General features: G+C 42.6%; 1 protein-coding gene across 1 annotated transcript; it reads right to left on the bottom strand.

Moving 5' to 3' along the window:
* Positions 1-53,691: 53,691 nt before the first annotated feature.
* C11H14orf39 (chromosome 11 C14orf39 homolog) lies at positions 53,692-108,612 on the bottom strand. Its single transcript, XM_044271245.1, has 17 exons — positions 108,485-108,612; positions 97,330-97,415; positions 80,750-80,873; positions 79,834-79,923; positions 74,391-74,578; positions 74,256-74,298; positions 73,148-73,343; positions 71,875-71,957; positions 67,243-67,376; positions 66,999-67,087; positions 65,168-65,241; positions 61,947-62,223; positions 60,152-60,205; positions 58,130-58,329; positions 55,016-55,139; positions 54,173-54,227; positions 53,692-53,873 (listed from the first exon to the last, which is right to left on the bottom strand). The coding sequence occupies exons 1-17, from the start codon at positions 108,610-108,612 to the stop codon at positions 53,692-53,694; spliced, it is 2,127 nt and encodes a 708-aa protein (XP_044127180.1).
* Positions 108,613-144,179: the final 35,567 nt, after the last annotated feature.

The raw sequence follows: 144,179 nt of genomic DNA, 5'->3' as shown, positions 1-144,179 counted from the left end.
TTAGGAGGTGAGATGCAGGCCTTGGCACCAGGCCAGCCTAACTTCATGATGCCTGCATTACCCCTAGTAATGGACTTCCACTAGTATATTCCCTAAGTGGTGAAGAAAAGAGACATAAAATAAGTCCTGTTCCAAGTCGCCGTCTCCAATGCAGCCTACAGGCCTCTTCCAGCCTTCTGCCTGAGACACCTGAGTCTCTGCACCAGTTGTACATTGCCTCGTATAGTGGACTATGAGGGTGAAGAGCAGGGAGCCTTGGGCTACCATGCCCCACTGCAGTATCAACTGCATCACCTGAGGACAGCCATACAATTGAATTCAGGAGGGCGCCTGTGGCCCTTAGCAAGGTATAGAAGTTCCTGATGCTCCTAGCATTAATTACCACTTAGAGCATCAGATCATTATATAACTGGCCAGCATGCAGCAAGAAGGGTTCGGGCGCCCCCCTGATCATCGACCCACTGGGAAAATTCCCTGTAGGGTCTATAGCCTAACCTGCGTAGCGATCAGAAGAGAAGTTCTTTTCTTGTGGTAGCCTCGGCCCGTTTGAAGGATCCAAGGATACTACAGAAATAAGTCCTATGGATCCCCACCCAGTGTCCAACTGAAGTTCCTTGGGCCCACCAGAGGAAATGATTCTGAGGGCCCACACTCTGTATATACAGGACCTTAAAGGCCCTGTTTTATTAGGGGTTCATTATTGTCAGAGCTTAGGCCCACCGAAAGATTGGTGGGCCAGTTCCACACTGTCCCCGCCTGTGGCAGGGCTCCATTGGAAGAAAATGGAACTCCCATAGGCTGCAATGGTAATTTATTGCAGTCTGTGGGAGAATCTCTCAGAGGATCACATGTACAAGTCACCTAAGAGGATTATAACAAGTCAAGAAAGAAGTTTAAAAAAAAATAAAGATTCCTTTAAAAAGTTTCACAATAAAAAAATAAAGATCATAGGTATCACCACTTCCCAAAATGCTTATATTATTAATATATAAATGTATTTATGCCATATGGTGAACGCCGTAAGAGAAAAAAAAATCTAAATGGCCAATTTGAAATTTTTTCATAGTTTCGCCTTCCCAAAAAATGAATAAAAAGTGATCAAAAAGTCATGTACACTCTAAAATGGTATTAGTAAAAACTATAGATCACCCTGCAAAAAATACAACTCCGTAGAGTATAAAAAAATTACGAGGGTCAGAATACGGCGATGTAAAGAAAACAATCACTTTTTTCCAAGTTTTTATTTTTTAAAGTATTAAAATACAAGAAAAACTATATATCGTAAATGTGGTATCTCTGTAATTGTACTGACCTGGAAAATGAAGGGTACAGGTCAGTTTTACTGCATAGGGAACAACATAAAAATGAAACCCATAAAACTATGGCACAATTTTTTCAATTTCACCCTATTTGGCATTTTTTTTCCAGCTTCCCACTATATCGTATGTAAAATTAAATGAAGCAATTAGAAAATACAAATTATCCCACAAAAAAAAAGCCCTCATAGGTCTATGTGAATGAAGAAAATAAAATAAGAATATGGTTCTGGAAAGGCAGGGAGTGAAAAATAATGAAAACAAAAGATATTTTGTGTGGTCTTCCAAGCGGCACAATCAGCAGCAGTCCCAAACAACAGGAGTAGGTCTCCTCTCCTTTTTTAACCAAAATAAACTGCAATTCAGGGTCCGCGCTTGAACTTCATCAGTAAGGAACAGTTCACACACAGCAACACTTCCACGAGATGATTTTATTTCGATTCAAAACAATTCAAGCTCCTCGGTCTTAATATCCACCAGCAATCACAGCTCTTTTATCCTTTAAAAGGAACATGACATAGTGCAATACCCACGGGTTATTGAAACACTACATATTTTATTTTACTTTACATCACATATAAAATCAATTTGCCCAACCTGGGTTTCGCTGTCCGTATCTTCTGGGGCTTTCCTCTCCTCTCCAATTGACACAACAGAAAAAAACTCTAATCTCTGGTCACATGTGGCAAGTCTCTGGATTATTTCCAACTTCCAAATTTTTTTAAATGTTTTCTTTTTAAATACTATGTATATGGCCAAAGAAATAGGCACTGTGATGCATGTCTGAACACCTGGCTTTTTAAAAAAAAATTGGAAGTTGATCTAACGGAAATAACCCAGAGACTTACCACGTGTGACCAGAGATTAGAGGGTTTTTTTTTCGTTTTTTTTGCGGACCATATGCGGAAGTTACTCTGTGTGCATTTTGTTTCCATATGTCCATATTTCCATTCCACAAAAAAATAGAACATGTCCTATTATTCTCTGCATTACGGACAAGGATAGTACTGTTCTATTAGGGGCCAGCTGTTCCATTCCGCAAAATACAGAATGCACACACACGTCATCCGTATTTTTTGCGGATCCGTTTTTTGCGGACCGCAAAAAACATAAGGTCGTGTGCATGAGCCCTTTAGGAGACAATTTTCCTGAGTGCAATGTGGATTAAAATCCATTGTATCCACCGTTACCAACATCTCGCTGAATATTTTAATGTAATTTCTAAAAGCAAACTAAATAGCGACTCCATAAGTATTAGGCTACATGCACACGACCGTTCCGTTTTTTGCAATCCGCAAACCAAGGATCCGCAAAAAACAGAAGCCGCCCGTGTGCCTTCCGCAGTTTGCAGAACGGAATGCACGGCCCATTGTAGAAATGCCTATTCTTGTCCGCAAAACGGACAAGAATAGGACATGTTATATTTTTTTTGCAGGGCCACAGAAAGGAGCAACGGATGCGGACATCACACGGAGTGCTGTCCGCATCTTTAGCAGCCCCATTGAAGTGAATGGGTCTGTATCCGAGCCTCAAAAACTGCGGCTCGGATGCGGACCAGAACAACGGTCATGTGCATGAGGCCTTAAGGTGAGAATTTATTCACATCAGTATTTTGGCATAAAAAATGTTGTGAATTTAGATGCACGCAATATTTGATGAGAAATTTTGGACTTTTCACTCTTCTCAGCAATTTTTTTATTTTTAAAGGATTTGTCCTGCAACAAAAATCTATCCTGTATCCATAGGATATGACAGGATAGTGGATAAGTTGATCGCCACGAGTACGACTGCTGGGGAGCCTGCCGAACAATGTTCCCTTGTTTTAATGGAGTAGGCAGTTTCTCATGTCTGCTGCCATTGAACTCTGTGGGACTGTCAGACATGTGCAACTGCTTACGCCATTCAAATCTTGTCCCCTATCCTCTGAATAGCAGCTTCTAACAGCCAGTGTTGAGCTATGACCTTTATGTGGCTACCAGTCATAAAAAGTCTCCTTTGGGTCACAAAGAAGAACTGCCATCTTTAGTGTACCGTCTGATATGTATGATTGAAAATTGCATTGGTCCATCTAATCTATTCTATGCAGTGTTGATCCAGAGGAAGGCAAGAACAAACCCACATGAGGAAGTTACCAATAGTCCACCGCTGGTTGTCTATCACAGGTATATAAGCATCCATTCTGTCTGTTCTGACCAACTGGAGGATTTATAGAGCACCCAATTTTGTAAGACTTTGCTTGGTTTGAAGGAAGGATTGCTGCCGCTTTCCACATTCTACCACAAAGAGATTGCAGTCGTATGGCAGCTCACGTGTCAGATGAGGTCTATATTCTACCTTTTCATTTGTCATAAAGTCTCTATTATTCTCAAGTTTCTCAGTTCTCCGATTTCTCAAATTTCTTTGTTTCATAAAACTGATGGAAGTAGGTGTACAGAGGTAAGTCAAAGGAGTATTCTGCAAAAGTAGAGATTGTACCTGTATGGAATATTTTGTATATTGGTAAAAAAAAACAAAAAACATGATTAACATGAAAGTGCATAAGACTTTATGTATAATATGTTGCACACATGTAGAAGATTTCTCATCCTTTTGCTCTTTATTTCCATATTTTATGGATGTGGTTGAGAGACCGTAGACAAATTTAAAGGTGCGTTTCAAGTATATTATTCCTTTTTAGCTTTCTGTTATTGATCTTTCTATAAACCATTATTGATTTGACTTGTCCAATATAGGTATATGGAAAATAGATATAAAACTAAGTATTAGGGCTTGTTCACACGGGCCGCAATGCACGGTCACCATCCATGGGGCAGCCGCATGGGGATAGCAGACCGATTCACTTAAATGGGTCCGTGATCCATCTGTTCCGCAAAAAGATAGAGCAAGTTCTTATTTTTGCGATGTGCAGGCACGGAACCCCAGAAAGCATTCCATAGTGCTTCCGTAGTAGTAGTGTTCAGTTCCGTGCTTGCGTTCCAAATCTCCGGATTTGCGGACCCATTGAGGTGAATGTGTCCGCATCCGTGATGCAGAATGCACACAGAACAGCACACGTTCGTGTGAACAAGCACTTAAAAATATTGGGAGGGTGAGGGAGATTTACCAAAGGTTTTACACTACTACAATATTGGCGTAAAAAAATAGCAAATTATACTGCACACCATATATGCGCCATAATTTGCAATATTTAAAATTTATTGCATGTTAAAGCCTTAAGTCTAGCATAGACTCGATACAGCAGGCCAGAGATGCGCCTGATTTATTAAGAAGCATCTGCCTTTTAATAAATTAGGCACATTTTCCTCTAGAGCAGTGAGATCAAGACTGGCGTATGGGAACATTAGTTGTAATAAATCTCCCCCATTGTGTCTTTATTGACAAATGAAAAGATACATTTCCACAACTCATTTTGGGGGTTAATACCCCTTCCTCAGGTCTGAAAATAAGGGCATTTGCTGCACAGTGATCATGAATGCTAGGATGTTATTCTATATATATATATATTTTTTTTTTTAAATAAATAAAACATAATGTTTGATACAATGTAATACATGAGAATGGATGAGGGGCAGGTAAATACATTTTCTTTGTAGCCATGATTTTAAATTTTACATATTTTTACAGTTTATATTTAATTATTTTTGTTGCATTTTACGTATATAATTCTAACCTAGACAGATGAAGACTATGTTGACACCACAGTCTGCTGCTCCATACTATGTGACTTCCTGCCTATAGCTGCCACTGATTGCCATTTAAAACAAATAGATTTTTCTTTGCTTAGAGCTATGATGCAGTTGAGGCAGTGATGTATACCAGCCCAAAAATATCTCTTTTGGATTATATTAAGCCTTTAAGGGGGTTATCCAGCTGCATATTTTTTTAAAATGCTCAGAATGGCGTAATTAAAGGATTAATACACATTTTACTTATCCCCCACTACTCCAGTTCCATTGCTTTCCGAATCCCCTGCCGATCACATTCAGACTTCCTGCAGCCAATCACTACCTGTGTCGGGTCATCACTATGGCCAGTAAGTGGCTGCAACGTCACATGTGGCAAATGCACCAGGGAGACTGGTGGGGGACCAAAGAAGAGATGGAATGAGGGTGAGAGGTGATTAGTAAGGTTAGGTTAGAATGACTTCTTTTATTACTTTACACCATTTTGAGCATTTTCTTTAAGATTCATAAGCAGCTGAAAACCCCTGGACATATATATATATATATATATATTACATTTTCCTGATGATTCTAGCCTTGCTTGGATTCCTTGATGTCTTACCAAACATTAAAAGCTATGGACACCTTTGGAAACCATTTCGTTTTACAAATTTTGGACAAAAAAAATATTTTTCACCTTGAAGGGGTTGTCTCACTGCAGCAAATGGCATTTATTATGTAGAGAAAGTTACTAATGTATTGTGATTGTTTAATTTAAAGACTTTGTTGTTGCATCAATACTGCGTCCGCTAACCTGCCTATCAGAGCGAACCCCCACAATTGGTGGAGGATGCGTGCACGCTCAGTGAGGCTGGCCTGAAGGCCGAAAAATGTTAGTTTTTCCGGGCACGGTTGTACAGGTCCTTCTAAAAAAATTAGCATATTGTGATAAAGTTCATTATTTTCTGTAATGTACTGATAAACATTAGACTTTCATATATTGTAGATTCATTACACACCAACTGAAGTAGTTCAAGCCTTTTATTGTTTTAATATTGATGATTTTGGCATACAGCTCATGAAAACCCAAAATTCCTATCTAAAAAAATTAGCATATCGTGAAAAGGTTCTCTAAACGAGCTATTAACCTAATCATCTGAATCAACTAATTAACTCTAAACACCTGCAAAAGATTCCTGAGGCTTTTAAAAACTCCCAGCCTGGTTCATTACTCAAAACCGCAATCATGGGTAAGACTGCCGACCTGACTGCTGTCCAGAAGGCCATCATTGACACCCTCAAGCAAGAGGGTAAGGCACAGAAAGAAATTTCTGAACGAATAGGCTGTCCCCAGAGTGCTGTATCAAGGCACCTCAGTGGGAAGTAAAAAGTGTGGCAGAAAACGCTGCACAACGAGAAAAGGTGACCGGACCCTGAGGAAGATTGTGGAGAAGGACCGATTCCAGACCTTGGGGGACCTGCGGAAGCAGTGGACTGAGTCTGGAGTAGAAACATCCAGAGCCACCGTGTACAGGCGTGTGCAGGAAATGGGCTACAGGTGCCGCATTCCCCAGGTCAAGCCACTTTTGAACCAGAAACAGGGGCAGAAGCGCCTGACCTGGGCTACAGAGAAGCAGCACTGGACTGTTGCTCAGTGGTCCAAAGTACTTTTTTCGGATAAAAGCAAATTTTGCATGTCATTCGGAAATCAAGGTGCCAGAGTCTGGAGGAAGACTGGGGAGAGGGAAATGCCAAAATGCCTGAAGTCCAGTGTCAAGTACCCACAGTCAGTGATGGTCTGGGGTGCCATGTCAGCTGCTGGTGTTGGTCCACTGTGTTTTATCAAGGGCAGGGTCAATGCAGCTAGCTATCAGGAGATTTTGGAGCACTTCATGCTTCCATCTGCTGAAAAGCTTTATGGAGATGAAGATTTCATTTTTCAGCACGACCTGGCACCTGCTCACAGTGCCAAAACCACTGGTAAATGGTTTACTGACCATGGTATTACTGTGCTCAATTGGCCTGCCAACTCTCCTGACCTGAACCCCATAGAGAATCTGTGGGATATTGGAAAGAGAAAGTTGAGAGACGCAAGACCCAACACTCTGGATGAGCTTAAGGCCGCTATCGAAGCATCCCGGGCCTCCATAACACCTCAGCAGCGCCACAGGCTGATTGCCTCCATGCCACGCCGCATTGAAGCAGTAATTTCTGCAAAAGGATTCCCGACCAAGTATTGAGTGCAGAACTGAACATAATTATTTGAAGGTTGACTTTTTTTGTATTAAAAACACTTTTCTTTTATTGGTCGGATGTAATATGCTAATTTTTTTAGATAGGAAATTTGGGTTTTCATGAGCTGTATGCCAAAATCATCAATATTAAAACAATAAAAGGCTTGAACTACTTCAGTTGGTGTGTAATGAATCTAAAATATATGAAAGTCTAATGTTTAACAGTACATTACAGAAAATAATGAACTTTATCACAATATGCAAATTTTTTGAGAAGGACCTGTATGTCTTACATCAAACCAGCGAGATTACAACCCGTGTCCCTTGATAAAATGGAAGCTGTCGTGAAAGCCCTCGTGGAGGCTAACTTGCAGCAGTGGGAGGCTAATAAGCAGCAGCAGGAAACCAACCAGCTGCTACTGCAGCATGTGATGACTTTACAAGTGACAGGAGCATCCCAGAACGTCCACGATGCCTGAAAAGCGGTCTGTGCGGCGATCCCTAAGATGACCCCCTCAGATGACATCGAGACCTATCTGGCGGTGTTCGAAAAGGTGGCTGTGAGGGAGAAGCTACCCCGAGATCAATGGGCTAAGGTCGTCGCTCTGTTCCTGGCATCCGGACCCCAGCAGGTGTTTTTCGACTTACCAGATGATCAAGCGGCCGATTACACGACAGTAAAGGGTGAGATTCTGGCAAGACTGGGGTGAATGTGTGGTACGGGCCCAGCGGGTGCATCAGTGGGAGTTTAACCCGGCAGAACCCGCAAGACCTCAGTATTATGATCTGTTACACCAGTTGCAAAAATGGCTGCAGCCTGACGTGCTGAGTTCCACTGCTATGCTGGACCAGCTGTTGGCTGATGTATTCTGGAAGGCTTTGCCGTCCCCTCTCCAGCACTGGATCGGCCAGGTGTCTCCTAGTAATGCCTTTGAGATGGTCGACCTGGTGGAGCGCTATGAGGCTACCAGGAATCTACAGGGGGGTTCTTTTGGGAGGGGGGCAGTCAAACCCCGGAAATCTCCACCCCAGACCCGGTGGCTGGTACCAGCAAAACCCGCCCCAGGATGTACCCCCAGCAGACCCAGCTCCGATGGTCTGCTGGCGGTGTCAGGAGCCTGGCCACATAAGGGCGAACTTTCCCCATCGGGGCGAACCCATGGATACGAACTATGGCTACCGCCACTCATTGTATGCCAGGAAGCTGTGTGCAACAGGTACCCCCGAGACTATAGACAATAGCCACCTGTGCCAGGTGGAAGTGGGAGACACTCTAGCGGTGGCTCTGCTGGACTCCGGGAGTCTGGTGTTCCTGGTAAGAGCTGCCCTGGTGCTACCCGCCGAGTATACTGGCCGAAAAGTCGGGGTCGTGTGCATCCATAGAGACTTAAAGGACTATCCCACCGCCTTGGTGTTTCTGTCCAAGGTGGCCGGCAGGTGGACTCACGAGGTGTCCATCGCCACCAATTTACATTATGAACTTATAATTGGGAGAGACTTCCCGGGTTTTCCGGCCCTGTGGCCTGATCCGAAAGTTACCGATACCTGTGAGACAGGTGTAACCCCGGTAGAGTGGCCTTGCTCAGGGGGGAAACCAGAACCCTGGGAACCTGAGACCGAAGGGCCAGCTGTAGGGGTGGCCGCCACTGCGGTAGAAGAGGGGAACACAACCCCACTGATTGTAATGGTGGGAGACATGGAGGATTTGCCGCCGGGTCCTGAGTTGGCAGACCTCAACGTCTCCGGGGAAAATTTCGGTACAGCACAGCACCGGGACCAAACACTATCTCGGGCTTGGGAAAATGTTCAACTAGTTGATGGTGAACCTCAACAACCGGGGGCCGAGTCGATATTTCCCCATTTTGTGGTTCATCAGAAGATGCTGTATCGGGTAAACCAACTACAGGGTGAGCATATTGAACAGCTGGTGGTGCCCAAGGCGTATCGCAAGCTCGTGTTGGAGCTAGCCCACCAACATGTTCTTGGTGGACACCTGGGATGGCATAAAACGCAGGACCGGATTCTACAGCGGTTTTACTGGCCCAGTGTGTTCAGAGAGGTGGAAAAATATTGTAAGTCTTGCCCAACCTGCCAGATAACAAGCCCCAGCCACATTTCCGTAGTCCCCTGCTACCTCTTGCGATTATCGAGGTTCTGTTCGAGCGAATCGCTATGGATCTCATAGGCCCAGTACTGAAGTCCGCTAGAGGGCACCAACACATCTTGGTCGTCCTAGACTATGCCACTCGGTACCCGGAGGCGGTGCCCCTGCGACATACATCGGCCAAACTCATAGCTAAGGAGTTAATGAAAATTTTTTCCCCAGGGGCGGACACAGACAGCAGAGGGCCCCTGTGCAAAGAATGTGCCTGGGCCCCCTCCCCTCCAAGCTAAGTTCTCAACATAACCAATTCCGTCCTAACATTACTTATAGCAATACAAAACATACAGGTTAAGGCTACTTTCACACCTGCAGCACTACGCTCCGGCCACCTGATCCATCAAAGAATGCAAGGAATTGGCCAGACACAAACTCAGGCATGCAGCGATTTGTGTCCCACTGATTCTCTGCATTTTTGCAAGATTGTGGCCGGATCTCGGTGTCACCGCCAGCTCTCTGAGAAGGTCTGGCAGACGTTCTTCTGTACCTCTTGCATGATGTTCTTTGTTTTGGTTTCACTTTGTCATCTCCTTTCCTCCTCCCAGCTGTCACCTATTCAAACTAATTGCCTCCCTTTATATTCCCTCCCATACTGCCTCACTTTGCGGTTTATACTACTTCCTGGATTGAAGTGATCACTGCTGGAGACTTCTGTTACTGCTTGTTCAGATAAGTCCTTTCTTGTATTGTGTTTCTTTGCTAGCTTGATTCTAGGTGACCCTGACTCCCTCCGTATTAAGTGCAGGGAGCCGGTGGTCGTGTCCCCTCACTATTATAGGGTTTTCAGCTGTCACACAGTCTAGGTACGAGGGCATTCAATAGTCTACCTCTGAGACCCTTGTATGTGCTTAGCAGTCAGGGTGAGCTCTTAGGGTTTTACAGGGCTCACCTTTATGCTCCTTAGTTTGGGATCAAGCCAGTCTGATGTTTATCCATAACTTCCAGCTATCTGCAATATCATCCGTGACACTCGGCCAGACCCCATTATAGTTAATGGGGCTGGCGGACATTCTGTCTACATTCAGCAGTGCTGGAGCATTCCAGCAGGCTGTTCTCTGCTGGAAGAGCCTGCCAGAATCACTAATTCAGATGTGAAGATAGCCTAATACAGGTCCACATACATACCTCTTATATCCAGTGACATCTTCTTTGATGTAGATGTTCTCTGTCGTCTTCTTCTCCTTTCAGACCACACTGCCATGATGATTTTTTTCAGTTTTCTTTTCTCTCTGCAGGGTTTGACAGACAGACATCTTAGTTTCCTAGTTTTCCATCATCCTCCCACCTAATCAACACCCCTGTAATATAGTGCCTGCTGTGCTCCATATACTAGTTACACACAGATAGTTCCCCTTCAATAAGTATTGTCACACAGTGTCCTAAAAAATAACTGCGCCCAGAAAACAGTGTCCCTGACACTAATAGTGTAAACATAATGTTCCCCAAAAATAATTGTGCTAAGCTGATACCGAGCTAGGGTGCCCACCAAAGTAACAGTGCTCCCCAAAATCCCACCAATAGAAATAATTATCTACCAGACAATATGTATTAGTAATAGTGCCCCTACAGTAATAATGTCCCTACTGTTTCCCAGAAGTAATAATGCTCCTCAAGTTCCTCATAGTCCCTCAACTGTAATAAAGCCCACCATAATACCCCCAGTAGTAATAATTCTCTTTATAACTCTTTGTGTAACAGTAGAAAAATGCCCCCTAATAATGTGCGCCAGTACATAAAAGTGCCCTGTTGTGTGGCAGTATAAAAAATACCTCCTCTTAGTGCCCCCTTTAGAGCCAATGTCCCCATAGTACCCTCATAATGTGTGACAATGCCCCCCCACTGTGTGTCCAAAAAACTCTCTTAGTGCCCCCAGTTGAGCCAAAGTCCCCATAGTGCCCTATAATTTGCGCCAGTATAAAATACTCATATATCGTGCACCAAAAGTGCACCTCCCATTGTCCCTATGGGGACTGACAATGTGCCAGTATAAAATGCCCCCATAATCTGTGCCAGTATAATGCCCCTATATAATGACCCCAATAGTGCTCCTTTTCCCCCATTCTTCATAATGGCCCCCATGTGTGCCAGTATATGAGATAGGGCCCCCCATAGTGCTCCTCCCCGTCCATAGTGCCCCCCATGTGTGCCCGTATATAAGATAGGGCTCCCCATAATGCTCCTCCCCCTCCATAGTTCCCCCATTGTGTGCCAGTAACTTAGATAGGGCCCCCCATAGTGCTCTAAGAAGAGGGCCCCCTCCTGCTCTGGGCCCCTGTGCAACGAACCGGCTGCACATGCGGTATGTCCGCCCCTGGTTTTCCTGAGTGGGACTACCTAAAGAGGTTTATGTCAAAGGTCATGAGGGAACTCTGTAAGTTACTGCACATAAAACAGGTACAGACGTCCGTTTATCATCCGCAAATGTACGGCCTGGTACAGAGGTTTAATCAAACATTTAAAAAAACATGTTAAAAAGAGTGGTGTCTAAGGATGGGAGGGATTGGGACCTTCTTCTGCCCTATTTCATGTTCGCAGTGCGAGAGGTGCCCCAGGCCTCTACTGGGTTCTCGCCCTTCAAACTGCTATAAGGCCGACATCCTCACGGTCTATTGGACGTAGCCTAAGAGGCATGGGAACAACAACCCACACCATATAAAAGTGTAATTGAATATGTCACTCAGATGCAAGAGCAGATGGAGACAGTGTTGCCGCTTGTTAGGGAACATATGGAGGCAGCTCAGCAAGCCCAGAGTAGGGTCTATAATCAGCAGGCTCGGGTCCGGATCTTTAACCCGGGAGATTGGGTTTTGGTTCTGGTACCGACTGTGGACAGTTAGTTCCTGGCTAGGTGGCAGGGACCCTACGAAGACCCTAGGTGGTGAGGTAAACTACAAGGTACACCAGACAGGGCGGCGAAAGCCAGGCAGGTGTACCATGTGAATTTACTTAAACCTTGGAAAGATAGGGAGATGAGTATGGAGGACAGCCCGTGGCTGAGTTTTCTAGGGGAAGCAGTTGCCACAGGGAAGCAGTTGCCAACAGCCTTTCCTCTAAACAGACTCAGGTGGCCAGGGAATTCATCACCAGGAACACAGATGTGTTCTAGGACCTCCCTGGATGCACTTCTACCATCCAACATGACATTGTCACTGAGCCCCAGGTTAAAACCATACCAGGTACCCGAGCATCGGCGACTAGCCATCTCGGAAGAAGTGCAGGTAATGCTACAACCAGAGTCGAAAAGTGAATGGGCCAGTCCAATAGTCTTAATACCCAAGCCGGACAGGACGTTACGGTTCTGTAACGATTTCCACAAACTAAATGACATTTCTAATATTTATGCATATCCCATGCCTCGGGTGGATGAGCTTATTGAGAGGTTAGGACAAGCCCGGTATTTTTCTGTTTTGGACCTCACCAAAGGGTACTGGCAGGTACCCTTGACGGAGACTGCCAAAGAGAAAACCGCCTTTATCACATCAGATGGGCTGTACCAATATAAGGTGTTACCCTTTGGTCTGCATGGCGCCCTTCCACTTTTCAACGGCTTATGGACATTGTGCTGCGTCCACATCATCGGTACGCTTCGGCTTACCTGGACGATATTGTCATTCACAGTACCGACTGGGAAAGTCACCTACCAAAAGTACAGGCTGTAGTGGACTCCCTTCGAAAGGCTGGACTAGCAGCTAACCCCCAAAAATGTGCAAAAGGTTTAGAGGAGACGAAATACCTGGGGTATGTCATTGGGCGCGGAGTCATCAAACCCCAAGTGAACAAAATAAAGGCAATACGGAATTGGCCCCGACCTGTCACTACTAAGCAAGTAAAGTCGTTCCTGGGAATGGTGGGATATTATATGAGGTTTGTCCCCCACTTTGCTACGGTAGCCTCACCATTGACAGGGCTGTTGAAGGAACGCAAATCAGTGATGGTCCACTGGGATGATCAGGCGAAAAAGATTTTCTACGCTTTGAAGTCGGGCCAGTGTGGGTCCCCAGTTTTGGTGATGCCCGAGTTCAAAAGGGAGTTTATAGTACAGACCAATGCCTCCGAAGTAGGCCTCAGTACTGTACTGTCTCAGGAAGTCAACGTGGAGGTGCATCCCATTGTCTTCCTCAGTCGTAAGTTCACCCCCAGCCGAGACCAGGTACAGTATAGTGGAGATAGAGTGCCTGGCTATCAAGTGGGCACTAGAGTCTCTCCGCTATTATTTGTTGGGGAGAAAGTTCCGCCTGGTGACTGACCACTCCCCTCTTAAATGGATGAGCCAGGCTAAGGACAGAAATGCCCGGGTTACCCGAAGGTTTCTCTCCCTACAATACTTAAAATTTCCGGTGGATGGTTGCAAGGAAACGCGGATGCCCTGTCCCGGGTACACTGTTTGACTTGTGTTCACCCCCTCAGGGTTGAACAAAGGGGGAAGTTATGTGGGAGAGTTCAAGGGATGATCGTGGATGATAGATATGTGTCACTGAGGTTCTTGGCCTCGGTGAAGTAAGAGATAATTTCATGTGTTAGCAGCAGTTGCTGTTTGACACGTTGCTATTTAGTATGGCTGTAATAGCTGATCCGGAATGGCTCTTACTGGGAGTAGTCAAAGTGCTGGGTGGGTGACTACTCCCCACGTTCCAGGCCGGGTCTTGGTTTTGGGCTATAAAACACAGGCAGCACTGTCAGGTGGTGTGGCTTACTCCTCTCTGACAGTGGAGCTCTGTCAGTCTCTGTGTTGGGGCCTGGATTAAGGCCTGCTACCTTGTTGGTGTGGAAGCAGGTGGATTCTGCTTTGTCCAAAGACTTCTTCTTTGCTGCATGGTGTGAACGAACACTAGAATCGCAAGGTGACTGTTTTCCTTGAAACTGACTTTTTGTTTTGTCACTTACTTAATGTGTGAATAAACACTGAACTGTTTAATTTAAAGACTTTGTTGTTGTATCTATACTGCCTCCGATAACCTGCCTATCAGAGCGAACCCCCACAGCTCCCACGGTCCTGGCCACCAGAGAGACTGGCGCTTTTTCCTATAGTGTGCAAGCATGACCACCACTGATCGATTGCAGGGTGGTCGTAACCATGGATATAAGCAGTATATAATTGTCACGGATAAAGTTAGCAGATAGCTGGAACATATAAGTAAACGAGCGACTGGCTTGATCCCAAAGTAAGGAGCTTATAGGTGAGCCCTATAAAACCCTAAGAGCTCTCCCTGACTGCTATGCACATGCAAGGGTCTGTATGGTAGACGATTGCATGCCCACGTACCTAAGACTGTGTGACACCTGAAAACCCTATAATAGTGAGGGGACACGACCACCGGCTCCCTGCACTTAATACGGACGGAGTCAGGGTCACCTAGAATCAAGCCAGCAAGGAAACACAATAAAGTAAAAGACTTATCTGAACAAACAGCAGAAGCAGCCTCCAGCAGTGAACCCTTCATCCAGGAAGTAGTATAAACCGCAAAGTGAGGCAGTATGTGAGGTAATATAAAGGAAGACGATTAGTCGAATTAAGTGACACCTGGCAGAAGGAAAGGAGATGAGAAAGTGAAACCAAAACAAATAACATCATACAAGAGGTAGAGAAGAACGTCTGCCAGACCTTCTCACAGAACTGGCGGTGACAATAATGTGATGGAAAAATGGGTCTAGCCAGCAAAGGAAGCAATATGGATAATAATAACACATTAGTAAGTGCTTTGTATTAACTTTCTCTACATCATACATGTCACTTGCTGAACTGAGACAACCCCTTTAACTTTATTAAAAATAATTTTCAACAGTTTTTTCCTCTAAAGCTTTCACTTCTTTTGCATTTGCCAACTATTGCCATCTGCTTTACTGTGCATCCATAAGGGAACAGCTCTGTCGGCTCGATCTGTAGCCCTTATCTCTGAACTCCTGACAGACAATAAACACTCATTTAAGCTAAATTCTTGTCAGACTATTACAAATTTAGCTGCAATTACTGTTTAGTGGTACAGATCAGCTCCCTGACTGATTCACTGTGAAGCTGAAGGCAATAGTCTGCAGATACACTAAAATTGAAATCTGCTGTAGAGAAAAAACTGCTGAAAATGTAAATCCCCCCCCCCCCCCCCCCCGAATGAGTAAAATGCAATGATAACATAATTTCCCCAAAAGGTATCCATACCCCCTAAGGAAAATGCATGACACAACATGACATTGTATTTCAATAATTATTATTATTTCTAAAATGAACATGCCACATTGTACGGCAGGACGTCGATCTACACAGTGCTCTGTGCCGTTGATTGCCACAATTGCCACTGGCAGCTGCAATGCTATTTGTGTTCAAAGTGGCAAAATACGGACTTGTCTGTGCCCATTGTCAGGGAATGAATGACTTTATATGTTGCTGTTGGTCCCTCTCTCTCTCTCTTTAAACAGGTCTGTTGTAAATGCCTTCTATACAAGGTTTCCCCTCTATTTGCCTTTTCTTGTTTAAGTTCTGGGTAGACAGATCCAGACATCTTGTTACAAAATGTGTGTTTTCAATGAAAATAAAAAGCACAGTTTTGAGTTTTTTCAATATTTGCCCCTCTTCCCAGCGGGGATGTGCTTTGAGTGCCAGCAGACAAAAAAGTGCGGCTTCAACAAGCAGAATTTAAAAAAGAACATCATTTTCATTATGTAGTCAATCTCAATTACAAGCTAATGTTTTCTCTGTTGAGACTTTTTCCTTTTCAGAGCATTGTGCAGGGCTCTTTTGTGGGTTGAGAGAAAGGATCAGTGGTCAATAGGGAGCAGAGTGTTGTGTACAGTGGATTTTTGTATCCTTCAGTCTACTACATAATGCTTTTTGTCAGGAGAACAGCCCAACATCCTGAGCAGATTTGCTGAATTAAACAGCACAGCGGGGATAGGAAACTTGTTGCTAGGTGACTGACAACTGCTGCATGGCCGTGTCTCCATGCCAGAGGTTATTCTGGCCTTTTCTCCCACTGCTCAATGTTGCTTTTTTTTTATTTTTAATCTGTATCTTTAATTAACTCTAATTCCATGCATCGATTTTTTTTTTTTCCTGCTAACCAGGATTAAGCAACACTGCAATGTGTTATGGAGCATCTGCCTCTATAGTGGCCGGCCAACTGATCCAATCACGCCTAAAATAAGTAGTACAGTAACAACTGGTATCCATGTACATAGCGTATATTGTTAGGTTGTTACTTTCTATACTCTAGCCTATGGCAGTCATGCTTGAGGACTGTAAGATTGGCTAGGCTCTAGATGTCCAGATTATTTTTTTTAAATTTTTGCTTTTCTCAATTTAACAAATTTGTGATATACTCTTGTATACTCCTATTTGATTCCTCGGAAGTGGGCTTAGGTGAATAGGTGGCTCTTCTGACAGTGTGCAAAAAAAACAAAAGCCTACCTGGTGGGCTAGAGGAAATATATCCAGCTCCATCACGGAGTATTCTGGAACTATGAGTAGTGACACAACTACAAACTTTTTTACTTTTTCACACTTTGTTATGTTTTGGCCTTGTGCTAAAATAAAAAATCTAGTTTTCCCCATCATTATGCACTTGATACCACATAATAAGAAAGTGAAAACAGAATGCGAGAAATCATTGCTAATTTATTAAGAAGGAAAAACTAAAACCTTGCATTGACATAAGTATTCACACTCTTTACTCAGGACTTCGTTGAGGCCCCTTTGGCAGTGATTACAGCCTCTAGTCTTCTTGGGTATGATGCCAAGGTTTGTACACCTGATATTGTTGTTTTTTTGCCATTCTTCTCTGCAGATCCTCTCAAGCTCTGTCAGGTTGGATGGGGACCATCGGTGGACAGTTATTTTCAGGTCTCTGCAGAGATGTTCCATTGGGTTCAAGTCAGGGCTCTTGCTGGACCACTGAAGGACATTCAAAGAGTTGTCCCTAAGCAACTCCTGTGTTGTCTTGGCTGTGTGCTTAGGGTGATTTTCTTGTTGGAAGGTACACCATTGGCCTAGTCTGAGGTCCAGAGCATGGATCAGGTTTTCATTGAGAATATCTCAATACTTTGCTCTATTCAGCTTTCCTTTAATACTGACCAGTCTTCTTGTCCCAGCCGCTGAAAAACATCCCCACAGCATCATGCTGTCACCACCATGCTTCATTGTAGGGATGGTATTGGGCAGGTGATGAGCGGTGCCTCGTTTACTCCAGAAATGATGCCTAAATTGAGGCCCAAAAGTTTGATCTTGGTTTCATCAGAATCTTGACTTGTCACACAGTATGAGAGTCAGTAATCGTTGACCTTCTTAAGTTTTCTCTATCAGCGCACAGGAATCTTGGAGCTCATCCTGACTGACTATTGGATTCTTGGTCATGTCTCTTACCAAGACCCTTCTCCCGTGATTATTTAGTTTGGTGGGCCAGCTCTAGGATGAGTCCTGGTTGTTCCAAACGTCTTCCATTTACAAAGTATAGAGGCCACTGTGCTCTTGGGAACTTTCAGTGAAACAGAAATTGTTTGTCCCCTTCTCCAGATCTGTGCCTACACACAATCCTGTCTCTGAGCTCTACAGGCAGTTCTTTTCTCCTTGTGGCTTGGTTTTTGCTCTGAAATGTATTGTCAGCTGTGAGACCTTATATAGACAGGGCTGTGTCTTTCCAAATCATGTCCAATCAACGGAACTTACTACAGGTGACTCCAATGAAGGTAAAAAAAAATCTCTCTCAAAGATGATCGAGAAATGGGAGGCCCCCAAAGCTAAATTTTAAGTGTCATAGCAAAGAGCCTGAATACTTAAGTCCATGCAAAATGTTAGTTTTTCCTTTGTAATAAATTTGTAAAAATTTTAAAAAATTCTATTTTCACATTCTCATTATAGGGTATTGAGTGCAGAATAACATGATTTCTTTAAAATTTAAAATTTATTTAATTTAAAATTTTAATTGAATGAAAATATCGCTCAGATTCAGACTGACAGTTTGTTACAATGTATGGACATGTTCTGTGAGCTAAAATCAACAGTGCAGAAATCTCTCTCCTGTCGTAGGCTCCAGACTGATAGCTATTACTAAGACCAGTGCACTGTAATAAATTGGAATTGTGTGAGCAGTACTTTTGTACAGTTAATATTTACCTTCAGAATGTAAATGAGAATTTGTATTCACTGACAGCAAGCAGAGAGATAGTGAGATTGTAATATAAGAAAGTTGCCTATGTTTGTTTGTTTTTTCTTATACAGGGACTAAGAGTAGACCTATAGTTATCATTGCAACTCTGTATCCCAGAAGTGTTAGCTGAAGACCTAACTTGGAGATTAAGCGGCCAGTTTTCTAGGTGACCATGCAGTGCCAGAAACTTTGTTATGAAGCTTCTATGTAAGAGGTGAAATCCTTTTATTTGGCTAATTATGAGGGTCCTGGTTGTCTGACCCCCATGAATCATACATTGATCACCTATCCTAAGAAAAGGTAATCAATATGTTTTCCCTATCAATATCATCTTGTTGTTTGCATATAAAGACTGAAGAGTATATAGCAGATGAACTTCAATTTTCCATCGAGCAGAAAAAATCGATAGGGTCAATGTTTAGGATTATGAGTCGTATTAGAGATAAAAATAAATGTTTTGATTTATATATTCTCTAAGAAGATACATAAGAGGGCTGTGAAAACAGTGGAATAATTGTTTGATGAAACATAATAGATTTGGTTTTACATTGTATTATTCAAAACACTTATTAACTTCAATACTTGGACTTCAAATCAGTAATGGCGAGTTTACACTGCCCAGATCATTCTACCTTACTACAAACGCCCATTCCCATTAATGTGCCACCGATCACCAGATGAACAAGCAAAATGCTCATTCATTGGGTGAAATAGTCGCTTATGTGGCACATTAAATCATAGTTTCTGGGCAGCAGATTTGTGTGAACAGCACTCTGCTGCCCAGAAACAATGAATCAGCATGAGGACAAGCAATTGCACTAGTTTTGCTTGTCCTTATACAGTGGAGGTGATCACTTCATGTAAATGCAGCTCTTTACCTCCAATGATGAGCAGGCAATTATCGGGAAGGGACTATTCCTTCCCAGTAATTGCCTGCTCATCTGCACTGTATAAAAGAGTCTTAAGGAGCCTTATTAATAAGCATGCGGTTTGGTGACCTTTTTTTTACCTTGATCTAAACTGTTTAAGTGATTCCTATTGGCTCCATCCATCTTTTCCTGTTATGTACATAGATACAGTATTTAAATAGGGAATTATACATAACCTCAAATTCCAATATTTGGACTGATGCTTTCGCTGCTATTGTCATGGTTTGGCCTTTACAGCAGTAGTACATTGAAGAGAAGCGGGCTCCAATAGCAAAGATCAAACTGGGCCTCCCATTTTGATGTTAGGTTTTGCCACCCAGGGAGCAAAGACCTGGTATTTCTTTCCCTCTCTATGTTCTTTCCATTATCCTTGGGCCAAAGTGGCTTTCTAGCACTTCACTTCAGTATGTTTTTTTTTTTGTTTTTTTTTACTGCCGGACGACCAGGTAACCCAAGGCTGACTATGTTTGTAGCTTTCTGTCTACAATTACATTAAAAAGAGAATAGTTTCTCAAACAAATAAAAAAAGATGAACACGTAAAGTTATTTTTAATTATTTTTGGCCTCTAAGTGCAAGGTTCAAGTCATCATTTTGGTCAATTCCTTCTTTGTTAAAAGGGTTTTTCAAAAATCCAAAGGATAAGTGCTGTGTGTGTAAGTTACTGACCTTGACCCCTCCACTTCACTGAACCACCAAGGAAGGTAAATAGATAATATATTATTTTTTCCAATTTTCTGTTGTCTAAACCTGGGGTGCATCTTATAGTCAGGTGGATCTTGTAGTCTGGAAAATACAGAGGATCGGATTCCACCAGTGTCTATGAAAGTAGGCCAGTGTGGCAAAGAGACATCCATGTTGATTTGTTCTGGGTATTTTCGGTATTTAACATAACTGATGCCTTTGCATTACTACTATTATTCTTAATTTCTAATATTACTGTATATTTAACAATTATGTCGGGACTAATTGTATTTTCTTTTCCATAATATTTTTTTACATTTATTGTACATTGCTCCACATGTAACAGTAATGTCTGGATTGAATGCATACTGACAACCATGGAGTCATTGGCTTGATTTAAAGGTCATGCTACTTAGCATATAAAGTTGACAGTACACTCTCTTCCTCCCTCTGTATGTAAGTATACTGTATATGATGCTCTTGTATCCACTACAATATGTTATAGTTATACCTGTATAATAATATTATTATTTTTTTCTCAATCAAAATTATAACAGTGGCTATGGTTGCCAGTGGTAGAACGTTACATTATGCTTTCAATGGATTTATTAACCTGGTCCCGCACATTAATGAATACCATGACGACCTTCTGAATATGAAGAACCTAAAACCTCATGACATTTAGTGCACGGTATTAGCCCAGCTTCTCTATCAGCAGTGACCTTTGCTCAGAGCTCAGTGATTTGCTCCTTAATAATGCTGCCTTTTGATGGGATGAAGAAACATCCTCTAGTCTTGAAATCCCTATAACCAGCTACAAATCCCTATAACCTGACAATAGGAAATCAAATACAAAGGAATTCTATATGCAGGGCAGGGACTGTAGCTATTACTTCCACCATGCTTCAATGCCAAACTGGCATTTATTTGGGCATTCCTATAAGTTCCACTCCCCTCTTTTCAGTACCTTATACATATGATAGTGAAAGGAGCAGTATGTAGAATGGAGAGAAGGAGAAGGCAAGTAGAAAGCCGATAAAGACATGTGTATGAGCAAACAGCTGTGTCATTAGGTGACCCAATAAGTCATAGGTTTCGTATACAACGTGTGCCAATATGATAATTAGCAATGAGCAAAGTTTTCAAACATTTGATAAGCTTCAACAAGAAATTCAATTAGTTACAAATTACTTCATAACGAATCGCATTCCATTGTATCAAGTGGGCGCAATAACGAGGACCGACACTTAACAGTGTTCCACACTGATCGCTGCATCTGAGAGTCACATTAAGCCTATCACAAAGTTAATCAGGGGTTAAAACAAAAAATAAATTCTCATCTCATCCATTTGATCGTGAAAAGGCCGCCACGGCCATCTTGATTGAAGAAAGTGTGCCAATTATTGCGCACACTGACATGATGACGTCATCATGCCCGCCCTGTGTGATGACGTCACATGTCAGCACGCACGAGAATTGGTGTGTTTTTTTCAGTCAACACGACCTCTCTGTGATCAAATAGATGAGGTATGTATTTTTTTTTACCGGAAAATGTATTAGTTACCACGAAGCGCCAAGAAATTCGGATTTGTGGCAAACAGAATTTTCCCTGAAATTCGCATTGAATTCCACTTTTTTAACTTTGATTTGCTCAATACTAATGCTAATCAATGGAAGCTATTAGAATCCAACTAGAGAACAAAAATGGTTGACCTCAAGGATATAGGAGTACAGCCATTTTTAAAAATTATTTCTGTACACTTACTGGTAATAGGAGAAGCTTCACTAGAGCCCTTCCAGTACTTTTCACAAACTGATGTCACACAATTTAGCAGTTAATTGGCTTTAGAGTGTGACAGTCACAATTTACCTTCTGACTTGCACAGAGAGGAGGAGGTTAACATGGTCCAGCCTTGACAGCCAAGCAGCCCCTCTGTAGGAGCAATAAATGGATTTCTGATTACTAAAATATGGATCAGGCAAAATATGTTTCATGTATATTCTGTAACGTTCCTAAACTACATGTGCTGGGGATTTTGCGTACTATGCATGACATGTCATCACTGTGGCCAGTACTTGAATCAACTATAATCCAGCTTTGACCATGAGGATCAGATATCCCTTCCCTCAGGACCACACAAAGGCAGAATACTTTTTTTTTTTTTACTAGATTGTTTGCTCTTACATGTCTTTCCATACTGCATTATACATATTTTGCATAGTTATTTCTCTGTTGACTATTTCTTCCACATTTTAATGTCGGCTAGGTAAAGCTCTCTCCATAAACAACAAGCTAGACTGAATACAACTCATAACAATGTATACTTATAGGACACACATATATGGCTTTACAAACATCATCTCCTAGGAGGATGAGAAGCAGTAATCAAGTGGTATCTGTAGAGAGATATCTTCTGTTTTTTCATCAAAGTGATTATTGATTGGATTAAGGAAAATCTGGTGACCGAACATATGGGGATCTCTCTTATCCGATTGGATTATCTCTAGAATCCAACTATCCTTTATCTGAAGGACTTTAGAATCAATACTTTAACAAGGAGATGAGTGCCAGGTCAGAATTATTAGCCTGGAAGATTTGTTTGCCATTCTTCCTGTTGCTGTGGCACGACTGTTGCTGAGGAATAAAGGAAAACCCAGCACTTGTCTGTATGGAGAGAATCTGGACGAAACTCTTATTTTTAATATTTAAAAACTTTGCTACTTGTCAATGTAGGAAACAATATTATTTATAAAAGGCAGTAAGAAACTGCAAAAAATTCCTTAATAAATTTGCTAATTGTAAACTTAATAAAAATATATATTTATTTTTATATTTTACAGTAGGCCAAATCGGAGTAATTTTTTTATTTTTTATTTTTTAATTAGAACCATAATAAGAATCTGCACAGGGTTTCTTTGTGGAGAGAGTTTGAATGTTCTTTGTTTTGCTTGTTGTTTGTATGTTAAACATATGTTGCTATAGGCGGGCTGGAAAAGCAGGAACAAATTTCTGATGTGAGAAAAACAGTCTGGGATTACTAATCCCTATTACACAGAGCAGATGTTGATTGTCCTATTAATCAAAGCAAATCATTAGACATTTAATTACACTTTTGGAGCTGTCAGTAGCTGTTTAATTGCTTGGTTTATCTTAACCCTTGTTAAGATTGATGCTGGATAGTGCAGCATTACAGGTTAATTATAATACCAAAAGCAGCAGTTAATTAATTAAATAATTACTTAAGATTCTTAAAAATGTGGAATATCTTATAGATTCTTGCACACTACAGATTTATTCCTGATTTGATCCTCGTAAAATATGCATGTTTTTTTTTTTTTAAAGGGACTCTGTCACCCCATTTAACTCATGAAAGGGCATCTTTCAGCAGATTTGTACTTTTGAAACTAGCTGACCTGTTGCATGTGTGTTGGTCCCATGTTCATATGTGCCCACATTGTTGAGAAAAATTATGTTTTAATATATGCAAGTGAGCCTCTAGGAGCAACGGGGCGTTACCATTACACCTAGAGGTTCAACTCTCTCTGCATCTGCCATGCCCCCTGCACTTTAAGAGAAATCAGGGGCATGCTTGATGACTGTTTCACTGCCTAGCCCTATCAATCAAAGGGCAGAGGACACGACAGTTGCAGAGAAAGCAGAGCCTCTAGCTGTAATGGCAGCACCCCTGTTGCTTCTAGAGGCTCATTTGCATATATTAAAACATCATTTTTCTCAGCAATGCGGGCACATATGAAACATGGGACCAACACAGATGCCTTCAGCTGCCAAGCGCACATGTAACAGGTCAGTCAGTTTTAAGGTTTGCTGTAGGTGACATACACAGTATAACAAACACCTTTTGGTCCGGGGCGCTCCGCCAATTAGGCGAGGTGAGGCGATCGCCTCGAGCAGCACGGCGCTGAAGATGAGTGTTCGGCGGCAGTGGCAGGGCTGTGGGAAATGAGTGCTTCCATTGTGGAAGCGCTCATCTCTCTATATCCAACTGTATCACCGTCCTCAGAACAGCGATACAGTTGGATGCTGTGGCGAAGCAGAGGAGAGGGGTCTCCCTTCCCTGTTCCTCTGATAGGCTGCAGGTACTGGGCCTAAAGCCTATCAGAGGCCAGCGCAGGCGGCGCGATGACGTAATTATCATCGCTCTGCCTAAGCCGGACACAGGCCAGAAGAGGTAAGTATATGTGTTTATTTATTTTTTATTGGCACAGTGCAGGATAGGAGCACTATGGGGGCATCTAGGGTCAGCAAGAAGTAGCATTTTTTACTGGCACATTATGGGGGGCACTATGGGGAAGCGAGGACTGAAGCGCTATGGGGGCATCTACTTAGGGCACTAAGAAGGGGTATTTTATACTGGTACATTATGGGGGGCACTATAAGGAAGGGGGGAGAGGAACACTATGGGCTCTACTGGGGGCACTAATAATGGGGTATTTTATACTGTCAAATATAGGGGGACACTGAGGGCATCTACTGGGGGCTCTGTATAGGTGCATTTTATACTGGGACATACAAACCGGATTCCCAAAAAGTTGGGACACTATACAAATCGTGAATAAAAACTGAATGCAATGATGTGGAGGTGCCAACTTCTAATATTTTATTCAGAATAGAACATAAATCACAGAACAAAAGTTTAAACTGAGAAAATGTACCATTTTAAGGGAAAAATATGTTGAATCAGAATTTCATGGTGTCAACAAATCCCCAAAAAGTTGGGACAAGGCCATTTTCACCACTGTGTGGCATCTCCCCTTCTTCTTACAACACTCAAGAGACGTCTGGGGACCGAGAAGACCAGTTTCTCAAGTTTAGAAATAGGAATGCTCTCCCATTCTTGTCTAATACAGGCCTCTAACTGTTCAATCGTCTTGGGCCTTCTTTGTTGCACCTTCCTCTTTATGATGCGCCAAATGTTCTCTATAGGTGAAAGATCTGGACTGCAGACTGGCCATTTCAGTACCCGGATCCTTCTCCTACGCAGCCATGATGTTGTGATTGATGCAGAATGTGGTCTGGCATTATCTTGTTGAAAAATGCAGGGTCTTCCCTGAAAGAGATGACGTCTGGATGGGGGCATATGTTGTTCTAGAACCTGAATATATTTTTCTGCATTGATGGTGCCTTTCCAGACATGCAAGCTGCCCGTGCCACACGCACTCATGCAACCCCATACCATCAGAGATGCAGGCTTCTGAACTGAGCGTTGATAACAACTTGGGTTGTCCTTGTCCTCTTTGGTCCGGATGACATGGCGTCCCAGATTTCCAAAAATAATTTCGAATCGTGACTCGTCTGACCACAGAACAGTCTTCCATTTTGCCACACTCCATTTTAAATGATCCCTGACCCAGTGAAAACGCCTGAGCTTGTGGATCTTGCTTAGAAATGGCTTCTTCTTTGCACTGTAAAGTTTCAGCTGGCAGCGGCGGATGGCACGGTGGATTGTGTTCACTGGCAATGGTTTCTGGAAGTATTCCTGAGCCCATTCTGTGATTTCCTTTACAGTAGCATTCCTGTTTGTGGTGCAGTGTCGTTTAAGGGCCCGGAGATCACGGACATCCAGTATGGTTTTACGGCCTTGACCCTTACGCACAGAGATTGTTCCAGATTCTCTGAATCTTCGGATGATGTTATGCACAGTTGATGATGATAGATGCAAAGTCTTAGGAATTTTTCGCTGGGTAACACCTTTCTGATATTGCTCCACTATCTTTCTGCGCAATATTGTGGGAATTGGTGATCCTCTACCCATCTTGGCTTCTGAGAGACACTGCCACTCTGAGAAGCTCTTTTTATACCCAATCATGTTGCCAATTGACCTAATTAGTGTTAATTGGTCTTCCAGCTCTTCGTTATGCTCAAATTTACTTTTTCCAGCCTCTTACTGCTACTTGTCCCAACTTTTTGGGGATTTGTTGACACCGTGAAAATTTGAATCAACGTATTTTTCCTTTAAAATGATACATTTACTCGGATTAAACGTTTGATCTGTCATTTACGTTCTATTACAAATAAAATATTGACATTTGCCATCTCCACATCATTGCATTCAGTTTTTATTCACAATTTGTTTAGTGTCCCAACTTTTTTGGAATCCGGTTTGTATTATGGGTGAGACTGAGGGCATCTACTGGGGCACTATATAGGGCATTTTATACTGGCACATTATGGGGGGCACTATGGGGAAGGGGGAGAGTAGCACTATGGGGCATCTACTGGGAGCACTATTATGGGGCCACTATGGAAAAGTGAGGGAGAGGAGCACTATGGGGGCATCAAATAGGGGCATTTATACTGGCACATTATGAGGGGCACTATGGGGAAGGGGGGAGAGGAGCACTATGGGGGCATCTACTGGTGGCACTATATAGGGGCATTTTATACTGGCACATTATGGTGGTGCTGAGTAGAAGTGGGGGAGAGGAGCATTATGGGTGCATTTTATACTGGCACACTATGGGGGACACTATGGGAAAAGGAGCACTATGGGGGGCATTTACTTGGGGGCATTATATAGTGGTATTTTATACTGGCAAACATTATGGGGGCCCTATAGGGACATAGCTTAACTGAGAGCACTAAGAGTGGGTATTTTTTGTACTGGCACACAGAACAGGGGAATTTTTGTAGTAGTGCACATTATAGGGGGGCATTTTTTGCACTAGCACACATTATAAGGAGGCATTTTTGTACTGGTGCACATAAGGGGGCATTTTTTGTACTAGTGCTTATGTTAAGGGGGCATTTTTCTACTGTCACATAACAGGAGAATTATTACTACTGGGGACATTATGGTGGGCTTTACTACTGGGGGACTATGGGGAATATGATTACTAGTATGGGCACTATGGGAGCATTATTATTTCTGGGGCACAGTGGGGACATGTTGGGGGCACTGTAGGAGCACTATTACTGCTAAGTGCGATCTGCCAGATAATTATTACTATTGGTAGGACTTTTGGAAGCACTATTGCTGTCGGGGCACCTTGGCACAGTATCAGCTTAGCACAGTTACAGTTAGGTCCATTGTTTACAAAAACATATTCAAGTTATAGTTATATAATGGACATGGACATAAAGTCGAGACTTTTAGCTTTCATTTGAGGGTATCCACTTTTAAAATTGGATGAAGGGTTTAAGAGATTCAGCTCCTTTACATGTGGCACCCTGTTTTTAAGGGGACTAAAACGACAATTGACTCAAAGACTGTTTCATGGGCAGCCGTGGGCAATTCTTTTATTATTTCATTCTCAATTAAGCACATAAAAGGCCTGGAGTTGATCTGAGGTGTGGTGCTTGCATTTTGAAGATTTTGCTGAGAAGTAAACATGCGGTCAAAGGAGCTCTCCATGCAGGTGAAACAAGCCATCCTTCATCTGTGAAAACAGAAAAAACCCATCCGAGAAATTGCTACACAATTAGGAGTGGCAAAATTAACGGTTTGGTACATCCTGAGAAAGAAGGAAAGCACTGGTGACCTCAACAGTGCAAAAAGACCTGGACTCCCACGGAAGACAACAGTGGCGGATGTTCGCAGAATAATTACCATGATGAAGAGAAACTCCTTCACAACAGCCAACAAAGTGAACAACATTCTCCAGGATATAGATGTATCAATATCCAAATCTACCATAAAGAAAAGACTGCATTAAAGTAAATACAGAGGGTTCACTGCACGGCGCAAGCCACTCATAAGCCTCAAGAATAAGAAGGCTAGATTGGACTTTGCTAAAAAAAACATCTTAAAATACCAGCACACTTCTGGAAGAACATTCTTTAGACAGATGAAACCAAGATCAACCTCTACCAGAATGATGGAAAGAAAAAAGTATGGCGAAGGCACAGTACAGCTCATAATCCAAAGCATACCACATCATCTGTAAAACACGGCAGAGGCAGTGTGATGGCTTGGATATGCATGGCTGCCAGTGGCCCCGGGGCCCTAGTGTTTATTAATGATGTGACACAGGACAGAAGCAGACGTCTGAATTCTGGGGTTTTCAGAGACATACTGTGTGCTCAAATCCAGCCAAACTGATTGGTTGGCGTTTCATAATACAGATGGACAATGACCCAAAACATAAAGCCAAAGCAACCCAGGAGTTTATTAAAGCAAAGAAGTGGAATATTCTTGAATGGCCAAGTCAGTCACCTGATCTGAACCCAATAGAGCATTTCACTTGTTAAAGACTAAACTTCAGACAGAAAGGCCCACAAACAAACAGCAACTGAAAACCGCTGCAGTAAAGGCCTGGCCGAGCGTTTAAAAGGAGGAAACGCAGCGTCGGTGATGTCCATGAGCTCAAGAATTCAGGCAGTCATTGCCAACAAAGGGTTTTCAGCGAAGTATTAGAAATTAACATTTTATTTACAGTTATTTAATTTGTCCTATTACTTTAGAGCCCCTGAAATGAAGGGATTGAGTTTAAAAAATGCTTTAGTTCCTCACATTTTTATGCAATCATTTTGTTCAACCCACTGAATTAAAGCTGAAAGTCTGAACTTCAACTGCATCTGATGATTAGAAAAATTTTGTCTCTGTCCAAATATATATGGACCTAACTGTATTTAGGGGGGACGTTATGTTTACACTATTAGGCCTCTTGCACAAGAACGTTTATTTTTTACGTTTACGTTCAGTTTTTTGCGTTCCATATACGGACCGTATACGTAACCATTCATGTCAATGGATCCGCAAAAAAAAAAAACAGAAGGTACTCTGTATGCCTTCCGTTTCCATATTTCTGTTTTTCCGTTCCGTTCAAAGATAGAACATGTCCTAATATTGTCCGCATAACGGACAAGGATAGTGCTGTTCTATCAGGGGCCAGCTGTTCCGTTCCGAAAAAAACGGAATGCACACGGACGTCATCCGTATTTTTTGTGGATACGTTTTTTGCAGACCGCAAAATACTGTAAAAGCGATACAGTCGTGTGCAAGAGGCCTTAGTGTCAGGGGCACTATTTGTTGGATGCAGATATTTTAGGACACTGTGTGCCAATAATTATTGAAGGGGCACTATATGCATGGTACTAGTATTAGGGGGTTTATCTGTTTCTGAATTATAATATTGGGGAACACGGCAGGCACGGTATTGGAAGTGGTAGAATGATTTATCCAGAAGGTGGGAGGATGATGGAAAAGTAGGAACCTTTGTCAAACTGCAGAGACAAGAGATGGATGAAAAATCATTATGGTGGTCTGGTCTGAATGGAGAAGATGAGGAAAGAGAACGTCTACAACAAAGGTGACATCACTGGATGTAAGAGGTATGGGGCGCTGTATTATCCTGTATGTTTTGTAGTGATATACAGGGAGTGCAGAATTATTAGGCAAATGAGTATTTTGACCACATCATCCTCTTTATGCATGTTGTCTTACTCCAAGCTGTATAGGCTCGAAAGCCTACTACCAATTAAGCATATTAGGTGATGTGCATCTCTGTAATGAGAAGGGGTGTGGTCTAATGACATCAACACCCTATATCAGGTGTGCATAATTATTAGGCAACTTCCTTTCCTTTGGCAAAATGGGTCAAAAGAAGGACTTGACAGGCTCAGAAAAGTCAAAAATAGTGAGATATCTTGCAGAGGGATGCAGCACTCTTAAAATTGCAAAGCTTCTGAAGCGTGATCATCGAACAATCAAGCGTTTCATTCAAAATAGTCAACAGGGTCGCAAGAAGCGTGTGGAAAAACCAAGGCGCAAAATAACTGCCCATGAACTGAGAAAAGTCAATCGTGCAGCTGCCAAGATGCCACTTGCCACCAGTTTGGCCATATTTCAGAGCTGCAACATCACTGGAGTGCCCAAAAGCACAAGGTGTGCAATACTCATAGACATGGCCAAGGTAAGAAAGGCTGAAAGACGACCACCACTGAACAAGACACACAAGCTGAAACGTCAAGACTGGGCCAAGAAATATCTCAAGACTGATTTTTCTAAGGTTTTATGGACTGATGAAATGAGAGTGAGTCTTGATGGGCCAGATGGATGGGCCCGTGGCTGGATTGGTAAAGGGCAGAGAGCTCCAGTCCGACTCAGACGCCAGCAAGGTGGTGGTGGAGTACTGGTTTGGGCTGGTATCATCAAAGATGAGCTTGTGGGGCCTTTTCGGGTTGAAGATGGAGTCAAGCTCAACTCCCAGTCCTACTGCCAGTTTCTGGAAGACACCTTCTTCAAGCAGTGGTACAGGAAGAAGTCTGCATCCTTCAAGAAAAACATGATTTTCATGCAGGACAATGCTCCATCACACACGTCCAAGTACTCCACAGTGTGGCTGGCAAGAAAGGGTATAAAAGAAGAAAATCTAATGACATGGCCTCCTTGTTCACCTGATCTGAACCCCATTGAGAACCTGTGGTCCATCATCAAATGTGAGATTTACAAGGAGGGAAAATAGTACACCTCTCTGAACAGTGTCTGGGAGGCTGTGGTTGCTGCTGCACGCAATGTTGATGGTGAACAGATCAAAACACTGACAGAATCCATGGATGGCAGGCTTTTGAGTGTCCTTGCAAAGAAAGGTGGCTATATTGGTCACTGATTTGTTTTTGTTTTGTTTTTGAATGTCAGAAATGTATATTTGTGAATGTTGAGATGTTATATTGGTTTCACTGGTAAAAATAAATAATTGAAATGGGTAGATATTAGTTTTTTGTTAAGTTGCCTAATAATTATGCACAGTAATAGTCACCTGCACACACAGATATCCCCCTAAAATAGCTAAAACTAAAAACAAACTAAAAACTACTTCCAAAAATATTCAGCTTTGATATTAATGAGTTTTTGGGGTTCATTGAGAACATGGTTGTTGTTCAATAATAAAATTAATCCTCAAAAATACAACTTGCCTAATAATTCTGCACTCCCTGTATGTAATGTTAGGAGTGAAGGGGTTAGGTTGAGAATTTGGTGTAGGGATTGAGGGAGGAGGGGGCTCTGTTTCAATTTTTGCTTTAGGCAGCAGAAAGGCTAGGTGCTTTTGGACCTTTTATTTATTATCATAACACTAGAAAACTTCCATTTACATAAAGCCCCGCTCCTCCCCTCGGCATCTTCTCTCCCACTTCAGCATTCACTCCTTTCAGCATTCTACATCAGTATGTAGGTGCACTGCTGAACTTTTGACTGTGAAGTCAGTACCTTGCACTGCACAAGCCACAGATGAATCCAGCAATGCTCCTGTGCAGACTTTATCTAGGGGCTTCCTGACGTAAATTGGTGGAGGAGGTGGAAAAAAGATGTCGAGGGGAGGAGTGGGGCTCAGTCTAGAGGGGAGTGCCTGGGCACCATTACCGCTGGGGACCACCCTTTCAGCTATTTTCAACTAATCTGCATATGGTTTAAAAAACTTTTTCCTGGGGTTATGAGAAAAAAACAAAGGGACCAAAATGTATGTTTGTGATACTTTAGGACACCAGGAACTGTTAATGCATGAAAAGGTGGTAACAGGCTCCCTTTAACCCCAGTTGCACATAGCAACCAGTCAGGTTGTGCCTTTTTTTTTATTGAAAGCTGGGAAGCTGGAATTAAATTAGTTGTTATGGGTAATTGCTTTAATATGGACCAGTTTTGATAAATCTCTTCTTTTCATTTCATACAAAAATCTGTAAAAAGAATCACATCTTAAATCTTTTTTACTCTCACTATGCAGTCCTGTTACATGCCAAATTTGGGACATATCACATAGATCATAAATATGGTGCCCATAGAATACCACAGATTTTACACAGAGGTCTTTTCTAACAGGTGCAACAACGCATGCTGTACAAGTATTCTCCCTTAGAAGCATTGCTTCCAGGGGAGAATATGATGCCTCACACCATACCATATGGCCATGTGTATATGCGCTAAAAATCTGCAGTGGAGGAGGAAAGGAAGAAACATCTGAATATATCTCCACCCCTGAAATAATGCATACAAGCCTCAGGAAAATCAGACATTAAGAAACGTAAAATTTCTCCACAAACCTGGTTTTGCGCCATTCGCCGGAGCATGCGCAGTAGTTAAAGCAATGCCGTGCCAACAATGGGAATCGCAGTGCGCATGCTCTGGCCCGGCGAGGCAGGGGACAGTCGCAGGATCTCGGCCGGACCTTAGGATGACGCAAAGAGAATAGGAGGGCGGACATATGCAGAGGCTGAGGCGGGGGAACAACAAAAAAAGGCAGGGCAGCCTGGGCACCAACACAGTGAACGCCGACCCTGGGCACTTGCGAGTGCTCATTTGCATATCAATCAAAGTTCGTTTTTCCAGCTAAAGACAAAGACAAAGACAAAGACAAAGGTACCATTACATTCATGTATAGGTGTGCTATAGGGCAATGTAAGCACTGTATATGGCCATATGGAGGTGACAGACTCCCTTTAAAGTCTGTTTCCTATGGCACTGCTTAAAGTGGCATTGTGCTTTCAGTAAACTTTATATATGTCATAGGGACATCAATCTCTACAACAAGCGGAAAGCACACTCTCTCTAAAGGAAAGAGAAGGCGCCAAGTGAATGCTTCTGTCCCCTCGTTCTTGAGATCGTGAGGGTCTCAGCCTTCAGACCCCCACCAATCTAAACTTTTCATGTCCCTATGACATATCAAAGGTTTACTGATAGTACAGTGCCACTTTAAGGATAGAAACATAGAATGTGTCGGCAGATAAGAACCATTTGGCCCATCTAGTCTGCCCAATATACTAAATACTATGGATAGCCCCTGGCCCTATCTTATATGAAGGATGGCCTTATGCCTATCCCATGCATGCTTAAACTCCTCCACTGTATTTGCAGCTACCACTTCTGCAGGAAGGCTATTCCATGCATCCACTACTCTCCACTATTGTATAGTCCTCAGTATTGTTTCTGGTACCTGTCCTGTCTGGCTCTGTGTCCTTGTGGATTCTGCCTCTTGCCACTATTTCTGCTTTTTGCCTCTTGTTCTTATCTGTCAGGTTCCTGCCTGCATGTCAGGCATGATGATGCTTTCACTGCCTGGTCCTGTCAAATTCAGAGGATGCAGCAGCTGCAGAGACATCAGACCCTCTAGGTGTAATGACAACACCCCCATTGCTCCTAGAGGCTCATTTGCATATATTAAAACTTCATTTTTCTCAGCAATGTAGGCACATATGAACATAGGACCAACACAGATGCCTTCAACTGCCAAGTGCACATGTAACAGGTCCGCCAGTTTTATAGGCACAAATCTCATGGTATTCATTAATGGGCAAGACCAGGTTAATAAATCTGCTGCCCTTTAAAAGGTGTATTTCAGCATGGTTGACTGCGGTTACATCCTCCACTCATTGCTGGAGGAGGAAGATCAGAGATGAAAGCGAGGTATCCACCATCTGGAAGTATAGTGCGAATTTTACATCATTTAAAATTGCAACAAGGACATTCCTTCGAACCATTTAGGTTCCAACTACTGGTAAAATCCACAAAGCTATACGATTATTTTTAGTAGTCAAATTTTTTGCAGATAGGTGAAAATTAATAACATTTGAAAGCAATGAGGTCACATTTATTGGAGTACTCCAGTTATAAAGATATATGCGTGAGCTCCGCATTATATTTATCTCTATATATATATATGCTGATATGGAATAAGGTTATGTTTCAACATTTTAACATTTTTATTGGGATAATACATTTTGTGTATGTAAAAATACTGTGAGCCAGCCTGATTTATTATTGGCAGGGACAAGTAAGCATGGGAAGAGGAGCAATGGGCAAATATCTATTATCCCACATGGGCCATTTTGATAGAATTGGCTTCATTTATACCAGCTTCTAAATTCAGGCATTATGCAGAGCTATTAATTAATCACTTCCATTCACTCACAAAGAGGACGTTACAAAAAAAATTCAATATTTGAATAAGGTTAGCAGTGCTCCTTACTCTATGGAGAAGACAGGCTTACATTGCCTTCTGTGCATGCCACTCAGTTGACAGTCACTGCCTTCTCCTCACACCCATTCCCTCGCAGCTTATTTTAGAAGTAACATGATTCTAAGATGCATAGAACTTGTGAATTATAGAATGTAGTTTGATTTAGTTTTGTACTTTGAGTTATATTTATGAATTTCATATCTTTATATGAAATTATTTTGAATCTTTACAAAATGTTCAAAGTTTACAATTTACAGATTTAGCCATGACTATGGATTGGCCAGGAGCTGTCACTCCTCATACAACATTATGAGCAAACCCTGTAACTAGTTTTGATGTCCTGGATGTATTTACTACGCTACCAGCAATCTCTTGTCAAAAGCATCACAGTAACTGACAAACTAGGTAACACGTAGGCTACAAGTAACACAGATAAAGCTCTCACAATATGTCAATAGATAATGCACTGGAATGAATACCCCCTAGATACATACAAACACAATATCTCCTCTATATCGAATATTCACATAATTACTTTGTTGCCCACCGAAGCTTAAAATAAACATTTTTTTTTAAGTCCTATTCTTTCTCCAGACATTTATGTTTCTAGTAAATAGTTATATTCCTCATGAAATGACAATTCTGGAGCATTCTCTCAGAACTTTAAATTGTGCTGGTCCTCTGGTATTCCTCCAGGGAATGGATAAATTAATTGACAACTGGGCCTTACCATTCCCATTCTCAATAGGTCGTATCACCACACAGTCTGACACAGACCATTTACCGTTGCTTCAAACTGTGCAGGAACACACACTGTTGACGAGTGGTAACACTTTGTAACACTTGCTGTTTCTTGGAGGAATAACAGAGAAATAGCAAGTTCAATGAATTCTAAGAAGAGATACTACAGTATTGTACCTACTTGGGAAATACAGATATTTATCCAAGACATAAAACATCAGAAGAGATAATAGCTAATCTTCAAACATCCACACTGCTTCCAGTTAACAGAGGACCAGAGTGATGACATCCCTTCCATGGTCATATCCACTGCTGCAGCTAATCACTAGCCTCAGCAATGACGTTTCCCTAAGCATTTGAACATTTGATTGTATTATTTTTTTTTTTTAATGCCTATATTCTCAGAAATTCCTGGAATAATGTTAGAATAGCACCATCTGCTGTTTCTATTGAACAACCTTTCTATGTCCACCTCCTCAGTAAATGTGCTGAGGTGGACACACATGGTCGTTTTGGTTCTCTGTCTGTGCCTTCAAATGTGTGAGGGATTCCTGGTGTGGTGAGCTGGCTGCTTCTGAAGATGCAGTGTCTTTATTGCTCCTCAGAGGCTGACACAAGTCATAAGGAAACACAACAGCATTACTGTAACTGTACTTACTCAGCATCTCCTCTAAGAATGGCAGGCCCATTCCATTCCAAGACTTATGGCCCGACATGTATGGAGGCCTAAGAGGCCCAGCCCCCAGGCTGGGTCTCCTAGGCAACTGTTAGCGTCTTACAGTGCAAGACACTAACAGTTCAATACAGCACAATACAGATGTATTGTGCTGCATTGAAACAGGGATCAGACCCTGTAATGTTGAAGTCCCAGAGTGGGACAAATAATAAAGTTAAATGAAAAGTTACAAAAAATAAAGTTTTACAAAGAAAATTAATAGTTTCACTTAAAAAAAAAAATGCATTCTTTTCCCAAAATAAAGTAAAAAAAATGTGTAGTAAACATATTAGGTATTGCAGCGTCCGTATCGACCAGCTCTATAAAAATATCACATGACCTAACCCCTCAGGTGAACACCGTCAAAAAATAAAAACTGTGCTAAAAAAGCAATTTTTTTTGTCACCTTACATCACTAAAAGTGCAACAGCAAGCAATCAAAAAGGCGCATTCCCCCCAAAATAGTACCAATCTAACCGTCACCTCATCCCGCAAAAAATGAGCCCCTACCTAAGACAATAGCCTAAAAAATCTAAAAAATTATAGCTCTCACTAAAACATGTTTTTTTTTTGTTTCAAAAATTCTTTTATTGTGTTAAATGTAAAAAAAATAAAAAAGTAGACATATTTAGGTATTGCCCTGTCTGTAACAACCTGCTGTATAAAAATATCACATCACATTTTGTCACCTTACATCACAAAAAGTGTAATAGCAAGCGATAAATAAGTCATATGCACCCCAAAATAGTGGCAATCGAACCATTATCTCATCCCGCAAAAAATGATACCCTACCTAAGACAGGCGCCCTAAAAATAAAAAAAACGATGGCTTTCAGAATATGGAGACACTTAAAACATGATTTTTTGTTTCAGAAATGCTGTTATTGTGTAGAACTTAAATAAAAAAATAAAAGTATACATTAGGTATTGCCGCGTCCATAAGAACTTGCTGTATAAAAATATCACATGACCTAACCCCTCAGGTGGACACTGTAGAATTTTTTTTTTTAACTGTGTCTAAAATGCAATTTTTTGTCACCTTACATCGCAAAAAGTGTAATACCAAGCGATCAAAAAGTCATATGCACCCTAAAATAGTACCAATCACACCGTCATCTCATACTGAAATAAAATTTGTGTCACGGACGGTGTACAGGAAACAAGACAATGCAACATGCATATATGACTCACTGGATCCAAAGCTAAGGAACCAAAAGGGAGACCCCTACACAAGACCTGGCACTTTCCCTGGCTGCTCAGCCTATGCAAAAATCCCAAAGGTGGATGGTTGCATATCCACGTACCTCGACTATAAAACACCTGAACACCCTACAATAGTGAGGGGACACGACCACCGACTCCCTACACCAGACACGGAGGGAGTCAGGGTCACCTGGGATCCAGCAAACAGAAAATAACAGATAAATGTACAGCACTTAACTTAGTAGCAGACTGGGAAATAGGATCAGCATGCACACACACTCCAGGAAAAAGTATAAGCCGCCCAGTAATGCATTATGGGGAGGAATTTAAAGGGATGCAATCAGTCCAACTACATGACAGCTGAGAGAGGCTAACGAGATGAGGAACTGAACACCACAACAAAGAAAACTCAAGGAGGAGGTTCTGAAAGGCTTGTGTCAGAGCTTCTCAGCTGTCTGGTTGTGACAGTACCCCTCCCTCTACGAGTGGACTCCGGACACTCAGAGCCCACCTTCTCAGGATGAGACCTATGGAAAGCCCTGATGAGACGAGAGGCCTTAATGTCCGTCACTGGGACCCACATCCTCTCCTCAGGACCATAACCCTCCCAATGAACAAGGTACTGGAGAGAACCGCGGACAAGACGAGAATCCACAATCCTAGAGACCTGAAATTCAAGATTCCCATCAACCATAATCGGAGGAGGAGGCAAAGGCGAGGGTACAATGGGTCGAACATAAGGTTTCAATAAGGACTTATGAAAAACATTATGGATCTTCCAAGTCTGAGGAAGATCAAGACGGTAGGCAACAGGATTGATGACAGACAGGATTTTGTAAGGCCCAATAAACCTAGGACCCAACTTCCAGGAGGGAACCTTCAATTTGATATTCTTGGTAGACAACCACACCAGATCACCAACATTCAGGTCCGGACCAAGCACACGTCTCTTATCTGCCACACGCTTATATCTCTCACTCCAAATAGATGACAAAGACGAGGAGAATCTGTCCTCATCAGGTAAACCAGAACACCCCTCTCCCGAGAAAGTCCCAAACTGCGGATGAAACCCATATGCACCAAAAAATGGTGACTTATCAGAGGACTCCTGACGACGGTTATTTAAAGAAAACTCAGCAAGGGACAAAAAAGAACACCAATCCTCCTGATTCTCCGCCACAAAACAGCGCAGATATGTCTCCAGATTCTCATTGACGCGCTCTGTCTGGCCATTCGACTGCGGGTGGAAAGCAGAAGAGAATGACAACCGAACCCCCAAGCGAGAACAGAAAGCCTTCCAGAATCTGGAAACAAACTGCGTGCCTCTATCATAGACTATGTCTGAAGGAATACCGTGCAATTTGACAATATGATCAATAAATGCCTGCGCCAGCGTCTTAGCATTGGGCAAACCAGGAAAATAGATGAAATGCACCATTTTGCTAAAACGGTCCACCACCACCAGAATCACAGTCTTCCCCGAGGAACGAGGCAGGTCCGTTATGAAGTCCATGGACAGATGTGTCCAAGGACGGGAAGGAATAGGTAAGGGAAGGAGAGGACCTGATGGCCGTAAATGAGGGACTTTGGCACGAGCGCAAGTCTCGCAGGCTGCCACAAAACTCTCAACCGACTTACGAAGCGCAGGCCACCAGAATCTCCGAGCGATGAGATCCAGTGTGGCTCTTACCCCCGGGTGCCCAGCAAGGACCGTATCGTGGTGTTCCTTAAAAATCTTGTGTCTTAAAGCGAGAGGCACAAACAACCTCCCAGGAGGACAAAGATCAGGAGCCTCTGACTGGGCTGCCTGCACCTCTGCCTCCAATTCAGAAAAAAGAGCAGAGACCACCACACCTTCAGCCAAAATGGGACCCGGGTCTTCAAAATTCCCGCCTCCCGGAAAACAACGTGACAGGGCATCTGCCTTCACATTCTTAACCCCAGGGCGGAACGTGACAACAAAATTAAACCTAGAAAAGAACAAAGACCATCTGGCCTGTCTCGGGTTCAGACGCTTGGCTGACTCCAAGTAGGCCAGATTTTTATGGTCAGTAAATAGGGTAATAGGGTGTCTGGCTCCCTCTAGCCAATGGCGCCATTCCTCAAAAGCCAACTTGATGGCCAACAATTCCCTATCTCCCACATCGTAATTTCTCTCTGCGGAGGAGAGTTTTTTCGAGAAAAAGGCACACCGTCACCATTTGGCAGGAGAGGAACCCTAAAACAAGACCGCCCCCACACCCACCTCAGAAGCATCAACCTCAACTATGAAGGGTAAAGAAATATCAGGTTGCACCAAGATGGGAGCGGAAGCAAAACTTTCCTTGATATTAGAAAAAGCCTTACGCGCCTCTACTGACCAAAAAGAAAAATCTACCCCCTTTTTGGTCATATCAGTGAGTGGTTTAACAATAGAGGAATAATTCAAAATAAACTTCCTGTAATAATTGGCAAAGCCCAAAAAACGCATCAGCGCCTTCTGATTTTCAGGAAGCTCCCACTCAAGCACAGCGCGGACCTTCTCGGGGTCCATGCGAAAACCAGAAGCGGAGAGAAGAAACCCCAGAAATTGAATTTCTGGAACCGCAAACACACATTTTTCCAGTTTCGCATATAATTTATTCTCCCGCAGGATGAGCAAGACCTGACGTAAATGTTCCTTATGAGTTTTGAAATCAGGAGAAAAAATCAAAATGTCATCCAAATACACTAATACAAATTTTCCCATCAAATGATAAAAAATGCTGTTCACGAAATGCTGAAAAACGGCTGAGGCATTCATCAAACCAAAAGGCATAACCAAATTCTCAAAATGGCCCTCAGGGGTATTGAAGGCCGTCTTCCATTCGTCTCTTTCTCTGACCCTGACCAGGTTGTATGCCCCTCTTAGATCTAATTTGGAAAAGACTTTAGCCCCAACAACCTGGTTAAACAGGTCCGGGATCAGAGGAAGCGGATAAGGGTCACGAATAGTGATACTGTTCAGCTCCCTGAAATCCAGACAAGGTCTTAAAGAACCATCTTTTTTCTTAACAAAGAAAAAACCAGCGGCAACAGGTGACTTCGAGGGTCGTATGTGTCCTTTTCTCAGACTCTCAGAGATATAAGCACGCATAGCAATCCTTTCAGGTTGGGAAAGATTATATAAACGAGATTTAGGCAGCTTGGCGCCTGGGATGAGATTAATAGGGCAATCATACTCCCTGTGCGGGGGCAAATCCTGAACTCCACTCTCAGAGAAGACATCCGAAAATTCTGAGAGAAAAGATGGTACAGTCTTAGTAGAAACCTCAGAAACAGATGTCGTGAGGCAATTCTCTCTGCAAAAGTCACTCCAACCATTTATTTGCCTCGCTTGCCAATCAATGGTGGGGTTATGTTTAGTGAGCCAGGGTAGCCCCAACACTAGAGGAGTAGGCAAACCGCTAAGGACGAAACATGACACATCCTCAACATGAGCATCACTTACAATTAAACGGATATTGTGCACTATGCCCTTTAATGATTTCTGAGAAAGTGGAGCGGAATCAATAGCAAAAACAGGAATATCCTTTCCCAAAGTGCACACCTGGAAACCATGAGTTATTGCAAATTCATTATCAATGAGATTGACAGCTGCTCCACTATCCACAAAAATCTCACAAAAAATGCTCTTGCTCTCTAGCGCCACCCTAGCAGGCAGGACAAAACGGGAACTACAAGCAAACGGAAAACCTTCAATTTCCACCTCAACCCTGCCAATAGTAACAGACGGAACATTTTTAAAAGATTTTTTCCTCTTTGTTTCTTTATTACTCCCAGAAAACTGCCTGAATCTCCTAGAGGGACAAACATTTGCCAAATGATTTATACCTCCACAACAAAAACAAACCCTCCCATGCGAGCTGAATCTTCTATTGTCAGAAGCAATCAACCCCAGCTGCATGGGCTCCTGCTCAGAAGGGGCTGACAGCGACCGAGACCCCTGCGCACAGAATGAGACCGCTGCACTGTCCTGGGACTGAGTATGACAGGAAAGAGATATCTCTCCTCTCTCTCTAAGACGCCTGTCAATACGAACGGCCTGAGACATAGCAGAGTCCAAGGAAATAGGCCTCTCATGAAAGGCAAATGCATCTTTCAATCCCTCTGAAAGACCATGGCAAAATTGACTTCGGAGTGCAGCATCATTCCAACCAGTATCAGCTGCCCATCTCCGAAATTCTGAGCAGTATATTTCTGCGGATTGTTTACCCTGGCATAAGAGACGTAGTCTAGACTCCGCCAGAGCAATACGATCCGGATCATCATATATCTGACCCAGGGCTAAAAAGAATTCATCCACTGAACGGAGAGGCCGTGCCCCCTCCGGCAGTGAAAAGGCCCAGGACTGAGCGTTACCCCTGAGCAGCGATATAATGATCCCCACCCTCCGTTCCTCATCACCAGAGGAATGGGGAAGAAGGCGAAAATGGAGTTTGCAAGCCTCTCTAAAACGCACAAAATTCTCACTACCCCCGGAGAACGTATCCGGGAGCGAGATCTTAGGCTCAGAACAAACTCCATGAACGCAAGCTGAACCGGTCACTTGAAGCTGAGAAAAAGTCTTACGGAGATCAGCTAACTCCAATGAAAGACCCTGGAAGCGTTCAGCCAAAAGTGAAACCGGATCCATGCTTGAGACGGTTTTGGCGGCTTATAATGTCACGGACGGTGTACAGGAAACAAGACAATGCAACATGCATATATGACTCACTGGATCCAAAGCTAAGGAACCAAAAGGGAGACCCCTGCACAAGACCTGGCACTTTCCCTGGCTGCTCAGCCTATGCAAAAATCCCAAAGGTGGATGGTTGCATATCCACGTACCTCGACTATAAAACACCTGAACACCCTACAATAGTGAGGGGACACGACCACCGGCTCCCTACACCAGACACGGAGGGAGTCAGGGTCACCTGGGATCCAGCAAACAGAAAATAACAGATAAATGTACAGCACTTAACTTAGTAGCAGACTGGGAAATAGGATCAGCATGCACACACACTCCAGGAAGAAGTATAAGCCGCCCAGTAATGCATTATGGGGCGGAATTTAAAGGGATGCAATCAGCCCAACTACATGACAGCTGAGAGAGGCTAACGAGATGAGGAACTGAACACCAGAACAAAGAAAACTCAAGGAGGAGGTTCTGAAAGGCTTCTGTCAGAGCTTCTCAGCTGTCTGGTTGTGACAATTAGCCCCTACATAAGACAATCGCCCAAAATGTTAAAAAAAACTATGGCTTTCAGAATATGGAGACACTACAAAAATTATATATATTTTTTTAAATGCTTTATTATGTAAAACTGAAACAAAGGTCATATTTGGTATTGTTTTGTCCATAACAACATGCTCTATAAAAATACCACATGATCTAACCTGTTAGGTGAACACTGTAAATGACAAAAAATAAAAATAGTGCCAAAACAGTTATTTATTGTTACCTTGCCTCACAAAAAGTGTAATATAGTGCAACCAAAAATCATATGTACCCTAAAATAGTACCAACAAAACTTCTACCTTATCCCATAGTTTCCAAAATGGGGTCATAATTTTGGAGTTTCTACTCTAGGGGTGCATCAGGGGGTCTTCAAATGTGACATGGCAGCTTAAAATTATTCCAGTGAAATCTGCCTTCCAAAAACCATATGGCATTCCTTTCCTTCTGTGCCCTGCCGTGTGCCCGTACAGCAGTTTATGACCACATATGGGGTGTTTCTGTAAACTACAGAATCAGGGTAATAAATATTGAGTTGTGTTTGGCTGTTAACCCTTGCTTTGTTACTGGAAAAAATTGATTAAAATGGAACATCTGCCAAAAAAGTGAAATTCTGAAATTTCATCTCCATTTGCCATTAATTCTTGTAGAACACCTAAAGGGTTGACAAAGTTTATAAAAATAAGTTTTAAATACCTTGAGATGTGTAGTTTCTAAAATGGGGTCACTATTTTGGAGTTTTTACTCTAGGGGTGCATCAGGGGGTCTTTAAGTGTGACATGTTAGCAGAAAAAAATTGATTAAAATGGAAAATCTGCCAAAAAAGTGAAATTCTGAAATTTCATCTCCATTTTCCATTAATTCTTGTGGAACACCTATAGGGTTAACAAAGTTTGTAAACTCAATTTTGAATACCTTGAGGATGTAGTTTCTAAAATGGGGTAATTTTTGGGTGGTTTCTATTATGTAAGCCTCACAAAATGACTTCAGACCTGAACTGGTCCTTGGGTGGGTTTAGAAAATTTTCTGAAAAATTTCAAGATTTGCTTCTAAACTACTAAGCCTTCTAACGTCCCCAAAAAATAACATGGCATTCACAAAATGATCCAAACATGAAGTAGACATATGGGAAATGTAAACTACCGTATTTTCCGCCCATAAGACGCACTCTTCCCCCCCCCCTGCGTCTTATGGGGCGAACGCTGCCATTTTACATCGCAGACTGCAATGTATCAGCGGTGAGGGAGGAGGGGCTGGAGTTCGGGAACTTGCGGCAGGGCCCGATGCAGTCACTGTACTCTCACACCGTGCCCAGCCGCTCACAGCAGTATGTCTAGTAATCACTACTCTGGTAACAGTAATCCTTAACCTCTTACTAAATTTAACTAAAGTTGCACTCTCCCCTGTATCAGCACTTACTAACAAGCATCCGGAGCAGGGAGAACGGCTGGCAGCGTTATGTCACTCACTGACGTCGCGCGCCTGCTCCTCCCACTTTATGAATGAAGCAGACGGAGCAGGCGCGCGCCTCTGCCTACTCTGGATGCTTGTTAGTAAGTGCTGATACAGGGGAGAGCGCACATTTAGTTAAATTTATTAAGAGGTTAAAGGGATTCTGTCATCTCGTTTTAGCCTATAGAGATGTGGACATGCACGGCTAGATCGCCGCTAGCATGTTCGCAATATACCTGTCCCATAGCGCTGTGTCCTTTTATTGTGTTTCAAAAATGATTTTATAGATATGTAAATGAGACTGGTAAGGAGCCCAAGGGGCTGTACTAACCTTCCTGGTGCCCAGCCACGCCCCCTGTGAAGGAGCCAAGCACCGCCTGCGTCCTCTGAATCTCCTCCTTGCTCACAGTTAGATTGCCGTAATCTCGCGATGCGCGAGATCCCGCATGCCGGCCATTAGTTCAAAACACACCAAAAGCACACCTTTTGGTTAAAAATATTGTTTTTCTTATTTTCCTCCTCAAAAACTTAGGTGCGCCTTATGGGCCGGTGCGTCTTATAGGGCGAAAAATACGGTAATAAGTAATAACTATTTTTGGAGTTATTACTATCTATTCTAAAAGTAGAGAAATAAATATTTGGAAATTTGCAACTTTTTCAACATTTTTACTAAATTTGGTATTTTTTTATAAATAAAAATGAAATTTCGTGACTCAATTTTACCACTATCATGAAGTTACCACATAAAGTGACACATGTTAGATTTGCAAACAATGGCCTGGTCCTTAAGGTGAACAATGGCAAGGTCCTTAAGGTGTTAATTCAGCTTATAAATTCTAAATGACATTTTTTTTTAAAACACTGCTTCCAGATGTCAGCTGATATTTGGTTGTAATATATAAAACACACTACATGTAGTGTATTTGCTTTGTTTGTGGTACTTTTCTTTACTGTTGGTGCATTTTTCGGGGTTATAGTGTTCAAAATGCAGCATGCCCTAGGTATGGCGTTCTTTCTGGCATTTTCCTATAGGTTTCTCTATAGGACATGAAAAACACGAGAAAAAGATGTGTTACAATAAAAAAAAAGCAATAAAAACGCTTCTGGGCTGATGGTTACACACATAATTTTTGGGGAATTTTTTAAGGTTTTTACAGTTTTTGGTGTGTGTTTTTTGGGAAAAAAGCCAGTTCCAGGTGTTGCATAGAAGTCTGTGAGACATATTGAGTACAGGACAAACAGTTGTTTTTTGAAATGGCATTTTTTGACCCTTGAGGTGCGATTCTTTTATAGATTTTTTTCAAATCGCAGTCTGCTCTTGGTCTAGCCCTTTTTCTGTTATTGTCTGGTGTTTTTTTACCTATAGACATCCATTGTTTTGTTTTTGCCCTGCTTAAAAAATGTTAAATGTGTGTTAACTGTTTTTTTTAACGCATTAAGGTTTTTTGGACTAGTTTATTTTCCATACTGCTCAACAGAGAAAGTGACATTACAAGGGATTGGAGGTGCATAGTTTCCTATTACACAAGTACACAAGTTACAAAAAAAACACTACTAGAAAGCGCAAGGTGTTAAAACTTTATAACCCTAACCCAAAAACACTCACTGATCAGGTGAGGTGTCGTTTAAGGCGTTTTTGTGCCAAACTGTATGGTAGCACCTGTAAAAAAAACATGGTGTTTTTAAAGCAAAAAAAATAAATGATGTTTGTTTGTGAAGCCTTACTACTTTTTATTCCCTCTTAGGTTGAGTTACTCTTGGTGAGAAGAAATAAAACTCCTTATCTTGCAGCAGTTAATCCATTGAATAAAGATAGCACCCTCCTGGTTGTATCTTGTTGGTGTAAGACGGAACCAAATCACCTGTTCTGACTCATTAGTGTCTATGTGGTTTTAATGACCTACTCAGTAGCAGTAAATGAAAAACTAATCCTTATTTTATTTCATTGGCCGAAGAGGATTAATGAACTCATACTACCCGTGCAATCAACCACGTAGAAGGGAGATTACAATTCATAATACAGTAAATCTACGCATTTCAATCTGCTATGTTAAGTAGCCTTTAAGATATATTTCCCTAAAATGCTTAAGCACATTAAAACAGTAGTTGTTTCACTATTGTTATAGAAAAAGGAGAGATTACAGCACAATAGACCATGCAGAATTCTAAAGGGTACAAACATAAGATGCAGTTATATTGTCAAACTATGCATCATAGCACAATAGATTGTGTACCCAATTGTTATGGGTACAAACATAGGATACAGTTACATAGTACGGCTTCATTCACATCTGCGTTAAAATCTCCGGCAGGCTGTTCTAGCAGAAAACAGCCCACTGGAGCTCGTTATATCCGGCATAGCAGGATGTTACCGCAAAGCCTGTCAGATCCATTGACTATAATGGGACCAGTGGAGATCCGTCCACTACTCGACAAATATGCTAGGATTTAACCAGACAAAAAATGTTGCATGCAGCAGCTTTTTTTTGGGCAGAATTCTGGCTTATTTGCCGGGTAGCGGCCAGATCTCCACCAGATCCTGTTATAGTCAATAGGACCAGCAGGCATTGCAGTAACATTCGGCTATGCCGGATATAACAAGCTCCAGGGGGCTATTCTCTGCTGGAGCTAATAAATCTAGTCTATTAGCCTAACTAGCCTATAACTATACATCAAGCTTCCCTTTATCTGGCATCAGACTCTAAACTATCAAACACACTACCTACTGATGTATAGATACTCTATGTGGTGCTGTATGGTGCTTCAATATGGCACTCTATGATGGAGATATTACATGAGAATACTAAAACTGCATCCAATGCCTCATGACAATATTGCAGTGGAAAGGATACAGAGGTACAGTAAGGCCCCGTAGAATATTATTGGTGCCATATTACAGTTACATATAATGTGGAGCTCGTATAAAGCTGTAATACAGCTGCAGGGACGGACTGGCCATAGACCCTACATGGAAATTTCCCGGTGGGCCGTTACCCAGGGGCCCGCCCAAGACCTCCTTATGGCCAGCAATTGGGTATATAGCGATCTAATGCTCTCAACATTAAATAATGCTACGAGCATCTGGTACTTATGAACTTGACTGGCAGAAGAACGTGCGCTTCTGCATTCAATCGTATTGCTGTCCTCAGGATAGTGATAACGTTGAGTGTTGCTGCACTGTGTATTTGGTTCAGCTGGGGTTGTATTTTGCACTACAGTGTTGCTGGCCCAGCCTAATTTTATTGGCCCTGCCTTCTGTCAATTCTGATCCATCTACTACATGGGTACACTTTTTTCTTTTTTACGATGGCCACTTTAAGTTACCAGTTCGCTTCTTTACAGCTGCAAGCATGAGCCCTCACAGGAGTTTTCCACTTTAGATAAACACCTTTTTTTATTAGAAGGGGTTCCCTTACAATAAGCCGATCACAAAGAGCCCCCACACTATTGCTGGGACATCTAGTGATCTGCTACTATTTGTATGAAACCCTAGCAGTACATACTCGATTTCCCTGCAGTTTTACCTCAGGGGAAATCAAGCATTACACCATGCCCATTACAATCTAGTGGTTGGACAGGTCATCCAAATTGAGAGCTGCTAATTATATAACTGTTTTCTGTTCTGGCCTAGAGATGAGGATCCGAAATAGAGCACTCCTCTCTAATAACTGAGAATTATCTAAGGATGCGACCCCATGGGTGTACCTGGCCGCCCCACTTGCAGCAACAATGGACACTTGAGTTTGCAGCAAACTTGTGCACCATGGGGTCAGGTACCGTGTGGCCGTACGGGCCGCAGCGAACTCTAAACTAATGACACTGCAATATTTAGTTGGTCTGCAATGATACACGGCCATTAACAATGCAGACCGACTAAATTGTGCAGTCTCATTAGTTTAATTAGAGCCACTGTAGCCGACCAGAGCGTGGCCATGTTGCAACCACAGCACAACCATGCCATGTGATCATACCCTTAAGGTGGATTTAGACTAACGTTCCTGGAGCTTGTCACCCAATGAACGAGCAAAATACTCGTTCATCTGGCGAAACTGTCGTTACAGTTTCTGCAAGTAAATTATTGTTTCTGGGCAGCAGATTGTGCTGTCTAAACAGCGATCTGCTGTCCAGAAACAATGCAGCTGTATGAGGACGAGCGAACACAATAGCGATCCCTCGTCCTCATACTGTGGAGGTGATCACTGCATGGAAATACAGAGCTTCACCCCACTGAACGAGCAGCCGACAATCGGTCTCTTGCCACCTCTAAATCCACCTTTACTCTACGTGCATCTTCATGGGCTTTCTATACTTAATTGGAAACATGAAATGGGCACAGCTCACTACTCATGGTTTGGTTTGGTATGTGATGCAAACGTATACCCTTACATTTGTAGACATCTGCCATTGATTTCCATTATAAAATAAAATATTAAAATTATACTTTTTGGTGATGTTCTTACCTTGTTAGGCTACTTTCACACTTGCGGCAGAGTGATCCAGCAAGCAGTTCCATCGCTGGAACAGCCTGCCGGATCTGGCAAAACGTATACCAACTGATGGCATTTGTAAGACTGATCAGGATCCTGATCAGTCTTAAAAATGCCTGATCAGTCAGAAAAATGCATTGAAATGCTGGATTAGTTTTTCCGATGTCATCCGGAAAAACGGATCCGGCATTTCTTTTTTCTCACCTTTTTTTGGTCTGCGCATGCGCAGACTGGAAGGATGGATCTAGCATTCCGGTATTTTGAATGCCAAATCCGGCACTAATACATTCCTATGTAAAAAAAATTCTAGCATTCAGGCAAGTCTTCAGTTTTTTTTGGCCGGAGATAGCATGCTGCGGTTTTATCTTTTGCCTGATCAGTCAAAAAGACTGAACTGAAGACATCCTGATGCATCCTGAACGGATTACTCTCCATTCAGAATTCATAGGGATTAAACTGATCAGTTATTTTCCGGTATAGAACCCCTAGGACCGAAAAACGCTAGTGTGAAAGTACCCTTAGTCGATAAAATGGTATCCGTAGAGAAAGTTGGCGTATGTATGTCAAAAGGGCTACTTTTGGCAATTATCTTCATTATAGTCATCTATGGATACTGTACTTTTATACATATTTGTTCTACCAAGTGTATATAAAAATGTGGTTAGGTTCAGCCTATACTTGTTTTCAGACTTATTTCTTGATTATATGTTCCTACCAGCAACACTGTTTTTGCTCCTCTTCCCTAATCTGCTCCCGTACTCTCTCTTGGTCCTATGTCCTTTCTGCTTCATGTTACTGGGTGGAAAGTGAGGATTTAAGAGAATTTTAAATGATAAATCCCAGAAAGGCCAAGTCTGCTTCAAGGGCATCTGTCAGCAGATTTGTTATAAAACTGGTTGAGCTGTTACATGTGCGCTTGGCAGCTAAAGGCATCTGTGTTGATTCCATGTTTACATGTGCAACGCATTGCTGAGAAAAATTATGTTTTAACCCTTTAGTGGCCAGTCTGTTTTGGACCTTACTGACCAAGCGTTTTTCTTCATTTTTCTATCGTCTCCTTCCAAGAACTACAACCAGTGGCGTACCTCCAATAGAGGCAGACCATGCAGCTGCTGTGGGGCCCTTGAGAAAAGGGGCCCACAGTTAACCAAAGACCCTGCCCCCTAATTACACACATTACTGTCCAGCTCCCTTATAGTATCCCTATCATCAGTGGAGAAATCTAAATGACCTGTGATGAAATTATCACAGACCCTGCACATCTAGTGAAGGAACTGCATTAATAATGGTGTAGTCCCCAAGTTAGATAGGAGCATCTTGCCAGAACCTGTGATACACAGAGAGAACTAGTCCTGGAGTCCTCTCAATTATGTGCGAGCGCCCAGGAGTCCTCTCTACACATGATATGGCCAGTTTGAGGCTGCACAGCAGGGGAAGGGCAGAGAGTATAGAGATGAACATTACTGATTTGATCATAGTGTCCTTCATATTATTTATGCATTATGTACTTTATAGGGGTGGCCTCAGGTGACAAAGATGCTGTATTGTTCCATTTAGGTATGTGAAATTTTAAGGGTATGCAGAGGCCATGACTATTGTCACGACAGAGGGGAGGGATAAGTGCTGCCCTAAACTCCACCCCACCTCCGTCCTACTTGCACGGCCTTTCCTAACCGACAGCGTACAACTTTGGCGTCAGTCCCTCGCTTAGATACGTGCAGGGGCCTAAGAAGATAAGAGGAATACCGTAACAGAGTCAGGCAAGCCAAAGACAAAGCCAGGAGGTCACGCAGGTACACAGGGAGCAATACAATAACGTGGTCAAAACAAAATCTGGAGTCAGAAGCTAAGAGGTCACGTCAAATCCAGGAAGGTCACAAGGTCGAGGTCAAAAACAGAGCCAAGGTCCAAGAACACAGAAATGCACAATAGGAAACTGCTGGTGAGGGTAGCAAGACCAATCACAGACAACCTGTGGCCAGCAGGTTACCTGTTTAAATAGGTCCTCCTGATGGGTCATGTGACATGGCCAGCGTCACATGACCCGTCCCCCGCAACTCAGAACATCTGAGCAACTCATCAATATCGGCGCTCAGTTCCCCACATGCTCGTTACCTAGGAGATGGAGGAAGCGTGTGCGGCCGCCCTCTGGTTGCTCCTCTTCACTAGCGGGATGCAGGCTGCAGAGGGCAAGCGCGTCGCCGGCTCCCCGTTACAACTATGACCAGAAGCTTGATGTTCAGATTTTGGTTTTACTTATCATAAATGGACAAAAACTGGCCAAATCTAGATTTACAGACATTTTCTGCACCTAGTCTGACAAGTGCAAAGGCTTACCGGAAAGGGGTGTCACCTCTCAAGAAAATGAGAATAGCCTAATATGCACCAAAATTCTGGTGTATTAAGCCTAAAGTTAGACAGTCTGAGCCCCTGTGATAAATCTGGTGCAGGTCTAGACGCCATCTATTGTATTTGTAAATCTGCCCCATTGTTTTGTATTTCACTTTAATTCTTACTGCGTATTATGTAGATTTGAGGTATGGTCAAGTGTGCCATAGATTACGACCACACAGTGTGGTCATATTACGCTTGTTACACGGTTGCATTGCGGTCGAGTCCTGCGTGGCCATATTGGCCACAACTGGCTCTTGTTAACTAACGAAGAACACACTGTTTAGTGAGTCTGCATTGCTAATGGCTGCGTGGCACCTTAAATATCTCCATTATCAATGCAGACCAACTAAACAGTGTGGTCCTCATTTGTAAACATGAGCCAGCTGTGGACCGTACGGCCACGCGGTATGACCGCAGCGCAGCCACATCACAACCATGCCGTGTGGTCGTACCCTTTTAGACTTAAATCTGTTATTGAAAATATTGCATATTACTATAGTTTACTTCAACAACACAAAGGTGTATTTATGACAGATTTATTTATATGTAAAACATGCAAAACTGAAGTAGGTGTATTAGAACAACAAGTAAGTAACCAAATATCCATTACAATGGAGTGTTCGGTGTGAAACACATTGCATTTATATTGTTTTCTTAATATTTACCTATTCTTAGAATCATACAATGCACGAGATGAAGCAATTCTAAGTTCAAGTGAAACATGAGGCCACCAGATTTTACTTCACAACAGCCTGCGTTTCTCTGCCCCACAGGAGAGGATTTAAAGCTGTCATACATGGTGACCGCCTGCATTCTTCTGACAGACATGAAAGGTAATGGCAGGGACTTCATTTCCCCTATTATCAGAATCATTGACCTTTTCTCATAGTAGATATGCTCGGAAATTCTTCTAAAAGCAATTCCCTGATATGAGGATAGTTGATAAATGTATGATTGGTGAGGGTCAGATTGCTGGGATCCAAACCAACTACTTTATGTGAAACTTTAAGGGCATGCTGAGGCCATGACTATGACCAGAAGCTTGATGTTCAGATTTTTGTTTACATACAAAACCTAAAAATGACCAAATCTAGATTTACAGACATCTTCTGCACTTAGTCTGACAGGGGAAAAGGGCCTACCGGAAAGGGTTGTGGCCTCTCAGGAAAATGGGAGTGACCGAATATGCACCAAAATTCAAACTAATCAATTTAAAATAGGTCTTAAGCTTCCCTTTCTGGAGGCATTTGAACAGAGCGGTGGTTGTGCATGTACCCTGCCACTCCATTCACTGTCTATGGGACTGATAGGGATAGCTGAGCTGTACTGTGTTTGATTGAAGCAACAGGGTGCATGCGTGACCACCACTCTGCATCAGGGCTCAGGAAAATCTTTTAAGGAAGAAGCCCATACTAATATTTCTGATTTAATTCATATCGTGCAATGGAAAGGAGGAAGTAATGCAAACATATATATGCATTTATTTGCTGCCATATAAATATAAACTAGAGACAATTAACAATACTATTACAACAAAGGTTTAACTGCATCTAATGTAGACATAATCTAAACATTAAGTAGGAGCTGTCACCTCTCCTGACATGTTTGTTTTATTAATTATGTGCAATTAGGGGCATCTTTTTCTATAAGGCTTCTTTCAGGCTGCCGGATCCGTACTAATGTTTGCACATCTGTGCTGCCTGAAGTCCGTCCTGGCTCCATTCACTATAATGGGGACGGGAGATCCGGCCACAGCACGGCAAACATGCCGAGAGGTGGCCAGACAATATCGCAGCGTGCTGTTCCCCTGCCAGAAAAGCCTGCTTGACAAGCCTAACACAACTGTGAAATAAGCCTAACTCCATGTTGTGCCATTCTTCTATTATTCCTACTAGAACTTTATCGATTATTGCAGATTGCTGGCATTACTAGTTGGGGGGCTGGGGTGTCCCTGAACAGACTGGCACTGGCAGTACTGATTGGATAGTGTCAGACTGTGCAGGGACACACCTTAACTTGGAGCACCCAGCTGGACCTTCATTGCAGACTGCTAGAATTCATTCACAATTCATTCATAAACTTCTAGCAGGAATAACAGAGGAATTGCACAACATAGAGTTATAAGAAAAGATACTCCAGAATTGTTAAGAGAAGTGGCAGGTCATCTTTAAAGGGGTTCTCTGAGAATTAAGAAAATAAACCTACTTAAATATTACTTTATTATAAATATATTCCCAAATACCTTTCATTAGGTATAATGGCTTGTTTTGTCTAGGGCACAATCCTTAGGAGAAATAAAATGGCCGTCGCCCTATTGGTACACATAAAGCCTGTCCTAATCACACAGCAGGACAAGTTACTTCATAACACTGAGGTAAAGAGCTGCCTCATCCACTTTTCCTACTTATCAGGGATTATGATCCTGAATACAGATGAGAAGATCTTCAGCTGAATCTCTGTAGTAATGGAGTTCATGAGGAGACATAAAGTACAGAGAGGAGTTGTGTGGCTAATAAGCAGCAGCCCTTGTATGCACTCTCCATTACCACAGTCTGTCCTGTCCGTCCTCTCAGTACTTCATGTCTCCTCATGAAATCCATTCCTACAGAGATTCAACTAAAGACCTTATCAGCTGTCTTCAGGATCGTAATCCCTGACAAGTAGAGCAGAGAGGTGGATGAGGCAGCTCTTTACATTAGTGCTCTGAAGTAACTTGACCTCCTGTGTGATTAGGACAGGTTTTGTGTGTCCTAATAGGATGGCCATTTTATTTTTCCTAATGATTGCTCCCTAGACAAAACGAGCCATTATAACTAATTAAAGGTATTTGGTAATATATTTATAATAAAGTAATATTTAAGTAGTTTCATTTTCTTAATTCCCGGAGAAGCCCTTTAAGTTGGGTAACCCTGTAAATACATTGCAGTAATTGTCTTGTAATGATCCTTGCTATTATATTAAATTGTATAGTATTAGCTTTTATTATAGAACACAATTCAGCTGGTTGTTATTAGAAACAGTTTATTGGCAGCACCTAAAGACTACAACTCAACTCCCAAAATGTAATTTAGCAGAGCAAGCTCTGTGCTGACATTAAACCAGCTGTGAGATTTCAGCTCTGAAGTGAGTGAAGCTCTGAGTTACAATAGAGGTTGCAATCTCAGGATCTGATCAAGATATGTAATGAAATATATTTACAAAGTAACTCTGTAATGAAAATTATATATAAACTGTAGATTATGTATTAACTGTAAAATGGAGGCCAAACATATGTAGTTGATTTCATGACAATAACTTGCAGGCCATAATATTTTCTATCACCAAAAATGTAACATTCTGTTTTTAACACAGCTTAGGTAAGCAGTAGGTAAATTGTATCAGTGAGACGGCCATTAGATATCTCATAGATACTGAAGTATAGGAGAAATATGGGCCTAGAAGAAAGTAAATTTAGTTTTGTTTTGAGCAGATTCCAACTCCATGGGACTTTTTGAATCCTGTCCAAATGGTAACATGAAGCCGAAGTCATCTTTGTCATCGTCTGAGGCTTGTGAAGATTTTGAAGTAAATAAAAACGGAAAATCATCATCTCCTTCCATTTTTTGGAACAGATTTCCTAAAAAAGAATTCAAAGGTTTAAATATAATTGGATGAATAGTATTTATATATGTGTTGTGTGTTTTTATATGTCTCAACCAAAATCACCAGACAGATCTTTTCTGGAAGGTGTCCTAGTGGAGAGAGGCTAATGTAGACCCATAGTACCATCCCAGACTGTGCTCACGTTATGTACATTTTTTATTTTATTTTTGGAAGGGGGGTGCACATATATAACATCAATGATGTGGTGAAAGGAGAAGTGTGTCTATTATGCTATGTGTTGCAACATTACTTGTTGCATATAACGATACTAACCAATGTCTTTTGCAGGTGATGCTGGATTGATATCTGCTGCAGTAAAGCTGTCTTGCTAAAATGAAAAGACATATAATTGGAAAAGATGAGAAATATGAAAACATATTACAGCGTTTTCTGGAGGTAAAATGTTAGTTACTTGTCCTCTGTTCGCATGGTGGAGCCGGCATCTCCGATGTCCTAGCGAAAGTTATGTTTGGGGACCCTTCTCGCATCTCTAACTCGTGGCCGTCAGCCCACTAAGCTCTTCCCCCATAGGCTCGCTAAGCCCCACTCTCATCTTAGCAGTCACCTGGGAAGGACCCTCCAGGTGTGCAGGTTTTTTCAACCAAGCACTTGTGGTCAGCAGAAAGCCTATGATCTCCGGGGTTCCAAGATTTTTCTTGGTGTGCGTAGTGGAAAAGTCCTACCCTGGCTATTGACATTCTGTGCATTTCATTTTGGACTTTGAACTTAAAGACAAGTGCCCAAGCCATTGTCCCAAGCTTATTTCCAAAAGTTACAGGTATGATGCTTGTCTATATACCTTTTTAGGCCATATGGACAACAAAAAAATAGGATTCCCTTCTCTGGACCCCTGCCCCCTCTATTATTTTATTACACAGAGTAGAGAGCTATTATATTAAGTGGTTCCTACTTTGGAAGACCTCCGTACTAACGTGTATTACTTGATTGGGCGCCATGTAATACCACATTTTCCCAGCACCACTTTTCCAGTGTTTGTAGCTGCATTCCTTTCAGCGACTGCATCATGAGTAGGGATTGTCCTTAAGATTGGCTCCCTTAAACAGTTGGCATTCTTATTATGTCCTCTAGTAATCCGTTCAGATACATACAGTTTACCTGATCTGCAAATACTACTGTCGAAAACGACTCAAAACTGCAAAGATTAGGGGTTTTAGGTGTGGACGTCTTAAAAAGACTTAAACAAGGAGATGCTTCCGTCTGTTCTGTGGATCTGGAGAATCTGCAAAGAAATTCATAACTTAATTTTCCAATTACAACAGAAACATTACTACGTTCCATTAGTATAGTGGATTTTTATTTATTTTTTTACAAAGAACTCCCCTCCAATTGTATCAGTCACGTGTACTTGTGTATATCCCAAATGTTCAGTTATCCAGATACATACTGTATGGTTATGTAGTATATGGAAGGATATGAAATAACTGCAGATAATGAAAGGGAACCCATACGACTGTCAATGAAGATCAGATTAAACACAGTTAACACCCCTCCTCTTTTTTTTACCCACAATGAGTATATATGCCTGAGGGAATCTGACATACAAATTAGGTCATTGGTGTGTTCAAATTAAAATATCAGTGCTCACTAAAGGAATTTCATCTTTAGGGAAAGAAGGGTTTATTTGATCCACACCTACTCTATTTAGTCATTTTGAGGAGACAGACTTACAAAAGTTGACTTCTGGTTCAGATGGCCCCTTTTCCTATAAAGCTAACAACGTTCTTAGGACAGTTGGTGTCCACTTCATTACAATGGGTGCCCTGCAATTATTTATATTCCTTGCAGAGACAATGAACTTTTGAATGGCAGCTTCTCCACCAATAACAGCTGATCACATTGGTTGACATGAGGAAGAACTGTTTTTATAAGTTAGTAGCAGGAAGAGGGCAAACAAACTGAAATGGTACTACTGACTTTAGAGAAGACCCATCACCTCTCCTGACATCTTCCTTTCCAGATGGCTGATATGTTTACCATCCACCATCCAATACATATCAGCCATCTGGGAAGGAAGATTAACAGAAAAAATAGAAATGAGAAAAGAGAAATTATAATTTAAAATATTAGTATAGAACAGCAATATATAATAAAACTTGAAGGAATGAGACCTCTGTAATAGTTAAAGGAGCAGATATATTAATATATTATAACACACTAGACAATCTGTAGTATTAATCAATAGATAAAATGTAAGGTTATACAATAAATACAGTATATGTATAAAAAGACAACTATATACAAAAAACCTCACTTTTATGAAAAAACGCATCAGAAACGCAAGTGAATCGCAGTTGCGTTTTTCTAACCTTTTCTTCTATCATTCTTTGTATTAGGTTGTTATAATTATTATTCTACAGTATATATAACTATTGTGCAAACATTAATTATCATTAAATAAAAAAGAGGAATTATGTTTATTGCTTGTTTGAAAAGGATTTCATATGTTTAACACGTGATCCAGTAATGGTTTCGGACATGATCAACATGTGCAAGTGATTGATATTGATACGCCCCCAATTTGGGGGGGTTTAAAAGAAGTAAAGGCGTCACTAACTGAATATCTAAACCAGTGTTGAAGGAGTAAGAGTACTCCTTAACACGTTTGGCATTTTTTTAATATATGGGCACACAATATTGCCACTAAAACCCTCCAATATATGAGGTTGACCGACATCTGATATAAGAGAAGTATTTGGAGGTTGGATTTAATCCAAAAACTACGCTGAAAGTGTACCTAAACCAGAGACTGAGAAACCTCTGAGAAGAAGTAAGATTGAGCAGCCGGCAAGTGTCGGAGGATGTGGGTTACCATGTGAGACACCGAGATACGCCCCATTGAGTGGAAGCAACCCAGGCCAGACAGGCGGCGTGCAGTTGCCACTTGGACACTAGACTATCAGGCCGCATCGGCATCAGCGAACCACCGCTGAAGAACCTACACAGAAGGCAGATAAGTACAACCAAAATATATCTGCACCATTATACGTATGTAACAGCAACAAAATATTAACATTATACCAACTACAAAATATTGGCAATATTTCTATATAGTAACAGTCAACAATGGCACTCCTCTGAGTATATATTAATAAAAAAAAATACTACTATATAAAAAAACTTCTACTATATAAAAAAACTTCTACTATAAAAAAAAAAAAATACACAATTATATTATTTTCCTCTTTGTAAGTACTTACTACTTCTATACCCCAGGCAGCAATCATGGACTAATAAAACTAGCAAGACTAATATAGATTAATTTTGAACTTTTTAAAAAAAGTTTTCTTTTATTATTGTTTTTTCCCCCCAATTTTTTGGGTCAATATCCATCTATTTGGTTACGTAATTTTCATTGATCTATGGAAATAAACAATTGATGGTCCCATATTCCACTGAAAATTCCACATACCGGTAAGTGTATGTACAGTATGTAACTCAATCCATGAGCGTTGAGCGTATTTTCTCTAAAGCCTCTTTCACACGTCAGTGTTTCACGGACATGTGCTGTTTGTGTTCTCCACGAACAGCACACATCCCTATTAATTTTAATATGTGCATTCACACATCAGTGTTTTAGCACAGTCCATGGGTCAGTTTTTTTTTTACGGATGCATGCTCTATTTTGTCTGTGTTCACGGATCCATCACATTCATTATAGTCTATGAGCCCGTGAAAACCACGGATGCCATCCATGTTGCATCCACGTTTCACGGATCATTAAAAAGAGATTCTTTGAAAAAAAAATTCATCTGTTCAGTGTCAGTGAAACACGGATGCAACACGGACAGCAAAAAACGGACACACGGACCTAACACAGATCCTTCACAGACTACTTCACGGATGCATCACTGACCACCTGCTCATGGATTTGAGCACGGACACGGAAGTGTGAATGAGGCTTAAAGTAGAGTTTGGGCTATTTGAGTTCATGCATGTATGAATTTTTTATTTTTTTTATCCTATAAACTTATGATTTTATTAATTTTTATACATTTTTTATAATAAATATATGAGGTACAATATGAATATATAAATAGCGATTCCTGTATGCAAATGTGCCTACCAACAACAATACATGTATCAAAAAGTGTGATAATAAAATGAACGTATATTTTAAAAAGATCTTAGTCTTACTAAAATGGGATATGTGATAAATTGGTTTAGTATATAAATGTATTTGCATTTTATGAATCTAAAAACTCTACATACAAATCTATTGAATATTTGGTGATGTTCTGGCTTTTCTTTCCTTTGTTACGTTGACCTTTCCTAATGGATGTATGTGTTGAAATAGGCGGAGGGTCCGGTACGGTGAATGGTGAAGGAATCCTCGGCAAAGCAAATACTTCATTTGGTGATGTTTCTCCGTCAGCTTTACTTTCCATGTCTTCGTAACTTACAGAGTTTCCCTACATAATTGAAATGGACATCCATTTAAAATCATATGTTGCATTCCAGCTGTACATAAGCCTTCTTTTGTAGCCTGAGGTTAAACTTAGAAGCGTGCAAATTTTAGAGAATTTTTTGTTGTGCAAAAATATTATTAAGGAATCATGCACACGACCACATCCATTTTTTGGTCTGCAAACCGTGGATTTGCAGAATACAGATACAGGCCGTGTGCATTACACAGTTCTCTCACTCCCATCAGTAGAAATGCCTATTGTATTTGCAAAACAGACAAGAATAAGACATGTCCTATCATTTGCGGCACACAGGTGACATCTTCATTTTTTGCCCTCCCACCTGTGCCTGCTCTGCTCAGCTAAAAAGCTCAGATGCAGGGCTTTTAGCTGGTCAAAGGAGCCTGCGCCACTCAACTAACCCTAGCATAGCTCATCGGTACAGGGTACCAAGCGATGGATGCTATGCAAGGATTTAGCAAAGCTGATGGGACACAGGCAGGATCCGCAATGTGTGCTTCTCCCTGCACAGCTTTCCTTGCGGACCCCATTGCTCCGGCACTGTGGAATCCATACATCTAACAAGTGAGCCATGTTCAAGTATATTGAATCTAAACTGCAATAGCATCCAGGACTCTGGGTGCCTATTTCTTTAGTAAAATACCAACACCAATTATATTAGAAAAATGATTTTAGGCCATTTAGAACCTTTTTAATCAAAGTTTAATAAAAGTTTAGTTACTCTGTAAAGGGAATCTGTCATCAGAAAATAACCTATTGTTTAAATCAGATTTAGATTAGATTTAAACATATTTCTTTTAGAACTTTCTGGCGACTTTTATTTTATTTTTGTAAGCCACTATGTATTATAAAAGAAAGTGTATAAGCCTGCAGTTTTCACATTGGCCACTAGGCCTAAAATATGTTAAAGCTTCCTGTCTTTTGAGAGCAGCCCCATGGGCCATAGACATAATAGACAGGGGCTGACCCCATTGACCTCTATGGGAGAGTTTTCTAGGCTTGCTGTGTCACCTGTGTAGAGGTCAGGGGGAGCTGATAAACAGTTATATCATCTATTGTGAATTGTGGATCCAGTGTTATTTATAAAGAGGTGTTACTTGTCATTGTAATTCTACTTGTGGTGGTAAGGATAATGGAAGTTACCTGCACAGAACAGGAAATCATGATCTATTATTAGACCCGGTGACCAGTGTGAAAATTGCAGGATTGTATACATTTATTTTTTTTAATTGATAGTAAAATGAAAAATGAAAAAAACACCAATAATGAAAAAAAAAATATGCTTAACACAAAAACCTGATTTTAATATTAGGTCATTTTCTGATGACACATTCCCTTTAAAGGCTATGTACCGCTTTGGGGGCAATTGTTTTAATGATAGCATTTTACTAATTTTAGTAAAAATTATGTTTTTCAGTGGGCATTAAAAATATTCTGCCATTCTGTTACATCTAAAAAACCTTATCTCTAAATTACTAAAACGTAATAAACACTTATTTAAGCCATATTCTTATCAGTAAGATAAGAATTGAGCTATAATGAGTGCTTAGGAGGTCAGAGATCAGAGATAAGGAGCCGTCAGCTGAGCTGTCTGACGGAACAAAGTAAAAATATAGAGCTTGCTGCTGGAGGATCTCAAGGCTGTACAAAGAAAAGGGCTCAAAACTTTTAATAAAGGCCAATTGGAAAAAATTATATTTAGCAATGAGTACAATGCAATAGTAAAAAAAAATCCTTGAATAATTATAATTGTTACAAATTATAGTTGAATTTATCACACATAAACACTGTACCTGAGAGACATAACCTGAATCTCTTGATGTATCTGGGACTTCAGTGAACTGTTGTCTTCTGATTTCGTCTTATGAAAGAAATGAATATGTACATTATACTATTTATATTGGCTTAAAGCATATGTCTGACTTTTCTTACAGGGGCACTAAACCTCAAATTGAATGAAAATAAATAACAGGAAATACTATGCAGGAAAGCATGCATATGAAATATGAATCAATTTCCATTTAGTCTTCCCTATCTTTGACTATGGACTTCGGAGTATTACTCACCTGTCCCGGATCCAGTGGTAAGCACTGACTTGCTCCTCTCCTCTGGCTGGTCCATTTTCTTCTTTCATGCATTCAGATGCTGCAGCAACCCAGCACACACACATATGAGATTATTCTGCCAGGTTATTCAAACCCGGCTCATGCTGTGGGATGCCATATGATTATTCAGAGTAGCCTCTGGAGTTCCTGCTATGGCCACCAGTTACTCTGCCTTACTCCACTGTATTATTCTTTAGCCTCTGCTGTATTGGTCTCCAGTCTGCATCTACAACTTTACTACATCACTCAGCTACTGCAGTTGCCAATACACTTGCACAACTCAGTTTCACTGGTCTTCAATCAATGTTGCCACATCAACTGCAGTGCAGCTGCATCAGGTCTACAGCTGTGTTGCACAAGTCTTCCTACTTTTCTGCACTAGCACCACCTATTTGCATGGATCTTGGTCTGCTCTTCCGGACAAGCAGCTTGGCAGATTAATCTCACCAGGTGAGAACTTAACATTGAGGAGGCAAGGCTAGTGTAGGGAGGCTTCACTTGCCTGGTTTCTATTGCAGACAAAGCAGTGGGAGAGGATTATGCTGCAACAGCTGCCTCCCAAGCCTGCCTTTTTCATAGGTTTCTAAACAGCCTAGCACTTGAAGGGAAGGTGGGGGCTAGGGGTTACAAGTGTTGATAGCAAGTTCTTGCGTCTTTTAGATGGAAATATGGCTATCACCCTCTTGCAAACTTTTTTTTATTACTATAGTGCATCCAGAAGGTAAACAGGGGGCAAATGGAAGAAAGTAACACATGACTGCTGGACGAACAGGCAAGCTGCTTTTAGTTTGTAACCACTTGGACACATAGGACTGCATAAGAACAGTATATACAAAATCACTTAACATTTTTAAAGTTGCGTTTATTTATTTTTATTTTGAAAATTGGTTGCAAAAATGTACATTAAGATTATATAACCTAGACTGCCAATTCCTATCTCCACACCTACAACGTCAGACTGGCTCACCAGAATACCAGTGGATCCTAGCTCTCAGGCTCTGATACCGTAGTGGGCCCCAAAGGTCAAGGAGCTGCCATTGTAGACAATAACATGTGACTATAGTCTATTTCTTCAAAACTTACTAGACCTTTTTGATGATATGGAGGTTTGGCCCTGAGAATAATTTCCTCTGGTCTGGTGGGCCCAAGAAACCCCAGTTTGACCCTGAACACAGCTGTGTACAAACTCCTTCATCAAGGAGTAATTGTTTTAATACTACAATTCATAGAATAGTGTTTTTTATATTAAAAAATAGCCATCTTCCTGGCAGTACATACCAAGCATCAAGTGAAAAAAAAACATTGTATCATTGTGTCACTTTGTCTGATGATATCACTATGAGAAACTTCAATATAGAGAGTTATACTATAAATGTATTTCACTTTTACTAAATATAGCGATTTTCATGTTTATGTCACCTTGTATTTCCATCACAGGATACCCCCGAGGATACAGCATGAAAATACATATATAAATAAGGTTAAATATATAATTACCTGTTTCTTTGACAGCCAATGTTCTTTGAATGGATTTGCTTTTGAATCGGTCCTGGCCTGTAAAATAATAGCATTTCTATCTGAGCACTGACTCATCTCACACAGACAGAATATATGTTGTAATACGGCTGGTTCATATATGTCTGACCCTTTGGCCTTTTTTCCTGTGTCGTAATACAAAAGAGCCAGAAGAAAACTGATGTCTAGTCTGATAGAATAGTTTTCTATGGGAACAGTTTTGTCTCTGGTGACATCAGTTCTGGCAATGGATATCTCCCTAAGATGGACAGAAAAGCATTGCGTGCAATGTGTCTCTGTCTGGTTATGGACGCTGGGCTGGTGCACAAAGTGCACAACTTTAGTCATCAGTCATGTCTAGTTCAGCCATAATGAAAAGTGACCGGACACAACCATTATATGTGAGCCTGGCCTTACCCATATATTTGATGTATAGTAATTAATTTTTAGGGTACATCCACTTTTTCTGTCTGCATTTTCCCAATTGAGCTCAATGGGAAAATCAAAATCTACAGCAAAATCCAATTGTTCTGGATTTTGCTGCGTATTTTCTGCATATCTGCAGCAAAATCTGCAGGTGTGAAAATCGTCTAAAGAACAAAAAACATATTCTCGCCTCCCAATCCCTTGAACTCTCCTCCTGACATTTCTACAGCACCCCACCGTTTTTTTGTTTCCTGGCTTCCACTAATGATATGTTGGCTCCAGGAGAAGTATATAGTGGGTTCAGCATGCATGTTGGTACTTGCATCCCTGGATCCGTCGAAAGCTGTAATGGCACCAGACGGGGTTAAAAGCAGAGTGTGCTTGGCGTGCATGCTGTGCCTGCGCTCCCTGGACTTTGTGTGGCTGTCATGGCCCATAACAGGTAGGAACTAGTGTTAGGAGGGACCACTCATGAAGGCGACCTTGACGTGGTGAGTGGCTTATTACGCTTTGGCCAAAATGTACACCAATGCCTTATCCAACATCCAGCATAGAGGCAGAGCAGAGTGCTGGTTGCAGAGTGCGATTGCATTTGTGTTTTTGCGTAATGATATGTTGTGTTGGCATGTGACCACTGCAGCCAATCAGAGGCATATGTCATTGCTGGGGGCTGTGGAACAGAACCCACCTTGGAAACCATACTACAGAAATGCTAGGGGATTGGTAGATGAATATATTGTTATTTTAAAACTTTAAATGATTTTCCACACAAGAGAAATACACAGCAAAATCCTTTTGATATGGGGTGGAGTTGCTGCTATGGATTTCCCTGTGGCTGTGAAATGTATCGCAGCAAATCTGTTATGTGTAGACATACTCTTACACAAATACAAATCTACACAATGGGGCAGACTTACAAAAGCTATGGTCTCAGTGTATACTGATTTTTGATTGGCTTACATTGAGAAAGAATTTTGGAGCTAAATGCTGCATATTAGACCACACCCCTTTCCAGCTAAAGCACACCACTGTTTTGGTAAGCCACACCCCTCTTTGTAAAGCTAAGCACGGAGGTAAATGCACCAAATTGTACAAACCGGATTCCAAAAAAGTTGGGACACTAAACAAATTGTGAATAAAAACTGAATGCAATGATGTGGAGATGGTAAATGTCAATATTTTATTTGTAATAGAACGTAGATGACAGATCAAACCTTTAATCCGAGTAAATGTATCATTTTAAAGGAAAAATACGTTGATTAAAATTTTCACGGTGTCAACAAATCCCCAAAAAGTTGGGACAAGTAGCAATAAGAGGCTGGAAAAAGTAAATTTGAGCATAACGAAGAGCTGGAAGACCAATTAACACTAATTAGGTCAATTGGCAACATGATTGGGTATAAAAAGAGCTTCTCAGAGTGGCAGTGTCTCAGAAGCCAAGATGGGTAGAGGATCACCAATTCCCACAATGTTGCGCAGAAAGATAGTGGAGCAATATCAGAAATGTGTTACCCAGTGAAAAATTGCAAAGACTTTGCATCTATTATCATCAACTGTGCATAACATCATTCGAAGATTCAGAGAATCTGGAACAATCTCTGTGCGTAAGGGTCAAGGCCGTAAAACTATACTGGATGCCCGTGATCTCCGGGCCCTTAAACGACACTGCACCACAAACAGGAATGCTACTGTAAAGGAAATCACAGAATGGGCTCAGGAATACTTCCAGAAACCATTGTCAGTGAACACAATCCACCGTGCCATCCGCCGTTGCCAGCTGAAACTCTACAGTGCAAAGAAGAAGCCATTTCTAAGCAAGATCCACAAGCTCAGGCGTTTTCACTGGGCCAGGGATAATTTAAAATAGAGTGTGGCAAAATGGAAGACTGTTCTGTGGTCAGACAAGTCATGATTCGAAGTTCTTTTTGGAAATCTGGGACGCCATGTCATCCGGACCAAAGAGGACAAGGACAACCCAAGTTGTTATCAACGCTCAGTTCAGAAGCCTACATCTCTGAATGGTATGGGGTTGCATGAGTGCGTGTGGCATGGGCAGCTTGCATGTCTGGAAAGGCACCATCAATGCAGAAAAATATATTCAGGTTCTAGAACAACATCTGCTCCCATCCAGACGTCATCTCTTTCAGGGAAGACCCTGCATTTTTTCAACAAGATAATGCCAGACCACATTCTGCATCAATCACAACATCATGGCTGCGTAGGAGAAGGATCCGGGTACTGAAATGGCCAGTCTGCAGTCCAGATCTTTCACCTATAGAGAACATTTGGCGCATCATAAAGAGGAAGGTGCAACAAAGAAGGCCCAAGACGATTGAACAGTTAGAGGCCTGTATTAGACAAGAATGGGAGAGCATTCCTATTTCTAAACTTGAGAAACTGGTCTCCTCGGTCCCCAGACGTCTGTTGAGTGTTGTAAGAAGGAGGGGAGATGCCACACAGTGGTGAAAATGGCCTTGTCCCAACTTTTTGGGGATTTGTTGACACCATGAAATTCTGATTCAACATATTTTTCCCTTTTAAACTTTTGTTCCGTGATTTATGTTCTATTCTGAATAAAATATTAGAAGTTGGCACCTCCACATCATTGCATTCAGTTTTTATTCACGATTTGTATAGTGTCCCAACTTTTTGGGAATCCGGTTTGTACTATAAATGCACCAGATTATGCCAAATTTTGGCACAGTTGATGACAGTGTCTAGGTGCACTGTTATGAATACATATACATATGAAGTGGACCAATGTTTACTACTATTACCTTAGCTGACTTTGATGTTGCAAATTTGTTGTTGGTGGAGTAAAGCCTTCACTTCCGTTATTAATGACTGGCTCCTAATTAGGAAGGAACATACATAAGTTTACACTTTGTAGCATCAAATATTTAATATATGACTAGATATAGCCCACAGAGATGTAGTCTGAGGCCAGATGTAGCGGATATCTTCTGTTAATATGGATTTTGCACAGATTTGAAATTGAAATCCTCTGTGAAAAACCTACATTTCTGCAATATAATGAGCATGTTGCAGATTTGAAAATCCACAGTATGCTCTGAATTCCGAGCAGAAGTTCTGCTATGTCTGGATGGGGTTTGAAAACTACACTATGTATTGTTCTGTAAATTGGAACTCAACCTACATTTTTTGGTTGTCTTTGGTGTGGTTTTTAAAGCAGTCAGTATCATGTATGTTGGAAAGCATGCATAGGCTACTATAAGGTACATTTAAATTGAGTCTGTCGCTAGGAAATCCACTGTTAAACTAGGCACAATGCATTGTAGGGCTAGCTCAGCTGAATTTAGTGATGCCTTTCACTTAAAGCTATGTTCACATCTGTACACGAGTTTCTGGTATTTTGTTCTAGCAGAGGAGCAAATTACCAGAATTGCTGTATTGAACCTAGCCGGACACCATAAAGGGATCCATCAGGTTTCTGGCATGCATGCTGGCTTTCTGCATTAAAGATGCCACTGCATACAGAAATGCTAGTATTTATTACAATCCCATAGGCAGATGTGAATATACCCTTAGCAATCCGTTGCTTCATTCTGAAAATAAAAGGACTTTTTAATGCGTGTGCAAACGAGCAGTTAACTGCACTGAGGGCAAAACTGAGCCACTCTGTGCACCCTTGCTCACCCTGGTTCCTCTGTCAGCCCCTCCCCCTCCTTCTTAATTGACAGGGCCAGGCAAGATGACTGTGCAGGAACCTGGCAATGTCAATAAAAAAGGAGAGGGAGAGGCTGGCAGAGAAAGCATAAGGATGATGTAATGCCTGTAAGTAGGGACAGACACGGACAGTGAGTCCTGACCTAGAACCCAGCTTTCTTTCCTTACCTACTTGCAGAACAATCCCTAGGAAGCAAGACCGCAACTGGTCGACAGTCCCTATACTACTACGGTACAGACATAGACAAGACAACACAAGAACAGGGTCGTACGTAAATGAGTCAGAATCAGACAAGCTATGCAGTACCAAAAGAGAGTGGTCAGAAGACAAGCCAGGGTCAGAGGAACGAACAATCCAATCCTCAGAATAGGTCATCAGTATCTGATCGGTGTGGGTCTGACACCCAGGACCTCTGCGATCAGCTGTTTGAGAAGTCAGTGGCACTCCTGTGGGCGCGATACCAAGCACAGCCGCTATACAAGGCGCTGTGCTTGGTAAACTACGAGAAGGCAGCAGAGCACACAAGAGCACCACTGCCTTCTCAAACACCTGATTGGCGAGGGTCCTGATTGTCGGACCCTCAGCAATCAGATACTTATGTCCTATCCTGAGGATAGGTCATCTGTATTAAAATCTACGCAGTTTCCTAGTAAACATCAGAGGTTTGGCTTTGGCTCACATTAACTATTAGTATATACTTTAAATAAAAAAGTTCAGCAACAAAAACAAGTAAACCCCTGTTTATCTGCTTTGTTAGGGTTTATAGACAGACAGCAGTTTGATCTGCTGTTTGGGGTTCCCCTCCATTAACCAGAACAGAGAGTCCCTGCAGAAAGTGGCTCCATTTCTTGAGGACTCAGCACAACCGGGATCCCAAATTCCAATGTAAAACCATGGCGTTCCCCCACAATAAAAAGGACCTGAATTTCATTCTCCACACGCAGGTCTTGGTTTGAAACAATGCTGTTGCTATTTTGGGGGTCATCAACATTTCCAATGTTGTTCGTTTCTGCATATAAAAATGGAAAAATCATAAAACTAAATCTGAACTACCAGATTAAGTGCAAAACATTTTGAAATGATACTGTCTGTTTATTTTTCAATCAGAATATAAAATACTGTATAATAAGAATATAAACTATAAGAACATATACTGTACTTTACCTGTTTCACTGATGTGCAGGGATACCCTATTCTCTCTAGGTGGTTGCATAAACTTTTGAAGCAAGTCTGGGAGGTGTAACAAGTGTGATTTATTTTCTTTTGATTGCTTCAGTCTTGCTTCTTCATTCAGGTTGCTTTTAAAAAACAAATAAAATAACAGTCATTGTTAACAAATAAACAGATTAACATCAAAAGCCATGTCCATTTTTTTCCACAGAGTATCCTTTAAAACTCTTCATGTATTAAAATGCTGATTTACATGAGGATTTTTACTGCAGATTTTACCCCTCACAATTCATTGGGTGATATCCACATGAAACTCCAGAAGAAATCTGCTTTTGGATTTGATTTTTCCGTAGCATGTGAATGGGAATCTGTAAAACTTCATTCACTTACTTGTGACCTATATTGGTAGTAAGTCCCATAGCTGTGAATGGATAGACCATGTATCTCCAGAAAGGGGTCTTCAAAGTGAAGGAAAGTGCACCCACCCATGCATGACCACCTCTCCATTCACTGCTATGAGATTGCCAGAAACAGCTAAGCCAGGTGCTCGGGTATTTTTGGAACCCCCATAGTGTTGAATGGAGGGTGCCCATGCTTGCACAGTGTGCTCTCCTTCACTTATCTGGCATTGATGGCACATCCTAGTAGGGTTGCCAACCTCATCTTCTATTAATTTCTAGACATCTAAGCAAAAACAATTCACAGCCAGCCCATAATATACTGACATGCAAGCTTCACCTTTTAGAGTTCGTGCCTCTGTGTTCCTCTACTTCATGACTGTTTTCTCCCACCTATCAAACAGCACAACTGCATGTGACAGAAGACGCACTAGCAGTGAAAGACGTTCCTGCACACTACCACTCCCTCTGTCATCCTGCTCTTAGCCACCATGATGGGTATTGGTGCATTAGTTGAACTGGGGTGGGATGTTCAGCACATGATGCAAACTTGGACATGCATTCAATTTATCAGTGGCTCGGGCTGGATGATAAATGATAGCAACTATTGCATGGTTTCATTTCAAACAGAATTTTACATCAGAATTGTGAGGAAATTTTGGTGCAAAATGGTGCAAATTAGGCCACGTTCCTTTTCACTCAAGCCACATCCTTTTGTCGGGCTAGGCGCAAATAATTTTCTCTAAACTTAGGTACACTCAATTATGCCAAGTTTTGGCACAATTTATTCCAAAATCTAGGTGCACTCACATTAGTAAATATGGGCTACTCTGTTTCTGAGCCTGTAGAAGGACTGACGGTGAAAAAAGAATAAGATAAGCGGTGACTATCCAACTAAGTGGTGCAGCTAGTCATTCTCCCTCTCCTATTATTGTCTGGCTTTTATTTTGCACATGTGAAGAGCAAATTTAAAGTGTACCCAAACGTATTAGTAAACTTTGTTAAAACCTACTGTAAATGTGATGAAAAAAATGTTTCTTATGTACTTTAATTTACATCTTTTTTTTTTTTTACTTTTAGAGCTTTTCATAGCGCTATGTCAGGCTTTAGCATAGAGAGCACAGGCAAAGATGTAATGTGCTATGGAGCACATCTCTGAACTCTGACATAGCCATGTATGCCACGCTTTAGCAGAGCAGTGCTGGTACAGGCAGGAGCAGCGATGCTCCAGCCTGTACAGTGTCTAGTGCGGCCACAGGAGAATCCGTACTCCAGTACACAGCATGCCTATTTCGCTATGAAAAGTAAAAAAAAAATAATAATAAATTAAGTTCTTAAGAAAAATTTATGTAATCACATTTAGGGCTCATTCACACAAATGTGTGCTGCCCGTTGCCATATTGCGGATCCGCAATACACAGGCACCGTTTCATGTGCATTCCGCATCACTTCAATGGGTCCGCAAATCCGGAGATGTGGAACGGAAGCACGGAACGGAACACTACGGAAGCACTATGGAGTGCTTCCTGGGGTTCCGTTCGTGCCTCTGCACCGCAAAAAGATAGAACTTGCTCTATCTTTTTGCGGAACGGACGGATCGCGGACCCATTCAAGTGACTGGGTCCGTGATCCCCATGCGGCTGGGCCCGGTCTGTGCCCGTGCATTGCGGCACAGGCTTCACACGGTTGTGCTTCTGTAGTAATAGAACATAATGTTTCTTTTAGATATTGATCATTGGAGAAAGGGGGACCATAAAATATGCAGCAGTTTTGCAGAATGTTTTTTTTGCATAGTGCTGTATATTTACGTAAAGGGGTTAATCAGTATACCCTAAGAATCTATAGTGGAAACCACATTAAAAGTATGGCCACGAGTGGTTGTTTCACAGTGAAAAATCTATGGTGTATATTGCAAAATCTGCACCAAATCGTGTGGGAATGCTGTGGATCTGAGGCAGATTACACCCTCTGCATTGCAATGGATGAAATATATGGCTTATATCCATAACATAAATTGACACGCATGTCAAATTATGTGCAAATCCAATTATGGACTCTGTTTGGAACATATGGGAAAGATTTGTGAAAATCTCATCTGCTTTTTTCTGTTTCTGTAAATCATGCTGATATTCTGTGCACAATTCTGTTGTGCAAAATCTACAGTGCTTACGCTACGTTGGGCTGTGCCCTTAGTGATATTATTGTAATGATAATATAATGCACAATGGAAAGAGTGTATATCCAAATTTTTGTAACCAAGTGAACTGAAAGATGGAAAAACAAAATGCAATGGAAGTGCAGCTAAGCAAAAGTTACAACCAATTAGATTACATGAGCATAGGAAAGCTATAGCATACATAGAGATGTTAACTGTACCATCCCATCTTAAATGACAGCCAATATCTAAAAGAAACATTATGTTCTACCATTTCTGCTATACATGACCTTTTAACATTGTATGTGCAAGCACAGAACATTCTGCCCCGTATAATAAGGTATCTCAGTTCTTGATAGAAAGTGAATTTATACGTTTCTTGAACAAGATGAACCTGTAGCAATTTTTTCTAGTACAAAATATCTGAAGTCATATTGCTAAGTATTCTCCAGATATAGAAACACAAAGAGCCCTCGACCAGATCTAATAAGTAGAAGACTGCTGAAGTGATCCAGTACAAAGCAAACCATTATTTTCTTCTGTGTCAGACAAATGATATTTCGGCAATCCATCCCATCTTAATGGGATGCAGATAGCAAAGTCCATTTATACTGTATTTATTATTAAGAAATGTATAATTTTCAATAAATATGATGAAAATAACTGATGCATAGTTGATTCATAACTCAATACTTTTATATTTAGATTTTTGTGCAATATTTTCATTTGTATATACTGCATTTTAAATCTGCAACCTGTCAATATATGGTCAATCCATGGCAAATCTGCATGTAGCATGTGGATTTTGCATGGAAACGTGGCTAAATCTTCAGCAGATTATGCACCGTGTGGCTGTAACCATAACGGTACCTGGATACAAAGGCAGGTGAACGCGCAGATGATCCGCGCAAATATACGCATGGACTTCTGTGTGTTGCTGCACCCAATGCACCTAAAACCGCAATTTGTAATTGCTGTTTTTGTTGCAGATTTGATATAGGTTTGCCTCAGATTTCACCCTTTATTGAAAGGGGTGAAATCCGCAGCTAAAACAACAAACATAATTGGCATGCTGTGGATTTAGAAAATACGGACAGCAGAAAAAAGTGTACATGAGATTTGTCTAATCTCATACACTTTGTTGGTACTGTATTTCACTGCAGTGTTTCCACATGGGAATCCACATTGAAAATACGTGTGTATTCCGCAATGTGTCCAGGTACCCTAAGGGAGTTTTCCCCACTATAGATAATTATGGTATATTGATTGAATCTCAGCTGATCAAAAGAATAGGTGTGACTACTAAATTTATTTATATATTTTTTTATATCATAAGATGCATGGCGACCTTCAGTTGAGCAGGACTCAATTATAATAACCCATTCATTTGTGTCACTGATTCTCTTTGTGTAAATGATGAGTATATTCACAGTGTCTGTTTCCACCAATATTTTTTTTCTGTGGTGTCTTTTGTAAAAATGACAGACAACATTTTCTTGTCATTTCTTCAAATGCTGCAAAAACGGATAGCTAAAACACTGCAACGTTCATACGAAACGTTGGCTATGACCAACAAATTTAAAGGCTATGTATAGCTTTGGGGACAATTTTTTATGAGTGCATTTCTACTCATTTTGGGGTAAAAATCTTTTTTTTAATCGGTCTTTATTAAAAATATTGAGCCGTAACCCTGTCACAAAGGGTTAACTGTTTTTCTAACTGTGTGAATGGTACTTACACTTTGTGCTGGTCATCTAATAACCCTTATCTGTACATTATTAAAAGGTCATAAACACTTATTTAAGCCACATTATCAGTAGGAAAAGAATTGAGCTTTAATGAGTGTTTATAAGGTCAGAAATAAGGTCAGCTCCCTGCCTGACTGAAAAGAGAGAAAATACAGATCCTTCTAGTAGATAAACTCAAAGCTGTGCAGGGAAAACGGCTCATCATTTTTAATAAAGACCAATTTAAAAAATGATTTTTAGTTCAAAATGAGTACAATATAATAATAAAAAATTGCCACCAAAGGTGTACATAGCCTTTAGGTTATTAAGTAATGTAATGCCTCACGCTTGTTGAAATTCAGTTGTGAGATCTTTGTTGCTTTCTTTTCTTCCTATATCATTTTCTTTTTCAGATATTTCTTTGGTATGCTGAAAAAAAAATGTTTAAGATCATGTAATATGATTTTTTGACCAACAACATTTTTTTACACTTAGTCCATACACATGAGATAGCTGTTGGCCAAAAACTCCTTTGGCAAACAGCTATATCGCCGATGATCCCACCATACACATGCATGCTCGGCTCCACTGTATGTGAATGTGTGCTCCATAGGGAGAGGGGAGAACAAAAGGATCAGGCATGTTGAACTCCAACTGCCCGATTCTTCTGTCCCTCAACATCTGCCATAGGGAGGCCTAAATACACATTAGATGTTTGGCTGGTCTCGCAGAAATCAGTAGGTTTGACCGATATCAACCTAATTTGTATATAACAGAGACAGTACAATAGTGCGCCAAGGCTGTGCAGCTCAGTATTAAGGAGGCTTGTGGCTTCCACGCCCTGCCTTACAGTATCCATGCGCTGGGAAGAGTGACAAAACAGAGTTATACTATTTTTTTTTATATATACTTTGCACAGTGTTAGCACATGTTTTTTGAAGTCCCTTACGTTCAAATTATCTGTACATAATATATAAATTAAAGGGTTTCTGTCACCCCAATTTTCGCTATTAAACAGGCTAACATTACAGATGTGAAAATGTCACCTGAATTTAACTCTGTATTTCTTTTATTTAAGTATGCCCCCTTTTTCGTGTAATTTGAACTTTTATTATATGCAAATGAGCCTCTGGGAGCAGGGGGGGAGTTGCACCTGCTCCTAGAGGCTCCGTTCGCCCACCTAATTTCCACGCCCTTCTGTCTTGATTGACAGGGCCTTGGTTCTCCTGCTGGTCCCGTCTGCCGTGTAAATGTTGCACCTGCGCCGTCCCGTTCAGTATTCGGCGCAGGCGCAGTGAGAAAGCCGGCAGAACCAACGCTGGCCTGGCCCTGTCAATCAAGACAGAAGGGCATGGAAATGAGGTGGGTGAACGGAACCTCTACGAGCAGGTGCAACACCCCCCTGCTCCTAGAGGCTCATTTGCATATAATAAAAGTTAAAATTACACAAAAACGGGGGCATACTTAAAGAAAAGAAATGCAGAGTTAAATTCAGGCGACATTTTCACATTTAATTTGAAATTTTCACTGTTTAATAGCGAAAATTGGGGTTACAGAAACCCTTTAAGGATGTACATTAACAAATGTGGTAACTAGCTGTGTGCCATTTTTTCGATTACCAGTTCTGTGGTTAATCGTGTGTCGTTTCTTTTTGTTTGGTTTTTAAGAACAAATAAGTTAAGCCAGATGGTTACCTCTTCAATATACTTTATCTTCCGTTCAAGTTCCTTGATTTTCTGCACCATTTCAGATGTTGTATGTGACTTTTGAGAAATATGATGAATGGTTTTCTCTGTGTTTTTTCTTAGAGTTGCACTTACAAGGAAAGTTAATGCATAACTCAAAGAATTGTCACAAAATAAATCCTCTTTTTCTCCCAGAAGTGTCGGGCAGTGGCTTTCTCCTATCTCCCCATTGATAACACATACATGCTCAGCCAAACTGAATGTTTATGTGTATGGAGAAGTCGGGAGGCGGATGGGAGAGATAGCCATTGAATGTGCATGCCCAGCTTTTGGCTGCCTTTGCTTATATTGATGATCCCTTTGCCAACTGCTGATCTTTCACAGTGTTGCTGCAATCCCTGCAAGCAGTTGTCATTGGCCGAAAATGCTGCAGTATAATTCAAAAATGTCTTGCTTTTGGGAAAACAAAACATAAGGGTAAGTCCACACAGGATGGAAAAATACAGTATCCGCTGGAGATTGTGTGTTACACTACAGATTCACCACACATTTCAGCCATACTATATTAAAAAAGGGTGAAATCCATGGTGAATATCTGCAGCAGAAATTTACATTCTGGTAATTTCTATATGGAAAAAAGGATGATATTTTTTCACCTAGCTGTTACTGACTGTGCAGGTCCCAGATAAATGAACATTTCTATCCCATGTGGTCGTACCCTTATAAAGCAGGGGTGGCAGAAGCTATTCTAGTCTTTAAAGCAGGTGATTCAGAGTTCACCCCACCACTCTTGTTCCATGAAGTTTTGCATAATAGCTGTTGAATCAAAAATAATTTACTTAAATTTATCTAGTTGCACCTACTGTATCAATCATACATATATACTTGCAATTTCCCCTGTTTCCTTTACAAATGCTGATTGGACACAGACAAAATATAGTCGTACGCCTGAGGCCTAAATAGCATCTCACTTAATTTCCCAACTATCAATAAGTTCAATTGCTAAACATTTGTAGCATGTAAAAATAAGCAAAATGGATACAGCCTTAAACTCCAGTCAATATAGGATGCAAACGATGCAGGCTCTAGCAAAAGAAAAAAGAAACAAATGTAATTATATTTTGATATTTGAATTAGTATTTTTTTAAATGATATAAAAATGTATTAATTCATGCACCCAAAATATCAAGAATTATCTTGTCCTTCCTCTTCTGCTGTTCGTCATATTTAAGGATCAGGTTCAAAAAATTGTCATACTCCTCTTTTATCATATGGTATTTCTTAGCACATGTGAACTCCATATATTTTTCTTCATGTTGCTTTAGTCTCTCATTACATTGCTTTATGGAATCTTGGTAGGTTTTTCTTGAAAATGAAACAAGTTAAAAGTGTTTAAGTACATAATGAAACTAAGGTATGGTGTAGGTGTATTCCATAAACTCAGAAGTAGACCGTTTTATTGCTACTAGTCAAAAAATAAAATAAAGAAATACTTGAGCACTTTTCTGTCCTTTATACTTTCTCTCCTTTTGGCTTCTAACATTTATGCCAGCCTTTAGCAGAGCAGCGTTGGTACAGGCAGGAGCAGCAACGCTCTGGCCTGTTCAGAGCTCAGTGGGGCCATAGTGGAATCCGTACTCCCATACACAGCCAGGGGCGGATTGGCCATAGACCTTAAAGGGAAATTTCCCGGTGGGCCAATGCTCAGGGGGCCGCCTGAGCCCTCCTCACGGCTGCCCAGTGGAAGTTTTGGGGGATGTATTTTGTTCTGGGGGCAGTATTTTGTGATGGACTGTGGTATTTGGCTCTGTTGGGGTGGTATAATGTGCCACAATATGGTATTGCTGGCCCTGCCTTCCATCAATTTAGACCCACTTTTAGAATTTTTTCCAGGGCCACTTTAAGTTCCCAGTCTGCCCCTGTGCACAGCATTGTTTGAAAGTACTGATTCTAAAGGACATTAGGTACCTCAACTTCAGGTGCCTATTTCGCATGAAAAGTAAAGAAAAGTAAAAAATTAAGTGTATTATAAAAATATTTTTAGCACATTTAGAATAGGATTTAATAAAGTTTAGTTAAAAGTTTAGGTACAATTTAATGCAATACAAAGGTAAATGTCCATATAGGATAACTGTTTAAATTTTCCAGTTAGCTTTATAGGGAGTGCAGTCTGTTCTGTCATTAGATACCCCACCTAGATTCCCATTATACCCTGCACAAACTGGTATTTGATTAGCATCAGTACCGTACTAAATGATATCTTCAGACTCATAGCAAAATTTCTATTTGTAAAGAGGTCATCCCATGAAAAGTATTACTATGCAATAAAAAGTGCATTTTGAATGAAGTGTTATTAAAAATGATTGTTCACTTTTGATGTACATTTTCCTCTCTGTAGCGCCCCCTGCTGTCTATCCTTCTAGTCCCCCGTCTCCTGCACTCAGAGGTGGATTAACATGCTTAATAGCTTCCATTCCCCCTTCCCTCTTCTCAGTGATCTCATAGAGAAGCAGGTGGGGCCCAGACACCTTTCATTCATCCCTACTAAATTCATTAAAAACTGTACTGTAGCTATATCTCTCTCTAGACAGTTGAGAAGGAAATTGTGAGGGTATTGCATACCAAATGTGTCTCTTAGGCTATATGTGAGGGACTATTTTCTATGCTCGGGAGGAAGAAGTTAAACGGGCTGTCCGGGTTCAGAGCTGAACTTGAACATATCCCCATTTTCACCCAGGCAGCCCCCCTGACATTAGCATCAGAGCATTTCATGCTCTGATGTTCTTCATTGCCCTGCGCTGAATTGCTTCCAAAGGCATTTTTGGGAGATCCAGTGATGTACTGGTCTCTCTATGTGTAAAGCTAGACGGAGTCTTCTGCCTAGCAGTGAGCCCGGTGACGCCACTAATGGGCCTGTAAATCATCTAGGGTAGTGCTAAAGCCCGTCCACCAGTGATGGTGACATCACCGGCAACACTACTAAATGGAAGCCTTCTCCTAGCAGTGTAAAAAATATAAAAAAAACAGCCCTTGCCCTGTGTGATTCAGCACAGGGCAAGGGAGAGCATCGGAGCATTTCCATGTCAGGGGGCTGCCTGGGTGGAAATGGGGACATGACCGGGTTCAGACCTTTAACAAGAACTAATTACAATGCATCCTGGGAGATGCAGGTGCTTGATGAGCTGCCGCCTACCCAGTAAAAAAACAGTGTAAAATTTGTGGGATATTCCCTTTAAGGCCTCATGCACATGGCAGAACCATAGCCACGGAAGCTGTACAGGGTGAGTCCCTGTACAGAGCAGAAGGTAATCTGTGTGCTATTGTATGGTGTGACATTACAGCACCATATAAGGCCTCCTTCACATAGCTTTTTCTACAAGTGTTTCTGCTGACATTTTTTATATTTTGGTAACATTTTGTGCATGTTTTGTTCTGGTCCTATAGAGAAACCTATGGGTTGCCAAAAATAAAGCAATCTTTGGGATAATTTATTAGGCCCCCTTCACATATTTCCTACTATCCAATTCATTTTCTCTTTGGAGGGAATAAAAAAAAAATACAGAAGGGTAACTGATCCCATAGTTTTCTATGGGATTATTCTCATATATTTGGCATATCAGTTAATCAACATAGAAGATGATTCTTTACGGTAAGAGCAGTGAGACTATGGAACTCTCTGCCTGAGGAGGTGGTGATGGTGAGTACAATAAAGGAATTCAAGAGGGGCCTGGATGTATTTCTGGAGTGTAGTAATATTACAGGTTGTAGTAGATTTATGGAGAAGAATCGTTGATCCAGGGAGTGATTCTGATTGCCTGATTGGAGTCGGGAAAGGAATTTCCCCCCGTAAAATGACGAAATTTAACTTCTACCTCATGAGGGCTTTTTGCCTTCCTCTGGATAAACTTTGCAGGATAATAGGCTGAACTGGATGGACGGATGTCTTATTTTCAGCCTTTCAAACTATTCTACTATGCTAGTTGTGATGCCGGATGCCTAATAGCACCAGACAGAAAAATCTTGTATGCTCAGTTTTTGTGTATGAGTCTGTGAACTGAAGTGCTGTGCACGCATATCAGTTGTGCCCAGCACCTGCCCAGAATAGCTGGCCGGAAATATCTGATATATGTGAAGTGGGCTTAAAAATTCTAGGCAAAAAAGCTGCAAATGTTTGTGCAAGTCCTGGTTTGGGCAAAATTATTTCAATTTGCTCCATTGTGTATGTTGATTTTTCAATAATTTACTATAGACGTTAAAGTAAAATCTGTCCACAGCAGTTTTGATCTAGAAAATCAGTTCAAAGCACAAATCAAAAACGCTTTGTATGAATCTATCTAACCGTACAGTGCAAGGCACCTAAAGAAAGATAGCTACATAATATAATGTTCGGTGGAGTAGGCTATTGTTTTTGATTAATATAGAATGCAACAGAAAAAATAACCCACAGCCATACAGGGTCTTTAAGTGCTTATAACTCTGTATGACTTAGAGGTTACATAAAGCCATAATACACCAGATAAACTTCATGTCTATTAGCAGTAATTGAAAAAAATATATAGCTAATAACATACGTACAGCATTCAGAAACAACATTGTATATCCTGAATCACCTTAAAGTTACAATGTGAATCCAAAGTTCAAATAAGTTTTCAAAAAGTCTTTTAAAACTTGCTTTCCAAATCAATGTTTTTTCCTTATTTGAACTAACATGCATGAGGCTAATACACAATAGTTGCACAATGTGCGGTTATTATTTTTAGGATCAATCGCTGTTTTTCAAAAGTTGATTGCAAATGTTAAAAGTTCAATAATGTTGTAGCACACTCAAAGAAAAAAAATACATTTTCCATAATAAAGCCTCTCTTGGGATTCAATTTCCCTTTCACTTGAAAAGGTATGTACCATACTGAAGAGGCTCCTGAGTGGTTTGCATCAATTCCTCTACCACAATCAACCTCCTGAGACTCACCCAGCCCATGCCAAAAAAAGCTAGTTTTAAAATTCTCAGTATTATTCATTTTATAGAGAGCAGTGGCATATATCTGAAATTGATGAAAACATGAAAAAACATTTGTTCAGTAGTGGAAATATGTTTGTTTCAAAACAATAATTTTCAGAATTGACTGTAATATGGAAAGCATAAAATGTATAGGTCATAATTTCACTTACCTCATAATGTGAGGTCAACCAACTGATTAACACTCAGATTTACTAACACTAGATAATAGTAAAAGATTATAAACCTAAGTCTTAAACTGTGCTAGATTTTTTTGTACTGTCTAGTCCTTTGCCACCTAGTTTTTTTTGTTTAAATGGGTTTACCAGATGTTTAATATTTAATATCTGATTGATGACCTATCCTTAGCCAATCAACTGTTTTATGAGGCTGCGGAGTTCCGGTATATGCCTCAACCTCTTTCTAGGCCAGTGACATCACATTCATTGGTCGCATGGTGTATCTCAGTCCTATTCAAGTGACAGCCACTAGCCAATGGACAGCACTGTGCTTGGTAAGCTGTGAGGAGGTAAGCACCACCAATCAGGTAAGGATGACCTATCCTGAGGATAGGTCATCAATATTTAATCCCTGAAAAAACGCCATTCATTTTTTTCCAAAAGAATGGGCAAACAATGTCATATTTCAGCCATGCCCCCTCCAGCCCCTTGTTGGGATACATGAAGAAAATGCCTGTCAGTTAATAAATGTGGTGCAAGGTATGGGCCAAAATTTTGGTGCATATTCAGTAGTAAATCTTCCCCAGTATAAGCATTTGTTTGAAGCTGTTTGAATGTAAAACAATATGCTTTGTTCCGACCAGGTTTGTGGATTATTATATTTATTATATATATACTGTATATCTTGTATACAACTATTTACATCAACGTGGTCTGCATGCTAGATGACCTGCAGGGGGACCTGAACACAGGCGTCATTGTCTTGCATGGGCCAGGGAGCATCTACGCTGGATGAGGGACCAGTAGGCTTCAGTGTTCTTCACTGATGAAAGTCGATTCACTCTGAGCAAAAAATGAAGCAGCCTGCACTTTCTCCAGACCTGAATCCCAATGAAAACCTATGGGATCAGCTGAGTTGCCGTGTAGTGGCTTGTAACTCTGTACCCCAGAACCTCAATGACCTGAGGGCCGCCGTTCAAGAAGACTGGGATGCAATGCCTCAGCAGACAATAAGGCGACTTGTGAACAGCATGAGACATCGTTATCAAGCTGTCATTGATGCTCAAGGCCACATGACAAGTTTTTGACAGGGACATTTTTTATGGGGTTATACCAACCACTGGTGTTGGCTTTTGTTTCAATCAATTGTTTAATAGGAGGAAATCACCATTGCATGCTTCTACTTAAATGCCCTACTTTCATGATATAATTTCACTGGAGGGTGAACTTTTTACGTTTTCCATAAATTTCACCCGAAAGCCAAATATACCTAACTTTTTGTGAGTAGTTTGTATAGATATTTTTTTTTATGGGAGTCAATGGCAGACATATGCAACTGGTTAGGCATACAGCTGTATACATCTGCGGTGGATCATACTATTGTCCACCCATATATAACCCACGACTGTGGTGTGAACCTACGCTAATATATTTAAGCTTCATACTTATCACTTTCAGATGTATTTATTGCATTTTCCAACTGGATTTGAAGTAATTCTTCTTCTCTTTCTAATGCTGCAGACATTGATATGCACCTGAGACAATAAGACACAAAGAAAGAAATTATCATGAAGGTAATGTTTGAAGTCACTTGCATGCGTTGACATGTTTTGGAGCAAATTTATTAAAATTATAAATTTGGTGCATCTTTAAAACTAATTCAGTTTTTCTATATTTTTTTTAAAACGTTGCAGTGATAAATCTGAAATGAAATTAATTAAGATAGCTAACCAAGCTCACTTTCCCCCCTACTTTGCAAAACTGTAGTGACAGGTGTAAAACTGTAAAAAAGTTGCAAAATTTTTGCGCGGGTAAGCCCAAAATAATTGCAAAGCCCTATTTTGTGACTTTTTGAAGCCTGAATTCTGGAGTGTAGGGTGTGATACATTCTTTCTATTTTTCCGTAGAATTTCTTTGGGTACTCTGGTTTTCTTCAATATTCAGAAAACATTCTGATAAGTTAAAGGGATGGTACTGATAGAATAAAAGGTATGGTGTACTTTGGAAAACCCATTATCTTAATGAGCTTGGCCAACAGCTATTACTTTCATCTTCCCCATACATATGCAAAGTGTTTTCAATTGAAAAAGTGGAGTAAGCTGCTGACTGGAATTTCTCTCTCCTGAAAATCAGGTGTTGAAATTTAACATGTCCTCAATCCTTCTTCTCCTGACAGATGAGTTAAGAGGTCCCAATGCTCATAAGATTTTCGCTTGATCCCACCGAAATCGGAAGGTTCAGCTGACTTTTTTCTTATTAGTATGGAGCCATTTACAGTAGCAAGTGCAGCTCGGGAGCACAAACTGCTGATCTACCATAAATACAATGCAGACTAAGTTAAAAATATTTGTGTATACTTACGTGACAAGGCTATCACTGTTTCTATTATATTTTTGTAAATCCAAAATAATTTTATCACTTAAGCTTATATCCTTTTTTAAGGCCAGAATATGTTGTTTTTCATGCATAATTTTAGCATCATAGCCTGTAAAAAAACAAAAATACCATGATAAAACTGAAGAATGGAAGCATAGCATCTATACCTAATTCCTTTATAGGGTATAGGGATTTTAATAAAAAAAAGTCAGGCTCAACGGCACCCACTTTACTTGAATTCTATGTTGGAAAAAGTGGAACATGTGCTTTAGAAATATGACAGACGTTATGAACACCATATTTATCCATGTACACCAGACAACTGGCATAAATACAATGATAAAACTTCCAATATATCTTTATGTCTGCTTATTCTCTCATACAATGTATTATGAAACCGTCTGCTTGAAGCCCCCACTAGGGGATTTTGTTGGATTGCAATTATAAAGGTAGGGTCACATCTGTGGCAACAAAATCCAGTACTCTATTGCAGCAGAGGAACAGACTACTGGAGTTTAACGTATCTTGCATAACCAGATACTGCCAAATACCGCTGGACCCCCATTGGGATCCATGGGGATCTGGCAGCCTTCCGGTATAAATGCATCGGTACTTGTCCAGCCGAAAGCTGGCATTAATGCCAGAAAGCTACCAGATATCCATCAAACCCCATTATAGTCAAAGGGGATCTATAGGTTTGTGGCAGTTTCCAGTACAGTAAACTTTGGTAGTCTGTTTCTGTGCAGGAACAGACTACCAAAGTTTGTTGCCACAGCTGTGAACCTACCCTAAGGGCTGTTTTACACTGGCTGATGGTCAGCCAGATCATCACTAACGATTGTTAATAGGAACATTGGTTAGCGATTATTTGGCTGTGTAATACTGTCGCTGAATACCTGAACAAAGAGCAAACACTCGTTTATCGAGCATGCTTAAAAATCATCGTTTGCCTCCTGCAGATCGTGCTGTCTAATCACGATCTGCTTCTGGCAAACGAGTCAGTATGGGGATCAGCGATGGCATTAGCTCCCACACTCCAAAGACATACTGATAGGGAATTTATATTATGAGCCCCATTGGGGACAGCTGGATGCTAATGCCTGTAAAGCGATGAAAATAGCAGCGCTATATGAGCGCATAAAATAAATAAATTAGCAATCGCTCCTCCCCATACTGTGGAGAAGATTGCTGCATGTAATGGTATTAATCCAAAGTTTTCAATAAAGCTACTTTGGATGTAGCATCTGAAGCTCACTTCACTTATCACTAGTTTTTATCTGCTATATATAGGAAGTGGTCCCTCAAGTTACAATAGTCTCAGGTTACATCATAATTTTATGTTATTAACATACAACGGTGTTTCCTGTGACATGGTAACTTGCAACTACATTTAATATGCAATGCCACTGCACTAGCGGTGCGCTCCCATTCACTACTATGGGAAGAGTACTTAGTGGTGGCCGGATCCGCGGAAACCCGGGGTCCTCCGGCTATCACCTTTGCCTCTCAGTGTAGGTGCGGGTCTCAGAAGTGGAACCTGCACCTATGAGATAATGGGGGCATATCCTAGCATTATGCCCCCATTGTCTAAGATGGTAATACCCCTTTTACAATATGTTTTCTTATTTTGAGTTGATATTTTTGAGGCTTTGGAATGAATTACTATTGGTCTCAAGTTATATTGCTCCCAGAGTCAAGTAGTTATGTAACTGGCCAGCAAACACAGGTGCCCTCCTGTTTCCTGAATTCAACTGTATTGCAGTCCTGAGGCAATTCAGTAGGAGGACAGAATATGGCAGCTGGCACTGGCCACCACAAAGGGGCAGCTTCTCAGTATTTCATTTGTGCTGCTGGGGCATTATTTTGTGCTGCACTATGGTTTTTGATGCTGCTGGGGCAGTTTATTGTGTTGCACTGAGGTATTTGGCTCTGCTGGGGTGGTATTTTGTGCCACAAAATAATATTGTTGGCCCTGCCTTCTGTCAATTTGGACCCCCCTACAACATGGGGGACACTTTTATTTTTTATTTTTTTTCCTCCAGGGCCAGTCCGCCCCTGGTGTTCTGGCTGTGTGGCTGCAGAGGGGGAGCCTATTCTAGGACTTTTCCTTAGGCTATAGTCGAGCTATAGCCACGATCTTGGTATTGTCTTAAAGCTAACAACCTAAGCTTTAAAACAAGTGTTACAGGGAAATCCTCCCTCTAATACAAAGCATTCAGGCACATAAAGTAATTAATACAACTCCTATCCCTTGCAGACACTTGGCGTTTCGCGCATCCGTCCGACAAAGACTTCACTCTCCATTCCATCCCACACAACTCATATCATAGGATCGACTAGCTTTTCCTTCACCAGACATCACTAAATAAAATACAATCAGTTAACATCAGATCCAGTGTTCACTCAGATCACTTCCCAGTTGAATTAGTTCTAGAGTTATCAGAACACAGACCTTCTAAATCCCCATGGCGACTCTATGAAACTCTACTATCTATACCAGATATGCACACAAAAATTCTGTAATCCATTGAGTGCTTTTTCCAACATAACTCAAACACTGAAGTCTCTACCCCCATGGTATGGGAGGCACATAAGGCAACGATAGGGGGTGAGCTAATTTTATTAGGTACATGTTTGAAAAAACAAAGAGACCCGAAAATACAGAACCTACAACTAGGGATTAGTAAATTAGAGAAACTTCATAAACAGTCTCTAGCCACTTCTCATCTACAGCAATTCACTTTTGCACGGCAGTAGTTACGGGACATTCTAAATAAAAATCTCGCTAAAGTGTTTATGTCCGTAAAGCACTCTTTTTACGCCCACGGGTATAAAGCCTCAAAACTGATGATGTCCTTAATTAAGAGACGAAAGCCTCGTACACATATATCTGAAATACAGGACACAAGAAGGTTCCTTGGTGTCCAGCCCAGTTCTATACTTCCCTCTATCAGATCAGGCCGTCAGACACAAACACACAGGTGCAAGGAAAAACTAAGTCGGCTACTACAGACTTCCTATCAAAACTGTCTCTCCCCACTCTCTCGCTAACCTCCCATGCTGACTTACTAAAACCATTCTCTTTAGATGAGATCACGTCCAGCCCTGTCGAAGTGCCCGAAAGGTAAAGCCCCAGGCCCGGACGTTTTCCCCTGCTCATATTACAGAACTTTTCTCCTCGGCCCTCCTCCCCAGACTGACGGAAACGTTTAACGCCTACCTTTCAGTCACCCGTATCCCAAAACAATCGTTAGAAGCTTATATCACGCTGATTCAAAAAGAAGGGAAAGACCCTACAAACTGTGTCAGTTACAGGCTGATTTCCCTGCTAAATACAGGACCTGAAACTATATGCAAGTCTGTTAGCGGGCAGATTGCGTCCTTTGGTGCCAAAGCTAATTTCCAGTGATCATGTAGGGTTTGTGGCGGGCAGAGAAGGAAAGGACAACACAATGAGAATACTATCCTTGTTGCAGATAGCCTCCCAGAAGAAACTATCTTTGGCTCTATTAGGAACGGATGCCGAAAAAGCCTTCGACAGGGTGGACTGGACATACATGCGGCAAGTATTAAATCACTTCGAGATCCCCCTCCCCTTCATAGAGGCAATTTTTGCCATGTATGAATCTCCAACAGCCAGACTTCGCATCAACAATTCCTTAGCAGTCCTCATTTCAGATCAGTAATGGAATGAGGCAAGGCTGCCCTCTTTCCCCAATTTTCTTTGTACTCTCACTAGAGCCCCTGTTACAAAACATAAGAGAACACCCAGACATAGAAGGTTTCACAAGTGGGAAAACCTCCCATAACTGTAGCGGCATAAGCATAGACGACATTCTGATAATAATAACCAATCCTATAAAAGCCTTCCCTGCACTCCAATTCATATTTGAGAAATATGGGGAAATACCCAACTTAAAATAAATGCTTCCAAATCAGAGGCTCTGGGAATGAACATTAGCGCTAGGGAGCAAGAGTTTTTACAATCAAACTACCCCTTTCAATGGCCAACATCTCATATCACCTACTTAGGCCTCAAATTAAGCTCAACATGGAAGGATTTATATACACTTATTTATGCCCCCATCCTCAACACATTTCAGATGACATTGGATTCGTGGTCATTGCCTTTCCTTTCTTGGATGGGCAGGAAAAACTTCATCAAAGCAATTCTTTACCTGGGGGGCGGAGCCAAACCTGCTGATCAGGACGGAGGGCTAAGAGCGAGCTCTGTCCTCTTCAACCCGAGCTTCTAGCAGCTAAAAGCTGCTTCTAGCTTCTAGCTGCTTCTAGCTAAAGATGGGCAAAGTCGGAGGGATCTTTCCAAAGAACCCCCAAGAACACCCAGACCGAAAAAGGAACCAAGCAGAGACGGACAGATTCTTGAAAAAGAGGCAGACTGTCTCTCCAGCATGCTGTGAAAAGATGGCCCCGCTGTTATACAATCGAGACTCAGATGAAGATGTCTGTGCGTCTACAGTGGGAGAGGAAGAACAGGAACTGGACTGTAGCACACTTACAAACGCTTTCTTCAAAGCTACGCTATCACAAGCTTTGGCCCCGTTAGTACAAGGAAATCAAAGAGCTCCGGCAGGACATAAGAGAAATGGGACACCGCTTAGAGAAATGAGAAAAAAAACCAAGATCAAGTGGTGGCCCACAACACTGCTATTGTCCACACCATAGAAGATCAGATCTCCTCTCTCAACATGGCGTTATTGAAGATCAAGAGAATAGGAGCCGACGCAGAAACAAATCATAATAAAAGGCTTACCGGAATCCATACTTCATGAGGACCTGGAGTCGGTATTGCTGAGCTTATGCACCGACCTCTTGGGTACGGATAGAGCACAATCTATAATAATCGAAAGGATACATCGGGATCTCCGACCCACCCCAAAATCAGAAGAGCCACTGAGAAATGTAGTCTGTGGCCTTTTAAACTACAAAGACACGGCAGCCATCTTGAAGGCCTCCCGCGCTCAGAAGGATCTAAGATATGACGGCACAACTATTCAAATCTTTTAAGATGTGGACCTCTCTACCTTACTGAAACGCTGCATACTCAGGCCCTCACAGACCACCTAAAGCAACGGAAAATATTATATAGGTGGCTTTTCCCATTCGGTATTACCTTTGCGGTTGAGGGCCGCCGTTGTGCGATCCGCACACCACGTGACCTCCCATTGGCTTGGGAAATACTATAGATACAGCCGTTGCAGCTTGAGTCTTGGATGCCGGTGAAGAACACCACCTCCTCACTTCCAAACTCCCAGCGTCCATGACATGGGTTATTACCCAGCGCAAAGCCCTAAACAGTAAGGGACGACTTATCTGAAAGGGATACAGTCTACCAGTTGCATACCTTATTTGAACCACATTTTAACTGGTTCGCCTGCTCCGCTGGGCTCTAATTTTCTGTAAAGGTTGGCCCTGTTTGCCACATACCAGCGTTTAAGTTCCAACACGCGAAATTGTGCACATTACCACATTAACTTTTTTCGGTGTTCCACTATCCCACCACAGTCCCTTACCTGACTCTTACTTTAGTAATCTGCTTAGTAGTTGGATAACCCGGGATAAAGTATCCAGATCAAGACCATCAGAGGACTCTCTCCACCAGATGAAGAAATCCAGAAGAACACCAGCAGTACCACTAAGATGGGTTCAACTTATTTAAATGTGGACTTCATCCACCCACTGATGCATCATGTTCTAGGAACATTTAGCATAGTGTCTTTTTCCTCTTTCTCTCTTTTCTCCCTCAGCTAAATCTCCACTTGGTTTCCTCCGATTGAATATGCGTCGGCTCCGCCACTCTATAGTAACTAATACACTCTTATGTTGGCGCTTCCCACACGCTGTCATGTACCTCCCTCGAATCATTGAACCTCCTATCTTATTTCTTTTTTCTCTTTCTTAATTTAGATCTCACTCAGTTTGTCCAAGCTTTTCCCTGACCTACAACTGATTAATTGACTGGCTTATATAACATTCAGTATTGCTTAAGTGTATTAACATAGGCTCGGGTGTGAGGGACCGGGTTAGGATACTTACACACCCACTCCACCCCCGCCCCATCCCTTTTCCTCTTTTACCCTGAGGATAGTTCCGTGCGGAGACCTCTCACTCATTCCAACCTGCTGTTTTGAGTGGCTATGTCTGACAGGTTTCCGATATGTAGTACCTACACAGGTTTTTTTAGTTCATGTATTCACATATGTTTTGCTTTTAAGTGGCTATGGATATTCCCCCAGGATGAGAATGCAATCGTGACCTTGATCCTCTCATGGCCTCTGTAAGAACGACCACCTTCAACGTCCGGGGTCTAAATACCCCCCCAAAAAAGATCGCAAGTACACACTCTCCTCAAGAAAGATAAGTGTGATATTTGTTTCTTACAGGAGACTCACTTCAAGAGGGATAAGTTGCCTAGGCTACCCCAAATTCACTACACTCAATGGTTTCACTGTACGTATCAGAAAGCCTCTAGGGGTGTCAGCATTGCCATCAGTAAGCACATCCCCTTCACTCATATATTAACCCAACAATACCCAGAGGGGAGATTTCTTTTTGTTAAAGGGAAGATAGGACAAGTCATGGTATCATTAGCGAGTTTATATGCCCCAAATTCCCGCCAACACAAATTGATAAAATCCACTCTCTCTAAATTTTATGATTTCTCCGAAGGGATAAAAATTATAGGTGGTGATCTAAACATGGCGTTTCACCCGGCCATGGATACCTCCACAGGCACCTCGTCACAATCACAAAAATCACTAGGTAACATACAAAAAACCCTGCGAGACAACAATCTAGTTGACTCCTGGAGAACCCTAAACACTAACTACAAGGACTTTCACGTATTACTCGGCAATACATCCTTCCTATCGAAGAATAGACTTCATCTTGATTTCGGAAGCACACATAGGCATACTACATAATTAGCACATAGGCCCAATAACAGTCTCTGACCATGCCCCAGTAACTACCACACTTTCTCTTACTAACCTTACACGCTAAAGTGTGGCAATGGCATCTAAACGAAACTCTACTGGACTCATACAAAAATCTGTCTGACATCACAAGAAAATGATCCCAGTATTTTCTAGACAACAACCCAGCAGATACTTCCCAGACCATAGTCTGGCAAGCACATAAAGCCTTCAAAGGAGGCGAATTTATAGCTTTACGGGCTAAACTTAAAAAAAGAAAGGCAAAGAAGCTAAATCACCTCCTTAGACAAATCTCAGTCATAGAAACCACCCAGAAAAAATCAGTTCTCGCCTCAGCTCAGTCCGAGCGCCTTTCATTAGAAGACAGCTCAGAGAGCTTTTAAACATCAAATGCGCCAAAAATTACCACTATACTATGTTCAAACAATATATGCATGGGGACAAGGGGAACAAATTAATGATACATTTAATCAAAAAAAAGAAAGGATGCGCAACATATAGCAGCTATCAAAACGAGCTCTGGCTCGCTAGCCTTTGCCACAAAAATGATGGCAGATGAGTTCTGCTCTTACTATACCACCCTATATAATCTAGACGCTAACCATGGCTCCTCTTCCACGGAGTCTCAAAATCCCGAACAAATAGACCTCATAGATGCCTGTCTAAATAAGCTCTCTCTCCCGAAAATATCGCCTGAAGATTGTACCTTGCTACAAACACCCATATCTGTAGAAGAAATGTACAGGGTCATTAAATCCATGCCTTTGGGTAAACTCCCAGACTGGATGGCCTTTCAGCTGGATACTACAAGAAATTACTCCCAGTGTTAATCCCGCAACTTACTAATTGGTGTCAAGCTTTAGCTAGAGGTAAAACTCCCCCTAGACAGGTTCTGGAGGCAACCATTTCTATTATTCACAAAGAGGGTAAAGACCCCACGGAATGCAGCAATTACAGACCCATTTCACTACTTAATCTAGACTTAAAAATCTAGGCCTGTAGTGATTAGTGACTGTTGTACCACCGAGTATTATGACACTCTTTACTTGTATGATTATGACCTGTCATTCATGCTAGATTAGTGGATGGGGAGCTTACCTGATTCCCAATTATTAAATGTGACTTTGGTCAACTGTGGCATTGTCAGTTCGGCCTCAACCTTACACTCACATGTATCTCGACTTATGTACTGGTATTATGTCATTATGCATGCTGAACCTGCCTGCCATTATGTGCCTTTCTCAGGTCGTGTAGTCTTCTCCATTCTGTATTTCTAATATGTAAATGCTGGATCATGGATGTACTGTTCACGTTTCTGTTAACGTTTTTACAGTATGATATGCACCTTATCTTTACTTTGTATATTGAAGATAATCTTAAATAAAGATTTGTTAAAAAAATAAATCTAGGCCAAGTTACTGGCTTTCCGCCTTAATCGCATCATCCCCAAAATAATTCACCCAGATCAAGCAGGATTTGTGGTGGGCAGAGAAGGCAATCACCATTCCTGCAGGCTTATCAATGTTGTCATTTGGGCCAAAACAAGGGGAATACCTCTGGTCCTTCTTGGAACTGACGCCGCAAAGGCATTTGATAGAGTTGATTGGTTATATATGAAACTGAACACTGACCAGATTTGGCCTCCCAGATACAGTCGTACAAGCTATCATGTCTTTGTACTATCGGCCTAGCGCTAGAGTGAGGGTAAATGGCATCCTGTCCAAACCCTTTAACATCACAAACGGGACGCGCCAGGGCTGCCCCTTATCCCCTACTTTGTTCATACTAGTAATGGAAACATTGCTACAAGCATTTCGAGAAAACTGCCGCATCAAGGTAATTGACCATTAACAAGACAGAACACAAATGAGCGCTGCCTTTGCAGACGATCTCCTGCTGCTCACCACAAATCCTGCACAAGCCTTCCCGCATATCTTAGACCTATTCTCCACATTTTCTAAATTCAAGATCAACTATTCGAAATCAGAAGCTATGGGCATATCGTTACCGACTAGAACTAACTCCATCAAGATTGCTTACCTGTTTAAATGGAACTCAGATTCCCTACCTTATCTGGGAATCTCCCTCACGTCAGACCCACAAAAACTGTACAGTGCTAATTATACTCCCCTACTACAAAACATCAAAAGCCAATTGCTCTCCTTGACCCTACCCTGGGTTTCATGGCTAGGTAGGAAAAATCTGCTCCAAACGTATGTAATGCCTAAACTACTTTACCTGTTACAGATGGTCCCCGTCCCACTCTCAAACAGGTTCTTCAAGCAGATCAGGACCATATTTATATCATTCTTATGGAAAAACAAAAAAACAAGAATTACATATGACAGGCTGATTAAAAGCCGAAAACATGGAGGATTTGGCCTGCCTGATTTAGCGACATATTATAAGGCTATTCAGCTAAAGAGATGGCTGCAACTCTGCACCCCGAACTATAAAACTATAAGCTCAAATATAGAGCTAGCCTTTATGTCTGACAGACAAATTGCAGCTCTTTGGGGACTTAATGACACTGCTGACAACCGGCCTAGCGAGGGGACCCTTCTTAACTTTCCTGCTCAATTCACACAGAAACTCCCCTATTGTCAGCCCCACCCAGATCCCTATCGGCAGATTATATCCCCTATATACTGAACAGAGCCACATCCACGGCACCTCCCTTTTGTAAACTTCTTAAAAATTTGATTATCCATTCAATCCTGACAACAAAAGGATCCCAAGACTCGCCCATTTCAGCTAGCTATCAAGTCATAGGGACAGGCAACTTTCTGGCTAAAGCCGAACTTGAACGCTCCTGCAAAGCACTAATCACTAAATTTACCCCAGCCCAAGATCCTACATGGTTTGAAAGATTGGCACTGGGCCCAGCTACCCCGAAGCATCTTATCTCCATTCTCAATAAGGCTTTACATTCTCCATCAGAACAAAGCACACCTGCCTATCTTAGAGCTTGGGAGAGGGATTTAACAATCACTTTTTCAGCACCAGATGTAGCAAGTATCCACAAAAAATTGCATGGCTTCTCTAGGTGTGTAAAAGTCCAAGAGCATTCCTATAAAACCATGACGCATTAGTATAACGACCCCAGTAAACTTCATAGGATGGGATTGAGGAGCTCTAACCTATGTTGGAGATGCAAACAACATGAAGGGACCCTGGGACACATAATGTGGTCTTGTCCCAACATCCGCACCTTCTGGGACCAAGTAGAACAAACAATTAAAAAGATTTGTAAGTCTAGAATCCAGCTCGCACTGTCATCGGTCCTGTTGTGACTACCCTCCCCCACCTGGAAACCGTCAATGTCAGACTTACCAACAATTTTGGTTCAGGCAGCAAGGCTACTGATTCCAATGCACTGGCTCCAAGCAGAACCTCCCACCTTGGAGCATTAGTTCTCTAGGGTTGACCAGATATGTCTGATGGAGGAATTGGAGAGCTGGGCAGATAGGTCACATTCCAAATACACCTCTTTGTGGCAGCCTTGGAAAATGTTCCGCAACCAAAAAGCTTCATAAACACAAATACGCACGCCAGATAATACACCCAAATGTCAGCTTGTTTCAGTTCTGTGCCTCCGGACATGAGGGGATCAAATGCAAAGAGGCTTCCATGCCAGAAACCGTTTGCTGCTCACTCTTTTTTCTATTTATCCTGGTATCCCTGGGAAATCCATTTTCATGCCACAAGTTTACCTAAGTTGAATGTTCTGAATGTTAAATCTATGTACATTTTGCAGTGACCAGTTGAAGGGTCACCCGACACTTGCTGCCTTCCGCTCCCCTCCTCACCTTCCCATACCCCTCACTGTCTCCCCCTTCCCTCCCCAATTTCTTCCTTCTCCCCTTCTCCCTTCCCATTCCCCCCCCACCCCTTTTCGTGAGAAGGTCTAAAACTTCTGAGTTATTGAATGCTCATGTTATTGTTGCTTATTCACTCTGTATGAACTGTACATTTCAATATGGTCTACTAAAAACTCTTAATAATAAAAAGAGATTTGTTAAAAAAAAAAAGGAATTCTTCTACCTAAATTACTCTATTTGCACCAAACCCTCCCTATTCCTCTACCACTCGCTTTCTTTTCTTCTATCCAGAAAATTACAAATAGGTATCTTTGGAAGTGTAAGAGACCTTGCATTAGTCACTCACTTTTCACCCAGCAAAAATCATGCGGTGGCATGGCTCTCCCTGATTGGCGGCTTTATTATGAAGCTGTACGAACATCCCACTGCCTGCATTGATCTTGGGAAAAGATGACTCACAAACAATCCACAATACACTAAATCTAGTCACCAAATCAACACTAAAAGTCTGTCTCCCACTCAAAGAAAGGCTCAGCCCAGCTCTCGCTCCACTAATGTCAATTGCGGACATACCGGAATTATACCAATCGAAATATATAAACACACCACTAAAGACAACAGACTTAAAACAAATACCAATAGTCTGATATTTAGACAAAGAAGAGAAGGCTGACCCATTAGATGCCACCTCCTTACACTCGTTGCAGAAAGCACACATTAGATCTTTAATACGGAACTACCTGAAGAACTCAAATCTGGGAAGAGACCTCACACCATTTGAAAAATTAATGGCAACCTTACATTCCCCAAATCACTTACTTTTACAGACATATAACCTTTTACAACAGCTCAAATACCCTCTTGACAGAGGATATACCCAGGATTGGGGCAGAGATTTAGACACAAAATGGTCAGAATCAGACATTTAGCAAATGTATTGCTCTTCACATGGCGTTTCCAGATGTACCTGGCTACAAGAGAACTTATTCAAAATTCTCACTAGACGGTACCTTACCCCGGTACGGTACAGATACCTGCTGGAAATGCTCCCAGTCCAAGGGCACCTATTTTCAAATGTGGTGGACCTGCCCACTTCTACAGTTGTTTTGGTCAGAAGTTCTGAGCTCAATCAAAACAATATGTTTTTTTGAACATTAGATTTCAAGAGATATCACTTAGGAAAAGGAAACTTGTTCTTTACCTAACCTCGGCTCCCTCACTCACACAATGGCTACAGAAGGTAGATCACATATACCATATGGAGGAGTTATCTGCATGGGAAACCAGGACGCATTTCAAGTCCCAAAATATTTGGACAGACTGGATAACATTCCGGAAGACAAACACTTTTCTCAACAAGATTTCCAAAACTATCTCACCTACAGACACCACAGCTAGTCATTAAATGTGACTACATATGCCCATCGCACCTCTACCCCCCCCCCACTCTGTTATTTGCACCAGTTGGAGGTATTTTAACCTCAGTTAATAGCAGGTTGGTCAATTACTTTTTGCAGTAATTAATGGTATAAATAACTAGTCCTCAAGAGGATTCTGTGAGCTCTCACTCAGAACACAATTGAGTACTATACCATGTATGTTTACTATTGTTCGATGAATTGTACCATCTGTCATATCTATCTTCATGACAAAACTTAAAAAGATCATTGAAAAGAAAACAAGTATTACAGTAGCTCCCATAAAACTGGAGAAAAAGCCATTAGATACAGGTCCCAGTGAGAGCTGCATAAACCTGCAGCTCTCACTCCCAACCCGATTTCTAAAGGGTGTATCTTAGATTTTATGGCAGATAGCACAGTGATCATAGTCTTGTTTTAAATTCAGACCAAGATTGTGATTCTCGCTCAATAGTAGCCTGAAATATTAAAGGATAAAGCAGCCATCCTCCTTCAGCCCGCTGGTGATCTCAGCCAGTGTGGAGGGGGAGAGGGGGGACAGTAGGGAACATGCCAACAAGTTGCACAGAGGAAGATTATCCCCAGAGGGAGGGAAACATACACTGCTGTACATGTTATCAATTCCCCTTCCCCCTTTCGTCCCATACAAAATTCAAGGTTTTAAACAGCTTAGCAGGCCCAATAGTAGAAATGCCTATTCTTGTCCGCAAAACAGACACATTATTTGCGGGATGGACATATAGATGCAGACAGCACACAGATGACATGAGTTTGCTGTCCGAATTTTTTGCGGTCCCAATAGAAGCGAATGGGTCTGCATGTGATCCACCAAAAATGTGTATCGGACGCGGAACAAAAATACGGTTGTGTGATTGAGGCCTAATTCTGCCTGTAGGGATAATGATAATAGCAACTCAACGGTTATCTAGAAATTATTACCTGTTATTAGGCCTAGTGACTGGTGTGAAAATTGCAGGATTACTGTATTTTCACTTTATAAGACACCAAAAAGTGTGGTGGTGGGGGGGAATATCAGTGCGTCTTATAAAGCGAATACTAATGAGCACTTCCATTATGGCATGTGTTGGCATTAACTGAAGTTAGGAATCTTTTTGGGCTGAATATAATCTAAATCGACCCTTTTTGCTGTGTCCAGCAGGTTTGAGTAAATGCGATGTAAATAAATAATTTATATGGAGAGACTGGGGATGGATACTCTCAGCCTTTGTCTTGTTCTCATTTGATCTTTTAGCATTATTTTGCATCCTTGACTGGAGACTGCTTGCTTTTGCCTTCAGCTATATCACAGACTGGTGGATGCCTCAATACCATGTGCCCATTTCATAATTCTGTAACATCATCCACCTTTTATCAAAGTTAGCAGACAAGTGTTGGGCCCCGTGATACGTGTAAGCCGTTAATGCTTTCATTCTTTCAGCTAAGGCTGAAATCCTAGAAGTTAAAGCAGAACTATGATTTAAATATGTAGAAATAGCAGGGGTGGATTGAAAACTTAAAGGGGTTGTCTCACATCAGCAAATGCCATTTATCATGTAGAAAAAGTTAATACAAAGCACTTAATAATGTATTGTGATTGTCCATATTGCCTCCTTTGCTGGCTGGATTAATTTTTCCATCACATTATGCACTGCTCATTTCCATGGTTATGACCACCCTGCAGTTCAGCATTGGTGGTTGTACTTGTAAACTATAGAAAAAAGTGCTGGACTGTGCGAACTCCCGTGGTCCCAGCCACCAGAGAGGCCAGACCATGGAAACAAACAGTGTATAATGCGATGGAAAAATTAATCTAGCCAGCAAAAGAAGCAATATTGACAATCATAATACATGCCATTTACTGAAGTGAGACAACCCGTTTAAGCAGGCCCTGGAAAAAAAATAAATAAAAGAAGCTCATGTTGTAGGCAGATCTAAATTGACAGAAGGAGAAGCCTAATACAATTAGGCCGGACCAAAGCAAGTACAGAATACTGCATCAGCAGAACCAAATACCACAGTGCATCAGAAAATACCTCCCCAGAAGCTGCTCCTCTGTGGTGGCCAGTGTCAGCTGCCATGTTCTGTTCTCCTCTTTCTTTTCCAGTTGTCTCTAATTAAAATATGGAGGAGGAGTCTGAGGAGGTGAGATGCAGGTCAGAGCATCTCAGAACTGCCTATTGCGCACATCACTATATACCTATTACATCTAGTGATGTCTCCTCTGGTTGTAATAGTTCTCTTTCCCTATCTTCTCAATTCGACTCAGACCGCCATGAAGACTTCTTTTAGCCATGTCTTGTCTGCAGAGTTTTCTGCACAGACCTCTTAGATTCTTCACTTTTCCATCATTCTACCCTCCTTCTCAACACAAATTTCTCATCCTGGTGCCTCAACAGTGTCATTCTACTGCTACTCCCAATACTCTGCCTGCAGTGCTCCCCAATGCCCACAAATATTATACTTCGTAAAAAATAATGTAATACTGATAGTCCCTCTGAAAATATTACTACCATACAAAACAATTGTGCCAAACAAGTGTTCTCAATAGTTATGATGCTCCCTTAAAGTGTCTCCAGTAGTAACATACTCCTCTGTAAAGATGTAAAGTCCCCCGTGATGCTCCTAATAGTCATAAAGGCCTGCTATAGTGCCCCCAGTAGTAATAATGCCCCCTACAGTAGCCCCCAAGTGACCGAGGAAAGTAAATAAAAAAATAAAGTACTCACCTGTCCTGTTCCTTGCTGCCACTGTGGTGCAGGCCACAGCCCTCTTCTGGCCTGCGGCCTGAGGTGTCTTTGTCCTTGCACAATGATGTCATTGGGCCACCTGCAAAGCTCATAAACTACCTCATAGGTTTTAGTGGCCTATGAGGTTAAAGGACAGGACCATAGGCTCTTATGCCCCTCCACAATATTCAACTATATCGCTGTCTTAAGGTGAAGTGAATTCAGGAGGGTTGCCACATATGAACATAGTAAAATGAATCAAAATATGCCTCATATGAATGTCCATTTTGATGTCCACACAATGTAATCAAGTAGACCACCAATTTTTATATCCTGCCAGCTGCTTTATGTGAGGGTGATATTTAAAGGTCAGTGAGTTGATTTATTTGATTTTAATTTCACAATATTTCTGAGCATGAAGGAGCAAAATACTTAGCACCAAGGAGATGAGAGAAAAACTTTTCCAAAGCCTTTCATCCATATGGTATATACATCATCCAGATAAATAGTGTCAGAGAAAAAACCAACCTATACATATAACCACCTACTCTACACAGGGGCCTCCTGACTGACACCCATCAGATGTCAGTGGAGAGAAGGTTCTGGCAGTTGGATTTCAACATGCCGATGCTTTTGTTCTTACAGTAGATAAGCCACCACTAGAGGTCTGGCAGTGTTTCACTCCACTCTCCACACTCAGGACACATGCATGCTTTCCTGAGCCGAGTGTCCATGTATTTTGGATTAGGGGGGTCGGGAGTGAGAGCTGTCAGCTGTGTGAGTTTTTGGCCATTGTCAATTAATTTTGAATGGCTAGTGTCAGGGGTGCACCTAGCCTTTCTGCTGCCTGAGGCGAAAACTGAAATAATGCGCCCCCCCCCCCCCCCCACCAAATTCTTACCCTAACCCCTTCCCTTCAGCTCTACAGTTAAAGGCATACTTGGAAAACATTTCATATAGTGCTAAAGCGCATACTAATAATATTTAGCGCCACATCCAGTGAAGTCTCCTGTGATTAGACGTTAGACGTTCCTATTGCTTATCTTCTCCATTCATACCACACCGCCATGATGATTTCTTCTGTCCTGAGAACAGCGATACAGTTGAATATGCAGAGATGAACGCTTCCACAATGAAAGCACTCATTGCACAAGGCATATCTGCTGCTCCCCCCATTTGGTCTTACTTGGTGCTGCCTGAGCCAATCACCTCACGTAGCCTCATTGGCGGTGCACCCCTGGCTAGTGTAAGCCTTCCAGTCCACCCAAGGAATATTTACGTCTGCTTATTACTTACTGGATAATTTTCTGATATCTTTTTTGCAATGGTCGTAGTAAAGAACCAAATAAAGCAGATTATTTACGTGGTGGGTTTGCCGATTACACCAGTATTGTATGTTATACTGTTATGCTTTATTCACACAATTGGTGTTTGGTCAGTGATTTCCATCAGTGATTTTGAACCAAAACCAGGTGCAGGTCTAAACACAGAACAGGAGCAGATCTTTCCATTATACCTGGTCTCAGTGTAGCCTCCACTCCTGGATGTGGCTCACAATAACTGATGGAAATCACTGACCAAAACACTGAAGTGTGAATGAGGCTTAAAATTGTTTTTTTTATAGTACATCTTGATTCAACTTACGTTGGATGAGTTCTTTGCTATTTCTCTTATTCTGAGATTCTTGCTCATTCTGAAAGACTAAAGATGCTATTAGTATAGTCATAGAGCTGATGAAGGAATAAAGATGTGCACGGGCTTCAAATATCATACATACCTAGCTCTAGCAGTATCTTATCAAAACTACTAAAGTCCATTTCACTCATTTTGAATACTCAGCGGACAAAACTAAGCATTAAATGACATCGAGAAACCTGCAAAGATGAGAAAACAAACATGAAAAAGTCAACCAGTAACAGAGAAAGCTGTGTGAAATATAAATTTGCATGGCTTTCCATTGAAGAATGAAATACTATCATAATTGTGCAGTGCATTGCTAAGGTAAAATGCACCAAAGGGGTCGTTTTGGAAACCTCCAGTCATTAATGCCTACCATAACGGTTAGTATCAACATTTACCTTGTTCGGAGTAACTCAGGCATTAAATAACATCAACTGCTGATTCATAAAAGAATTGTCCATGCTGTGGACAAATCCCTTAGCTATGTGCTTAAAGGAAAAATCTTACAGTTTACCCAATGAACCAAAATAATTGGTCTAAAATCGCAAATTTAGAGGAGTATTTCCAAACCAGTACATCACACAATACTGCAGAAGACTACGTTATATTCACTAGGGTCTCATTTACACAGTGCGGCTAGGATTGGATCTACAAAGAGGTAGGTAAAACATGCAATACATGGAAAAATGAATCAATCCAGCAAAGCAGGCAATAGGGACAATCACAATACATTAGTAAGTGCCTTGTATTAACTTTCTCTACATGATAAATAACATTTGCCAAAGTGAGACAACTCTTTGAAAGGGCATCTGTCAGCAGAACCGTACCTATGACACCTGACTGACCTGTTACATGTGCGCTTGGCAGCTGAAGACATCTGTGTTGGTCCTATGTTTATATGTGCCGGCATTGCTGAGAAAAATGATGTTTTATTATATGCAAATGAGCCTCTAGGAGCAATGGGGGTGTTGCCATTACACATAGAGGCTTCACTCTCTCTGCAACTGCCATGCCCTCTGCACTTTGACAGTACCAGGCAGTGAAAACATCATTATGCCTGCCCTGTCGATCAAAGGAGAAAGGGTGCTGCAGTTGCGGAGAGAGTGGAGCATCTAGCTGTAATGACAACACCCACATTGCTCCTAGAGGCTAATTTGCATATATTAAAGCTTTATTTTTCTCAGCATTCAACATAGGACCAAAACAGATGCCTTCAGCTGCCAAGCGCACATGTAACAGGTCAGCCAGTGTCATAGGTACAAATCTGCCGACAGATGCCCTTTAAAATCCAATCCAAGTTTTGGCTTACAAATGTGTGCAAAATGGCACCTAATCTGAAAGCACTGCCTCATTCTCCTCTTTGCTCTGCTTGTCAGGGAATATTATCTTGAATACAGCTGATAAGATCCTCAAATGAATCTCTGTGGGAATGGAGTTCATGAGAAGACATGAAGTACAGAGAGGAGGTGGGGTTGTGGATAATAAGCAGCAGAACTTGTATGCAGTCTATGTTGCCACAGTCCATACTTCATGTCTCCTCATGAACTCCATTCCTACAAAGATTCAGTGGGAGATCTTATCAGCTATATTCAGGATCATAATCAATGACAAGCAGAGCAGAGAGGAGGATAAGGCAGCTCTTTAGCTCAGTGTTGTGAAGTAACTTGTCCTCTGACGCATTGGCGTCAAATGCACCATTATTAGTAAATGTGAACCATTAACTTTTTCTGCCACTTGGTGAAAGCCATGAAGAACAACAGCAGATCTGACTAGGCGTGATTGTGAGCCTGTTGTTAACCCCCTCAGGACCCTGCCATTTTTCACTTTTAGGACCATGGCATTTTTTGCAAATCTGACATTTGTCACTTTATGTGGTGATAACTTTAAAACGCTTTTACTTATCCAGGCCATTCTGAGATTGTTTTCTCGTCAATATATTGTACTTCATGACAGTGGTAAATTTGAGTCTAAATATTTCATTTTTATCTATAAAAAAATACCAAAAATACCAAATTTACCAAAAATTTTAAACATTAGCAATTTTAAAATTTTTAATTTATCTGCTTTTAAAACAGATAGTGATACCTCCTAAAATAGTTATTACTGTACATTTCCCATATGCCTACTTCATGTTTGGATAATTTTGTAAATTACATTTTCTTTTTTTGGGAAGTTAGAAGGCTTAGAAGTTTAGAATCAAATCTTAAAGATTTTAAGAAAATTTCCAAAACCCAATTTTTAAGGACCAGTTCAGGTCTGAAGTCACTTTGTGGGGCTTACATAATAGAAACCACTCATAAATCTCACCATTTTAGAAACTACACCCCTCAAGCTATTTAAAACTGATTTTACAAACTTTGTTAACCCTTTAGGTGTTCCACAAGAATTAAAGAAAAATGTAGATGAAGTTTCAGAATTTCACTTTTTTGGCAGATTTTCAATTTTAATCCAAAGCAAGGGTTAACAGCCAAACAAAATTCAGTATTTATTACCCCGATTCTGTAGTTTACAGAAACATACGATATGTGGTCGTAAACTGCTGTACGGGCACACGGCAGGGCGCAGAAGGAAAGGAACGCCATATGGTTTTTGGAAGGCAGATTTTACTGGGATAATTTTAAGTTGCCATGTCACATTTGAATACCCCCTAATGCACCCCTAGAGTAGAAACTCCAAAAAAGTTCCCTTATTTTGGAAACTACGAGATAAGGTGGCAGTTTTATTGGTACTATTTTTAGGGTACATATGATTTTTAGTTGCTCTATATTACACTATTTGTGAGGCAAGGTAACAAAAAATAGCTGTTTTGGCACTATTTACATTTTTTGGTTAGATCATGTGCTATTTTTATAGAGCAGGTTGTTACGGATGTGACAATACCAAATATGACTACTTTTTGGGGTTGTTTGTTTCAGTTTTACATAATAAAGCATTTTTGAAAAAAAATATTTTTTTACTTTCTCCATGTTCTGAAAGCCATAGTTTTTTGTTTTTTCGGTGACTGTATCATGTAGCGGTACCCATCTGCGGAAGCCACCTTGACACCTGGTAGGTGGGCCCAACAACACGTTTAATCAAAAATGTGCGCAAAGAGCTTCTCTTTTTTCATTTATAGTAGGTATAATACCACTTTAATTTAGAATGATCTTCATTTCTCAGTTCTATTGTTTGCATGTAAAATGTTGTGCATCCATGCTTTTATTAGTTCTCTGTCTCATATAAGGGCTCATTTTTTTCAGAATAAGATGACGGTTTGATTGGTATGATTTTGGGGTGCGTATGACTTTTTGATCGCTTGGTATTACACTTTTTGTGATGTAAGGTGACAAAAAATTGCTTTTTTTACACAGTTTTTTTATTAGGGTTAGTTCATGTGATATTTTTATACAGCAAGTTCTTACGGACGCGATGATACCTAATATGTATACTTTTTTATTTTATTAAAGTTTTACACAATAACAGCATTTTTGATGCGATGATACCTAATATGTATACTTTTTTATTTTATTAAAGTTTTACACAATAACAGCATTTTTGAAACAAAAAAAAAATCATGTTTTAGTGTATCCGTATTCTGAGAGCCATAGTTTTTAGTTTTTTTGGGGGGCTATTGTGTTAGGTAGGGTCTCATTTTTTGCGGGATGAGTTGACGGTTTGATTGGTACTATTTTGTGGGACATACGCCTTTTTGATCGCTTGGCGTTGCACTTTTTGTGATGTAAGGTGACAAAAAATTTGTTTTTTTACACCGTTTTTATTTTATTTTTTTCTACGGCGTTCAGGTGAGGGGGTGGTTCATGTGATATTTTTGTAGAGGCGGTCGTTACAGGCACGGCAATACACAATATGTCTGGTTTTCATTTTTCTTTTAATTTTTTTTAACAATTTTATGTGTTTTATTTTTTTTATCATGAAAACACTTTTTTTTTTACTTTTTATTTTTGTCCCACTCTGGGACTTCAACTTCTGGGGTCTGATCCCCTCTGCAATGCATTACAATACAACCTGTATTGTAATACATTGCATGTCAGCTTGTATGCTGACAGCCTTCCTGTAAGACCCAGCCTAAGGGCTGGATCTCACAGGCTTCCGTAGAAGGCAAGCCCAGAATCCTATGGAAGGCATCGGGCTGCCTTCTCTGCCATTGGGTCCCTGACACTGCAGCGCGGGGACCTTGATGGGGAAGCAGAGAGCACCCGTACCCTCTGCATGCCGCGGTCAGCTTTGAACGTGGCATACAAGGGGTTAACACGCCGGCATCAGTGTTTTCACCGATGTCTGTGTATGCAGCAGGGGTCCGGCTGTCAGTCACTGCTGAGTCCATGCCGCTGATCGGATGGGCGCAGCTCCTGCAGCCATCCAATCAGCCCACCATACATGTACGGCGCTGGTTCTTAATTCACGTTCACCAGCGCCGTAGATGTACCGCGTGGGTTCTCTACAGGTTAAACATGGTGGGTTACCTGTTGGGGGATATGGCATGCACGCTGTATGAGGGGAGGGACTGGTACACTACTTTCCAATACGGTTGCAAGAGAAAGTCGTGACTTTCTATTTTATTAGGCTCTGTTTGCATCTGCGTCCCAGCGCCAGTGCACACCAAGATATAACCTGACAGACCCCCACTGTAAGTCAATAGGGGGGCAATGCCGCAGCCGACGCAGTTGGTGTCTGTCACACTGCAGATAAGCAGAAACCATGGCACAAGTGTGAACATAGCCTTCCATGTGAAAACATAACGTGTTTACCACAGAAATAGGTGTTCATACTAATAATCCTAGAACCGGGTAATGGCAGCCATCTTCAATGAAGAGCTAAGCTTCTCACTGGGTGCATTTTATCATTACTTTGATACAGAAATAGTATTTGAAGCACTATCCTTTTTTTTAGGTAAAAAAAATGGCACTGGGGCTACACAAATATGGCTTTAAACCTGAAAGTATTCCTGTCAGAAAACAATAGCATAAATACATTTCTGTATTAGGACCTGGTAGCCAGACAGTGCTGCTGGTGATGTCAGCCAATCAACACTGTGCTTTTATCTCAGTCTCAGGAAGAAAGCTGAAAGCTGATTGGTTGCTATGGACAACACCTCAGTTCTGACATGCACTAGCTTCATACACGCGTCCTGAAGGATCTAAAGAGCCACTCCCTGTCACAAAATGGCTGTCTGCCCTGCCCCTCTGTCTCAAAATGGCTGCCTGCTTTATGGACTAAGAAAGTCCTTGCTGGGACTTGTAGTTCTTCTGCATACAGCACTGCTCTGACTGTTTCAGTGTGTCCCTTGTCACCACTAGAAGAGATTCATACCTAGATATCAGCAGGTTCTGGCCTCCGTCTTCTTCTTCCAGATAAAAAGAACTATTCCCGATTTTAAGTCTGCAGACTGCTGTATCAGGGCTGGGTGACCATGGTAGCATGCAGAGTATTAGAAATTACCTCAGACTATTCTACAGGCCTCCTTAATAGAACTGCCCTTCTGGAAATTAAGGGATTCTACAGACTGCCTGTCTGGGCCTGGGTGCTCGGCTGCAGGTAGTCGCCATTTTGAGCATTCGGCGGCTGGTGAAGTGAGTAAATAAATTAATGACGTTTCTTTGACATACTTTGTCAATTATCACATTTTGAAATGGCGCAATGATTCTGGTGACAACTAGTCTGTGTGCGGAGCGTAACAATGATTTCTATATGTGACAGTACTTACAATATGCCCTAACACCTACTATATACCTCATAATACTGTACAATGATAGATAGATAGATAGATAGATAGATAGATAGATAGATAGGAGATGAATGGATAGATAGATAGACAGACATACAAGAAGATAGACAGACAGATAGATACCGCACATAGATATATATTGTAGATAGATAGATACCATAGATCAGTGCTGATGAACCTTTTACAGACCGAGTTCACAAACTGTAACCCAAAACCCACTTATTTATCGCAAAGTGCCAACACAGCAATTTACCCTGAATACTACAGTCCAGTATAGTACTTTATCATTTAGCTATAATAGCTGCCTACATTTAGTGCACTGCCTGTGCTGTTCATAGCGCGCCATATGCTGATGAATGGCAGGAAAAGTCTAAGGCTACTTTCACACTAGCGACACGGACCTCCGGCAGGCTGTTCCATCGGGTGAAGAGCCTGTCGGATCCGTCCTACTGCTAGTGACCGTGTGCCCTCGGACTTCCGCTATGTTAATTTGAAGGGCTTGGCAGCTGAAGGCATCTGTGTTGGTGCCCGCATTGCTGAGAAAAAAGATGCTTTAATATATGTAAATGAGCCTCTAGGAGCAATGGGGGCGTTATCTTTACATCTAAAGGCTCTGCTCTCTCTGCAACTGCTGCACCCTCTGCACTTTGACAGGGCCAGACAGTGTAAACATAATCGTGTCATCCTGTCAAAGTGCAAAGATGGCAGAGCCTCTAGGTGTAATGGTAACGCCCCCGTTGCTCCTAGTGGCTCATTTGAATATATAATAACATAATTTTTCTCAGCAATGCGGGCACATATGAACATGGGACCAACATAGATGCCTTCAGCTGCCAAGCGCACATGTAACAGGTCAGCCACTGTCATAGGGACAGATCTGCTGACAGATGCCCTTTTAACTATAGTTTTTTTTCTTTTTTTTTGGAAGTCTTATCTGTCAAAAGTCAGGTGATTTGTCAGACAGATTTGACATAAATTTGCATCACATTTTCAGTATTGGCCTCTGTGATGTTGACCTCAGAGGAGAGCTCCAGAGTGGTGCACTCTATATTGTAGGCTTCTGCTCTTCGCTGATAGTGGGATAGTGACAACCTGATCAGAGGGTTTGCACTGTTATTGTCTGTGTAATGACAGAGCTGCTCTTTCTGTTCTATAACTTTTGGCGTCCTCTTACCAGGCCTTTTTCATTTGCTAGATTGTTAGGAGCCATCTGGAGATATCAGATCTCATGGACAGCTCCCGGTGCTGTCGCCTTTTTTTCCAGCATGAGACGTTTCTCACTGTTTGATACCGTCTATAATGAAATATGAACTGAGTGGATGCATCCCGGAGAGAGAGCTGGTGCACGTACTGCTTTATACTCTAATACAGACGGTGACGCTTCGTTTCTGAATCAACAGTGGACAAATACACATTTGCTTATATATTTATATGCTGATCAAGTCTTCTAATTTGATAATGGTAAAATTCCAATGTGAGATTCACAATTAAAGGGGTTGTTTCATGAAGACAACTCCCATCTGTATTCCCTAGTGGGTCATATGGGCTTCATAAAGGGATGGGGGATGGGTGGTTCCCCACTTGAGATTCCTCTCTATGAGCCAGAACAGAGAGCTGCTTTGTACAAGTGGCTCCAATTCTGGTGAAGTCGAGTTCTTCTTTTGGGCTGCAGGGGAAATGCCTTGTTGGCCCCTGGAAAAAAAAATCAGCTGGGGATGGGAACAGGGGCGACCTGCTGAATGCCCCAGGGCCTCATTACAAGCCTTTTAGCTATTCTGTTATAAACCCCTTTATAAACATACTAAAGCAGCATTCATTCCCTACTTTATTTTGGAGTCTTTGGCACTCAGTGTGCCGCTATGTGGCGCCTGTATAAGGTATGGCCACACAGTCAGGTTTCCTGTTGCAGTTTTTTTAAGCCAGGACCAAAAGAGAAATCAAAAGAGAGGGGGTCATGTCTGCCCTTTATACTTTCTCTCCTTTTCTGATCCACTCCTGATTTTGGCTTCCAAAACCACATGCAGAAAACTGACCGTGTGACCGAACCTTGAGAATGTCTATATAATAGGTCGTGTAATGAAATCAGAACCAAGTGAGGGCACAGTATCCAATAACAGAGCCTTAGAATATGGTCAATTGTGTAAATCAGCCCTAACCATGACATTTTTTTTGTTTTGAGTGAAATTCTTTGTCTGGAGATAAAACTGTTTCATCTATTCTAAGTTCCTACAACAAAAAAAAGTCAGACAAAAAAATACTAAATCTGATTTTTTTTTTATAATTAACTAAATAAATAAATGTATAACAATACTACAAAAGCACGGCATATTACTAAAAATAACCGACATAAAGCCTCTTGCAAATAACTGTATTAGGGTCCATTCACATGTCCGTATGTGTTTTCTGGATCCGCAAATTGCGGATCCGCAAAACAGAGACACCGGCAATGTGCGTTCCGCATTTTTCCGGACCGCACATCGCCAGCACTCTCATAGAAAATGCCTTTCCTTGTCCGCAATTGCGGACAAGAATAGGACATGTTCTATTTTTTTGCTGAACGGAAGTGCGGATCCGCAAATGCGGATGCGGACAGCACATTCCTGCCCCATTGAAAATGAATAGGTCTGTACCTATTCCGCAAAATTGTGGAACAGATGCGGACCCATTTTGCGGATGTGTGAATGGACCCTTACAGATCAGTATGACTGGAGATGTAATATGGTACCATAGACTTCTGTGGGGGCTTCACTGTACCTCCCCGTGACTCTGATTTCTTACTGATAAAAATCATGGCATGCTTCATTAGATCCTGCATTAGGGTGCTTAAAGGGGTTATCCAACCCCTGAAATGTACCCCTCATATGCCTGGGCCCCTCACACACAATGTATTTACCTTGCCCCCCGCAGCTTTTGAAACCCGCACAGCCGCCACTGCATCTCCCCGTCGTGCGGATTAAAACATCCGGTGTCGGGGGAAGAGAGGTTAGCCAATAGCAGACGGTGACGGGGACGAGCCTCCCTAGTACCAGTAGCATGAAGCATTTTTCTGTCTGCATTATTTGACACCCAACATCATAAGTGATGCGCCAGATGAATATGGATGATCCCGCAGAAAACTATGAGATCAGTTCTAGCTTCAGTTTCCCTCTGGTGTTTTCTGCACTACACCAGATGGAAATTGAGCTGGATCGCCAATAAATGTGTAGGGGACCTTAAATCAGACATCATATAGTAAGTGTTCAATCTATTTCTAAGAAAGCTACAACCAGTCCTGTACCCCACATGGATCCAGAGATCTCCACATTCATTGCTCTGTTAGATTTATATGAAGCTGACAGCTCAAGGGGAGTGTCCTTTCCGCTGCAACTAAGGGGGCATGTCTTAGCTCTCCCTATCACAGCTCAGGAAGCAGTTGAAGGATGAAACTGAGCATGTGCGGCTATCTCAGTGAGCTGGTCAAAGAAATAAGAAAAAAAAGGAATAGCAGGTGGCGCTTTACAGATACATTATATTGAATAACTCAGTGGCTATGCTAAATATTTAATTACATGCAATTACAAAAGAATTCAGATCTAGGTGCTTGTTTGAAAACTGTACAATATAAAGAGGAGAGAAAGTATAAAGGACAGACACAAATTCTTCTTTTTTTAACTCCTTAAGGACCGGGCTCATTTTCACCTTAAAGGGACTCTGTCACCACTTTCTAACCCCCACTTTTTTAACTATCGTTTTATTCATGGTGCCCTTCTGATTACAGTTGTCATCTTATATGTTAGATCTGCGGTGCCGTTTAGGTAAAAAATCGATTTATATCACCTGTCAATCAGCTAGATAAGGTGCCCAGGGCGTTCCTCTCCTCTTGAATCTGCCGCCTGCCGCCGCCGCCGTTGGTGCCCAGCTCCTCCCCCGGTCTCGTCAGCGCTGCTTCAAACAACACAGATCCGCCTCCGGCTCTCCCTCAATGCCCCCTCCTTTTTTTCGGAAATCTCGCGTGTGCGCACAGGCCTGCGCCCGTGCGTACGCATCCTTTTCTCGCGCATGCGCATAACGCGAACTTAGAGCGATGATGCCGAAAGGATGCGTACGCACGGGCGAGATTTCCGAAAAAAAGGAGGGGGCATTGAGGGAGAGCCGGAGGCGGATCTGTGTTGTTTGAAGCAGCGCTGACGAGACCGGGGGAGGAGCTGGGCACCAACGGCGGCGGCGGCAGGCGGCAGATTCAAGAGGAGAGGAACGCCCTGGGCACCTTATCTAGCTGATTGACAGGTGATATAAATCGATTTTTTACCTAAACGGCACCGCAGATCTAACATATAAGATGACAACTGTAATCAGAAGGGCACCATGAATAAAACGATAGTTAAAAAAGTGGGGGTTAGAAAGTGGTGACAGAGTCCCTTTAAGGACCATGCAATTTTTTGCAAATCTGACCAGTGTCACTATATGTGGGGATAACTTTAAAACGCTTTGACTTATCCAGGCCATTCTGAGATTGTTTTTTCGTCACATATTGTAGTTCATGACACTGGTAAAATGGAGTAAAAAAAATTCATTTTCATTTATAAAAAAATACCAAGTTTGCCAAAAATTTGGGAAAATTTGCAAATTTCCAAGTTTCAATTTCTCTACTGCCCTATAAGACGCATCGGCCCATAAGACGCACCTAGGTTTTTGAGGAGGAAATTAAGAAAAAAAATATTTTGAACCAAAAGGTGTGCTTTTGGTGGGCTTTGAACTAATGGTAGCCTGTGATGGGGGATCTGTGGATGACGCACTGTTATGGGGGATCTGTGGAAGACAATGTTATGGGGGTCTGTGGATTGCACTGTTATGGAGGTCTGTGGCTGACACTGTTATGGGGGTCGGTGGATGACACTGTTATGAGCGTCTGTGGATGGCTCTGTTATGGGGGTCTGTGGATGGCACTGTTATGGGGGTCTGTGGATGGCACCGTTATGGGGGTCTGTGGCTGGCACCGTTATGGGGGTCTGTGGATGGCACCGTTATGGGGGTCTGTGGCTGACACTGTTATGGGGGTCTGTGGCTGACACTGTTATGGGGGTCTGTAGCTGACACTGTTATGGGGGTCTGTGGCTGACACTGTTATGGGGGCATCTGTGGATGGCATGACACTGCTATGGGGGGGATCTGTGGATGATAGATAAATAGCATAACAATGCATTTTCCTGTCTCCCTTCCACCTTCAGTATACCATCCTGCAGAACAAGATGAGGCTTGTACATTGGGTAGTTGTTTGGAAGCCTTTTAGGTTCTTGACTAAGTCTCTTCAACTCTTCACTGTATAATCTCTGTTAAATAGAAACATAGAAACATAGAATGTGTCGGCAGATAAGAACCATTTGGCCCATCTAGCCTGCCCAATATACTGAATACTATGAATAGCCCCCTATATGAATGACTCTTATGACTGAGTCTGAGTCAATGAGTCCTATGACTGTTCCTTCAGCTTTTAGTCTTTCTTCTACATTTAAGGATTCCTTCTTTATGATTCCCTTTGCCATACGTTGAATTCGGGCTACTATGTTTATAACTGTATTCCATTTTGAACATCTGGCTAGTCTTTCAAGTATGTCATCTTGACACTTGGCAGCAGTGCTCAATGTTTGTACAACTTTTACTTCTGGATCACCCATAGACCATTCTGTGTAACCTTTACTGTTCCAAAGGAACTCTGGACCTGTGAACCAATTTGAATTTTTCAATTCAGTTACATTCAGGCCTCTTGAAGCATGATCTGCTGGGTTATGCTTTGTGTCATTGTGATGCCAATGTTCTGGATTATTATTTCCCGAATTTGGCGACAAAGATATGGAATCTCCAAGCTTCATTGTTTATGTATCCTAGGACAACTTGTGAGTCTGTCCAAAAATATTCTTCATCTATTCCCAATTCCAATTCTTCTCTCAGAAACTTGCTTACTGATGCTGAAACAACAGCTGCTGTCAGTTCAAGTCTTGGTATTGTCTGAATACTGGTAGGTACAACTCTGGCCTTCCCCATAACCAGGGCACAGTGTATCTTTTCTTCTCCTATTACTTTGATGTAGGAGCACTGATATAACTATAACAACTGGCATCTGAAAAATGATGAAGTTCTATTTTCTTGTACTTTCCAAAATCATGAGGTACAAAACATCTGGGTATCCAAACTTCTCTCAAGTTTTGCAAGTCTCTTATCCAACTCTCCCACCTTTGCCTCAAATTTTCACGTACAGGCTCGTCCCATCCCAACTTCTGTCTGCATAATTCTTGCAGTATTTATTTTACTCTGAGGATTACTGGGGCCAAAAATCCCAATGGATCAAATATAGAAGCCACTGCGTAAAGAATAGTTCGTCAAGTTGCAACTTTCTTTTCAATAGATACTTCAAAGAATTTGTCGTTCTCTACATTCCATCCCAATCCAAGTACGTTCTGAACTGGAAGATGATCATAATTGAGATCTACATTCTTCATTGTTGCTGTACGTTCAGAGTCACTGATGGATTCCAGTACCTCTCTGTTTGAGATTAATTTGTGAAGGCACGGGGGGCGTGGCTAGCCAGGCATGTGAGCGGCAGCACCGACCCGGCAATTTATCCTGTGGACGCACATATTTTCAAACTAAATATACCTTGCTGAGTGGCTAATATCGCACGGCAGTTGGGGAGACACATTCCGCTGCCCAGAGACGCCGACCCTGCCGCTATGTCCAGAAAAAGAGAAGGACTAGGTGCAGGCAGAGATCCCCAAGATGGCGCCGACCCGACACGCCGAACCGCCGGGAGCACGCAGGCACGATGCAGAGAGAGTCTGCAGTTAAACTCGGCAAGTACGCACGAGATACTACCCTCTCACAAGCTGCAGGGGACAGGAATAAGCGGGCTTCCACCGCAACTGGCCGAATCACTGAGGAGGAAGGGGCTGGGGCAGACATAAGAGAAGTCTGCAGTCCCAACAGATATGGCCCTCTGCTGACCTGTGATGCAGATACCGGAACAGACGCTCCTGACTCAGATGCTGAGAAACCTACACTTAAAGATGTTATGAGAGCAATTGCAAAATGTGGAAGGTCATTAACTGCTCTTAACATGCAAGTAGGAACTATAAAAGAGGATGTGTCTATTGTGAGGCATGATTTAAAACGTTTGGCGGAACGAACCACTGCCCTGGAAGACCGTTTGGGGGATGTGGAGGATGCTATCTCGCCTCTAAAAATAGAGACCAGTGACCAAGCGCGCCAGCTGGATTCCCTCATGGCCAAGCAAGACGACTTGGAAAATCGCCTGCGCAGAAATAATGTCAGACTGGTGGGGGTACCGGAAAAAGTGGAAGGTGCAAACCCTACCGAATTCTTTGAGAAATGGGTGAAAGATCAGTTTGGTCCTGAGACTTTAACTCCTCTCTTTGCAATTGAGAGGGCCCACAGGGTCCCTACCCGCCCTCTGCCTCCAGGTGCTCCGCCCAGGCCTGTACTTATGAAAGTTCTCCATTACAGGGACCGTGACATCATCCTCAGAAAAGCTAGAGAACTTCCGGAAATATCTATTGACGGGCACAAGGTGTCATTCTTTCCTGATTATTCTATGAAAGTCCAAAAAAGAAGGGCGAGATTCCTTGATATTAAGCGTCGACTGAGAGGACTTGACGTCTCCTATTCCATGATCTATCCGGCAAAACTGAGAGTCGCAGCGTTGGGAAATACCACCTTCTTTGAAGACCCCAAGGAAGCCCTGAGATGGTTGGACCGCCATGAACCTCAGTTACGCGAAGCAAGACAGAATGCGAATGGAGACTGAGCTGCAGCTATTTCTGGGGTCCCTGGCTGTATAAGTATACCTGGGCAGGGTGTGTGAATGAGTGTGTGTTTATTATATACCTCATAGAGTCTCGCTGTAATGTAACCCTAGATGATATTAGTTTGTTATTTTTCTACTAAGATCCAATTCAGTTGTTGATGTCCATGATTGGATTATTCTGAGTATATGCTGTCCGGGAGTCGGATGGGAGCTCGGATACTAATGGTTTAACTGTTTGAGCTTTGTTATTCACCATTCTATTGTGCACAGTAATGCAGTTAACTATGTGCTTGCCACCCCTCCTCTGGGTAATGTTTGTTACCCCTGGGTCTGGTGTCGCCGATGGGTTCTGTTTTCTTTTACGCCTCCGGTCCCGGTATGGGAGTGCAAGGAGGGAACTAGTTGGCGAGCCCAGTAACCCCTCTAAGAGAGTTTATGTTAGGTCTAGGTGGTTTTGGGATCTTTGTTTAATCTTTGCAGCCATGAGAGTGTTATTTGTGGGGAATCCTGTTTGGAACCTTGTATTGTCTTCTAAAACTGACACTGTTAGGGAGAGGTCCTTGACTGGGTTTGCGAAATACTTATCTTCTGCAAAAAACGGGTATGGCTAGTTCAGTTAATTTCTTAAGTTGGAATGTCAGGGGTATTAAGGACGCAACCAAAAGGAAGGCGGTCATAGACAGCCTAAAACAATACCAACCATTAGTGTGTTGCCTCCAAGAAACCCATTTAACATTAGACCAAACCCGATTGCTTACTCCTCAGTGGGCCGGGCAATGCTTTCATGCCACATATTCTACGTACGCCAGGGGAATGAGCATTCTTATACATAGGGCCATCCCATTTGAGTGCAGGACAAAACATATAGATGCGGAGGGGCGCTATATATTTTTGCATGGTAAATTGTACAATACTGAATGCATTATTATTGGTGTGTACGTACCCCCACCCTACTCCCCGATAGTGCTTAAAAAATTGATATCACTTATTGTGGATCTCCCGAGCATTCCCGTAGTCTTACTAGGAGATTTCAATAATATGATTAACCCAGCACTAGATAAATTTAATACTCCCACGCTAGCGATTAGTAGTGTAATAACCCCCTTTGGGCGGCTACTACAAGAAGCTTCCTTACTTGATTTTTGGAGACTTAGAAACCCGGATACTAGACTATATTCGTGTTACTCCAACACTTACGGATCATTATCTAGGATAGACATGATCCTGGGTAATGAAGAAATGGGCCGACTACTCTGTGATATCATGTATCTCCCTAGACGACTCTCCGATCATTCTCCTATCCTACTAACTGTTTGTTTAGTGTCCCCTTTAGTTTGGGGAGAAAGATGCTGGAAATTCAACCCATACTGGTTAACTGTCCTGGCTGATACATCTCATATTAAGGAGGAATTGGCTGAATTCTTCAAATTCAACTCACACACATCCTCCCGACTTGTTGTGTGGGACACCATAAAAACCTTTTTAAGGGGCTGTAATGACCGGCGTCACGCACAGGGAGGGAAAATGGAAAGCCCTGCCCAAGGGAGAGGGAAAGGTGGTGACCCCTGACTCACCTTGCGGCTGGCACCTGACTGCCCTGACGTCCCTAGACGGGTTCCTCACCCGTGCGGCGATCACGTGCCTAAACCCTGGCTTTCCCTAAAATGAGCCCTAGATAGTGAACGGGCCGGTGGGATCGCTAGTCCGCACCACTGACACTAAGAGGGAAACACAAACAGCCCTATCTTACATAGAGCGCGCAGCCAACCGCTGCGACTTCCTGACCCCGGGTATAACGGAGTCAGGCGTGGGTCTTGACACCCTCGTGACAGGGGCATATTTATTGCTAAGGTTAATGGGAGGAGGAATGAAAGTAGGGCTAAAGTACAGGAACTGTTACAAGTGGTAAAAAACACTGAGACAAAGTATGTGATGACCCCTTCTGCAGAACATGAAAACCAATGGAAGGAGGCTCAGCAGAAGTCGAATGAGAGGTTACTCTTAAATGTGCAAAATAAAAGGTTATTTTAACAACAGAAATATTATGAGGAAGGGGAAAGAGCGGGGAGACTACTTGCCCTGCTGACCAAGACTCAACACCAGACTAATTTGCGTGATTCTAGTGGGACGCTACGTACTTCCCCGGAGCATGTCATTCAGATCATGCATACATTTTACTCCTCCCTATATACACCTTCCCACACTCACAGTTGAGCAACAAGCCATATTGGATGCTCCTGTTTCCCTGCGGGAATTAGAAATAGCTGTAGGAGATATGACTAATAACAAGTCACCAGGGGGTGACGGTCTACCTGTTGAGATTTATAAAACATTCTCGTCTGTGCTACTACCTCAGCTATTTGAGGTGTTAAAAGAAGCCCAGCGACTGGGCAGACTCCCTGCCACTATGAATGAAGCGATCATAGCGGTAATCCCAAAACCGGGAAAAGATGTCCTAGAGGCCGAGTCTTACCGTCCTATTTCTCTATTGCAGGTGGACGTAAAAATTTTGCCGAAAGTCCTGGCCAATCGCCTGAATTCAGTAATCACTTCATTAGTACATACTGATCAAGCTGGATTTATGCCCAATATGTCGACAGCGGTAAATATTAGAAGATTATACCTTAATATCCAAGCAGGCCAGGTTCGCGCCTCGGATGCGGTGGTCGCATCTCTAGATGCGGCCAAAGCATTTGACAGCGTGGAATGGCTGTATTTAATATTGGTACATAAGGCTATGGGGATTGGGCCAGGATTCATTCAATCGATTAGGCTACTGTATGCTTGTCCTACTGCCAAAATCCAAGTGAATGGACAGTTATCGGCCTCCTTTAGATTATATAGGGGGACTAGGCAGGGATGTCCTCTATCACCGCTGCTGTTTGCCGTTGGCTAGTGTGACATACGGCACACTAACTGAAAAGGTCGCTCTTTATGCCGATGATCTGTTACTTTTTCTAGAGGACTGGCGTTCATCCCTCCCAGCGGCCATGTCGATTATTAACAATTTTGGGAAGCTGTCGGGCTTGTCCATTAATTGGTCAAAGTCGGTTATTATGGCCCTGTCTCCAAAACTATAGATTGACCCCTGCCATGCAGCAGGTTTGCAAGTGGTATCAGCATTTAAATACCTAGGCATTCAAGTATCAGCGCAAATTAGTGACTTTTCTAACCTCAATATATTGCCACTCCTAGATAAATTTAGGAAAAAGATTCAGGTATGGTCTAAATTACCATTGACTTTAATTGGTCGTACTAATCTTTTAAAAATTATCCTTATGCCGCAACTTTTATATGTCCTTCATAATGCACCGACTTGGATACCACTAAAAACCTTTTACACTGTTAACGCGATATTCCGTGACCTTATTTGGAAGAAAGGGATACCACGCATAAAGCTTGCTACTTTATGTAGATCTAAGACCCAGGGAGGCTTGGGCGTTCCGGATCCTTGGGTGTATTACTTAGCAGCTCAATTACAGTATATTAGAGGTTGGGGTGAGAGTGATACTGTTGACACAGTCAGAAGGATTGTGCAGCACACCTTATTGGCGGTAGATGTATAATGGCAGCTCTGGAGGATGGTACTTTTTATAAAATGGGAGGACAATATGGCCTACTGCGTGTTATTCATAAAGTTTGGTGGAAAGCTAGGAATATAGCGGGAATTCATGGATACACGAGTTTTACCCCAATATGGCTAAATTATGTCTATAAGGAAATAGATAAGGTTCTGAATGCCAAGGCCTGGGAAAGATATGGTCTTGACCAAATGTATAAGTTATATACAGAAAAATCCCTTAAGAGCTTTGCTACGCTACAGCAGGAATATGAGTTACCTAACTCTCTTTTCTATGTTTACCTACAAGTCAGACATGCTATACAGTTCATCTGTTTGGGCTATATTTGTTTGAGGCAAGACTAATGCTGCATCAGACTCTTCTACCTCAGACAGGTTCCCTTGCTTTTCAACTTCTACTCTGTCTTTGTATCCTCTAACAGTGGCATGGTAATACTAGGCTGAGACATTTTACTTTAAATGCAATACTGACAATCAATGTGAATATTAACCCGTTTAAGGACTTAGGACATACCGGTACACCATGTTGCCGAGTCCTTAAGGACCCAGGGTGTACCGGTACGTCCTGTGTAATTTTGATCACTGCCGCACGGCCGGCAGTGATTGGAACGGGGTGCCTGTTGAAATCATTCAGCAGGCACCCTGTTACAATGCCTAGGGGGTCGTGTGACCCCCCCGCATTGCTGATCGCTACAAACCGCAGGTCAATTCATGCAAGTTTCTGACGGACCGCAGGGATCAGAAACATCAAAGTGCTTGTATTTCAAGGTTAACCCCCCCCTGCAGGCCTCTGTGTTTTTGTGCCTGCAGGTGCAGCAGGGGGGAGGATTGCGGGCGGTGCGGGAGGCGGGCGGGCGGCAGTGTGGAGGCGGGTGCGTCATCTTCTGCCCGCCCCCTGTTTATTCTCAGGATGACCGAGCGGTTGAATCAGAGTGTCAGCTCATTGCTGATGTGCAGATGTCAGCCGTTTTAACCCCTTCCATGCCCCAGTCCGTAGGGACCCCTGTATGGAAGAGGTGAAGAGGGAGGGAGCTCCCTCCCTCTCCCATCGGGGGGCTGCTGTGCCTTTGCAGCCCCCAGACAGGATGAGGTCACAGAGGGAGGGAGCCCCCCTTCCTCCCCTTTCCCATCTGCTCAGTTGTTGCAGACGGGGAAGGTTCCCATGGCAACAGGACGCCTTCCCAGGCATCCTGCTGTCCATGGTGCTGAATAGATCTGTGCTAAAGGCAGAGATCTGTTCAGACAAAGTGTGAGTGAAATACAGTGCAGTACACTATATAGTGTACTGTACTGTATTATACAGACATCAGACCTACTGGATCTTCAAGAACCAAGTGGGTCTGTGTAAAAAAAAAATGTTAAAAAAGTGAAAAAAAAGTAAAAATAAAAAAACACATTTATCCCTCATTAAAAATTTAAAAAATAAAATTCCCTACACATGTTATATATCACCGCGTCTGTAACGACCCGATCTATAAAACGGTCATGTTTTATTCCCCGCACGGTGAACGCCATAAAAAATAAAAACTATGATGACATTTTAATTTTGCCCACCTTACTTCCCAAAAAAGGTAATAAAAGTGTTCAAAAAAGTCGTATGTATACCATTCAAACCGTCGTCTCATCCCGCAAAAAATGAGCCCCTAAATGAGACAATGGCCCAAAAAATAAAAAAACTATGGCTCTCAGACTATGGAGACTAATGGATATTATTGTGTAAAACTTAAATACATTTAAAAAAGTTAACATATCTTCAAGCAACTCTTACTGGCAGCCCGTCTCCTGATTCCTAAACATTGGCTACAGGTTACCTTACCCTCGATGGAGCAATGGAGACTTAAAGTAGATCAAATCTACCGTTTTGAGGAAATGGCCTCCTGGGAGTCACGGTCTCACCCAATGTTCCTGAGAAAGTGGGCCCCCTGGGCAGAGTACAGATTTTCCAAGCATTAGTTTACCTCATGCCAACATATGGCCTCCTTTTCAACCCCGTCCTATTAGCTTTGCGAATATGTCTAACAATTTAGATTTTGACCAGCTCTGTTTGGTAATTTACAGGTAGATGGCGAGGTCTGTCCCCTCCCGGCTGCGAGCCATATATGACTAATATACATATAGGGTGGGTAAGAGGTCACTAAGCTGTATCAGATTATCTTGGGGTTTCTCCTTCTAACAGCATTGACACTCCTTCTGAGCAACCACGCCTCGATATTGTCTTATATGCACTAACCTATGGTATGCAGAATGCGTCTATGGAACATCTCTTGCCTTTTTTGTAAGGATTTCTATCCTAAATCCGTTATGTACAATATTGTGCCTCTATGATAAAGTGTATGGTACCGATTTACGCCTCTGTTGGCGTACTGTTACAATGTATGTTTTACTGAAAGCAAAATAAAAACTTTAAAAAAAAAAAAAAAAAAAAAAAAAGTAAACATATTAGGTATCTCTGCATCCGTAACAACCTGCTCTATAAAAATAGCACATGATCTAATCTGTCAGATGAACGTTGTAAATAATTTAAAATAAAAACTGTGCCAAAACTGGTATTTTTTTGGCAAATTTTCCATTTTAATAAATTTTTTCCCGTAACAAAGCAAGGGTTAACAGCCAAACAAAACTCAATATTTATTGCCCTGTTTATTTAGTTTACAGAAACACCCCATATGTGGTCGTAAACCTCTGTACGGGCACACGGCAGGGCGCAGAAGGAAAGGAATGCCATATGGATTTTGGAAGGCAGTTTTTGCTGGACTTGTTTTTTGACATCTTGTCCCATTTGAAGCCCCCCCTATGGCACCCCTAGAGTAGAAACTCCAAAAAGTGATCCCATTTAAGAAACTACACCCCTCAAGGTATTCAAAACTGATTTTACAAACTTTTTAACCCTTTAAGTGTTCCAAAAGAGTCAATGGCAAATGGAGATGAAATTTCAAAATTTCTATTTTTTGTTACTTTGCTTCACAAAAAGTGTAATATAGAGCAACCAAAAATCATATGTACCCTAAAATAGTACCAAAGAAACTGCCACCTTATCCCGTAGTTTCCAAAATGGGGTCACGTTTTCGGAGTTTCTACTCTAGGGGTGCATCAGGGGGCTTGAAATGGGACATGGTTTAAATAAACCAGTCCAGCGAAATCTGCCTTCCAAAAACCACACGGCGTTCCTTTCCCTCTACGCCCTGACGTGGGGCCATACAGTGGTGTACGACCACATATCGGGTGTTTCTGTAAACCGCAGAGTCAGGGAAATAAATATAAAGTTTTGTTTGGCTGTTAACCCTTGCTTTGTTAGTGGACAAAATGGATTAAAATTGAAAATTTGGCAAAAAATTGAAATTCTGAAATTTCATCTTGGGGAACACCTAAAGGGTTAATAATGTTTGTAAAATCAGTTTTGAATACCTTGAGGGGTGTAGTTTCTAGAATGGGGTTACTTTTGGGTGGTTTCTATTATGTAAGCCTCACAAAGTGACTTCAGACCTGAACTGGTCCCTAAAAAGTGGGTTTTTGAAAATTTCTTAAAATTTTCAAGATTTGCATCTAAACTTCTAAGCCTTGTAACGTCCCCAAAAAATAAAATGGCATTCCCAAAATGATCCAAACATGAAGTAGACATATGGGGAATGTAAACTAATAGCTATTTTTGGAGGTATTACTATGTATTTTAGAAGTAGAGAAATTGAAACTTGGAAATTTGCACATTTTTCCAAAATTTTGGTAAATTTGGTATTCTTTTATAAATAAAAATGATTTTTTTTACTCCATTTTACCAGTGTTATGAAGTACAATATGTGACGAAAAAACAATCTCAGAATGGCCTGGATAAGTAAAAGCGTTTTAAAGTTATCACCACATAAAGTGACACTGGTCAGATTTGCAAAAAATGGCCAGGTCCTTAAAGTATAACTGTCATTTTTTTGTCTAATAGTAACTGATTCTGGAATATCATGTTGTTAGTAACTACATATATGAAAATTGAAATTAGGGTCTAAGTGTGACAGTTATCCTTTAAGGTGAAATAGGGCTGAGTCCTTAAGGGGTTAAGAGTCCTTTCACTTTAAATGCAATATTGACAAATGCAGAAATAATTGACTCTCACTTTAAATGTAATAGAGTCCAGGTAATACAAACTGCCCTTTGTTTTACTTTAAAGTCTTTATCTGAACACAAAAATGTCACTTTATGCCAAAGCCTATATGCAATGATAAATAATAAATTGAAAGCTCTGACCTTATTCTGAAGAGCAGGATACTGCGATCTGAAGGTTGCTGGAACAAATGTCTGTCTTAAAGGAAACTTGTCTTTTCTTGATGTGATGCGATGCTCTGCGCTGACTTGCGATGCTCTGTGCAGACTTGCGATGCTCTGCACTGAGTTGTGATGCTCTGCACTGAGTTGTGATGCTCTGCACTGAGTTGTGATGCTCTGTGCAGACTTGCGATGCTTTGTGATGACTTGCGATGATCTGTGATGACTTGCGATGCGCTGACTCTGCTGCAGGCTTTGGGCCTAGTGGCGGGAAACTAGCTGACTGCAATATGTGGTCTCTCCGTGGGTAGCGGAGCAGGCACTCTAGCTCTGGACTTTGGCCTCCCACCATGTGTCTCTTTCTCTCTCTAGGGATCGCAGGAGGGTTTGCGCTCTTTCTCTGACTATTTTGCCTTTGCTGTTCTGCCACTTTAAGAGTCGGCTGTAGTTTGACTAATGCACACGTTCTATGGCCTTTATGGTAGCTCCGCTGAGGTGTCTTTGCTTGCTCACTCAGGGAACAGTTTCTGCACGCCGGTATATGCTGACGCTCTGCTGCTCTAATGCGCTCTTTACTGTGCAAGTTGAGGACCGCTATCGCTTCGCCCTCTGAGGGCAAAAGTTCGACTGTGACAGGCGCAGCACTATGAAGTGCCTTTTGCGCTGTGGCATTAGTAGAATTTTGATATCTCTGACTTTTAGTCTAACCAGACTGTCTATTACTCTGTAATTTCTCTAGCGCGGTTCTATGGAAACAGTAGGTTTAAAGAGCACACCAAATGCTTAAAATAACTTCTTTATTAACTTCAACTTGTTGTCACGGGTGAAGTTTGCAGATAGCTGGAACTTATGAATAAACGAGCAACTGGCTTGATCCCAAACTAAGGAGCTTATAGGTGAGCCCTATAAAACCCTAAGAGCTTTCCCTGACTGCTATGCACATGCAAGGGTCTCGATGGTAGACGATTGCATGCCCACCTACCTAAGTCTGTGTGACACCTGAAAACCCTATAATAGTGAGGGGACACGACCACCGGTCACCTAGAATCAAGCCAGCAAGGAAACACAATAAAGTAAAGGACTTATCTGAGCAAACAGCAGAAGCAGCCTCCAGCAGTGAACACTTCATCCAGGAAGTAGTATAAACCGTAAAGTGAGGCAGTATGGGAGGTAATATAAAGGAAAACGATTAGTCTAAATAAGTGACACCTGGCAGAAGGAAAGGAGATGAGAAAGTGAAACCAAAACAAAACATCATACAAGAGGTAGAGAAGAACGTCTGCCAGACCTTCTCCCAGAACTGGCGGTGACACTTTTCTTCATATATAACACTGCTGCCTCCGCAGCAGATAGTCCATGTACAAAACACGTGTTGAAAGGATATCACAAAATGGCGGTATGCATAAAATGGTGGTTCAACTGTTCAAACTTGTTGTTCACTATAAAATGGTGGATATATGTCTCTCTTGCATATCTGTACTCCCACTTTAAGTTATTTAAGCACTTTATGATCTCTCTGAGAGGTATATCTAAGATTTGACCGATAGTTCTACTGATCTGTATGCATTTTGTATGGATTGCTATTTGTATGCAACTTGTAGTTTGCAATTGGTGGAACTGTAAGTAAACACACATATAACTGATTCGATATACAGTTCTAATCACTATATTAACAGTAGGAATATTCTATAACTGTTTTAACTACCAATTTTGGCCTCTTGTTCCCATAAAACTCAGCTCTCAGTGGAGTGAATGTCTCTTCAGCACCTGTCTCTAGTGAATAATGATTCTAGCAGCAGGAGCTGGGTGAATTCCCAGACAGGCTATGTGTGAGGCTGGCTGTGATTGGTGAAAACTCTTGCTGTGTGAGAAGCTGGCTGTGATTGGTCTAGACTTCTGCCCAGCAACAACAGATTAACACTATGCTTTCTGTTGTTTCTTCTGTGTCACAGAGCTTACCTTACATTACTAAATAAATCTTAAAGGCATATTATCTTTTCCTGCTTCTGTGAACACAAAATATAACAGTTATATGACATCCAAAACATGATGTCACAGTAAATAACTCTGCTTTTGTCTCTTAGGCTACTTTCACACTAGCGTTCGGCTGTCCGCTCGTGAGCTCCGTTTGAAGGGGCTCACGAGCGGACCCGAACGCTTCCGTCCAGCCCTGATGCAGTCTGAATGGATGCGGATCCGCTCAGACTGCATCAGTCTGGCGGCGTTCAGCCTCCGCTCCGCTCGCCTCCGCACGGCCAGGCGGACAGCTGAACGCTGCTTGCAGCGTTCGGGTGTCCGCCTGGCCGTGCGGAGGCGTGCGGATCCGTCCAGACTTACAATGTAAGTCAATGGGGACGGATCCGTTTGAAGATGCCACAATATGGCTCAATCTTCAAGCGGATCCGTCCCCCATTGACTTTACATTGAAAGTCTGGACGGATCCGTCCGAGGCTATTTTCACACTTAGCTTTTATATGCCAAAATAATGCAGACGGATCCGTTCTGAACGGAGCCTCCGTCTGCATTATTATGATCGGATCCGTTCAGAACGGATCCGATCGAACGCTAGTGTGAAAGTAGCCTAACACATAAACATAGGAACTGTATTAAGGCTATTGGCAGGTTTAGCTGTATACACATATAAGCTATACTAGCAACCTAGGACAGGTCCTAGCTGGTCAGCAACAGGTCCAGACCTGTGAGGTGTGGAGCACATGTAGTAGCTTCCTCCTCTAACTCTGCTAACACTCTACTAAACTAGACTGAGCTAGGGGTGAATCCAGGATCCACACCTAACTTCCTACAAGGGCTGGGTCAGGATCATTAACCCTGACCAATCCATACAAAGTTATGCTGGGTACAATACAAGATATGAACACATAAAATAATATTATGTAACATTAATTTGCATTATACAACACAACAATCTGCAAGTACCCGGTTCTTTAGCACTGCATATATAAGAGAATATAACATAGAAACCCCCCAAATGAATTGCATAAAAACCTGTCATTGCGTAAACAGTGCATTATCTGCAGATGTTTCAATGCTGTCAGTAAACGTTAGTTATCCACTGATTTTTATCACATAGCAGAATACACATGTTCTGCAACATGAACATCTATTGCAAAAAGAAGCCAGAACATGAGATTTGATTTAAAGACTCTCTGACCCTGTCCCTGGACATTTCAAGGATCATGCGGGCAGTTCACACTCTTGAAGTAGCTATTAGCACAGATTCCCTGAATGTGTACAAGAGGCAAGTATTGTCTCGTAGCATTGGCGTGCATGTCTTGTCTTTCTAGGTGCTGATTTATTTCCTTATGTTATACAACAATAGCCTTTTATGTTGTTGTTTTGCTGTGTTCCTGCCCAATCATTCTATTTAATTCAGTTTACCCTAATTTGATAAGTTTCTGTTATGTCTTGCAGTATTTTCCTTGCTGCTTCTTACCCTTGGATTGATGCATCCATTAGTGCGCACTATTAAAATGTATTTATTATCTTTGATTGAAAAAAGCTTGTGTGGTATAATGAAAGTTGAACACATGAGGATTAAAGGTTCCCTCTTTGGAATTTTAAAAGCAACAGAAACACATTATTATTAAGACATTCAGACTCCTCATTTACGGTACAAGGAAAGGGGCAAAGCTTTAAATCATTTAATGCACACGTTGTATTGAGTTAGGGAATGCATTAAGGATAGTATTGGCACACTTAGAAGAAGTCAGGGCTGTTTGAAGCAAAAGAAAAAAAGGTATCAAGTGTGTAGTGTTGAGCGAACACGAACTGTAAAGTTCGGGTCTGTACCGAACTTTGCGAGTTCGGGTACCCGGACCTGAACTTTGCCGGAAAAGTTAAAGTTCGGTGTTCGGGCATTTAATAAAGCTTTCAAAAGGCTGCAGGGCAGCCAATCAACAAGCTTATAAGCTGTAGGCACTTAGAAGCCATCATAGCCATGCAGGGGCTGACTGGCAACTTTTGGCCCAGGGGGCAAGTAACACCCAGAGGCCCACTGACCCACCCCCCCCCCCCCCCTTTGCCACTTTCGTCAGCCATGTAAATTACAACACAGGAAAACTAAATAAACTAGGGATGCTCCGATATATCAGCCGCCGAAACATATCAGCCGAAAATGGCATTTTTGGTATAATGCCGAAAGTGTCATTGTATGGCTGATACAGTGTTGCATCCGTGTATTCTCTCCTCCCCCCTGGGCGCTGCTCTGTGTCCGAGCAGGGGGGGGGAGAGACTGTGTCAGCCGTCCGAGCGCTACAGGAGGAGAGCGCAGTGAGTGGCCGACGTCTCCTCTCCACAATGCTCAGCCTCCTGTCTCAGATTGGCAGAGTGGTGTGTGGGCAGAGACAGCTTGCAGTGCTGTCCCAGGAGGTTGAGCTCTCCTCTCCGCACCGCCTGCTCAGCCTCCCGTGACATTGTGTCAGGAAGCAGAGTGAGGCACAAACACGCAGTGATCAGCGATCACTGAGTGTTTGTAAATAATTGAGAACCTAACATGTTTACTGTGTTCCCAATTATGAATAAAAAGAAAGTGATATACAGGTGTGTTCATTCATAGTTGTAATTATAGTAAACACACTCTGTCCTCATGTTCTGAATGAACAGAAACTCTCAATATAGAGGGTTCCTGTTCATTTGTAACAGGGGATACAGAAATAGAGATTGAGGACTTTGTGTCCTCAATTGCTTTTTCTATTTTAAAAGGGAAATATCAGGCGTCTGTTTAGACCCCTAATATTTCCCCGAAGCCCCTAAAAGTAAAGTAAAAAAAATCTAATTATTTAATAAAAAATGAATGAAATTAAAAGTTTATGATGAAAAATGTAAATTTAAAAAAATGTTCTGTTTCGGCTTGACTATTTTTGTTTCGTTTTGAAATTTGCTTTTTGGTGCACTTCTAAACAAGTCACACTGTAAGACTTTAAAATAAATAGAGAACTTTAATCCGATATACAGAAGCAAAACATAAATTAAAAGGACATGCATTTCTTGATATTTTTTTTCACACTAGCAAACAAACATGAGAACATATTTTTTTTCAAATAGTTAAGTGCATATTACAACTGCTTAGTGCAGAACATATTATGATGTATTGCATACACCATACTAACATTTGGAGAGGTATGTTTTTCTCAAAAATTTCAAACCGTTAGCAAAGACCTCATCAAAGGAGAGGTCTTCCGAATTTTTTCAAGAACATCTGGAAATTGAACAAGTTCCAAAAGATCTCTTTCAACTGACATTATCATAAGTGCATCAAGAAGTTCTTGCCCCATGGTGGCTCTTAGGCGAGTCTTTATAAGTTTTAACTTACTAAATGCTCTTTCACATGCCACTTGAGTATATGATAGTGTTAGCAGGTATTCATAAACTACAGAGAGATTTTCATAAGCAGTTGAAAAAAGATTATATTTTACAAGAAATCGGTGACAGCAAAGAAAACATTTGTTACAGGACTTGCATTTTGTTTCTTGTTCCATGGTATCAACTTTACAGGAGCCCCAGTCCTCATCATCAGCATCAGTATTAACAGGATTATTATCCAGATAATCATCATCATCATCATCTTCTTGCTGAGAGCTAATAGGAACTATGTTTACCTTCCCGCTCTCATGTTCTCTAAGATGTGGGAACAAGTTGGCAAAACTCTGTAGCTCAGTTTTCAGACCCGATTCATCCACGTTTGCCAATTGAGAAATTCTTTGTAGTGCTCCTGCCTCTAACACATTTGGATCTTTTCTGATTTTGTCAAAGAAACGAGGATCCAAGTATTGGGAGTCCTGAACTAATTGTTTGTTTTCAGAAAATCGCTCATCCAGGCTTCCAATAATCTGATCCAGAATTGGTCTAAAAACTTCAACTCGAAAACGTTGGGTTTCACTAATAGGACGTTCATCAATTGAGGATTCGCCAGGCATACGCTTTTTTCGCCCAATTCTTCTCTCTTGTAGCTCTGACTCAACTTCCAGGGAATCAAGGCCCTCTCTTTCTATGATTAGGTCATTTATTTTTTTTGCAAACTGCTTTGCTTTCTCTTTTATATAAGAAAACTCAATTTTTTTTAGTTGGTCAACTGTACTTTCCACCATTCTCCATGCAACCATATAGTCAAGACCACTTGTTTGAAGATATCTTGAAACAGGGCCAATAACATCAAAAATAGCCAAAAATAGATGTGCAGTTAAAATGGTCTTAAACAAACATAGGTTTTCTGACAGAGAAGAAGCCTCTGAAGTAGTCTTTGAATCAGACTGTTTGAACTGTGAAATCAACAATAACACTTCTAAAGTGTCCAAAAATAGTGAGTGTTTTTCTCCAAATAGCCAGTGGAGGGCTTTATCTTTGGCCCACCATCTTGTCTCCCCAATTTTTTGCAACCTGAGAAGTTTCTCATGCCCACATCTCTTATCAAGCTGATCCCTCCAGACATTCATTCTCTTGTGAGAGTCCCCAATAAATGTTGCTAGGCGATGTAGAAGACCAAAAAAAGTTTTTGCCTCTAAAACATCACAGCAGTCAGATATGCACAGGTTTAAAATGTGACTATAGCACCAAATGTAGACAGCATTAGGCACTTCCTTTGCAATCTGAGCACGCAACCCCACATAAGCACTTTTCATGTTTGCTGCTCCATCAAAAGACTCTCCTGCTATTTTTTTGTAATCCAGTCCAAGAATTTAAAACTTGACATTAAAAGTTCATTGAGTCCTCTTCCAGATGTATCTTTTACCGGTAAAACAGAGATGAGACGTTCCTTAACAGATTCCTCTTTTACATATCTAACAACCACAGTAGCTTGGTCAACTACTCCAACATCTTGTGTAGAATCTACTTGGATGCTAAATCTCTTTTCACCAATTTCAGACACTATTGATGACTTCATGGTCTGAACGATTGCCATAATAACTTTTTTTACTGTGTTATATGACAAAAATGTCACAAGTGATCCACGGCCAGCTGTCTGTTTTCCCAGGAGTCTTCCTCTGTTTTTTACTCTTTTCACTTTCAGAAATGCATTTCCGAATGTGATTTTTAAGCGGAACGTCATAATTCGAGAGAAATAAAACCATTTCTAGAAAGTTTCCATGGTTAATTTCAGCATTATTCAAATTATATAATGATTCATTAGTTCCATGGGCACGAAAAGGTAATCCTTGTTTTGCTAGCAGTTTAACAATATCAAAGATTCGTTTCATTACTTCTATGTTTTGAAGTATCTCCTTCTTTCTTTTTGAAGCATGTGCCTGGTTTATCAATGTATCAATGCCTTTGCTCTTTGTTATAGTAAAATATGTGTTCACAGCTTCACGGTGAGTTTTTGATATCTCATGTTTGTTAGTAACCTGATAACAATGCCTAAAATTTGTACACCCACTAGTGAACGATGAAGTGGAATTTGAAAATGCTATGCAGATACTGCAAAAAAAAGCTTCAAGCTTTCTATTGTTTACTCTGCAAGTGAGCCATGAACGCCTAATAAGATCTCCATTTGGATTTCTACGGAAATAAAAATCGATTTCTTTAAAGGGAAGGCCTTCACAATCGGTAGTGCTTGGTTGCACTGGATGCATTTGCACAAATGTAATTTTTTCTGCCATGGAACATGTAGAAGGAAGACTAAAGAGAGTTTTGGTGGTGTCAAACTGAACATCAGAAGATGCAGACTCTTCTTCTGTTCTACCGCTTTCTAAATCATGAAAGCTTGTAGCTTCAGAGCAAGGAATGGGTGATTGTTCTATAATAGTCATTTCAGAACTGCTTTCAAAGTCCAACTCCTTCTCTATTAAGCTACTTGGACTTTGTGTTCTCAACTCCTCTTCAACTAGCACATCTTGCCTCACTGGAAGCCTATCTTGGTCTGTGCAAACCTCTGTTGGTCTTTCTTTGGGTACTGTTGCACCATGACCCTACAAAAAGTCATATAAAAATTATGAACATTATGAGCAGTGCAGAAGGCTGCCTACCCCTGCTTTACAACTTCTAAACTTTCAACTCACCACTGCAAATGATAATTTCATTTGCTTAGGATCCTTTCCTGCTATGTCAAGCTCTTTAGCCCTTTTCTCGCGTATTTTTTGAGCTCCACTTTTTTCCTTGCTTTTTGATGGTATGCTCTCCATATTTATCAATAAGGAATGAACTAAACTGTTTGCTGGACATCAAACAAATAAAAGGGAGTAACAATTAGGACAGGAATAAGGGCTTTATAGTACATATCCAAAATACAAATTAAAGCTTCATATATGCCAATCATCTAAGGTGACCCGAAGGTGAGGGCATGCCATGCCAGTGTGCTCCCACAGGTGTAAGGGCACCACCGCACAAGCATTACTTACTGGAGCGTTGGGCATCCAGAGCAGGCCTTTGCAATGGAACCCTAAAGCTCAACACACACCTTACAATCTGATTGTACAATTTCCTTTAGATCTACTAACAACAAAGTTTGCAAACTAATGTGGCATACAATGTGCGATGTCACTAAAAAACATAGGGGGTTCACTAAGGAGCCAAAGGATTAAGCTGAACATTCGGCTGTTCACTTTCTGCTGTTTGGCCCCTGAGAGAATAGCCCGTACAAAAGTGAATAAACTGACGAATGTTTGCCTCAGCAGACCCAGATGTTGGATCGGCTGAGCTAACCAGAATACTCCCTTTGGTTCAGCCAAAAGTCCTGAGGCTGTTCAGCTTAACTAAAGGGGAAGTGAAGGGAGACAAAGCGATAAAATTAGCCGTACAGGTCTGAAGTGAATAGTCGAAGAAGCTTCAGCTCCCTTCATTTCGGGACAGGTATTTATTTTGCAGCTTATTAAATAACACCCTCAGTGATAAAGGAGTATGATGTAAGTCATGTGGGGATAAAACAAAAAATTAACTCCTTAGGGTGCAAAACAAATCTGCACCTCAGTTGCAGATAATCACCATAAAGGGTTAATTTGTATAGTAATCTACTTTATTTGATTTTGTTTTTCTACATTTTAAAAATACCTCTCTGTCAGTGTTGACCGGAAGAAGGGGTAATGGTAGGGGTGGGCGATATAGACGATACATCGTCAGTAAATACATCACCAATTAATAAAGTTACTGATTAGTTTATAAATGTATAAACGTCGGGGGAAGGGGGGGGGGAATCTGTGGATGGCACCGTTTAGGGGGGGGGGGGAATCTGTGGATGGCACCGTTTAGGGGGGGGGGGATCTGTGGATGGCACCGTTTAGGGGAGGGGGATCTGTGGATGGCACTGTTTAGGGGAGGGGACTCATCTCCCTGCTGTTGCGTACACAAAGCACAGGGCAGCAGGGAGAGTGTAAAGTCATATTCACCCTAATAGAGCTCTATTAGGGTGAATATGACAAGGGTTCTAGCCCTTAAGGAGGCTAATAGTTATTAAATAAAAAGTAAAAAAAAAAAAAAAAAAGTTTAAACACGCCCCCCAAATATAGAAAACAATATATCGCGATATATATCGCACATGCTTAAAATTAAAATCGCAATATAGATTTTAGGCCAAATCGCCCACCCCTAGGTAATGGCATGTCAGAGTTTTAACTAGAGGTGCACCGAAATAAAAATTTCAAAACCGAACAGAGGTGTGACGTAGAGATCAGTAAGAAAGTCCAAAGGTCATACAAAAAGAACATGGAGTTACTGTTACTCCTTTTCTTTCTTCATTCAGGTGTTGTTCCCTCTTGTCTTTCTCTCCTGATAGTTGTGGCCTGGGGGTCAGATGAATGCTTCAGCAGCCTCTAGCCGCCGAGATAAATGCTCCTGCAGCTTCCTGTGGTGTCACTGTCTCCTCCCTTCAGGTCCCCGTATCACTTCAAAGCCTGCCAATGTGGGCAGTCTCCCTCCCAGCCAATAGTAGCAGAAGTGGGCGGAGGGAGCTGCCGTGGCCGCAAAGGAGCCCGATCAGAGACACGCGCATTTGGGAAGGCAGCATGTTCTCGCCAGCCGCTGAAGTAGCAGAGCGGCCGAGAGGAGCTGGGTGACACTAGTGTTTGCACCGACGGGGGCCATTTATAGAGGCAACAGTAGGGTGAGCACATTTCCTAACTGCCATTCAGGGACACTTATTTTCACAAGTGCACGGTCACGCAAGGCAGGGGAGGAGCCACACACAGGACAGTACTATGCAATGCCGATCTGATTCGGAGATCGCATGGTATAAAGATCGCATAGTATAAAGAAGTGACTATCACCAGGGCCGGTTCTAGGTTAACTGGGGCCGTGGGGTAAAAAACAATAAGGGGGCCCCCACATGACACTTGACGTTTGCAGAAGAAACGGTATATTGTGTTGCACGGTATATGCAGGAAAACTTACAATTACTTGGCTTGACCCTTGGGGATCTTGGACACCTCGACACTTTGGCCGCGGCTCGGCGGAGCTGATGTGTTTTATCCTAATGAGAAAAAATTCATAATGAGGATTTGGAGAAGAGGCAGAGGGATAGCAGAGCAGGGAGAGGCCGGTGCTGCTACTAGGTGGGTCATACCATGGGGGAGTAATAAAGCCCACCATAATGCCCCCTCCCCAGTAGTAATAATTCTCCTTATAATAGACAGTGCAAAAAATACCCCCTTGTAATGTCCCCAGTTGAGCCAATGTCCCCATAGTGCCCCCTATAATGTGCCAGTAGCCATAGGCCCCCCTATATTGTGCCAGTAGCCATAGGCCCCCCTATATTGTGCCAGTAGCCATAGGCCCCCCCTATAATGTGCCAGTAGCCATAGGCCCCCCCCTATAATGTGCCAGTAGCCATAGGCCCCCCTATAATGTGCCAGTCGCCATAGGCCCCCCATATAATGTGCCAGTAGCCATAGGCCCCCCTATATTGTGCCAGTAGCCCATAGGCCCCACTATATTGTGCCAGTAGCCCAAAGGCCCCCCATAATCTGCCAGTAGCCCATAGGCCCCCTATAATCTGCCAGTAGCCCATAGGCCCCCCTATAATCTGCCAGTAGCCATAGGCCCCCCTATAATCTGCCAGTAGCCACATAGGGCCCCCCTATAATGTGCCAGTAGCCACATAGGGCCCCCCTATAATGTGCCTGTAGCCATATGCCCCCCCATAATGTGCCAGTAGCCATAGGTCCCCTATAATCTGCCAGTAGCCATAGCCCCCCTATAATCTGCCAGTAGCCATAGCCCCCCCTATAATCTGCCAGTAGCCATAGCCCCCCCTATAATGTGCCAGTAGCCATAGGCCCCCCCTATAATGTGCCAGTCGCCATAGGCCCCCCATATAATGTGCCAGTAGCCATAGGCCCCCCTATATTGTGCCAGTAGCCCATAGGCCCCACTATATTGTGCCAGTAGCCCAAAGGCCCCCTATAATCTGCCAGTAGCCCATAGGCCCCCTATAATCTGCCAGTAGCCCATAGGCCCCCCTATAATCTGCCAGTAGCCATAGGCCCCCCTATAATGTGCCAGTAGCCACATAGGGCCCCCCTATAATGTGCCAGTAGCCACATAGGGCCTCCCTATAATGTGCCAGTAGCCACATAGGGCCCCCCTATAATGTGCCTGTAGCCATATGCCCCCCCATAATGTGCCAGTAGCCATAGGTCCCCTATAATCTGCCAGTAGCCATAGCCCCCTATAATCTGCCAGTAGCCATAGCCCCCCTATAATCTGCCAGTAGCCATAGCCCCCCCTATAATCTGCCAGTAGCCATAGCCCCCCCTATAATCTGCCAGTAGCCATAGGCCCCCCTATAATCTGCCAGTAGCCATAGGCCTCCCATAATGTGCCAGTAGCCCATAGGCCCCACTATATTGTGCCAGTAGCCCAAAGGCCCCCTATAATCTGCCAGTAGCCCATAGGCCCCCGATAATCTGCCAGTAGCCCATAGGCCCCCTATAATCTGCCAGTAGCCCATAGGCCCCCCTATAATCTGCCAGTAGCCATAGGCCCCCCTATAATGTGCCAGTAGCCACATAGGGCCCCCCTATAATGTGCCAGTAGCCACATAGGGCCCCCCTATAATGTGCCAGTAGCCACATAGGGCCCCCCTATAATGTGCCTGTAGCCATATGCCCCCCCATAATGTGCCAGTAGCCATAGGTCCCCTATAATCTGCCAGTAGCCATAGCCCCCCTATAATCTGCCAGTAGCCATAGCCCCCCCTATAATCTGCCAGTAGCCATAGCCCCTCCTGTAATCTGCCAGTAGCCATAGCCCCCCCTATAATCTGCCAGTAGCCATAGCCCCCCCTATAATCTGCCAGTAGCCATAGCCCCCCCGGTAATCTGCCAGTAGCCATAGGTCCCCCATAATGTGCCAGTAGCCATAGGTCCCCCATAATGTGCCAGTAGCCATAGGCCCCCCTATAATCTGCCAGTAGCCATAGGCCCCCCATAATGTGCCAGTAGCCACATAGGGCCCCCCTATAATGTGCCAGTAGCCACATAGGGCCCCCCTATAATGTGCCAGTAGCCACATAGGGCCCCCCTATAATGTGCCAGTAGCCACATAGGGCCCCCCTATAATGTGCCTGTAGCCATATGCCCCCCCATAATGTGCCAGTAGCCATAGGTCCCCTATAATCTGCCAGTAGCCATAGCCCCCCTATAATCTGCCAGTAGCCATAGCCCCCCCTATAATCTGCCAGTAGCCATAGCCCCCCCTATAATCTGCCAGTAGCCATAGCCCCCCCCCCTATAATCTGCCAGTAGCCATAGCCCCCCCTATAATCTGCCAGTAGCCATAGCCCCCCCTGTAATCTGCCAGTAGCCATAGGTCCCCCATAATGTGCCAGTAGCCATAGGTCCCCCATAATGTGCCAGTAGCCATAGGCCCCCCCTATAATCTGCCAGTAGCCATATGCCCCCCACTAATGTGCCAGTAGCCAGATAGGGCCCCCCACTAATGTGCCAGGAGTAGCCAGATAGGGGCCCCTCTATAATGTGCCAGGAGTAGCCAGATTGTGGCCCCCTGCCCCCCACCCCCCTCATAAAGTGCCAGCCCAGTAGCCAGATTAGGGGGGGCCCCTATAATGTGCCAGGAGTAGCCACTAGCCAGATTGTGCCCCCCTGCCCCCCCACCCCCCTCATAAAGTGCCAGCCCAGTAGTAGCCAGATTAGGGGGGCCCCCTATAATGTGCCAGGAGTAGCCACTAGCCAGATTGTGCCCCCCTGCCCCCCACCCCCCTCATAAAGTGCCAGCCCAGTAGTAGCCAGATTAGGGGGGCCCCCCTATAATGTGCCAGGAGTAGCCACTAGCCAGATTGTGCCCCCCTGCCCCCCACCCCCCTCATAAAGTGCCAGCCCAGTAGTAGCCAGATTAGGGGGGCCCCCCTATAATGTGCCAGGAGTAGCCACCACTAGCCAGATTGTGCCCCCTGCCCCCCACCCCCCTCATAAAGTGCCAGCCCAGTAGTAGCCAGATTGGGGGGGGCCCTATAATGTGCCAGGAGTAGCCACCACTAGCCAGATTGTGCCCCCCTGCCCCCCACCCCCCTCATAAAGTGCCAGCCCAGTAGTAGCCAGATTCGGGGGGCCCCCTATAATGTGCCAGGAGTAGCCACCACTAGCCAGATTGTGCCCCCTGCCCCCCACCCCCCTCATAAAGTGCCAGCCCAGTAGTAGCCAGATTGGCAGTAGTAGCCAGATTAGGGGGGGCCCCCTATAATGTGCTAGGAGTAGCCACCACTAGCCAGATTGTGCCCCCGTGCCCCCCTGCCCCCCACCCCCCTCATAAAGTGCCAGCCCAGTAGACTACTGGGCTGGCACTTTATGAGGGGGGTGGGGGGCAGGGGGCACAATCTGGCTAGTGGTGGCTACTCCTGGCACATTATAGGGGGCCCCCCCCCTAATCTGGCTACTACTGGCAGTAGTAGCCAGATTAGGGGGGGGGCCCCCTATAATGTGCCAGGAGTAGCCACCACTAGCCAGATTGTGCCCCCTGCCCCCCACCCCCCTCAAAGTGCCAGCCCAGTAGTAGCCAGATAGGGACAGAAATAAAGAAAAAAAAAAAAAGTCAGTCAGACATACTTACCTCCCTGCTTCTCTGGACTCCCGCCTCCAGCCAGCACAGAGATGCAATCACTTTACGGCAGCGGCTCAGTTAGGCCGCAGGACCGGCGCAGGAGGCGCGATGACGTCATCGCGCCGATGACGTCATCGCGCCGCCTGCGCCGCTCCGGCGCACTTCTCCCCTGCTCCCCGTCTCGTCCCTGGCATAAAGCGGCTGTTTATTCCGGCCCGGCCGGCCGGCCGGGACAGCAAGCCAGGGAGGCCCGGGGGGCAATTGCCCCCCGGCCCAGTCCGCCCCTGTAGCCATGCCTAGTAATGCATCATGTGACCCAGCCTCTATACAAGCTGGATCACGTGTAGCAGCGCCCATCAGCTCTGAGTAGTGCAGGGACAGGAAGCAGGCAGCTGAAGCGAGGGAGAGTGTTAGGAATCTGACTATTTGTTTTGTGAGTGACCTATAATGATTTTTTTGTGGGTGCAATACAGCAGCTTTGCACCCCTGACACAGAAATATAATAATAAATCTGGCTGTTAATTCTGTGGGTGACCTATAGCGATTTTTTTTGGGTGCAATGCACCATTTGTGTACCCCTGACACAAAAATATAATCGTTAATCCGTCTGTTAGTTCGATGGGTGACTTATACCCATTTTTGGTGTGAGATACACGTGCACTTTATACATGAAAGGGAAATTAATACTGTTAGTTCAGTGGGTGGGTGACATATACCGAGTGGCGTAGCTAGAAATGACTGGGCTCCACAGCAAATTTTTTAATGGGGCCCCCTCCCCCAGATTTTTTTTTTGCAATCCCTTCCTTTCATGCCGCCCCTAGTAAAGATCGCTCTCTCGGACCAGGCCCGGCAGCTGTTCCATCCGTTTTCTACACTGTCTATACTGTCACTGTATATAGTTTCATTGTGTAAGGCCTCATGCACACAACCGTTTTTCGGGTCCGCATCCGAGCCGCAGTTTTTGCGGCTGGGGTGCAGACCCATTCACTTCAATGGGGCTGCAAAAGATGCGGACAGCACTCCGTGGCCCCGCAAAAAAAATTTAGCATGTCCTATTTTTGTCTGTTTTGCGGACAAGAATAGGCATTTCTACAATGGGCCGCCTGTTCTGTTCCGCAAATTGTGGAAGGCACACGGGCGGCTTCCGTTTTTTGCAGATCCGTGTGCATGTAGCCTAATACTGTTGAGTGGGCCCAGACAAAATCTTTTAGTCCTTCTACTCCAGGATGGGCCCCTTCTGGGTCAGGGCCCAAAAGCAGCTGCTTCCCCTATAGCTACGCCCCTGCATATACACATTTTTGGTGTATGATACACTTGCACTGCATAGGTGACAGGAAAATTAATATAGTTAATCCATCTGTTAGTTCGATGGGTGACATATACCCATTTTTGGTGTGAGATACGCGTGCACTTTATACGTCACAGAGAAATTAATATAGTTAATCTGTTAGTTTGGTCGGTGACATATACCCATTTTTGGTGTGAGGTACACCTGCACTGCATATGTGACAGGGAAATTAATATAGTTAATCTGTCTGTTAGTTCGGTGGGTGACCTCAAAGAATGAGGAGAGCATCAAATAAGGGAGTGGCCCTGGTCGTGGTGCTGCTGATGCTGGTGGAGCTCCTGTTGCAGGGAGAGGACGTGGTCGATCTGTGCCAGCTACAAGCCCAAATGAAACACCTTCCTCAGGTGCACGTATGTGACAGGACGTTCAGCGTCATTTTGTCGGCCGAATATCGGTGTGCGAATGGTGAGGCCAGAACAAGTAGAGGTGGTAGTAGATTGGATGGCTGACAGTGCCTCCAGTTCAGTCACATTGTCTCCCACCCGGTCCCCTGCTGAAACCGCTGAGTTGGCACCTGCCGCCCATGGGCATCTGTCTTTCACCTCACCCCCTTGCAAATCAGTCAAAAAGTCTGAGCCCCAAGTCATGCAGCAGTCTATTATGCTTTTTGATAACTCTGCTGGCAGGGTTTTCCGTGGGCTATCCACCTAGCCCCTGACCCAGAAGGGGAAGAGATTGAGTGCACTGATGCCCAACCAATTATGTTTCAGGATGTGGACATGGGAGGACCACCGCAGCACGTCTCTGATCTGATGATGATGCAAAACACAGGTGGCAACTGCTGCGGTTTTGTGACGTGTGTACACCGTCAAGGAGGGCAGGGGTGAAGAGTGGGTGGAAGATGATGTGGAGGATGATGAGGTCCTAGACCCCACATGGAATCAAGGTCATGTGTGTGACATGTGCAGTTCGAAGGAAGAGGTGGTTGTCACACAGAGCCAGCCTCACAGCAAAAGAGGGAGCAGGAATGCAAAAGCAGAGTGGCCTTCCCTTAGCCAGTATGCCTGCTACTGCCCACCGCACCCAGGGACTGAGCACACCAAAGCCAGCTCCAAGGAGTTCCCTGGCGTGGCAGTTCTTCAGACAATGTGCTGACGACAAGATGCGAGTGGTTCGCCTGAAGCGAGGAATAAATGTTCTAAACCTGGGCACCACCTGCATGACCAGACATCTAAATGCAAAGCATGAGCTGCAGTGGAGTACACACCTGAAAAACCACAAAAGATCTCAGGCTCCTTTTGTTCCCTCTTCTGCTGCGGACTCGGCCTCTTCCTCCCTCTCTGGAGTGACAGTGGCACCTGCCACCCCGCAAACAGAGGATGTGGCAGCAACACCCACACCACCATGGTGCACGCCGTGGATTTAGACTCCCTCATGTACAGCTTGAAGAAGAGCACCGAAATTGGTCCCGAAACATTGCAATAAGTGTTAAGAATGTACCACTGGTGTTGAAACTTGAATGAATAAGAACTGAATTTTTGAACATCAACTCCTTGGCGTGCTGTCTCAAAACTTATTAGGAACGACTTGTGCAGATTTCTATGGTGGAAGGAATCAATTGGGGACGTGCACCCATAAAAGCCATTTATTGAATAAGTGCTATGGCCGTACTTTGTTTGCACCACCTCCACCACCGTCACCCAGCAAGTCCACACTGTCCCATGGAAGCGTTCAGCTGTCCATCCCCCAAACACTGGAGAGAAAGAGGAAGTACCCCCCTCCCCACCCGCGATCCCTTGCCCTGAATGCCAGCATTTCAAAATTTCTGGCCTTTGAAATGCTGTCATTCCATCTGATGGAGACAGAGACTTTAAAAAATTATGGTGGTGGTTGTCCCACAGTATGTGTTTTCCAGCCTCCACTACTTTTCCAGGCGAGCCATCCCTGCCCTGCACAACCAAGTAGCAGATAAAATCAGGTATGCACTGCGCAATGCCATCTGTTGCAAGGTCGACATAACTACCGATATGTGGACTAGTAAGCACGGGCAGGGGCGTTATAGCTCCCTAACTGCACACTGGGTAAATGCAGTGGCGGCTGGGCCTGAGGCGGATAGAAGTTTGGCTCATGTCCTACAGCCACCGTGGATTGCAGGACATTTCTCGTTGCTCCTTCTCCTACTCTGCTTCTTCCTCTACCTGCATCCTCATCCGGTCAGCGTAACACCTTCACCACCAACTTCAGCACAGCCAGGGGTAAACGACAGCAAGCTGTTTTAAAAACTCATCTGTTTGGGAGAAAACCCTACACCACGCAGGAGCTGTGGATGGGCTTGGAACAACAGACTGATGAGTGGTTGGGCCGCTGAGCCTCAAGCCTGGCCTGGTGGTGTGTGATAACAGGCAAAATCTTGTAGGAGCTCTGGGGCTAGCCGGTTTGACGCACATCCCTTGCCTGGCGCATGTGCTGAATTTGGTGGTGCAGAGGTTCCTGAAAAATTACCCTGATATGTCACAGCTGCTGCAGAAAGTGTGGGCCGTCTGTGCACGCTTTTGGCGTTCTCACCCTGCTGCTGCTCGCCTGTCTGCGCTGCAGTGTAACTTCGGCCTTCCTGCTCACCACCTCATATGCGACGTACCCACAAGGTGGAACTCCACCTTGCACATGCTGGAGAGACTGTGCGATCAGCAAACGGCAATAGTGGAGTTTCAGCTGCAGCGCGCATGGGTGAGTCGCTTTGCAGAACAGCACCACTTCACCACCAACGAGTGGGCCTCCATGCGGGATGTGTGTGCTATGTTGAGCTGTTTCGAGTACTTCACCAACATGGCCAGTGCCGATGACGCAGTCCTCAGCATTACTATCCCACTTATATGTCTCCTTAAAAAAACACTTTGGGCAATGATGGAAGAGATGTGGCACAGGAGGAAGAGGATGAGGAAGAGGGATCAATTCCACAGTTATCAGGCCAGTCATTTACAAGTGGCTTGGAGGGTGGGTTCCTGCACCAACAGAGGCCAGGTACACAACTGTCCAGCCAGGGCACAGTTCTGCAAGATGAGGAGGAGGAGGATGATGAGAAGCCGTGTTCACAGCAGGGTGGCACCCAAAGTAGCTTATGGGCATTAATGGAGCATAGCTGGGGGGATACAGAGGACACAGACGATACACCTACCACAGAGGACAGCTTGTTGTTGCCTCTGGGCAGCCTGGCACACATGAGTGACTACATGCTGCAGTGCCTGCACGACAACTGCCAAGTTGCCCACATTCTAACCAGTGCTGATTACTGGATGGCCACCCTGCTGGATCCCCGTTACAAGGACAACGTGCTGTCCTTAATTACGTCACTGAAGCGTGATTGGAAGATGCGAGAGTACAAGCGCACGCTGATAGAGGCGCTGCTGATGGCATTCACACCTGACAGCAGGGGTTCAGTGGAAGCACAAGATGGAGGCAGAGGAGGAGAAGGAAGAAGTCGCCAATGCAGCTGGGGCACCGCCAGCACCTCAGAAGGGAGGGTTAGCATGGCTGAAATGTGGAAAAGCTTTGTCAGCACGCCACAACAACCAGCACCACCAGCTGATACAGAACGTCTCAGCAGGAGGCAGCATTTCAGCAAAATGGTGGAGCAGTATATGTGCACACGCCTACACTGATGGGTCTGCCCCATTCAGCTTCTGGGTTTCCAAATTGGACACATGGCCTGAGCTTGCCCTTTATGCCTTGGAGGTGCTGGCCTGCCCTTCAGCAACTGTATCGTGTGTTCAGCACGGCGGGGGGGATCACAGACAAGCGCAGATGACTGTCCACAGCCAACGTGGACAAGCTCACGTTCATTAAAATGAACCAGGCAGGGATCCCACAGGACTTGTCCGTACCTTGTGCTGAGTAGACAAGTATACTGGCTGCACCCAGCCATTGTAATACTACAGCGCACTTTCTCTGTGCATTCTCTTTTGTATTTCCCAATGTTTTGGAGTCTTCCCAAATTTATGTTAAAAAAAAACTCCACTTTGTCCTCTGCGTCCTAGTTCAAAATTATAATTTTTTTCTATTCTATGTTATTTCAAGTCATTTCCCTATCCACATTTGTTTGCGGGGCAATTGTCCTGCTCTTACCCCCATTTTGCTTCCTCTTGCAGCCCTCTAGCCCTTACTACGACCAAAGTTCAGGTTCCTATTGACTTCAATGGGGTTCGGGTTCGGGTTCGAGTTCGGATCAAGTTCGAGTCCTGAAGCCGAACTTTGACCCGAAGTTCGTCCGTACCTGGCGAACCCAAACATCCACGGGTCCGCTCATCCCTAATGTGGTGTATGGCAAAAAAAAAAGAACAAAAATGATCTGGTCATTCAGACTAATAACGATGAAGGATTTGTACTTCTGTTCTGCATAAAATACTAAAATGAATATTATAATTGGGCTTTCTTACTTGTGATGATGATGTGATCAACTCACATTGATATTTATTAGTTTTCTTTTCTATGGGGAATGAACAAAGAGGAAATTTAGACCTTGGAACTTCTCATAATTATTCTACTATATAAAGCTGGTCATACATTTCAGATAGATGTCCTCTGCATGTTCATTTGGTCAACAGCAATCTCTCCGGATCCCCCCTACACATTCACACTCAACTCAACCAAACATGCAAGTGTTGCCAATGGGGAGAGCGGGTGCCTGTTGCCAGACACCTCTGACGATGTCTTAAAAAGTTGAAATCTGATTGCCCGATCCATGTTCAAGGAGGAAAGTTTGGAGGCCCAATAGATGGTTGGCTGGTCCTACTAAAATCCAGGGGTTTTAGCCAATATAAATATAATATATAATGTGTGTCCCCTGCTTAAAGGGGTTGTCTCATCTCAGACAAAGGTTGCATATCGCTAGGATATGTCCGCATTGTCTGATAGATGCAGGTCCCACCAATGTAACCTGCATCTATATCAAGAACGGAGCCCTGAAAGTGTTGGAGGGCGCACTGCCCATGCGCAACTGCCCTCCATTCATTCTCTATGGGGCCGCCTAAAATAGCTGAGCACTGGCTCGGCTGTTTCCGTCAGGCCCCTAGAAGTGAATGGGAGCGGTGGACGGTCATGCGCAGTGCGCTCCCATTCGCTTTTATGGGGAGTGCACTTGGTGGTGGCCGGACCTGAGTTTCCAGCCACCACTTTGGAGCTCCGTTCCTGATATATGTGCGGGTCCCAGTGGTGGGACCCACACCTATAAGACAATGGGGGCATATCCTATTGATATGCCTCCATTGTCTGAGATGAGACAACCCAGCCATCTGTTTCAGTCTTCCTCTGGCATGGTACAGAAATGCTGAAGGGAAGCTCATATTAGAACTGATCCCAAATTTTTCTCTAAGCTATCGACATCCAGCGCATCATATGCTTATGGCACAGTTATTGGCAGCATACTGCATCTCAACAAGCCTATGTACATATAAAAACTGGGTAGATTATTTAACAAACTACCAAATTTATTATCATAGATGCATCAGATGGCTGGGATGACTTCTATGTACAGAGGCCGACAGCTAGTATCCTCTTTCCCGAGGAACCCGCCTTCTTGAAGTTGCTGCAGGGATCCCCATAATCAATCATCTTGAGCTCCTTGCTGTTGCCTGCCGCTGTGTGAGCAGGTAGTATTTGCATGTAGCTGTACAGTGGGCCCCCAGATCTAATTTTACTTGTGGGGCCAAGGCACCCCCCAGTTCAACACTCTCTTCCTCATGTCACCTCTTTGATAGTTTACATTCAACCAAAATCTTGCCCCAAACTTTAATTGCTTATTTTGGTGCATTTGGTACATTTAAAGTAGACACTTTTCAAAACTGTCTAGTAAGGAACAAAAGGTTATACAATCCAAACTAAAATATGGTGGGATTGCCCTGGAGTAGCCCCTTTGTGGAAAGATGTTCTCTCTATATAAACATCTTTACCGGACTACTATATCGCCGTCTCCTCTGATAGCATTACTCTCTATTTTTCCAGGGCGAATAAAACATGTTAAGAAGGGTATCTTAAGATTTCTTTGTACTTGCCATGAGGCAGATTATTCCCCGTAGGTGGAAGTCAACAGAGAGTCTGCAGAGGATTACTTGGGCAACTGCTCTGTGTCACGGACGGTGTACAGAATACAAGACAAAGCAACATGCACATATGACTCACTGGATCCAAAGCTAAGGAACCAAAAGGGAGACCCCTGCAACAAGACCTGGCACTTTCCCTGGCTGCTCAGCCTATGCAAAGATCCCAAAGGTGGATGGTTGCATATCCACGTACCTCGACTATATAACCCCTGAACACCCTACAATAGTGAGGGGACACGACCACCGGCTCCCTACACCAGACACGGAGGGAGTCAGGGTCACCTGGGATCCAGCAAACAGAAAATAACAGATAAATGTACAGCACTTAACTTTGTAGCAGACTGGGAAACAGGATCAGCATGCACACACACTCCAGGAAGAAGTATAAGCCGCCCAGTAATGCATTATGGGGCGGAATTTAAAGGGATGCAATCAGTCCAACTACATGACAGCTGAGAGAGGCTAACGAGAACATCACAACAAAGAAAACTCAAGGAGGAGGTTCTGAAAGGCTTCTGTCAGAGCTTCTCAGCTGTCTGGTTGTGACAGTACCCCTCCCTCTACGAGTGGACTCCGGACACCTTCTCAGGATGGGACCTATGGAAAGCCCTGATGAGATGAGAGGCCTTAATGTCCGTCACTGGGACCCACATCCTCTCCTCAGGACCATAACCCTCCCAATGAACAAGGTACTGGAGAGAACCGCGGACAAGCCGAGAATCCACAATCCTAGAGACCTGAAATTCAAGATTCCCATCAACCATAATCGGAGGAGGAGGCAAAGGCGAGGGTACAATGGGTTGAACATAAGGTTTCAATAAGGACTTATGAAAAACATTATGGATCTTCCAAGTCTGAGGAAGATCAAGACGGTAGGCAACAGGATTGATGACAGACAGGATTTTGTAAGGCCCAATAAACCTAGGACCCAACTTCCAGGAGGGAACCTTCAATTTGATATTCTTGGTAGACAACCACACCAGATCACCAACATTCAGGTCCGGACCAAGCACACGTCTCTTATCTGCCACACGCTTATATCTCTCACTCATGCTCTTTAGATTATCCTGAATCTTTTGCCAAATAGATGACAAAGACGAGGAGAATCTGTCCTCATCGGGTAAACCAGAAGACCCCTCTCCCGAGAAAGTCCCAAACTGCGGATGAAACCCATATGCACCAAAAAATGGTGACTTATCAGAGGACTCCTGACGACGGTTATTTAAAGCAAACTCAGCAAGGGACAAACAAGAACACCAATCCTCCTGATTCTCCGCCACAAAACAGCGCAGATATGTCTCCAGATTCTGATTGACGCGCTCCGTCTGGCCATTCGACTGCGGGTGGAAAGCAGAAGAGAATGACAACCGAACCCCCAAGCGAGAACAGAAAGCCTTCCAGAATCTGGAAACAAACTGCGTGCCCCTATCAGAGACTATGTCTGAAGGAATACCGTGCAATTTGACAATGTGATCAATAAATGCCTGCGCCAGCGTCTTAGCATTGGGCAAACCAGGAAAAGGGATGAAATGCACCATTTTGCTAAAACGGTCCACCACCACCAGAATCACAGTCTTCCCCGAGGAACGAGGCAGGTCTGTTATGAAGTCCATGGACAGATGTGTCCAAGGACGGGAAGGAATGGGTAAGGGAAGGAGAGGACCTGACGGCCGTGAATGAGGGACTTTGGCACGAGCGCAAGTCTCGCAGGCTGCCACAAAACCCTCAACCGACTTACGAAGCGCAGGCCACCAGAATCTCCGAGCGATGAGATCCAGTATGGCTCTTGCCCCCGGGTGCCCAGCAAGGACCGTATCGTGGTGTTCCTTAAAAATCTTGTGTCTTAAAGTGAGAGGCACAAACAACCTCCCAGGAGGACAAAGATCAGGAGCCTCTGACTGGGCTGCCTGCACCTCTGCCTCCAATTCAGAAAAAAGAGCAGAGACCACCACACCTTCGGCCAAAATGAGACGCGGGTCTTCAAAATTCCCACCTCCCGGAAAACAACGTGACAGGGCATCTGCCTTCACATTCTTAACCCCAGGGCGGAACGTGACAACAAAATTAAATCTTGAAAAGAACAAAGACCATCTGGCCTGTCTCGGGTTCAGACGCTTGGCTGACTCCAAGTAGGCCAGATTTTTATGGTCAGTAAACACGGTAATAGGGTGTCTGGCTCCCTCTAGCCAATGGCGCCATTCCTCAAAAGCCAACTTGATGGCCAACAATTCCCTATCTCCCACATCGTAATTTCTCTCTGCGGAGGAGAGTTTTTTCGAGAAAAAGGCACACGGTCGCCATTTGGCAGGAGAGGAACACTGAGACAAGACCGCACCCACACCCACCTCAGAAGCATCAACCTCAACTATGAAGGGTAAAGAAATATCAGGTTGCACCAAGATGGGAGCGGAAGCAAAACTCTCCTTGATATTAGAAAAAGCCTTACGCGCCTCTACCGACCAAGAAGAAAAATCTACCCCCTTTCTGGTCATATCAGTGAGTGGTTTAACAATAGAGGAATAATTCAAAATAAACTTCCTGTAATAATTGCCAAAGCCCAAAAAACGCATCAGCGCCTTCTGATTCTCAGGAAGCTCCCACTCAAGCACAGCGCGGACCTTCTCGGGGTCCATGCGAAAACCAGAAGCGGAGAGAAGAAACCCCAGAAATTGAATTTCTGGAACCGCAAACACACATTTTTTCAGTTTCGCATATAATTTATTCTCCCGCAGAATGAGCAAGACCTGAAATAAATGTTCCTTATGAGTTTTGAAATCAGGAGAAAAAATCTAAATGTCATCCAAATACACTAATACAAATTTTCCCATCAAATGATAAAAAATGCTGTTCACGAAATGCTGAAAAACGGCTGGGGCATTCATCAAACCAAAAGGCATAACCAAATTTTCAAAATGGCCCTCAGGGGTATTGAAGGCCGTCTTCCATTCGTCTCCTTCTCTGACCCTGACCAGGTTGTATGCCCCTCTTAGATCTAATTTGGAAAAGACTTTAGCCCCAAAAACCTGGTTAAACAGGTTCGGGATCAGAGGAAGCGGATAAGGGTCACGAATAGTGATACTGTTCAGCTCCCTGAAATCCAGACAAGGTCTTAAAGAACCATCTTTTTTCTTAACAAAGAAAAAACCAGCGGCAACAGGTGACTTCGAGGGTCGTATGTGTCCTTTTCTCAGACTCTCAGAGATATAAGCACGCATAGCGATCCTTTCAGGTTGGGAAAGATTGTATAAACGAGATTTAGGCAGCTTGGCGCCTGGGATGAGATTAATAGGGCAATCGTACTCCCTGTGCGGGGGCAAATCCTGAACTCCACTCTCAGAGAAGACATCCGAAAATTCAGAGAGAAAAGATGGTACAGTCTTCGTAGCAACCTCAGAAACAGATGTCGTGAGGCAATTCTCTCTGCAAAAGTCACTCCAACCATTTATTTGCCTCGCTTGCCAATCAATGGTGGGGTTATGTTTAGTGAGCCAGGGTAGCCCCAACACAAGAGGAGTAGGCAAACCGCTAAGGACGAAACATGACACATCCTCAACATGAGCATCACTCACAATTAAACGGATATTGTGAACTATGCCCTTTAATGATTTCTGAGAAAGTGGAGCGGAATCAATAGCAAAAACAGGAATATCCTTTCCCAAAGTGCACACCTGGAAACGATGAGTTATTGCAAATTGATTATCAATGAGATTGACCGCTGCTCCACTATCCACAAAAATCTCACAAAAAATGCTCTTGCTCTCTAGCGCCACCCTAGCAGGCAGGACAAAACGGGAACTACAAGCAAACGGAAAACCTTCAATTTCCGCCTCAACCCTGCCAATAGTAACAGACGGAACATTTTTAAAAGATTTTTTCCTCTTTGTTTCTTTATTACTCCCAGAGAACTGCCTGAATCTCCTAGAGGGACAAACATTTGCCAAATGATTTATACCTCCACAACATCTCCTAGAGGGACAAACATTTGCCAAATGATTTATACCTCCACAACAAAAACAAACCCTCCCATGCGGGCTGAATCTTCTATTGTCAGAAGCAATCAACCCCAGCTGCAT

Source organism: Bufo gargarizans, chromosome 11 (genome assembly GCF_014858855.1).
Source record: "Bufo gargarizans isolate SCDJY-AF-19 chromosome 11, ASM1485885v1, whole genome shotgun sequence".
Taxonomy (NCBI): domain Eukaryota; kingdom Metazoa; phylum Chordata; class Amphibia; order Anura; family Bufonidae; genus Bufo; species Bufo gargarizans.
Note: the sequence above shows the minus strand (reverse complement) of the source record. Positions and strands in the feature narration are given on the sequence as shown.

Excerpts from the sequence above, each read along its gene's own strand:
- C11H14orf39 (XM_044271245.1), bottom strand. The coding sequence starts at position 108,612 with ATGGCAAAGGGAATCATAAAGAAGGAATCCTTAAATGTAGAAGAAAGA. Across the intron at positions 67,377-71,874 it reads ACAACTGAATTTCAACAAGC|CAACCTGAATGAAGAAGCAA; the intron begins GTGAGGCATTAC and ends GTTTTTTAAAAG. Across the intron at positions 60,206-61,946 it reads ATTGGCTGTCAAAGAAACAG|ACGAAATCAGAAGACAACAG; the intron begins GTAATTATATAT and ends TTCTTTCATAAG.